General features: G+C 45.0%; 1 protein-coding gene across 6 annotated transcripts; it reads right to left on the bottom strand.

Moving 5' to 3' along the window:
* Positions 1 to 593: 593 nt before the first annotated feature.
* GATAD2A (GATA zinc finger domain containing 2A) lies at positions 594 to 58,591 on the bottom strand. Of its 6 annotated transcripts, none has more exons than XM_044270611.1 (11): positions 58,309 to 58,591; positions 18,835 to 19,088; positions 13,320 to 13,443; positions 11,135 to 11,275; positions 10,560 to 10,676; positions 9,260 to 9,427; positions 7,696 to 7,960; positions 6,237 to 6,523; positions 4,726 to 4,921; positions 4,158 to 4,226; positions 594 to 1,510 (listed from the first exon to the last, which is right to left on the bottom strand). In XM_044270611.1, exons 1-11 carry the CDS (start codon positions 58,387 to 58,389, stop codon positions 1,383 to 1,385), a joined length of 1,830 nt encoding a protein of 609 aa, XP_044126546.1. In that variant the 5' UTR covers positions 58,390 to 58,591; the 3' UTR covers positions 594 to 1,382. The 6 variants fall into 6 exon arrangements, with proteins under 6 accessions (XP_044126546.1, XP_044126529.1, XP_044126538.1 ...); XM_044270594.1 differs by having other exon boundaries at positions 9,260 to 9,448; positions 58,309 to 58,589; XM_044270603.1 differs by having other exon boundaries at positions 4,738 to 4,921; positions 9,260 to 9,448; positions 58,309 to 58,586.
* Positions 58,592 to 121,896: the final 63,305 nt, after the last annotated feature.

The following is a 121,896-nucleotide window of genomic DNA, read 5'->3' as shown; positions in this document are numbered from 1 at the left end:
GGGGGGGGGGGGGGAAGAAAAAAATTGGGATAAAAGTAAACCTTCCCCTGAAAACTGCCACATATCTTTTGGAATGGAAAAAAAATATATAAAATAGATATATATATTTAATATTCGGCTACTTTATCATACACACACACGCCTCAAGTTTAGATTCTATTTTTTTTACTTTTATACAAAGTCTCCCTTCCCACCAACAAAACAAAAATATATATATAACCTAACCCCTAAGCAACTGCATATATCAAAAAGTATCTAAACATTGATATTCACACAACAGAAAGAGGGTTAAAAGATCATTATTTTAGTGGGGAAAGTGAAGATTTAACCAGCAGGTTACTTTTTTTTTTTAATCCTTTCTCCTCCGCCAAACAAAATCGCTTCCACTTTCCTGAAACAGAAGCAGGATACATCGAGGGGACACTTGTCAATTGCGAGGATACGATAGATAGACGGAAAATAGAAGACTGTCCCAACTTGGCTTTTCTTTTTATTGTTGCAATGTGTTTTTTTTTTTTTTTTGTAAAGCCAGTAGAGGGGAGCCACTGATACAGCCCAAAAACAGAAGAAAAAAAGTCTTGAACAATGCAGCATTTACCTAAACATGAGGTACAAACGAACCTCAGATTTTTTATTTTTATTTTCAATCCTCTAACCCTTCACAAACTTGCGTCCAGTGAAAAGCATACAAACTGGGTTGAAGAAGAAATTGGATTAGGGTGGAAACATCCTTCCGATAATTTCCATGTGGCTGGACTACCCACAGCGAGAAACCGTGTGGGGCATAAACATAATATTTTTCATAGATTTATTTAAATATAACTATATTAACAAAATGCTTTTGTTCTGACTGGATCTGTTCTGCCCCAGAATCAGAAGTGGACCTGATAAATGCAGCCATGAGAAATATCAATACCTAGAATAATTATTTTAAAAAAAATCCAGTTACATCTTCAAAACACACCTTGGAAAAAACTCTGATGCCTTAGTAGAGGGAATTATAGTTTATTTAAGGAAAATTAGACCTGAATGCAGAAAAGTATGTATCTGGAGGATGGCGAACTGTAGTATAAGACATCATGCCAGTTTTGATGAAAATGTGACGGGGAGGTGGGGGAATGAAGTGGCTTCCTTTTTCTTGTGCACTCCTCTTTCTGGAAGAAAGCACAACAGACACCTCATCTGCAGGGTACTACAGAGCTTTCCATGTGTAGTAGAAAATGGCAAAGAAGGAAAAGTGATGAGAAAGGATCATCCTTCCTCTTCTGTTAGGGAAAGGGCTATCCGGAAAGAGTCCTTTCTTGCTTTTTCATGTTCTCAAAGTTTGCGTTAATTATTTTTTTTTTTGTCTTTATTTCTGTCATTGCTGAAGGATGCATTCATTATTTCCACGTAGAGGACTGGGTGATTGAGCGAGAAGGAATCATATCTAGGAGGTATTCCCGTTGGCGGTCCACAGCTGCTGACTTATGCACAGTGAGGCCAGGGTTCACAAATGCTAAAGTCCCTCCTGCAAAGCATCAAAGTCATACGTATTAGAGAAGAATTAGACCAGTATGCCAACATTATGGGGCAACAACCACTTCATCTCTAAGGGTACATTCACACCTAGCAGATCTTTGGCAGAAATTTTGCTCTAAACGGGCTCCATACGTGTAAATGAGGTGGTTTCTGCAGCCAATTCAAATGAACGGAGCAGTCAGAGAAATTTATGCTGCATATGAATATACCCTACAAAAGAGGGAGCAATTGGTATGCACAGACAAAGAAAATTATTCCAGTTTATGGTTTTGGCTGAAATCGCAAGCTTTCATTTTAAAACATTATGATACTTTATTACCTGCAGACCATTATGAACACTTTCTGCATATTATATCAGTCCATTTCACAAAACGGTAACTCATGACAAAAAGCTACATTAAAGGGAACCTGTCACCAGGATTTTGGGTATAGAGCTGAGGACATGGGTTGCTAGATGGCCACTAGCACATCCGCAATACCCAGTCCCCATAGCTCTGTGTGCTTTTATTGTGTATAAAAACCGATTTGATACATATGCAAATTAACATAAAAGAGTCATATCTTACTTGTGTGAGCACAGAAGAGTCATATTTTCAAGCTCTGACTCATCTCAGGTTAATTTGCATATGTATCAAATTGTTTTTTATACACAATAAAAGCACACAGAGCTATGGGGACTGGATATTGCGGATGTGCTAGCGGCCATCTAGCAACCCATGTCCTCAGCTCTATACACAAAATCCAGGTGACAGGTTCCCTTTAAAGGGAATCTGTCAGCACATATCCCAGTATTATGCCTCATGCACACAACAGTATTTTTTCACGGTCCGCAAAACGAGGTTCAGTTGTTCCGTGTCCATTTTTTCTTCCTGGATTTTTGGAGGATCACCAGACCAGAAAAGGGAAAAAATAAAAATAAAAATCTAAGTCAAGTTTGCCTTGAAAATTATAGGGAAAAAAAAAAAAAAAAAAAACGGACACGGATGACAATCTTGTGTGCCTCCATGTTTTTTCACAGACCCATTGACTTGAATGGGACCGCGAACCGTTGTCAGTCCAAAAAATAGGACAGGTCATATTTTTTTGACGGACAGGAAACACTGATCACGGACGCAGATCACAAACTGTGTATTTTCCGAGTTTTCAACGGGCCCATTGAAAGTCAATGGGTCTGCAGAAAATCACGTAAAACGGAACAACGGACGCGGATGCACACAACGGTCGTGTGCACGAGGCCTTAAGCGAAGAGCAGTCAGATTCTTGCTGTTCTGCTGTTTCAAACGTTTCTATCCCCATCCAGATCGCCTCTATTCTGATATGCAAATAAGCTCTTTGGTGCAACCAGGGTGTCACCCTTGCACCAAAAGGACTGCCCTGTATCATGGATAGCACCACCCCCCAGCTGAGTGTGACAGTGCCAGACTGGCAATGTAATCTGGCCCTGTGCTCTTGTGCCATCACTTCAGAAACTGGCACACACGCAGTATAGCCCTAATCTTCGACATGGCTGAAGTTATCTGTACTGTCTAGCCTTGTCCAACACCAGGGCGTAATGCGCGTGTGCCAATTCCCACATGAGAACACAGGGCCAGTCGAGTTTACATTGCCAGCCTGTCCCTGTCACTCACAACTGGGGGACGGTAGTATCCACGATACAGGGCTAAGCTTTTGGTGCAATGGTGCCAACCTTGTTGCACCAAATAGCTCATTTGCATATGAGAAGAGACTTGATTTCTCTTAAACTGAGGCACAGATCTGGATGGAGGCAGAAACGTTAAAAACAGCAGAACAGAAGGAATCTGACAGTGCTCTTCGTTTAAGGGCTCATTCAGATGGCCGTATGCTATCCGCAAAAATGCGGATCAGTTTTTTTTGCGGATTAGATGCTGACCTATTCACTTCTTTGAGGCTCTTTTCTATTCCACAAAACAAATTAAACCTGTCCTATACTTGTCCGTGAAAATAAGGACATGGCCCCATTGAAGTGTATGGTTCCGCAAAAATACTGAATGCTATCCTTTTTTGTGGATCCTTTTTTTTGCGGGTCCGCAAAGAAAAAAAAAAAAGCATTCAGTATTTTTGCGAACAGCATACGGCCGTCTGAATGAGCCCTAATACCGAGGTATGTGCTGACATTCTCTTTGAGCCAAACAAAACCATGCAGAGATATTAAGCTGCAGTTTATACCATTTGGTGATTTTTTAGGGCTCTGTTCCCTACTATAAATTTCAAACATATCCAAAATATGGCCTGCAACCCTTTTAAGCAACCAGGATGACTTCCCAGTACTTTTCTGGTGGAACATACTGCAAATATAAAACAACCTCACAATTTATATAGAGAAAAAAAAAAAAAAAAGTTCCATATCCCTCATGTTGTGGCAGTCTGAACTGAAATGTGTACTTGTGGGGAGACATTAAACATTTACAGTTGAAGACTCCTTTCAATTGTGATCTACTGCCTGAACGAGCACATGGGCAGGAGACTACAATGGGAGGGATACAGTAAGCAAGTAAAAAATTGATTTACCTGTGTTCTCATGTACAATTAAAATACGTATTGCTTTATAAACTTAAATGCTGCATGATATATTCAGGTAAAATTGTTGCAGCAACAAAATGACCCATATTGCTTACCCCTGTGCATCTCCACTGATTGTTTCTTTGATTGTTGTGTCGCTATGACTCTCTGACTAGAAGTCTGTCCTATAGAAAACAATTATACCCATTTAACGCAATGACATACTGCAATACCCAAGGTGGAAGATACAAAGAATAAAACGGCTTAATCATGAGAGGAAACTGAACCAACGTGCCATAATCTCCTACCGTCCACATCATGGACATTTTTTTTTTTTTTTAAGTATTTGGCGTGTGATGAATACAATGAAGCATATATGCATACACATTACACACACAGAAAAAGAATCCTCTTATACGGATTTCCTACATGTCTTAGCCAGATGTGGCAAGTCAAGATACAATCTGTGGGGGAAGGCGGGTACAGCCCATTACCAAGGAATGTGTGTAATATCATTGGAAAGGCCAGAACAGAAAATGTAGTAGACAATGGCTCTTCAGTTTAATCAAACCAGTCCAAAGTAACCCAAGCCCACATCTAGTTTTCTGTACCAACTCAACAATTAGATATACACACAATACTAAGCCATAACTTTGAAAATTCTCCTCAAACTGTAGGGCTTACCGATGTACAAACCTGCATTAATTGGAGATTTCTTCCAGTTTCCAGATACCAGATTAGTTTTGTTCATAGGACGCTCTCCGGGTTTTACCGATCGGTTGGCAATTGTGGCTGCATTAGGCAGCTTGGTCGTAGGTGGGAACGTATGCAGCACACCCCGGGTGGTCCCTGATAATCCACGGGATATTGGTGTGGGGCTCTGAAAGAGAAATATTACAAGTAGTAGTTTAAAGGATGTGTCGTCCTTCGAGACCTTTTATTTTATTACATACAGCACTGAAAAGTTTTAGGCAAGTGTGGAAAAAACGCTACAAAAGTTAGTCTACTTTCACACTGGTGTTTTGGCTTTCTGTTTGAGAGATCCGTTCAGGGCTGTTTTGCCCTAATGCATTCTGAATGGAAAAGGATCCGCTCAGAATGCATCAGTTTGCCTGCGTTCAGTCACCATTCCCGCTTTGGAGGACACCAAAACGCTGCGGACGGATCAGTCAATGGGGACGGATCAGTTTTCTCTGACACAGCAGAAAACTGATCAGTCATGAACTCCATTGTAAGTCAATAGGGGATGGATCAGTCATGGCTATAGAAGACATAAAATACAACCGGATCTGTTCATGAGGGATGCATGCGGATGTATTATTGTAACAGAAGCGTTTTTTGCAGATCCATGACGGATCCACAAAAAACGCTAGTGTGAAAGTAGCCCAAGAATGATTTGATAAATACAAGTTTTAAAGAGTTTATTTTTTATCAATTAACAAAATGCAAAGTGAAAATCCGTCTCAGCAGCCATGTGGGGATCAGAAGCAGCGCGGGTTCTGGGGAGCAGGGCAAGTATAACCTATACGAGGGGCCTGGGCATTAGCCGGGTTGAATAACCCCTTTAACTATTACATTTTCCCGTTCACATAGCCATACGAGTACTTGTTGTTTTGTATCTTCTTAATGGGCTGGAATTGGAAAGAAAACAAATTTGCCATAAGAAAACAATTTTGCCATATTTTTATGGGTTCTGTTGTCTGCATGTTCCCAATGCAGCAAAACTGACCTTTTTTTCCCCATTCTACAGGTCAGAACGATTACAACAATACCACATTTCTATAGTTTTTCTTGTTTTAATACTTAGGGCTCACTTTTTGCAGGGCAATTTGTAGTTTTTAAAGATATTTTTTGAGTGTGAATTACTTTTTGATCACTTTTTATTCATTCAATTTGTGGGGGAAAAAAAACCCCAAAAAACTGCAAATCAGCCATTTTTATTTACATCCCCCGGAACAGCATTTACTGTATGGGATAAATACATTTATATTTTAATAGTGTGGCCATTTTGGGATGCGGCAATGCCAAAGATCTTTATTTTTTTTAATTGTTTATTTTAATTTTTAAATGGGAGAGGGGACGATTTGAATTTGCACTTTACTGCATTTTGTGGCAACAGATTCTCTTTAAAGTAGATTACAGTAACATTTTATTTCTCCTTCCCCATTTTCACTCCAGTGTAACCGTTTGCTCACCTGTTTTAGAGAGTGATGTTGAACAGAATGTTCTGACTTAATGTGAGGGGAAGAGCTCTGCTGCAGTATTCGTTGCTCAATCTCCTGCTCTTGCTGCAGAGCTTTGACAAAGGCAGCCTTCAGTCGGTTAGTGTGCTCAGCTTTCAGGGCCTTCTTTTGGTTAGAAGTCATACAAACATCACACATGATGGTCCCATTCTTTTCCTGCCTCCAGCGGCTGGTGAAGTCAGTCTTGCACTGGGCACAACTATAAGGCTCATGAGATGCAGGTTGTGGCACAGTTTTACCTGTACGGAAGACATTTTTAGTCATTACAGGATATTAGTGATCTAGGCATGGAGAGTGCATCTGGCAGACACAAGCCCAAGGTGGTCAGATGTGCTATGAACTATGACTAAAGTAGATAACACAATCAATAGACATTCCCTATAAGTAATGTCATCAGGAAATGAACCAGTGCGATAATCAAGTTTTTTTTGTTAAACTTTTTTTTTCTTTTAATTTCTTCAAGAAATCAAAAATTCTGCAGTTTTTACACTGGCGTAATTATAGATCTGTGGAGATCACTTCTCAGCAGCCATCTCCCTGTCATCACAATGAAAAGTAAGGCTTAGGGCTCATGCATACGTATGCATTTTTTGTCCGTGTCCATACGTTTTTTTTTTTTAATGCGGCCCATATTCACCTTAATGGGGCCGCCCAAAAAACGGAAATGACTCAGACTGCACACTGAGTCCGTATGTCCATTCTGTACAAATAAATAGAACATGTCCTATTATTGTCCACATTAACAAGGATAGAACTTTTCTATTACAGGCCAGCTGTTCCGCAATTTGCAGACTGCAAAATACCAAATGGTCATGTGCATAAGCCTTTATATAGAGACCAAGCAGGATCTACCAGTCACAATAGGCAATTGTCACAGTTCACGTCCTGCTCCTCCCTGCACTGGTCACACAGCATGCCTCAAAAACGTACACAGAAGTCAATGGAAGTCATTCACTAACCTCCCTACGCCAGTTTTTGGTGTCAGTCACAAGACCCTTTTGCGACTTAGAGTACAAGTGCCAATGGTTTGTTACATTGGCGTTTTTACCCCATCCTCACCACTTGGGAGTAGCAGGGGTGGTTGTGGGAGAGGGGGGAATGTTCCATTATCTGGTTTTAATTTGTTTAAGGATGTATTCCAATAAATCCCTTTGTGGGCTTCAGACAGCCCAGTACCTAACCTCACTGGAAAAGCAGCTTTGATTTAGCAATTACTCAACACTGAAGTAAATGCTAGTTATTGAAATCTTCAAGTGCTCTCATTGCACACAACTGAAGGTGCAAGGGACAAGTGTAAGGTTGCATATGACAGTTTAGTACATTCAACTTAACACACCACTTGAATAAAGAGAGGCAGCCATTGGTGTCAATACTTTAGATCCCAGAACGCTATTGACTTTGTTATTCTTACCTTGAGTCTCCAGCAGGTTCTGCACTACTTCCTCCAGTCCTACTAGATAGATGAACTCATTATTGGCTGCACTTGGAAGGAAGTTAAGTTCTGGAGCAGGTGGTTTGGGTGGTGGAATCTCCAGCAAGGTTTTTTCCAATTGCTTACGTAGGGCAAGCTTGGCAGCTGCTTGCCGGCTGGCAGGAGAGTCATTAGCATTACCGATTGAGATGCTGGTGGTATTTCCGGTTGTTCCAGCTGAGCTTTTCAAAGAAGTTGGGGACGCCTAAAAGAAAGGCAATGGTAAGTGGCTATACACTAACTGGTTAGAGGTAGTAATCGATATGCAATTTATAATACGTATAAACAGTCATGCAATAAAATATTTACACAAGAATAATTAAAACATTTAAAAAAAGCAAGCCTGACAGCATGGTTTCCCTATCTAGTCATTAAAGGGGTTGTGCCATGAAACATTCTACATTTTTCAAACCAGCACCTGAATACTTTTGTAATTGCATGCAATTAAAAGTTTATTATATCCACTGAGTTATTCAATAAAATACATCTGTATAGCGCCACCTGCTGTTTGCTCTTTTCCTTATTTCTCCATCCACCTCTCTGATGTGGTCGCACATGCTCAGTTTAAATCTTCAACTGTCACCAGCTGTATCAGTTACAGGGAAAGCACTATAGCAGAAAGGACACACCCCCAAGCTGCCAGCCTAAAACAAATCTAGAGAACTGGTGCAATGAATGGTGAGATCTCTGGATCCATGTGAGGTACAGGGCTGGTTCTAGCTTGGTTAGAAAGAGAATATGTACTATACGATATCTGATTTTTATTTTTTTACATTTATCATGGGATAACCCCTTTAATAAATCAATATGTTAACAGGGAAATGGAGGGAGTGCAATATTGCAACAATGACTGACTTTCAGCAAATAAAGACAGTCTTTAAATTGAAACTGGCTTATCTACGCCTCATTTAAAACACTAGAGAGAAAAAAAAAAAGTCCAGTCTCCTATACTAAACCATATGGAACCAATTATAATAAACTTGTTCCGTTTGAGTTTGTGTATGCCATGTGCTAAATCTGGCACTAAAAATGAGCATAACAAATGTAAAGAAAACAGCAATGATGTGAACACTTCCTGACATCCAGCAATCAGCTGTTATTGTCGCAGAGGATGCTACAGGGAAAATGGGGCATGTCATTAATGCCATTCAAATGCATGGATTCCCTGCATCCTGGTGCCTAGAGGGAGACCCCATGCAACAACATTCACATATCCGAAGTGGGTATATTGACAAGGCTATGTCCTGATGTGACGAGACCCTTCAAGAGACATGTCCGTTTTAGTCAATAATTCTACATGAAATGACTATACTGGAGCATTACTATCACTATGTTGTGCCATATCTCCATTATTCCAACTATAAGTTTATGAATAAATGTACTATTGTACAACATAAGCCCAACTAAAAAACAGGAGTGGTGACAGGTCCTCTAATCAAGTGACACACTTTCTCCATGTAACACTGGAAAGGAAAAACTGCTTCACATTTCTACATTTACTAACCTGCGGTATGTTGACCAGCAAGCTTGTGTTTGCCACATTTGCCACCCGAATCAGACCCTGTTGAATGATCCTCTGACCTTGCATCTGAACACTGGGCACTGATGCTCGAGGAGCAAGTAGTAATGGAGGTGGGCCTGTACTTGGATGTTGTCTGATATTGTGCATCTGCTGAGGAGACACCGAAATGGGCTGATGGTGTGAGGTAGGGAGGAATAAAAAAGGAAAAAAGAAAAAAAAAAAAAAAAAAAAAAAAAAAAAGAAGACCGTGAGAAAAGCATGTGAGAAGAAAAGAAAATGCGAAACAGGAGCAACAATAGACAAAGATCACTAACCGCAAGCAATTCAAAGAGGCTAGGCTAGTTTCACATTAGCACTAAAATGTTCCAGCATAACCGGATACTACCTTTGCCAGCCAGAGCCCATTGACTATAATGGGACCCATAGGGGATCTGCCCCGTTTCCAGCATTAGTACCAGGATTTGGCCGGATTAAAAATAAATTAAAAAATTTTTAGAAAAATAAATAAAATCACATTTGCTTGCAGCAACATTTGTCTGGCCGAATCTCGGCACTAATGGCGGAAACTGGCTGGATCTCCGCCATGTCCCATTATTGTCAATAGGGCCTGGTGGTGCTGCAGCAGTTTACGGCTAAGCCAGATGTGATGAAGTACGGCAGGTATTTCCTCTGGCGGAATATTTTATTTTAGCGCTAGTGTGACACTAGCCTTACAAAAATAGCAGCTGTAAAGACCCAGAGTTGTATATTAAGAGTACAATTCTAAAGGTAGCCATGCACATTAGTCCAAAGCTGATAAAAAATGAACGATTTCAACCCAAAAAAATGTTTGTCAGGTGAAATTTAACAATGAATTTTATAGTTTTTGCAATTTTGGTCCAATAGAGGACTAAAGATCTTTAATTTAGAAAAACAGACCACTTGCGGATGAAAAATGATCTTTCAATAAAAAAAAAAAATTAATTAAAATAATTATTAAAAATATCATTCATCCATCCCCCGCTTTCACTGAACATGTATGCCTAGTCTGAACGACTAAAATGAGAATGGCTCTGTCTGCGAAAGTCCTTCACTAGATGATAGTTTGTCTAACCATCAACGTACTTGTGTGTGGCCACGCCAACACTCAATACATACAACGGGTAAAGAATGTTACTTTATATATAGTTTAACAATTGCGCACTATATACAAAGCACATGAAATCTAGTGATCCCTATGCTGGCAGCTATTCTTGGTGGCACGATAACTTAATACATAAAACGCAGTGCAAATGATGCTTACCTGCGCTCCTCTCACAAGTGGTGGCATAACTATCTGTGTAGATTGCTTGGTTGGTGCCTGTTGGCCACCCCGTACTAAGGGAGGAGGGATAACAGTGCCACCAATACGGGATGGTACCTGCAAGTACAAGAAGTTAATCACTAAATTGAAAACCTACTGTAGTAAAGTTTATTACTACAATGTGTATACTTGGGGGGGGGGGGGGGGGGGGTATGGAGGGTTTTCGGGGCAGATTTAGAAAAGGAGTTCCTTCTTACCGGCTGTAGTGCTGTCCAACCGCAGCGCAGAGCTCACAGCCTGGAAGTCTCCCCCCCCCTGTGACTGGACAGCATTACAGCCTGGGAGAAGGAACGCCCAGGAAGAAACAGGGCAGACTCCTCCCTGGTTTACTGATGGTAGCAATTACCATACAGCGCGGGAGAAAGTAACAGGGCCACAGTGGGCAAACAGAGCGGCACCCAGGGATAATAGTAAGTGCAGTGAGATCCCTAGGTGCCGCTCTACATGTCCAGATCGTTATCTTACAATGTTCGGACCCATGAAAGGTCCTCTTTAAGGCTGATCATTAAATTAACCTTTTGTGGCGCAGTCTCTTTCTGGATCTGACTCTGGCGGAGTTTTTTGAGTAGCACCAGTTTAGCTTCTTCTAGCCGTAATTCTTCTTTTAGTTGCTTGATCAATCGCTCTCTTTCTTCAGGGCTGCTTCTCTGTATTAGCTGTGGAGAAACACGGTAACTTTAGTAAGAGCTCAAAGATTAATGACACCAAGATATTCTGAAGAACATAATTACAGGCGCTCTCTGGGAGCCCTCAGGACAGGTCAAACAAACAAAAAAAAAAAACCAAACAAAACAAAAAAACACACAACCACACAGTGGGAGTCCTCCCGTCACCAGCATTAATCAGCTGTTGAAGGGGCTGAAGCACACTGGTAAATGCTGCAGCTTCTTCACCGTATATCAACCCCAGTATTCTTGATTGTATAGTGGCTGTGACTGGTACTTCATGGGACAGAGCTACACTAAGGTCATGTGGCTGATGGACGTGACATCACAACAGTTAGCAGCAGGAGTGGTGGGAGTCGGACCCCCCACTAATCTGATATGACCTACCGTTACGATAAGTCAAATATTACAATTTTAGAAAATCCAATGTCCCCGCGGAAACAGGCAGCATGTTACAGAGCAGGAGGAGCTGGGCAGATTTATATTAGTTTTTTGGGAAATGACTCAGTATAGGTGGTAATTTACTCATCAATATCTTTACTCTCGCTATGCTTAGGAGTCCAATGGGGGGGAGATTGTGTTCTTTATTTTAAAAAATATATAAACAAAAATACCCTATGTAAAATTGTGATTGCTGACCTTACACACAGTAAGCTAAATAAGCCATTTGTGGCTTGTTTTGCCCCAGGAAATTAGCATACTGGTCCTGCACCATATTTGTTTAAAACACATTATGGCTCACTTGACAAAGGGTCTTGGATTAACAGGAAGTGGTGCGGTAACAGGGGTGTGTCAGCATACATCAAAATGTTGCCAGAGAATTAGGCAATCAATAGGTGGTGTACAGCTAGACAGGAAAGTCTAAAGATGCATAAAGTCCTAATAGTCAAGTTTTCAAACATGGTCTTCTACAGCTTTAAGACAGAGGTAGGAGCCACACACATATAGTTTAGGCTTAAAGGGAACCAGTCACTGGGATTTTGGGTATAGAGCTGAGGACATTGGTTGCTAGATGGCCGCTAGCACATCCGCAATACCCAGTCCCCGAAGCTGTGCGTGCTTTTATTGTGTAATAATAATAAATAAATAAAAAAAAACACTATTTGATACATATGCAAAGTAACCTTGCGGATGTGCTAGCGGCCATCTAACAACCCATGTCCTCAGCTCTATACACAAAATCCCAGCGACAGGTTCCCTTTAAAGGGGATGTCTACTTTTTTATATTGATGACCTATCATAAGATCAGTGAGAGCCTATCTGGCTGCACCCCTGCCGATCAGCTGTATGAAGAGAAATCAGAACTCGCACCAGTGCTGTGTTCTCTTCTGTCTGCTCACAGTTAACGGTGTAATTACAGCCCCACTGTCTCATTCCCTTCTATGGGATGGCACCCTTCTATTCACTTGAACAGAAAGGAGCTGTCCTATTGAAATGAATGGGGCAGTGGCGTTCTAGTTACACTGCGAGCAGACAGAAGAGAACACTGCGCTGGTACGAGTTCGGCTTTCTCTTCATACAGCTGATCAGTGAGGCTGCAGGCAGTCAGGCCCCCACTGATTTTTCCAGTCGGCGTTTGTAGTCTACAGTCTTTGGGTTTCACTCTACAGTCTACTCTCGGTTATCCATTGATACCAGTGTGTTACTCTGACTCTGTATCCTTTATCTCTGCTTTCCTGAAAGCTCATGATCACTCATTTATGCTGAACTCTAACATTTTGATCATAACTTATCTTAAAAGAATGTTTATGAGCTGTCCAGAAATAACAGATAAGGACTCCCGTCAAAGCAGCTCGCTGATGGATTTGAGTGAAACCTGAAAGATGTAAAAGCAACTGCAGAAATTTTTTCATAAAGACCAAATGAAACAAAATGCCCCAAAAATGTGAACCCTGCTCCAAAGGGTTCACATGGCCCTGAAATAGTAACATGAGAGAAAATGGATATTAAAGCTAATTAAAACTGACTCCATTGGAGAAAATGTTACTAATTGCTTGTATTCATGTAACATAGCAGAAAGAGGTAATGTTCTTACCAAAAATGTTTCAGAATCGGGCTCCTTTGCTGGCTTTAAGCCATTCATCCGTGGACTCGAAGGTTCATTATCAGACAAAACTATCACGTCTGGAGAGGGAGACCTCTTCTCTCTCTTCATTTCGCTGAACAAAATAAATAAGCTAGGCATTAGCCTTGCCACCCACAAGCATTCAAAGCCTGATCTACCACTGCCATCATCCCCAGAACTTGACTGAGAAGTGTAGTACTTAAGGGCATTTGTCGGCAGATTTGTACCTATGACACTAGCTGACCTGTTGTACTTGGCAGAGGCTCATTTGCTTATAATAAAACAAAAATTTTCTTAGCAATGCAGGCACATATGACATGTTACCAACACAGATATCTTCAGCTGCCAGGTGCATATGTAACATATCAGTTTCATAGGTACAAATCTGCTGACAGATGTACTTTAAAGGCACTGAATCAAATATTCTACACACTGTTTGCAAGATACACAGATAGACAGTGAACATCAGGGTCATTGTTAGTGATCTACCAAACTAAAAGCAAAAACAGATTAGTCTCACAGAAGCCATTTATCACATTCATTGGATAGGCGATAAGTGTCTGATCACTGGGAGCCAGAATGGTGGGACCCCCATCAATCACTAGAATGCAGATCATCACTGAGGAGTCTGGGCAAAGCAGTTGGCACATATGCACCCTCTAATCCAGTCAATGTTTATGGGACCATTGTCTACATCAGCACTGTAGACATGGAATTGAGCAGCAGGGCATATACAGGACTGCGGTGCCATGCAAACTCCTCATTGTATCCGTAGAGGAGGAAGAGCTGCTCGGGACCCCCCATTCTACTGAAGGTGGAGGCATCCTGAGGATAGCTCATCATCATCATTAGCCTGTAGTGCTCACAGCATCAGGCACGTTTCTAGACATTTTAGTAATCCTATTGACAGACAGCGCTAGGTCAGTCTGTGCGAAGCCTGAAATGACTGACATGGGGTACAAATAGATTATATTAAATAGAAATGCACCTACAGGATTATGAAAGCAACCGGATTTATTCCCTTTAATCGGTTGCTGGCATTAGTAGCACAGGTTTCTGTCTTTAATCTGAGCAGAGGATTTTTAACAATTAGTTACCTGGAAAGGTACGGTACATATAAGAATGTGAACATGTGTTACACGCCAGACTACTGGTTTATATGGGACATGGTCACAAAGTTAGCACATCAGAGAGAAGGTAGAAGATGGTTTTCTATGCATTTCACATATAGCCACAGTAGCATCTAGATCTGCTCACTAAAGGGGTTTCCTCATAATCACCCATCCACAGGATATGCAAGGAGTAACTGGGCGCAACCCCCCCCCCCAATCACAAGAACTGGATTTCCGTGACCCATTTGAAGGGAGCAAGGGCAGAGCACGAGCACTGCCACTCCATTCAAAGTCAATGGAATTTCCGAAATACTTGCTGTATTTTCCAACATAATTCTGCAGCGTCTTTTCTTACAAAACCCTGTTGTACTGTTCCTGTGACTTACATTACCAGTTGGGTTTGTGTCCTTACACATACACAATCAGTGCTGACAGTACCGGATTGTGGACAGACATCCCTCCGATAGCAAAGAGTAACATCCAACTCTCAAATTATTCATAATTTCCAAAGAGGAGTAACAGAGGACCACAACCATGCAGAGTTAAAGGGGTTCTGCAGTTTGTTTTAACTGATGATCTAGCCTCTGATCGGTGGGGTTTCGACACCCGGGACCCCTGCCGATCAGCTGTTTGAGAAGGCAGCGGTGCTGGCAGGAGTGCCGCAGCCTTCTCACCGTTTACCGCTGGCCCAGTGACGTCACGACTAGCATCAACTGGCCTGGGCGGGGCTAAGCTCCATTCACGTGAACAGAGCTTAGCTGCCCCCAGGCCATTGATGCTAGTCGTGACATCACTGGGCCTGCGGTAAACAGTAAGAAGGCTGCGATGCAGCTGCCTTCTCAAACAGCTGATCGTGGGGGTCCCGGGTGTCGGACCTCCGCCGATCAGATGATCTATCCAGAGGATAAATCATCAATTTAAACAAAATGTAGAACCCCTTTAAGAGAAAATTTGTTCCAGTATTGTTATTTTACCCTAAGTTCACACCTGAGCGTTTTACAGCGCATTCAAACGTGCTGTAAAACGCTCAACACGTGAAAACCAATGCTTCCCTATGGCCCTGGTTCACACTTGAGCGTTTTACAGCACGTTTAAACGCGCTGTAAAACGCCCGACGCATAAACAAGTTCTTGAGCTTTTTTTGGGGGCGTTTGTCGTGCGTTTTGGCCCATAGACTCATTGGACAACACTGCAGTCAATCACACAAATGCGTGTTTACTATTGCAAAAAACGCGCAACAAATACGCGCGTCTCAGAAACGCTCAGGTGTGAACCCAGGGTTATGGGAATACAAGTAGGAGAGCCGACAGGTCCTCTTTAGTATGTGAGAAAAATAGCTGGAGTGTTATTTGTGACAGCTGCCACTAGATGGCACACAATCCTTCAAATATGCAGTTTATACCATCATGCTTATTTCCCATGATAGCGCCATCACCTGACAACTCCACCCAAAATGCATAATTACCGCTTTGGTGGTTAATGCATTGCTTATTAGTGAAGCATTTTGAGATACTGATCAGGCGATTAGAATATCCGCACAGACCTTAGTCTGCAGCACGTAAAATGCAGTCTGTTGTAGTCACAGCACTTTACTTAAAAAAAATAAAAAAAAAATAAAGTAAAGTAGAGACAGAACATCTGTTGGAGGTCCCTTGGCATAACTGATCAATGGGGGTCCCAGGAGCTGGACCCCCACTGATGTGCTATTAAAAAGCCTACCCTGGGGTTATCAAAAATCTGATCCCAGAAAAACCCTATGGAAGGGCAGTGCATTAAATCTACAGCACTCTGATCTGAAAAGATTTTACCTCCTCCCTGCTTTTACCGACCAACGCTGCCCAAGATTACTGCTAAGAATGTAAGATAAAGCGCCAAGCGGGTCTGTCACCGTAATATGCTGCTCTCATGAATGCACTAAAGTCATATTGTTCCAGCAGCCCTAGTGGGAACATTCAGTAAGACTTGTCAGTAACGGCTTGTGCACCTGCAAACAGCAGGTCCGCAATATATGGGCACTGGCCGTGTGCGCTCCGTATGACCAATCAGACGATCACATAAACTTGATGGAGTGCTTCAGTGGGATTTCAGTCCACGCCTCCACGCCGCAAAATAATAAATGTTCTATTTATTTATTGTGGATTGAAGACTCATTCAGGTGAATACGTCCGCATCACACGGCTGGTGCCCGTGCATAGCGAGCCCTAAAGGGTAAGATTTAATGGATTTAAGGACTGGACAAATCTCAGATGGGTTTATGAGCCGGGTGCACACAGCAAGACAGGATGAGCGTCTGGACTTATTCCCCACTTGAGAGATACTGCTCCTTTACCATGGAGAAGTGTATTCTGTCTGCTTACACCCCCCAGTAGTATAAAAAATAAAAACACAACATCTTTTAATCCCTGGTCCTATTCACCCTGATAGAGCTCTATTAAGGTGAATAGGACTTCACACTCTCCCTGCATAGTACACACAGCAACAGGGCGATTACCACGGCAGTCAGGGCTTGAGTAGCATTCTGGCTGCCATGGTAACCGATCGGATTTTGTGGCCATTGCTACCAATGATTTTAATACTGGGGGGTGGGGTGGAGGACGCACTGCGCCACCAATGATAATTAACGTTTAATTCAGGAGGCGGGCGTGCCAGCGCAGAATCACATAGACGGCACCCTGCCTCTGACAGGGAGCTGCGATCAGCGGCGGCAGTTAACCCCTCAAGTGCAGCACAGCTTCCTGTCATATAGGCTAGGCACCGCCTCCTGTATTTGTATTATACGTTTATCATCATTGTTGGCGCAGTGAGCCTGCCCCTCCTCCTCCCGTCTCTCCACATTGGCAGCTAAGCACAGGGGGGAGGGAGAGTGTGACTTCTTCTACCCTGTGCTGCTGAGGGAACATGGCAGCAGCGCGTTCATGTTCTGTGATGTTCATGCCGCCTTATCGGCAAGGTTAGATGCAGATACCAATAACTTTGAAAATCATGAATATACATGCACACAACCAAGTGCGGTTTACAAATTGCAGATCTGGAGAAAAAAAAAAAAAGGGGGGGGGGGGGATGTCATCCGTATGCATTCCGTTTTATTTTTATTTTTTTTGCGGATCTATTTTAACAATCCTTAAAACGGACAAGAATAGGACATGTTCTATTCGGAACGGACATACTGATGTGGACAGCACACAGTGTGCTGTCCGCATTTGTTTGCAGACCCATTGAAATGAATGGGTCCCCACCTTATCCGAAGGGGGGGGGGGGAGAAAGAAAAAAAAAACTGAACGGACATGGAAACAAACAACGTTCGTGTGCATGTAGCCCAACTCCGATAATGGGTCGATCCCTAGTGCTCATTTATGTCATGAAACACTGACGCTTGCTGAATGTCAGTGGAGTGTCACATGATTGGCCATGGATGCATTACACAGGAATGACCGAGTTATGGGCGATACCACTCTGCTGTACAGATAGGGGTCAACCACCTGATAGGAGGTAACTAGAGAAGAGAATCATTTTATCCAATCAGCAGGGCTTCTTCATTTGCACAAGAAGATTAGACAAAATGATTTTAACAGTCCTGCTGATTGGACAAAATGTTTCTGTAGCATTTTTAAGCTCATCTCTAAAAAGGTAAGTAAGCAAAATGTTAAATACATGTATACAGTGGTCCCTCAAGTTACTATATTAATTGGTTCCAGGACAACCATTGTATGTTGAATAATTGGTTCCAAAGCCCCAAAATGTCATCCAAGATCAGAGAAAATGAAGATTTAAGAAAAATAAGCCGATCATTAAGACTGATAAAACAAGTCCTTACATAAAAAAGTCAGGAATAGCTTCTAACTGGTAACTAATCCAGCTATTTCACCAGAGAAGAGACCTTGATTGGTTGGATCCGAGTCTGAGACATTGTATATTGAGTCTGGTTTCAACTTACGATGGATCAGAAAAGACCATTGTATCTTGAGGCATCACTGTATTAAAAACAAACAAAAAAAAAAAAAAACGGAATGCCCCTTTAAAGCTGTCCAGAATCTGCAGTGATATGGCATGGCTGAGGCTGGGTGAACAGAGAATAAAGGGGACAGAGCAGTAGGGGATTGATAAGGTATTACTTCAAACCTGTACACCAAATACAGATGCTGCCTGCATACTATATAAGGGAGATGAAGCATGCTGCCATGAAGAGGTTCCTCTACCCTCCTGATGTCCCGATACTGATCATTTCCTCCTCCTGGTACATGGCCTAAACTTCACAAAAATCTGCTCGTATGCATTTGTGACAGACAGCCCGAGCACAGTGGAGGCATACAAGACATACCATGCTACTTAAACACAAATGGGCGAGTACTGTGATGTGTCGTTTTAAAACCTACCTCTTTGAGGTGCTCATATCCATTGGTTCTTCTCCCGTTGGTACCTCCACTTTAATAGTGGCCTTCACCTCTCCACTTTTGAGAAGTCCCGGCATACCGTCAGATCCAGATTCTGCCTTCATCATGAGATCCCCATCCAACAGCCCCTTCTCCAGTTTTAACTTCTTGTTGTCAGTGTCATTCTCTGTCACCTCTCTCTCCAGCGCTCTCTTTTGACTCCGTGTCCGGCATGCTTCATCCGCCATATCGTCGTCCTAACAAGAAGAAACATGGTGTTGTAGAATCAATCATTTGCACAACTGCAATTACATTACTATCAATTAGGTTTATAGGGGTAGGTCTGACCCCATGGTGGTAATCATACTTTGGGTACTTTCAGACTTGCATTTTTCTTTTCCGGCATAGAGTTCAATCAAAATGGTTCAATGCCGGGAAAGAACTGATCAGGCATATCCCCATGCATTCTAAATGGAGAGTAATTCGTTCAGGATGCATCAGGATGTCTTCCGGTCAGTCATTTTGAATGATCAGGCAAAAGAGAAAACCGTAGCATGCCATCTCCGGCATTTTTTTCTCCATAGGAATGCATTAGCTCAAAATACCGGAATGCCAGATCCATCCTTCCGGTCTGGGAATGCGCATAACGAAAAAAAGGTGGAAAAATATAATGAATGCAGGATCTTTTTTGCCGGATGACACTGGAAAGATGGATCTGGCATTTCAATGCATTTTTGTTACTGATCAGGCATTCTTCAGACTGATCAGGATCTTGATCAGTCTTACAAATGCCATCAGTTGACATACATTTTGCCGAAACTGCTTGCCGGATCACTCTGCCACAAGTGTAAAAGTAGCCTTACCTGATCCCCACTGCTGGATTTCTTTTGGCTCCACTGCTGTCTCACCAGCTCTGCAGGTCCTTGGTCTCCCTGCAACAACATCTGGTTTGATGCCAGGTCATGTGAACGCTGCAGTCAGTGAACACATCACATGACCACAGCGGCCAGTAGTTGGCTGTAGCAGTAGTCATGTGACCCAGCATCAAACCAGATGTTGACATGGGGAGACCCAGGAAAGGTCCCCAAGTGTAGCCACCCCTTTTAACTGAACATTTTCCAGTGTTTGAAGGGAGTCCGTCACCTGTGCTATGGAGCTGACATGGTCCTCACTATTGTGCGCACACATTTACAATGTATTCCATCAACAGTTTGCGGGCGCTCAGTGGGGAAACGGGGGTGAGCACTAGGGATCGACCGATTATCGGATTTACCGATATTATCGGCCGATATTCAGGATTTTGAACGCTATCGGTATCGGCATCTATTTTGCCGATATTCCGATAGTGTATATGGGAACACAGATCGCGCTGCTGACAGCGCTCTCCGTGTTCCCTCAGCAGCAGCACAGGGGAGAAGGAGCAGTGTCTCCTCCCCCCTGTGCTGCTGCTGCCGCCAATGAAAGTACAGGGGACAGGAGGAGGGGAGGAGCGATGTCCACTGCTCCACCAATGAAGATTAATCTATCATTCATTCATATACAGGAGGCGGGAGCTGCAGGATCACATAGCCGGCTCCAGACCTCTATGAGCTGTAGCTGCGATCTGCGGTAGTTAACTCCTCAGGTGCCGCGGATCGCAGCTACAGCTCATAGAGGCCGGGAGCCGGCTATGTGATCCTGCAGCCAGCTCCCGCCTCCTGTATATTAATAAATTAGAGATTAAGCTTCATTGGTGGCGCAGTGCGCCCCCCCAAGCCCCCCAGTATCAGACATTGGTGGCGCAGTGCGCCCCCCCTCCCCCCCAGTATTAAGCAGTGGTGCGCCCCCCCCCCTCCCCCCCACCCCAGTCGCAGTGCGCCCCCCCACAGGATCCCCTCTCCCCTGCTCCTCCGATCGGAGCCCCAGCAGTGTAATGCTGGGGTTCCGATCGGTTACCATGGCAGCCAGGACGCTATTGAAGCCCTGGCTGCCATGATAAGCTCCATGCACAAAGCACAGAGCAGCAGGGACAGTGTGAGATCCTATTCACCCTGATAGATCTCTATCAGGGTGAATAGGACAAGGGTTCTAGTCCCTAAGGGGGCTAAAAGTTAGTTAAAAAAAAAAAAAAAAGTAAAAAAAAAAAAAAAAAAAAAAAAAAAAATAACACCAAAATATTAAATATAAATGAAAAAGAAAGATTTACAAAAAAAAATACACATTAACAATAAACATAATTTTCAGCAGATTTGTGGGAATTTTTTTTTTTTTTTTCAAAAATGAAAATTCCCAGAATATCGGTATAAATTATCGGCTATCGGCCTGAAAGTCCACAAATTATCGGTATCGGTATCGGCCCTAAAAAATCAATATCGGTCGATCCCTAGTGAGCACTCCCTGTAAATACAAATTTACACATCTGGATACTGAACATGATGAAACCATATAACTGCATGATGCTCCTGAGGAATACAAAAGCTGACCTGCCCTGTGGTTTGTGTGTGCTTTACAAGGCTGGCACAAGAGTCTGTGGCACCTATAAACTAATTCCCATCTGGTATCTTACAGCACCTACAACTAGTGTACATGTCCCTTTTTCCAGGACCGCATTGGATAGCATACAGCTCTGAGAAGGGGACAGTGAACCCCAGGTGGCATTACGTTGTGACATCAAGTCCCCACGTGACCTTCATTTTCCCAGGATGCTGCTGGAGACACAAAAGCACTTTCTGGAAAACCGGCCTGAACTGGTTCCAGACAACAAGAGCTGCGAGTGGCGTTAACCCCTTGCAGTGACACTGCCCCCACACCTTCATGGCCTGTTGCTTCTGGCATTCCTGTACAGAGTCCAAAAGAGCATCACTCAAAGTGAAATTATAGCACGATTATGCCAGTCAGCCCTAGCTGTAGGGCCATTAGCTTTATGCTCTGATCATAGCTGACAAGTCCACAGCACGCGACATTGCATGCACCAGGTAACCAAGATGGGAAAAGTAAAGCGCAACTCCGCCATGTTCACAAGTGTGGTCTGTTTGCACAAGGTACAACATCCCTTCTCTTTACACCAGCCGGGTACCTGGTGCACAGCTTGTGGCAAATAACGGCAAAAGGGGGCATTCATTTATCTCCACAAGTCCCATAGAGGATGAATGCAGAGGCATGGCGCATGCTTGACCTGCTGCTCTATCAGGACGGAGAAACTTGGCCCCCGTTGTCGGGATTAATCAGGGTCCCATCAGTTATCCTCTATCCTATGAACAGGGAGTAACTTGAGAGCCAGTATATAGCTAATGCATAATCACTAGAGAAGTAAATTAATACTCATTTCTGTCATCGCCTTGCTTCTACTAAAGGAGGCTGAACACCTGGACATGGATGGATGCTAACCTAATTTGTTACAATCTACCAGCTTGGAGTCCAAGCTCATCATTTTGGAGAGCATCCCCCAAGACTAGGTATAGATGGATCCACATCAGAGCTGAGAGATTTACTTTCAGCAGATGAAAATCTAAGAGAGAGAGTGTTCTCATTCACCGACAGTGAGGAAATTAAAACAGAGTATAAGAGTGCTGTATAACTTTTCATTCATATAGAGATGGAGCTTAAAGTTTTTTTTTCAGGACCTTTTAACTCATCAACTATTGAGTAGGTCATCAGCACCTGATCCATTGATCAGCTTTTCGAAACTGCAGTAATACCGAGGCCTTTTTGTAGCTGTCCCTAGGCCAGTGACATTATGTTCATCAGTCACATGGCCTAGGCACAGCTCAGCCCCGTTCAAGTCAAAAGGTCTGAGCTGCGATGCAAAGCACAGCCACTATCAAATGGACGGCGCTGTGATTAGTGATCTGTGGCGCTACCGCAAGCTCTGCTGCCTTCTCAAATAGCTGATCTGCGGAGTCCCAGGTGTGGGGCCCCCACCTATCAGAAACTGAGGGCCTATCCAGCAGATAGGTCATCAGTTAAAAATAAAATAAAAAAATTCTTCAGGGTAAGGCCGAATGCACACGGCCGTGAGCGGTCCGTGGAACCAGGGGCTGAATTCCTGCTGAGAGCAGGAGTGCACAGCATCATTGGTTGCTATGACGCCGTGCGCTTCCTGCTGCCGTCGCAGTACAGTAATACACTGGTATAGATCATACCAGTGTATTACTGTATTGCAGCGGCAGCAGGGAGCGCACGGCGTCCTAGCAACCAATGATGCTGTGCACTCCTGCTCTCAGCAGGAATCCAGCCCCTGGTTCCACGGACCGCTCACGGCCGTGTGCATTCGGCCTAAGGCTACACAAGGCATCTATGTGTTAGTTTTCCACAGAGGAAAATTTCCATTACAAAAACCTCACAAGATGTGGTGCAAAGCTTAAAGGGGTTCTGCAGTTTGTTTTATACTGATGACCTAACCTCTGGATAGATCATCAGCTGTTTGAGAAGGCAGCTGCCTTATCGCTGGCCCAGTGACATCCCAACTAGTATCAAATGGCCTGGGCAGGGCTAAGCTCCATTTAAGTGAACTGAGCTTAGCCCCCACCCAGGCCAGTTGATTCTAGTCGTGACGTCACTGGACCAGCGGTAAACAGTGAGAAGGCCGCGGCTCTGCCTTCTCAAACAGCTGATCGGCAGGGGGTTCCAGGTGTCGGAGCCCCGCCGATCAGATGCTGCTGATCTATCCAGAAGATTGATCATCAGTTTAAACAAACTGTAGAACCCCTTTAAATGTCATGGACATCTTTGAGGGCAATTTCCTATTATTGCACTTACTCATTTTGGGTTAGGATTGTTTTTTTCTTCAATTAGTCTTTATAAAAAATTTAGCATTTTTTTCTGCACAGCTTTTAAATTCTGCCTATTTGTCACTTCCTTTTGAACACATAGTCCCATCAGATGATGGCTGGATGTGTAGCCCTTATTAGGGATGAGTGAAATTGACTTTGGATGAAACATCTGAAGTCGCTTTGCATAAAGGTTCGTTCAAATACTGTAAGGAGCAGGGGCTCCGGTTCGGTGCCAAGTGGTACCTTGGAACAGCACCAGAGTTCGGGAAATGTTTTTTTTTTTATAGGACAAATTAATTTAGTTATTGCATGAAGTCTCGCAAGACTTCGCAAAGCAATAACTTTGGCTCATTGGAGCTAATACATTCTAATACTGTACAAAGCTTCTGCTCCATACAGTATTAGAACGAAGATTTATGCAAATTGACTTTGGATGTTTCATTTCATTCCTAGTCCTTATCCCTGAACTTCTAAAAGCTTGACTCTTATCAGTTTGATAAGAATATAGCTTAAAGGGTAACTGTCTTTTTATTGAGTATACCTGAGTTGAATGATTGTCAAAAGATCTGTAATTACCTTATAGTACCAGCTTTCATTAATGTCCCCTGTCCCTTTCCACTGCCTCTCTCTGGCTAAGGCTACTTTCACACTAGCGTTCTGAACGGATCCGCTCATATTAATGCAGACGGTGGCTCCGTTCAGAACGGATCCGTCTGCATTATAACTTAGAAAAAAAATTTAAGTGTGAAAGTAGCCTGAGCGGATCCGTTCAGACTTTACATTGAAAGTCAATGGGGGACGGATCCGCTTGAAGATTGAGCCATATGGTGTCATCTTCAAGCGGATCCGTCCCCATTGACTTCCACTATAAGTCGGAACGGATCCACTCGCCTCCGCACGGCCAGGCGGACACCCGAACGCTGCTTGCAGCGTTCAGGTGTCCGCTCACTGAGCGGAGGCTGATGCATTCTCAGTGGATCCGCCTCCACTGAGAATGCATTAGGGCCAGATGGCTGCGTTCAGGGCCGCTTGTGAGCCCCTTCAAACGGAGCTCACGAGCGGACACCTGAACGCAGGTGTGAAAGGAGCCTAAGACAACAGGAAGACGGTGGGGCGGTCCTTCACACTGCATTAGGCTTCAGGGTAAGGAGGCGTGTCTCGGTAATGCATCCGATTGGCTGGCAGGGAGCTGCTGGCTACAGCAAATGTGTATGGGAAGTGAGGGAAAGCAGTTTTGGCCTCAGAACTGGCAGAGTAGCCATCTTGAGAAGGTCCTCATATTGTAAATGTTTAAACAGCTGTAATGAAGATAAAAACTCAAGGGAAAACGTGGTATGTGAAGAAACTAAAGATTGCTTTATGCATAATGCTTCTGCAGCAGTAACATGCTAAAATTGTTTTTTTGATGAAAACACAACAGTTACCCTTTAAATTACTTATGAGCTGTCGGGAGTTCGGAGATAAGGGTCACAATTACGGGTCCCTTTATGGTCCTAGCCCACTTACAAACTTCATAACATTGAACCAATGGAACCAGAAGTTTTGCTTGCAATTGACAAACGTCAATGCAAAATTTCTGTGGACTCAAGTAGAACACTTCATGCGCCTGAGCTCCGACCATGGACATCTGCTGCGTTTTCCACATTTTAAGGCGCTTGTAGCGTACCAGGTCGTGCGAGCCGTGTGTTGGCCTTGTGACAGTTTCTGCTGTGTGGCTTATATAGGTGAAGCACATTAAAGCCATCCTCAAAACTCACGTCACACAAATGTGGGCACAACTGAGATTTTCTGGTGTCTTGAAGTGCTCACAGTAACCCAAAGATTTATGAATACATTTCAAAAACTGTCGCGTCCCAACCTATCCCTTGGTTGAACTTAATGGACTTGAGTCTTTTTTCAACTGTATGAACTATGTAACACTCAAAAGGGTTAACATCCATCAGATCTTGGGCTTATTCACTATCGGCCTATGCTACCACACCCCTCTTTAGGTGCAGTGGTGATATTTAGCACAGGTTACAACAATTCACTTCCATATAACCAAATATTACAACCGTGCGCTTTAACATTTTAGTGCAAGATGTGTGAAGACACTTGCGGCATGGTACTGAACGTGGTGGTCTAAATATTTGGCACCAAAGTAACACTGTATACAGTCTGGAAGTAACTAGAGACCTTTTCTATTTTCACTGAATGCAAAGGTTTGTAGATGTGCAGGGATCAATGCTCCGCTGTATCTAAATATCCATTTAGGGTCCATTCACACATCCGTAAATAGAGTCCGCAATTTTGCGAACGGGTGCCACTGCCGACCCATTAATTTTCAACGGGGCCGCAAAAAAAAAAAAAAAAAAAAAAAAAACTGCGCTGACCGCATCCACACTTCCGTTCCATGGCTCCACAAAAAAATTAATAAAAAAATAGAACATGTCTTATTCTTGTACACAACTGTGGACAAGAAAAGGCATTTCTATAATAGTGCTGGCCATGTGCGGTCCGCAAAATGCAAAATGCACATGGCCGGTGTCTGTGTTTTGCAGACGTCTGAATGGACCCTCATCGGCAGTGAAGGGGTTACTCAAGTCACAGACCTGACCAGGCTGTCCTTAATTCCTTGTAATGCAGCACACTTCCTAAGACGTCTTTAACACATCTCTCCAGGTTGAGCGACACCATTTCGAGAACAGACAACATTTTTGGGCCAAACACGATTTTCTTGACTTCTGACCGGCAAGTCTGAATCATAAACAAAAAACAAAAAAACAAAAAAAAAAAAAAAACACACCAGGTCTGGGAGAAGACCATAAAAGAAAACCTGTACTTTGCAGCATTGTGGCGGTACTATACAAACTACCCATATGCTAACAGTTAGGCACCTAAGCCTTCACAAACATGCCAAGGAAGCTGAGAGAAGCAAGTCCAATCAGTGAAGACCATGCTGAGACATATAGAAATATAATGGTTGGCCTTTCCGAGGTGTATTCCTCAAGCGCGCACGGATGGTACAAACAGGAATGTAATAGAGATGCCGAACACATTAATGCCGACAGACAGCAGAAGGAGGAGAGAAAAAATAAAAAAAAAAAAATAAAATCCTCACACTGGGAAGTCAGAGGAATTTGCAGTGTGAAGCCAGCAGTGGGAGCAGCGAGACAAAAAGGGACGCAGCAACACAGCAGCTCTTGAGGATCGGCCAGCTTACAGCTGTCTGCCAGAGCACAATGGGTTAAGCTCTGCCATTTTGGTGTCATTCACTGATATGTCCATTAACGGTGTTACAGAGTAAAATGGAAGTCGTTAACCCTTCCCCTCCAGCAATCAGCCGGAGAAGGAAGTAAAGTGCTCTTCTGCAAAAGTTACCGCATTTTTCTCACTATGAAGGAAGCCTCAAATTTATGTCAATGTCTCATGAAGGGAGGGGGTGGAGGAGAAGAGGGAGGGGGACAGCAAAAAAAAAAAAAAAAGCGCGATTGAGATTGGAAGTTCATATTTCACAGCTCGTGCCTTACACGTTACTGGAGATCCTCTGGCAAGCACAAGGGAAACATCACAGCCAGAAAAACCTGATGTCTGCCCCCGCCCCCCGCGAGCTTACAAAACGCACTCATTAAGGCTTCATGCACACAGTAATGTCCATATCCAGGTTCACAGACAGATCTGCTACATACGGATACCTTCTGCTTCATTTACCTATAGTTCTTGTCAGGAATGTTTTGACTACATTCACTCCAGTGGAAAGTGCCCATGTGACATATCAAGGGTGCATTATATATAATGAGGACACTGCGAGGGGGCATAATATTCTGAAGGCACTGCAGGGGTTGGGGTAAAAAATAAATATAAAAGTTTTTTTTACAGCAGTTCAAGATGTATGCAAAACAGATGAAAAAATGGACACAATTTGTGGACCAAAAAATACGTACGGTCATGTGCATGAGACCTTAGGTCCGCATTATACGGGTACCAGCTGTGCGCACTGTATCACGGATGTGGACCCATTCTCTTGAATGGGACCGCAATCCTGATTATACGATGCAGTGCGGAACAGAGGGACGGATCGGAAGCCCACAGAAGCACTCAGCAATGTACTACTTTTTTGCGGTGCAGATCGCAGACCCCATTTAAGTGAATGGGTCCGTGTCTGCAAACAGTGGGCACATGGTCGGTGCCCGTGCATTGCAGTCTGCAATTTGCGGATCCGCAGCAACAGTCGTGTGCATGAGCCATTTTGTTTTTCCACACATGTGCACACTGGTGCATTTTTGCAGTATAAGGACTCATGCACACGACAGTTGTGTGTTTTGCAGTCCGCAAATTGCGGATCCACAAAACACGGATGGCATCCGTGTGCTTTCCGCCATTTGCGAAACGGCACGGACAGCCATTGATATAACTGCATATTCTTGTCCGCAAAACGCGGACAAGAATAGGACATGATATATTTATTTTGTGGACCATGGAACGGAGCAATGGATGCGAACAGCACACGGAATGCTGTCCGCATCTTTTGCAGCCCCACTGAAGTGAATAGGTCCGAACCCGAGCCGCCAAGTGCATGAGGCCTAAAGGCCAGTTCCAGATGTTGGCCAAAAGTCTGTCAAAAGCATGAATGGGTGGCATTTAAGTGGCATGTTGATACATTTGTCTTTTTTTCTGCATTTTTCTAACTTCTCTACAAGGAAAAATACAGCATGATGGGAGGGGGACAATGCGTTTGTGGGGAAGAAAAAATAAAAATAAAAAATCAAACGGTAAAGAAAAACTGTTTCTATGACAACTTTTTAGTGAGCGAAAACCACCACCGTAAAATGTATGTTTGTAGAGGACCTTACAGAGTTTTTTCATTAACCACTTATTATCCAGTGTGAACAGAGGTAGTCCATTCACCGACAATACAGTGCTTGGTTATCTCCAACAGTACCATAGAAACACCGGGGGACTAGTGAACCCCTATTCTCTGGATGGCAGGGTGTCCCAGTGACCAGTGTTCCTCACCTCCAGTCCTCAGGGCCCACCTAACGGTCATGATTTGACAACATCCACACAATGAATACCTGTTGTAAGTCCTGATGCATGGACACTCATATCACCTGCTTTAAAGAGGTTGTCTCAAAGACAATGGGGGGCATATCGCTAGGATATGCCCCCATTGTCTTATATGTGTGGGTCCCACCGCTGGAACCTGCACCTATAGAGAACGGAGCCCCGAAAGTGAAGGAGGGCGCATCCATTTTCTATGAGGCCGGAGATAATGGCCGAGCGCTGGCTCAGCTATTTCCGTCGAGCCGATAAGAGTGAATGGGAACGGTGGCCGGTCATGCGCGGTGCACTCCTATTCACTTCTATGGGGAGCCGGCTTGGTGGTGGCCGGACCAGAGTCCTCCAGCCACCACCTTGCGGGGCTCCGTTCCCAATATAGGTGCAGGTCCCAGCGGTGGGACCCGCACATATAACACAATGGGGGCATAACCAATCTATGATAAGACAACCCCTTTAAAGGGAACCTGTCACCGGGATTTTGTGTATAGAACTGACGACATGGGTTGCTAGATGGCCGCTAGCACATCCGCAATACCCAGTCCCCATAGCTCTGTGTGCTTTTATTGTGTAAAAAAATAAAAGATTTTATACATATGCAAATTAACCTGAGATGAGTCCTGTCCCTGACTCATCTCATGTACAGAACTCATCTCAGATTCATTTTCATATGTATCAAATCGGGGGTTTTTTACACAATAAAAGCACACAGAGCTATGGGGACTGGGTATTGCGGACATGCTAGCGGCCATCTAGCTGCCCAGGTCTTCAGCTCTATACACAAAATCCCAGTGACAGGTTCCCTTTAAGGCTACATTCACACAACCGTATGCGTTTTGCGGTCCGCAAAACATCAATGATGTCCTTTTGGCACTCTTATTGCATCAGGTTTTTTTTGTGGATCCATTGTCACAATGCCCATCCTAGTCTGCAAAATGGACAATAGGACAAGCTCCATATTTTGGTTGCGGGGCTACGGAACGGATATACGGATGCGGACCGCACACTGTGTGCTGTCTGCGTTTTTTGCGGACCCATTGAAATAAATGGGTCCTCATCCAATTTGCAAATAAATAAAATAACACGGAACAGACACGGAAACAAGATACGTTCGTGTGAAAATCCTGAAAACATGACTGGCAGATGGACCCCGAGGACTGGAGGTGAGGAGCACTACCAGTGACCATACATTCATTGCCTATTCTCAGCATTGGCGATTCATGCGCCATGTAAAAACCCCTTTAGGGGCATTTGTGGTAGAAACGGAGCTTGAAGAAACCCATGCTGTAGATACAACCCCATTTACATGTATGGAATAGATTTTTCAGTCAGAAATTGCTACGATTCTGCCACCTTTGAATACAGAAATTCTGCATGAATCTGTGTAGATTTCTGTGTTCCACACCAAATACTTGTGTTTTTTGGATTCAGATTAGACCTGAATTTGCTGTAGATCTCACCCTTGCCAAGGGTGAAAACTGCATTAAAAACAGGGTACAGATGTTTAAATCCGCCAAGTAGGTCAATTTCCTCACAGGTGAAAGAAAAAAAAAAAAAAGTATACATGATATTTGTCTAATCTGTCAACTTTTCTGGTACTTTACCATGCCGTGGTTTCCCTGCAGAATACACAACATGTGCCTAAAGCTACATGCACTCATTGCAGATTACATGCAGTTCTTCTAAGCGGATTTTGAGAAGGAAAACGGCAGCGTAATACAGTACCAGCAAAGTGAATGAGATTTGGCAAATGTCATGTACACACTGCGGGTTTAGTAGTGAGGAAACCCACCTGCTGTGCAGATCTTAAAACCCAGAGGATGTCAATCGCTCGTGTGATTCCACATCTTATGTATAGTGAATTTCCCCATAGACTTCATTGGGGTTATCAATATAAAAAAAAATCTGCACCAAAAATACAATAAATAGTGTGGATGTGTTTTATGTGCTTTTCATACTCAAGCGGTATTCAGATGTATATCGCAATGGGTGCATTGACTTTAATGGGTTAAACCGAGTTGAAAGGATTCATCTTTGGACCGTCTGACCAGAGTTCTATGCTGTTCTGGAATATTTGCCGGACAGAATAACATGGTAGACTGCAATATTCTGTCCAGCAAAGAAACGACCCTCGGGTTTCTTCCACAGGTTTGCATTTTGTAAGCAGAGGGTCCATCTGCAGCTTTAATCCCATTCAATCTGGTTAATCTGCAAGTGGACACCTGCTGTGGTCTCTAACGGTGTCCCCACCAAGGAGGAACATGCCCTGGCCCAGTCTGAAAACCCAAAGCCACGTGTAAAACAGAGCGCACTCATTCATAACAAAGGGTGCTGGTTTGTATGAACAACCTGTGATGCTTCTCCTATCCGCTGGATCCACTTCTCGTTTTGGCTCTGAAAACTGACCTTTTGGATCCGCTTTTAGGCCTCTTTCACACGAGCGTGACAGATTGGCTCTGGATGCGTTCAGTGAAACTCACACCATTTTGCAAGCAAGTTCAGTCAGGTTTTGTCTGCGATTCCGTTCAGTTTTTATCATTCGGGTGCAATGCGTTTTGATGCGTTTTTCTTCACGTGCGTGATAAAAAAAAAAAAAAACGCAGAATATAGAACATGCTAAGTTTTTACGCAATGCCAAACTGATGCGTGAAAAACAGCGCTCATGTACACAGACCTATTGAAATGAATCGGGCAGGATTCAGTGTGGGTGCTATGCGTTCACGTCACGCATTGCACCCGCATGGAAAACTTGCTTGTGTGAAAAAAGCCTAAGAGTCCATTCAGACGTACGTGGTGCATTGCAGATCCGCAAAACACGCGGCCGGCACCTCCATACAACTGCCTATTCCTGTCTGCAATTGCGGACAATAGGACATGTCCTATTCTTTTTCCGGAGCCGCGGACCGGAGAACGAATCCATTCCGTCCCCATAGAGAATAAATGGGTCGGCACCCATCCCGCAATTTGCGGAACAAATGCGGATGTTTGTATGGAGCCTAGTAGTGATAAGGCATATGCAGCTCCATCTCACGTATATACTTGAGGACCAGCCATGGCCATTATTGTCATCACCGAGGACCTCTTCATGAAAGATTTCAGGGCCACATGGCTGCCTCTCCTTGCAGGATTTCATATGGAGGTTTGTCACTCAAATGCAGTTGTCGGATGCCATACTGCCCTGAACTAAAGCCTTATTACTGAGATGTTCTCTTTCAGAAGCAACATGGATGTACGGTGATGGCAGCAGCACTCACTGGAGCACCACTGCTAGTGAGGAGCGAAGCCAGCTTCGGATGTTACATCTGAAGTCGCTTCGTTCAAAACTTCAGATTAAGGCCTTATGCACGCGACAGTATTTTTTTCACGGTGCGCAAAACGGGGTTCCGTTGTTCTGTGAGCCGTTTCGGTTTTTGTGTGTCTTCCTTGATTTTTGGAGGATCACCAGACATGAAGGAAAGTGAAAAAAAAAGTCAAGTTTGCCTTGCAAATGATAGAAGAAGGGAGAAAAAAAAAAAAAAAAAAAAAAAAAAAAAAAAAAAAAGGACACCGATCACAGACGCAGATGTCAATCTTGTGTGCATCCGTGTTTTTTCATGGACCCATTGACTTGAATGGGTCCGCAAACCGTTGTTCGTGAAAAAAATAGGACAGGTCATCTTTTTTTCACGGACTGGAAACATGGATCACGGACGCGGATGACAAACGGTGCATTTTCCACGGACCCATTGAAAGTCAATGGGTTCGCAGAAAATCACGGAAAACGGAACAACGGACACTGAACACAACAACGGTCGTGTGCATGAGGCCTAACACTGTACGGAGATCAGACTTCATACAGTATTGAGATGTACAGGCTCCGATGAGCCGAAGTTTGTTATTTGGAAAGTCGACTGGTACCTCAGACTCAAATTAGAGTTCGGATCCAAGTTTTAAAGTGGTATTCCACTTCAAAAATCAATTACCGAAGTTATCCAACAAAGTCACACGCAACTTTGTGAATAACTAACTTCGGCTCATGGGAGGCCATACATTCGAATGAATGAACAAAGCTTAATTCACTCATCACTTACTGAGGTCTTCTCAAACAGCTGATCGGCAGAGGTCCCAGATGTCGGACCCCCACCGATTAGATACTGATTACCTATCCAGAGGATCTGTCATTAGTATTAAAATCACGGAAAACCCTTTTAAAGGATAGATAGATCTATCTATCGTTTGTGTATAATCTTAGTTGCAGCATAACTGTTGCCATGAAAATGTCAGAAACCATTATGAAACCCTGTCGGCCCCCAACACATCATACAACGGATCTTGCACAAAGCAATGTAAAAACAGGTTTCAGCGACCATAAGGCACCGAGGAGATATTTAGGAATGTATATAAAGTGACAAAGCAGGTACTCTTACATGCTAGTTATAAAGCATGAACTTGGAGAGTGGGCAAAGTGTGAGGTGTAAGGCGGTTTCCGCAGGGCTGGAGGAGATGTATGTGACATGACCAGCCAGGCTGTGATGGGGGAGGGGAAAGGAGATTAGGTGCATCATTAAGATTCTGCAGGAATAAAATCTTGCATTTGCCTTGTTCTCTGCGACACAGACATGCAAACCAAACGCAACGGACAAGCTCAGGTTACAGGTTTGCTTCACTGGCCAACCAGAAAAAGGTGACAGTGGGGGAAGGGAAGAAGGAAGCATGCGTCCCAAGGCCCATCACCACTTAGCTATCCTATATCATCAGCTATTACATTTCTAGACACTGGAGGGGTGTAGCATCAAAGCATGTGTTATTTCAGCAGTCCAAAAAAAAAAAAAAAAAAAAAAAAAAAAAAAAAAAGGTAACACAAACCCCTCAAACGATGCCAAAGGGTCAGTTTGGAAAAGTGTGTATGGGTAGCTAAGTAAGACCGCGTTGGCATCGGCAGCAAGATGATCCGCTGCCTTATCTGACACAAGTGCAGGATCACCGCCTGATCCTGTTACAGTCTATAGACATCCATTGGTGATGGGTAGAATCCGGCAATGCCAGAGCTAGTGAACTCCGGCAGGCTGCTGGAAAAGTTCACTTGAGAGGAGAACATAGGGCTGTATTAGACCTGCAGATAGTCGTTCATAGCACTCTGACCATGTAATACTGCCACCAATAACCAGATGAACAGGCAAATGCTTGTTCATCAGGCAATCATAATTTTTAAGCAGGTTAAAAAGAAACCCATTATTTGCTGGCAGCAGATTATGAGGCCTAATCACACACTGCTGCCGGCATTAGGTATCGCTCCTCCTCATAGTGTGGAGAAGATCGCTGCATGTAAATGCAGAGGTCTCCTCCACAGGCACGCAAGCGTCGGGGAGGAGTTCTTGACTATCGCATTTCAGATTTATCACTGCAACTTCAGTGATAAGTCACAAAATGTGGTGAGAAGTATACCAATGCACGATTTAGGATGAGCATTCTCGTTCTAAGTCGTTAAGGGGTTAAAAAAACAAAACAAAAACACGTGGCCGACAAAGCATCACAGCAGATGCAGTTGTGTGGCGGTTTTTAATATACTCCAAAGCTAACATCACATGAGCAAGTGCGGTTTTGCAAAATAGTCTGGGAGGGTGGCATTACCTGGACCAGACAGCATGGCTGACAAACTCCCTGCACCATTGTGACTTATGATGCTGTGAGCTCCAGCTTGACTGTAGGTGTATTTTCCTGCAACCAAATGACGCTGTAAATACCGTATAATATACAGGCAGTGGGGTGGGATGTCAGGTCAGCCAAGGAACAGTTGGTCCCAGTAATGCAGTTCTCATGCAGGAATTGAGTTCAAATGACCAAATTTTTTGTAAGAGGTCATATCTAGAGAGAAGCAAATTTTGGGTTATGAAATTCATTCACGCTTCATTTGTTGGTAAAAGGTGAATTCAGTTATCACAGACCAAAACTCAATGCTTTTAGAGGGACTCTGTTATTCATTCCATCATAATAGAAGTCTATGGGCTGCAAAACGGATCTGTCCCGTTTCCATTATGTAGGCGAGTCCTATCCTGCATAACGGAAACGGGACGTATCACTTATGCAGGCCATATTCTTCTATTATGATGGAATGAATAACAGAATGCTTCTAAGGGCATCATAGAATTGCGTTATGGTCCGTGGTAACGAAATCCATAAAGCAACTCTGCTTTTACCCGTAAACGAAATGTGAACGAATTTCATAACCTGAAATTCGCTCATCTCTAGTCATATCACAGAACACTGAGCTTTTCAATCCCAGGCCAAGTGCTGATTTTGCCAATGAAAGTTTTTACTGGCTTCAGTTCCTTTAAGGGTAGGTTCAGAAAGAGCTTTTTGCAGCAGGTTTTGAGGCAAATTTCCCTTCAGGTTTTTCAGCCAAAGCCAGAAGTGGATGCCTTGCTTTATATTTCCAGTTTCTTTCAGCTCCACTCCTGGCTTTGTTTAAAAAGACCTGAAAGGAAATCTGCCTCAAAACCTTCTCCAAAAAACTAGTTAATTAAGGCCCCTAGTGGTATCTAATAAACGACTCATACTTGTCACGTGTGCTGCTGCAGCCAATGACTGGTCTCTAATGACGTGTCAATGCTGGGTTACTTACTCCTTGGGGACACATTACCACAGGCCAGTGATTGGCTGTAGAGGAGCACAATGCCTCATCTGTGAGAGAGCCAGAGACCAGAAGATCCCTGTATTGAGCCGGGGAGGACTGGAGTGGTGGGAAGCAGGCAAGTATGGTTCTTCCATTAGGTACCACATGCTAAGGGCTTATGCATACGAACGTGGGCAGCCCGTGCATTTGGGACCACAAATTGCGGTCCCCAATTCACATGTACCGTCCCGTGTGGCCAGTGCTGGCGGATGCAGACCCATTTAACTTCAGTGGGTACGTGACCCTTCCGCACAGCAAAAAAAATAAAAAATAAATAGAGCATGTTCAATTTTTGTTTTTTAGGGTGCGGAGGCATGGTAGTGCTTTTGTAGCCTTCCACTCTGCCCCGCCACTGCATATCTTGTCACGTGAACGGGTCAACATCCATGAAACTGTGCACGCACGGCCAGTGCATGTATATTGCGGACCTGCTGTTTGTGGGCACGGACCCGCTACGGTTGTGTGCATGAGGAACAAAATCCTGGAAACCTTGTTAATTCTTACTGTTAAAAAGGTTGCGGATGCTGTCACACATTGTCTTTTTGGAGACAAAAAATAAAATAAAATATATAATAATAATAAAAAATCAGGAGATATCTGCCCTTAAAGAAGTTTTCTGGCAGTACAATACCAATGAATACCACCTCTATACAAGGACCCTTTCTATAAGCTCAAACACAAGAAAATGAAAGTTCTGGTCCAATTGATAAAAATCGTAAAGTTTTATTGTTACACGGTACAAATAAAACAAGAATATATGCAGAAATCCCCATTTTTCAGAAGCTACTGAAAAATGGGGTTGTACCATGTAACAATAAAACTTTACTATTTTTTTAATTGGACGAGAACTTTCATTTTCTTATGTTTGCTTAATACTACTGATGAACAGGTCATCAATATCCGATTAAAGGGCGCCCCACTCCCAATCTTCTCAGAGCTTACCAAGCAAAGCGCCATGCACTGCATAGTGGTTGTGTGTGGTATTTCAACCCAGGCCCATTCATCTGCACACAGGCCATGTGAATGTGCTGTCACATGCCTAGGAAGAGGCCAAACAGCTGAGCAGTGGCAGTGCAGGAAGCTGCATTAAATGCCATTAAAAAGCCCGAGCGTGTGCCAGCACCATTAGGTCACCTGCACATGTTGCGGTTTACACGCGTTTTTTCCCCATGTGTATTCTTGGAAGTTAGAACAACAACATACAGAGTAGAGAAATCTCATTTACATTTTGTTAGTTTTTTCCTGCAAATGTAGATTTTGAACAGATTTCCCTCTATATGATACAAGGGTGAGATCTGAAGCAAAACCGGACCAAACCCACAACAAGAACCGCAACACGTGCAGAAACGCACAGGAATTTATACTGGTTTTCTGCTTGTAAACCTGCACCTGTGTGTGAGTAGCTTTCCCCAGCTATGCCCAATATCACATAGGACAAACAAGTTGTAGTATGAGCACCCTGCAGGGTCAGTCTCATCAGCACGCTGGATGCTACGTAGGGTACAACCTCACGGCGCTGTCTGTGCACATTCGCCTTGGCCATTTGCCACACATGCTAGCTCTAAAAAGAACAGAGATGTGGGAAAGAAAGAACATGAAGGATAAATTAAGGGTTACCACAAGTCCAATTTTTGGGGTATGTACGACTTTTTGATCACTATTATTAAATTTTTTGGGGTTGGGTGACAAAAACACACAGCAAATCATGCTCCCTGATTTGCGCCGTGGACGAGTTCCTCCCAAAAACTTCCTGCCAGCGCCAAACAAAGCCGGGGCAGAAGGAGAGAGGAAAAATAAATAAATAATAATTTTAGAAAAAAGAAAAAAAAAAATGAACGCCACTCCAATAGATTATGGACAAATAACTCCTTTATTCACCCATGCGGTGCAATGTTTCGGCTCAATACTAGAGCCTTTTTCAAGCTTGAGCCGAAACATTGCACCGCACGGGTGAATAAAGGAGTTATTTGTCCATAATCTATTGGAGTGGCGTTCATTTTCTGAACATCTATCTAAAAAAAACAAAAAAACAATATATATATATATATATATATATATATATATATATATATATATATATATATATATATATATATATATATATATATATATATATATATATATACACACACACACACACACACTGGTGATTCAGCAAAAAAAATGATATTGCCAGAATCAAGACAGGCGTATTAGGCTACATGCACATGACATGTTTTGCGGTCCGCAAAAAACAAAATGGGTGACGTTCCGTATAGCAACCGTGTTTTTATTTATTTTTTATTTGCGGATCCATTGTAATAATGCCCATCCTTGTCCGCAAATTAGAAGAAAAATAAAAAAAATAACGGAGCGGACATGGAAACAAACAACGTTCGTGTGCATGTAGCCTTAATCAAATGAATTTGATTAATTGCCCAGCCCTACTTGCAGCCTACCTCCGCTATGGAGAGAATCATACTTACCGACTCCCATGTGCATCTTCCAGTCCTCGGCATGTCTACCAAGTTTCAGACATGGGCATGATTACCTGCTCCTCTGCAGCCAATGACATGTCCATAAGAGACATCACTGATGAAACCAGTTACTGGCTGCAGCAGAGCAGATATTCCTGCCTTTGCCAGGGACAAATTAAACAAGCTGCGGACTAGAAGACGGACACATGGGAGTCAGCACACAAGACCAGAGTGTCGAGGAGAAGGTACGTAGGATTCTTTCCATGTTTGAGGCAGACTGCAGGCTCCAGTGAAAAGTTATAATAAACCCCTTTAATGCTGTTATCCTGTTCTGTCTAGCAGTTCCTAGTATTGCATGCATGCCCAGTAGTGAACTTCCTGGTATTACCGGTGGAACTTAATACTGAGCATGCGCAGCAGCTTAATTGTAACCAAAGGCCATTGAGCTGCATGAAGATAGCTAGTATACGGACAGGAGAGGCGAGAACAGATTATCCATCACCACTAGAACACACTAGCTACCGGAGCTGTCTGGATTCGGCATTGCTGCCTGAAGGCCTCAACCCGACAAATATGCCGACAATCGGCCAGACTAAAACCCACTAACGCATTTTAGTAACCTTTTCACGTCCATCACAAATCACTGGCATTGACCTGTTTTGCATATGCACCTGGAGCATTTATTACCCTTAAGGGGTCACTGAATTTTGAATAAACTGTTGCCATAGAGACACATGAAACGTTTTGATCGGTGGGGATCTGAGTACTGAGACCCCAAACAATCACTAGAGTGAATACCGCACTTACAGCAGGAGGAGGGCTCAATATAAGTCTATAGACGCATCTCGATGCTATCCTCTGTTGCAAGGAGAGAGATTGCGATATGCGAGCACTTTTATCATCTTATTCTAACAATCGCTGAGGGTCCCAACACTCAATCCTACCAATCAAAACATTTGATATGTCTGACATAGCAAAAGCCTTTTCAAAACTTGGCGAACCTTTAAATTTACAACCTGCCTGGGATACAAACATAGCCTAGGAGCCTTAAAGGGGGTATTTCAGTTACAAGTTATCCCCTATCCATATGGGCAGAACCCCTATCGATAACAGGGATCCCCTACCATGTGCCCCCCTCAATCCCAAAATGAACAGAGCAGCGGAGTGCTGTCTCTGGAACTCCCATAAAGAGGAATAGAGCGGCAGTGCACATACTTGACCTGCCACTTTATTCATTTTGGAGGGGGCCCTGAGTGATATGGGGAACACGTTTTAGTGATCGTAGGAGGTCCAGCAGTAGGTCCCCCATCGATCTATCTTGTGAATAAGGGAAAACTTGCAACAATTGGAATTCCCCTTTAATTTTAGATGCGGTAACATTTAAGGAGAAAAATAAAAATATAAATAAAAAACAGTGCTGCAAATCAGAAGCACAACACCATGGCAGAGCATAACAGAGCTGCCATTATAAAGTCAATCGTTGTTCCCTGTGTCATAAAGTGAACAGAGCCTTAAGGGTGCCTTTACAGGCGGCAGATTTTGTTGCAGAATTCCTGCAAATTAGTTTCATTCATTTGACTGGGATTGTTTTGGAGGAAGCGCATTGATTTCTGCAAGCTCCTTTCAGGTGACTGGAATGGATTTTCAGTTGTGGACACTTCTCCAGCACAATCTGCCGGCAACACCACCCCAAACCAGACAGTTACCAAGAACACACGTTTGTGTCTATTCTTATACACTGCAGATGGCTCCCTAGCCTCGTGTTTCTAGTATACACCATATTTGTATAGTTTTCTACTATTTGTATGCATTAAAAAGGTAAAACTAGCTGGGAGAAGTAGACCTCGGCAAAGTTGAGATGGCATTAATCCACCTAACCAACTACAAGTGTAAAGAGAACATACCTTCACGGTAGGTACTGAATGATTATGTCCGTTTTAGGGATCTCACAAGTGGCCCAAAACAGATCAGTTCAGCCCCAATGCATTCTGAATGGATAAGGATCCGATCAGAATGCATTGATATGGCTGCGTTTGGTCTCGGTTGCGTTTTTTAGACGGTCACTAAAACACAGTTTGCAGAGTTTTGGTGTCCGCCTGATGATGCAGAGCCAAATGGATCCGTCCTGATTTACAATGTAAGTCAACGGGGACATATGCGTTTTTCACTGACAATATGGTGCAATTGAAAGTCAAGGGGGGGCAGATCCGTTTTCAATGCAAGTCAGGATGAATCTGTTTTTACATATTTTTTTTTTAATGAATAATGCAAACGGTTTTGCATGGATACAAGCGTATTGCATTAATGGTTCGGATCCATCTGTGCAGATACAAGACAGATCCGCACCTAACGCGAGTGTAAAGGTAGCCTTATTTCAGCCTTTGGAAACTGTAACATGGCACACAGATCCCAATGAACCCATCAAAACATGTAGGTGACTTTGGTGTGAATGAAGGTGGCTGAAAGCCGTTTAACCTGTTCCACCCTGAAGGAATAACAAAGGGGATATGGAGTGAAAACACGTGTTCTATAATACATAGCTTAAGTTACCCAGCATCCTTTGCCTTCACACAGACCAGGCCCTGCGTGTCCAGGAAGTGACAGTGCAGACAGACGGCCAGAAAGGGCGAGGGGGGGGGATGGGCACAAAGGGGTGGGGTACAGAATGCACCCAGCAGCAGCTGGATTAGGAGGGGGGGGGGGGTTAAAGAAGGTTGACAAGTGACAAAAGGAAACGTACAGCTATACAAGTACACAAAGTGAAATGACAAGGCAGCAGAAGGGTTAAACAGCCACCTCCCTTGACCTGTCTTGACAAAGCAGTTTTCCCAAGAGCATATATGGCGACACAGTAAAGGGGCTCTGCCTCTGTAAGCTGGACAACTAACCTGAAGACTTCAAGAAGGACATGTGAACACATCTGCCTATCCTGAGGACACTGACTTTACAACAAAAGTTTCTTTAAATAAAATAGAGTTGTAGCATCTAAAAGCCAAGGGCCCTATTACACCGACAGACTCAGCAGGCGATTATCGGGAGGGAATCAGTCCTTCCCGTAGGAGACTGCTGCTATTACAACATGGCAGGCCATCACTGCGCATGTCACAAACATAGAAACTCCTGAACAGCAGAAAATGGCATAACAAAGAAGCATTAGCCTGACCCGAGGTCAGCTTGCAAAAGATGGACATATACAGGCTTATGAATGGAGACGACCCAAGCAGTCTTATTTCCAAACCCATCCATTTGGATAGGTGTGTGAATAAACGAGTCTCAGACTATACTCATGCTGGAAATTCAGCAGACCTATCACAGTGGGTGGGATCCGTTGGGCAACGGCGGTGCCCGGCATAGGCCAGATCTCAGATGTGGACGTGGACGTACATCACACGTGCCATTCTACAAGACAGGACATAAAATAAAATGCCAGGTTCTAAGCCATTGTATGGAGGGGAATGGTCCACGTCGCCATGCACCCGTAAGTAGTGCTTGCAACTTGGAGAAAAGAAAACGCCTGCTAATAAAATATAAGTTAAATGCAGCCACTTCTCATAAATCAATTCATTACATTTAAGTGAAATCTCTCCAAAAGAAATGTAAAAGAGGTGCCAGTAGTTTGTGTTTTTCGGCAATAAAAAATATAGCACAATCAAAATGGCCTGCAAATGGCTTAAAGGGCTTCTGTCACCCCACTAAAGTGATATTTTTTTTTTGGGCTGGTGAAATTAATTATATTGCGATATATCACAATATAATTGTGTCACTTACTTTGATCCAGCAGTTTCTTCCAAAAACGAAGTTTTATCATATGTAAATTCGGTCTCTACCAGCAAGTAGGGCGGCTACTTGCTGGTAGCTGCTGCAGAAATCCGCCCCCTCGCCGTGTTGATTGACAGGGCCAGCCGGGATCTCCTCCTCCGGCCAGCCCTGTCGGCATTTCAAAAATCGCGCGCCTCTGTGGGTTCGGCGCAGGCGCTCTGAGATGAGGAGGCTCGTCTCCTCAGCACTCCCTCAGTGCGCCTGCGCCGATGACGTCTTCTATTTCGGTGATGTCAACGGCGCAGGCGCACTGAGGGAGTGCTGAGGAGACGAGCCTTCTCATCTCAGAGCGCCTGCGCCGAACCCACAGAGGCGCGCGATTTTTGAAATGCCGACAGGGCTGGCCGGAGGAGGAGATCCCGGCTGGCCCTGTCAATCAACACGGCGAGGGGGGCGGATTTCTGCAGCAGCTAGCAGCAAGTAGCCGCCCTACTTGCTGTTAGAGACCTAATTTACATATGATAAAACTTCGTTTTTGGAAGAAACTGCTGGATCAAAGTAAGTGACACAATTATATTGTGATATATCGCAATATAATTAATTTCACCAGCCCAAAAAAAAAAAAAAATCACTTAAGTGGGGTGACAGAAGCCCTTTAAAGAAATAAACAATCTTCTACATGCTTCCCTGATCCCCTGCCACTGCCCAGGTGCCCCCCCCCCCCCCCAATTTTATTTTTTTTAAACTCCCACCATTCCAGAGGAGCAGTTAGAGTCCCCACTAGACCGGAAATATGTTGTTCCCTTTCACATACCCGCTGTAGTAATTCATTGGGCTTAGCAGTCACCCACACAAGACCAGCACGTGACCGCTAAGCCTCTTCCCCACCCTGTGTAATTACTTCCATCAACAACTATACACCTTCTGCCTAACAATTCTCGGTGGCTCCTCTCTTCAGTGGATGAAGATAAACTGCACTAAAATTTCAAGTGGTAAGTTGACCTAAGCCAGGGATGCACAACCTGCGGCCCTCCAGCTGTTGCAAAGCTACAACTCCCAGCCTACAGCCATCACCCTACAGCATGGTGGGAGTTGTAGTTTTACAACAGCTCAAGGGCTGCAAGTTGGGCCTTCCTGACCTAAGCGATGGGGAGTCTCCATTATTGAGCTAAATTACATTTTAGCCACAGTCCACTATTAGCATCCATTCATGAGGTCACAATACTTAGTGCTCATACTAACCAGTCTCATCTCCCCTGGATTTTTTCAGCATTTCTGATAAAACATGCTAAATAATGCAGCTACTCCTTGTGTTGGTTGTGCTTGGAGAGCATCCCATGACTACACCACCTGTTCTACCAAGTATTACTTTCTCACATCACCCACACTTTGTAAGCTAGAGCACAGAATGGTGATCACATATTTAACACTTCACCTCCATGTTCCTTACTATAGAACCCCCCCCCCCCCCCCCTTTCTTCAATGAGGTATACAGCTAAATCACTACAACCTTCATTGACAGCGGCACCCGTCGAGGGGAGGGATTTATTAGGCAGAAAAAGTTTTCCAGGACTTAAATACTGATGGCATATCCTCAGGATGGTTCATCAATATGGGAACAAACCCCCAACGATAATCTGTTTTGGGTTACCACCAGCACCGGAAGTGATGCAACGGACAGAAGGCACTGTGTACTTTCCAGCACCAGTACCGCAAGTCAGTTCCCACTTACTAGAATGGGTATTGAGCAGAGCATGACCACTACATATTGGACAGAACCGCCTGCTTCCAGCTCCTGTGTAGCTTCCAGTGCTAGCAGCTTTGTGAAAACGCTGATCACAAGGGATGCAGGTTGTTGGACCCTTAGCGATCAAAGGTTGATGACCTATCCCGAAGATAGACCATCAAGTACTGGAAAACTCTGCAGCGTGGATTTATGTGCATTTCTGCAGCAGACCACCAAAATCCACTGTCTACTTGCAGATTTGATGCGGTTTTGCCACAGATCTCACCTTCCATTGAAAAGGGTGAAATCTGCAGCTAAAACCACAAACATAATTGACATGCTGTTTATTTTGAAATTGGTGTGGCAGGTCAATTCTTACATGGAAAAAATAATCTGCAAAGTGTACTTGAGAGTTGTGTAATCGGATACACTCTACCGGTATTGTAACACACTGCGGTTTTTCCTCCTCACGTATTCCGCAGAGTGTGCACGGAACCTGTCACCTCCAAAAACCATCCCAAGCCGCCAGCAGTACCTGCGTATAGCCAGCAGAGCGTTTCCGACAATAATTTTCTTCCTGAAGGCAGATGCGGCTAAAGCTCAGAAAACGTTTTTATCCCCTGCCGACGCACTTCTCTCATCATGATTGAAGTCAAGATAACCACGCCCCCTTCCCTGCGACTGACAGCGCTTAGGCAGAGAGTTCGGCAAAGGCAGGAAAACTGTCAGTCACAGGGAAGGGGTCGTGGTTATCTTGACTTCAAGCATGACTAGAGAAGTGCGCCGGCAGGGGATAAAAGAACGTTTTCTGAGCTTTTGCCACATCTGCCTTCAGGAAGAAAATTATCGTCGGAAACACACTGCTGGCAGATTGGGAAGGTTTTTGGGGTTACAGGTTCCCTTTGACAGTGGCCTAATTGTGATGGTTAGACAAATGGGTTTAGATTAACTGCAAAATTGCAGTGTTCCCAGCATGCAGTAGTTAATACTAGGGATCAATTGATATTTTTTTTTAGAGCTGATAGCCGATAATTTATACTAACATTCTGTGCATTTTCACTTGTGAAAAAAAAAAAAAAAAAAATGAACATGTTTATTGTCAACGTGTAGCTTTTTTGGGTAAATCTTTATTTTTAAATTTATACTTATTTTATTTAACCCTTGTCCTATTCACCCTAATAAATCTCTATTAGGGTGAAGAGGACTTCATACTCTCCCTGCTGCCCTGGGCTTTGTGCACACAGCAGCAAGGAGCTGACCATGGCAGCCAGGGCTTCAGTAGCGTCCTGGCTGCCATGGTAACCGATCGGAGCCCCAGGATTACACTGCTGGGGCTCCGATCAGAAGCTGCCATTGCCACCAATGAGGAGGAGGGGACCCTGTCGCCACTGCCACCATCGATTAAATACTGGGGGGAGGCGGCGCACTGCGCCACCAATGTTTTTAATACTGGGGTTGGGTGCACTGTGCCACCAATGAAGATAACTCACCCATTCATTCAGATACAGGAGGCGGAAGCTGCCTGCAGAACCATATAGCCGCACCTGACCTCTAAGCGGTAGCTGCGATCCGCGGCAGTTAACCCCTCAGGTGCAGCAGGTGTTACCTGCCGCGGATGGCAGCTACCGCTCAGAGGTTGGGTGTGGCTATATAATTCTGCAGGCAACTCCCTCCTCCTGTTGAATATGAATGAATGAGTTAACATCATTGGTGGCACAGTGACCACAGCCCCTCCCCTTCTCCACTCACTGGCAGCAGCAGCGGTACAGGGAGGAGGGAGGCACTGCTGCCTTCTCCCCTGTGCTGCTGAGGGAACATTGATCGCGCTGACAGCAGAGCAATCCTTGTTCCCGATTAGTTATCGGCAAAATAGATGCCGATAACTTTGAAGATGATGAATATCGGCTGATATCGTTAAAACCGATAAATCGGTCGATCCCTAGTTAAATACTTACCAAAAGTGATCCAAGGAAAGACAACCACAGAAGATGAAAGCACCCATGGGGAGTGAGGACTAGCCCAGATGCCACAGAAGAAGTTACTGGAGGAAAGATAGATAAAAAGAACAGTCCACTGCAGTCTGAGACATGAGGGACAGCCCTGAAGTGTTTGTACAGTGGTCCCTGAAGAGACAATGGCCTCAGGATACAATATTTTCAACATACAATGGTCTTTTCTGGGCGATCATAAGCTGAAAGTAGACTCAAGATACAGTGTCTCAGACTCAGATCCAGCAATCAAACCACTTGTTGGATTAGTTACTAGTTAGCAGCTATTCCTGACTGTTATATGAAAGGACTTGTTTTATCTTAGTTAACTACTTATTTTTCTTAAATCTTCATTTTCTCTCATCTTGGATGGGATTTTGGGGCTTTGGGACCGATAATGGTTTCAACATAGAATGGTCGTCCTGGAACCAATTAATATTCTAACTTGAGGGGCCACACTATTCAGAATCGATGTCGCAGAAGGATAGGGTGTACTGAATTTTAAATGCCCAATCCTTTTGATCTCCACGGACATGAGTCACAACTGGAGGTGTCCGGCGGCAGCTCTCTCTCTCCCTATAGAAAACACATACACAAATTGGATGAAGTCAGGAGAGAAGTTGCCATCAGAACGATGAACGCTAGACTGACCACTATTGAAGGTGTTTGAGCACCCCGACAGCGAGTATATTGAATTCAGTCAGACAACATGCTGGGGGTCAATTTAATAAAAAGCCAAATAACTGTACTTTCACACCAGCGTTTTTCTTTTCCGGTATTGAGTTCCATCATAAGGGCTCAATACCGGAAAAGAACTGATCAGTTTTATCCTAATGCATTCTGAATGGAGAGCAATCCGTTCAGTATGCATTAGGGTGTCTTCAGTTCAGTCACTGTACGGTATTTTGGCCGGAGAAGAATACCGCAGCATACTGCAGTTTTCTCTCCGTCCAGAAATCTTGAACACCTGTTGGAATGCCATTTCCATTGAAATGTATTAATGCCAGATCCGGTACTAAGTGTTCCGGAAAACAGGATGTGGTTTCCAGATCTGTGTATGTGCAGACCTTTTAAAAAACGAGAAAGAAAAAAAAAAAAATAAAAAATAAAAAAATACCGGATCAGTTTGTCCAGACGACAACTGGAAATATGGATCCGGTATTGCAATGCATTTATCAGATGGACCCGCATTCGTCTGACAAATGCATCCATTTGCATCCAGATTGTTGGATGCAGCAGGCAGTTCTGGCGACGTAACTGCCTACTGGAATCTTCTACCGCAAGTGTGAAAGTACCCTAAACCTAATGCTGGCCCATGTTCAGCTGTCCCAACTATCGCAAAGTGTACACACTACAGCGAAAGAATGAGCTCCTGCCAGAAATGGCACCGTTCATGAAGGACACGTGTTCAAGAAGTGATGTGCCACTTCAGGACATGTCACCGCTGAGGCCAGTCATTTGCTACAGCGTCTGTCTGGAAGTTTACAGGAAAAGGGTTGGAAGACTGCAGAAGAGCCAGAACATCGCCTAAACTGGATTTTCTTCAACAGGTACAAAAGGCTACTAGTGAAAGGAAAAGTACAAAAAGCTGCCCAATTCATTTAATGTCACCTGTGGTAGTGCTGCAGGAAGTCACATTGTTACAGCCAGGTTTCCCCACAGACTACCACTGCATCCTAGCAGGGGGACACTTGGAGGTCAGCTTATTGTCAAGAGACTTTTCTCAAAGCAGACAAACCCTTTAACAGAGCATTTGCACTTCACAAAACTGTTCTTGGGGAGGAAAATAAGATACAGTACAGACCAAAAGTTTGGACACACCTTTTCATTCAAAGAGTTTTCTTTATTATCATGACTATGAAAATTGTAGATTCACATTGAAGGCATCAAAACTATGATGACCTGGCCGGTGACTGTGGAGGCCAGGTCATCTGGCGCAGCACCCCATCACTCTCCTTCATGGTCAAATAGCCCTTACACAGCCTGGAGGTGTGTTTGGGGTCATTGTCCTGTTGAAAAATAAATGATGGTCCAACTAAACGCAAACCGGATGGAATAGCATGCCGCTGCAAGATGCTGTGGTAGCCATGCTGGTTCAGTATGCCTTCAGATTTGAATAAATCTCCAACAGTGTCACCAGCAAAGCACCCCCATAGCATCACACCTCCTCTTCCATGCTTCACGGTGGGAACCAGGCATGTAGAGTCCATCCGTTCACCTTTTCTGCGTCGCACAAAGACACGGTGGTTAGAACCAAAGATCTAAAATTTGGACTCATCAGACCAAAGCACAGATTTCCACTGGTCTAATGTCCATTCCTTGTGTTCTTTAGCCCAAACAGGTCTCTTCTGCTTGTTGCCCGTCCTTGACAGTAGTTTCCTAGCAGATATTCTACCATGAAGGCCTGATTCACACAGTCTCCTCTTAACAGTTGTTCTAGAGATGTGTCTGCTGCTAGAACTCTGTGTGGCATTGACCTGGTCTCTAATCTGAGCTGCTGTTAACCTGAGATTTCTGAGGCTGGTGACTCGGATGAACTTATCCTCCGCAGCAGAGGCGACTCTTGGTCTTCCTTTCCTGGGGCGGTCCGCATGTGAGCCAGTTTCTTTGTAGCGCTTTATGGTTTTTGTGACTGCACTTGGGGACACTTTCAAAGTTTTCCCAATTTTTCGGACTGACTGACCTTCATTTCTTAAAGTAATGATGGCCACTAGTTTTTCTTTACTTAGAATTTGTATTATGGCAAGAAAAAAGCAGCTAACAGTCTATTCAGTAGGACTATCAGCTGTGTATCCACCCGACTTCTCCACAACGCCATTTATAAGGCAAGAAATCCCACTTATTAAACCTGACAGGGCACACCTGTGAAGTGAAAACCATTTCAGGTGACTACCTTTTGAAGCTCATCAAGAGAATGCCAAGAGTGTGCAAAGCAGTAATCAAAGCAAAAGGTGGCTACTTTGAAGAACCTAGAATATGACATTTTCAGTTGTTTCACACTTTTTTGTTATGTATATAATTCCACATGTGTTAATTCATAGTTTTGATGCCTTCAGTGTGAATCTACAATTTTCATAGTCATGAAAATAAAGAAAACTCTTTGAATGAGAAGGTGCGTCCAAACTTTTGGTCTGTACTGTACAAGCTCATCTGAAGCATGATGATGTCCAATGCTCAGTTAGGATGGTGTCACACAGCTTTCTGTGTCATTTTTAATACCGTTTTCTGAGCCAAAGAGTTGGATAAGAAATATTGGAGGTTGTCTTCTCCTTCCGTCCGGATCCACTTCTGGTTTACAGCCGCATCAAGCAAGGGCATGTCCTTCCTTGGTGTGGTGTAAGGACGGACGCTGCTGGAAGTCACAGTGGGCACTCAAGCTGAAAACTGCAGGAGACTCTGCCGCGGAACACAAAAGATTTTGCCTTCCCAAAATTCGACATGTGAACAGAGTCTTAGGCCAAGTGGCCTGGGAAACATGCTCTGTAAGACAAGAACTCACAGCAACACAAGTTATTATGATGCTGTGATTTCAGCTCCAGAAAATGCAGCCCCCACGCAGATTCCGTTTCCCAGACGAACCTCTCTTGTGTGAAAGTAGCAAGGATTTACACTGGACCTGTAGCCGAAATTAGGATTTCTAATGTAGACTTAAAGACTTGTGCAGAAACCTCATCAAATGAATATGCTGCAGATTGTAAAAAAACAGCTAGGTCAATATTTCACACACGTGAGCAGGATCTAAAATACCCCATGCTCTGCCGTCAGTGTGTGATAACTCCGAGTCCAATTTTAACAAAAACAGGCCGATCATGCAGTGATGTGAACTTGTGACATGCTGGTGATCTGGTAGGCCAGCGGCCTGAAGCTGATCACACGGGAAGTGGATCTCAGACAAACCAGAACCGCGGCTGCAGAGCACTGCCATTCCTTAGACAGGACGAAAACGTAAAGACAAAACACACAAAAGAAACAGCCAAGATAAAAAAAAACTACACCTAGAGACAAGTTACAAGAGTAGCACAGGTACACTGCACTGAGTGATCTCAGGTACTGTCTGCATTCGGGTTCACTGGTCAAGAGCCAATCTTTGGAAATAATGTAATCCGCCAAATTCTCCATATCTGCACATTTCACACAACAATAACCTATGGAAGTGTACGCGGGATAACCTGGAGGTTTCCCTGAACACCCTGCCATACCCAATACAGTCCTACAGGAACAGCATGAAGAAAGTTAAGAGCACACAACACAAATGTTGTAGTAACCTGGATCACATGTCACACAAGAAGAACATGCAGACATCACCCCATCTGTTTGCACAGCACATACAAGGTGCAGGTTGCTGATGCACCTCTCACAGCAGGAAGGCCAGAAATCTGAAGGAGGAGGAGGGACTCTTATTCTGACAGTGAGCAGGCTAGCAGGCACAGATGTGCATCTTGTAAGATATAAAGATGGCCTGTCCTCTACTGGGCTGAGCTCCACGTACAACACCCATACACCTACTATAGGCCACACAGCCGCCTCCTCCCGCTGGACAGACAGCTAAAACAGCAACTATTTACCCACACTGACTGGCAGCCCATGCCAAGGAGGACCACAGGGGTTCAGACCCCACATAGCCTTTGACCCGGTACCCACCTAACTGTGCCAATGAAAGTCAAGAAAAGGGGGTCAACGGTGTTGCGCTCCGCAACCAAAATTGTAGCCCCCCCGATCGGGTATAAAAGGAAAACTTCTGGGGACTTCTCTTCCACTGCGACGACTGATCATAAAACACAAGTCCCCGGACGATTCCCACCTCCCCAGAGGCATCTGCTCCCTCCAGCACCCCCTCCCTTTAACCCTTCCTACGCCGGACCCGGGGGCGCACAAGGAGCGTGACCCGACGTCTTCCTAAAGGGGACTTCCAAGTAGGTTGCGGGGAGACTGCTGACCAGTGCTCCCTCCCCCACCTCAGAGACATGTAATAATAGGATAACCGGAAGAGAAGCCACATTCACAACTAGATGCGATCGCCTAACCTCCAGCAACTTCTACCTTCACCCAAGATCCCACACGAAGACCAGGGGCATACCTATCGCCAGAGTGGACCAGCGACCCGGAGAGCGGGGTTCCGTGGATAACTGGGGTATAATGAATCTTCTCCACCCCTCCCCCACCTGTGAGGAGGAGCATCTGACTCATTAAATAAAATAATAATACTACAACTTTTCTATCGGATCGCCAAACAACCACACAGCACAAACTTTCAGCCTAGCAGTCCCTCCATGCCCCACTTACAGCGTCACCGGGGGGCTAGAAGGGGCCAGGCCGGCTGAGGCCTCTCTCGCCGGGTCCCTGTACACACGGATCCCCGGTAGTCCTGGCCTCTGCTCACGTTGCCAAATAATGCGCCTCTTACACATGGAGGCTCCAGCCGCCTCCTGTCGCGCATGCGCACCGGCCCACCGGCCCTTTAATCCACACTACCCCAAACTGGGCGAGGGAAGCGGGGTCTTAAAAGGAAACAACCGCGTGAATGCAAGTCTGGTGAAAGTGTGCCCGGGAAAACATGTTGGCAGAGCACAGATTGCAGGCTCACTGCTCCCACCCCCGGGAACAAGCCTATACAGGCACCCTGAGCACTTGGACTTCTGTTATGTAGTGCATCTGCCCACCTCACCCACCAAGTCTCATCACATCGTCCACAATGGGAAGGTTGGAACACCCATCCCTGCTGACTTTACTATGGAAACCTCCGCCTTTCAAGTGGATCCGCCTGCCCTTTACCTTGCTCCGGGCAATAAATGGTTAATAATCCAACAAGGCGTTTCCTCAAGGAAGTGACATCTACTGTAATTTATAAGACTGGCCTGGCCTGTTCCAGATAATCTGGACCCGGGTGATGTGTGCAAAGACATTGCCAGAAGAAGCAGACCTTTTACCTGTGTGGACCTCTGCTTATAGATGGCCAAAGTGGGGGGAAAGTAGAGGTCAGAGCAGGGGCACAGATGCTACAGTAGAAACCCACCTGGCTCCTCTTCCAGCAGATCTGCTGTTACACCCCCATTAGTCAGAGCAGAGGCACACATCCCAACACCCAAAACTGGTCTGGCTCCTGCCAGCAGAGCACATGAGGGGGGCTGCTGTCACTCCCCCCATTACTAACCAAATGCAAAGATATTCTGATTTTTACCTGTCAAAAATGATGGAAGAAATGCTGCTTTTATTTGGCTAATCTGCGCTCTGGTAAAGTAAAATGCCCTGGTGTGTCCTGAATTTTTTTTTTATTTCTCATTGTCCATCTGGGGGGAAAGCGCCAAGTTACATAATACTTTCCCAGCAGCGATCACTGACGTTCTGTGCAGCCAATCACTGGCCTCAGCAATATGCTGGATGTCACTCCTGAGGCCAGTCATTAGGGCTACTTTCACACTAGCGTTTTCGTTTTCCAGTATTGAGATCCGTCATAGGGGCATAATACCGGAAGAGAAAAACGTTTGTGTGAATGAGCCCTAAGTGTGTATACATAGATAGTCAGATAGTTGTACATGGAGGAGGTGTTATCAGTGATTGAGAGCATTCCCTGTGTAAGTGTGTATAGAACGATAGCTGTCAGTCACTGATAGTTGTACATGGAGGCTGTGTAATCAGTGATTGACAGCATTCTCTGTGTATGTATACATAGATAGCTGTCACTCACTGATAGATGTACATGGTAGAGGTGTTATCAGTGATTGACAGCATTCTCTGTATAAGTGTGTATACATAGATATCTGTCAGTCACTGATAGTTGTACATGGGGAAGGTGTGATCAGTGATTGACAGCATTCTCTGTATAAGTGTGTATACATAGATATCTGTCAGTCACTGATAGTTGTACATGGGGAGGTGTTATCAGTGATGGATAGCATTCTCTGTGCAAGTGTGTATACATAGATAGCTGTGGTCTTTAAGGGGATGGGCTCGTATGCCACTGATGGCATATCGCTAGCATATGCCATCAATGTCAGATAGGAGCAGGTCCCAGACATGGAACCTGTACCTAACTAGAGAATCTTTAAGAAGTGAAGGAGAGCACACACAAAGAGCATTTCCTCCAAAAATGGCTGAACAAGCACTATGACTAATATTAAGTATTTACCTTTTTCATAAAGGTCTGCAGAAGCTGTGCCTAGGTTTAACTGAGCAATACACACTGCAGAGTACTACAAGTCAGTGAACTGGTTAGTAATGGAGAAAGAATAATTTACAAAGGCAAGATAACGGACATTCTGTAGTAGTGATGGACAACGCCTAATCAGAAAGTGACGGTTGTTCACACTTTATGTACAGACACATCAATAGAACTGTGCTGCACAAGTCACACCTGAGCCAGTTTATCTTTTTTTCCAGTTATTACTATGAAAATATGTCTGGACACCCCTACCTTTTTTTTTTTTTAGGTCTTGGACATCCCCTTTAAAAGGCGTTTTCCGGGACTAAAATCCTCTGCATAGGTCATCAGTATCTGATCGTCAGGGTCCGAATTTCGGGACCCCTGCCAATCAGCTGTTTGAGAAGGCAGTGCTTGCAGTAGTGTCACAGCTTTCTCTCAGCTTTTCCTAGGCCATGTGACGACACGCCTAGGCGCAGCTAAGCCCCATAGAAGTGAATAAATAGGGCAGAGCACAATACTAAGCCCAGCGCCGATTGGCGGCAGTCCCAGGTGTCAGAGCCCCACTGATTAGAGGATAGGTCATTAGTATCTAAAGTCTTGGAAAACCCCTTTAATGGAGAAGGCATGATGAGGTGGGAGTGCTCTGTGGCATGACATCAATCATCTAAAATAGGTCTAGACATTGAAAGATGTATGAGTGCCATGTACAGTGGTCCCTCAAGTTACAATATTAATTGGTTCCAGGACAACCATTGTATGTTGAATAATTGGTTCCAAAGCCCCAAAATGTCATCCAAGATCAGAGAAAATGAAGATTTAAGAAAAATAAGCAGATAACTAAGAGAGATAAAACAAGTCCTTACATAAAAAAAAAGTCAGGAATAGCGGCTAACTAGTAACTAATCCAGCTATTTCACCAGAGAAGAGACCTTGATTGGTTGGATCCGAGTCTGAGACATTGTATGTCGAGTCTGGTTTCAACTTACGATAGGTCAGAAAAGACCATTGTATGTATACAGAAAATATTGTATCCTGAGGCTATTGTATCTTGAGGGATCACTAATTCAAAATAAGATGGAAAAGTATAAAAGGCGTTGTCTTAGGCCTCATTCACACGTACGTGTCCATGATGACATCAGTGACAAGATGGTCAGTGGTTCATACATGAAGATGTCCGTGAAGGACCCATCTTTGGTCTGCATGTCTATTTTTTGCCCTTTGTGCGTCATCCGTATTCCACAATGCGCAAAACACGGAAACTGGCCGTGTGTATTCTGCCGATCAGCAAATCGTGCAAAACAGACAGCATTGTGTGCTGTCTGCATCTTTTGCAGCCCCCATTGAATCGAATGGGTCCACATCCAATCCACAAAAAGTGCAGACCCAATGCAGATGGAAAATATGGTTGTGTGAATGCCCCCTTAGCTTTCCCTTGTGATGACTCCAACGATCAGCTTTATGTCTTACCATCAACTGTCAATTTCCACATGACACGTTCCTTCAGGGCGCAGTCTAACAGCCAGCCTGCCAACTGCAGCTCTGCCACCCATTCAAAACCTTGGGAGGCAGATACCAGGCGGCCCCACCAGTATTCTGGTTCAATATCAGCACCAAAATTCCTACAGAAAATGTCAGTGTGAATCAGCCCTAAGGCCTCTTTCACGCGGGCATTTGCCCCAGATGCGTCGCACGTGCGTTGCGGAAAAAATGTGGTGACGTCAGCGCAGGTCCTCAAAGAAGAGGATGCCGGCTGCGCGAACAAGTGGATGAGGAGAGTTAATTTATTTTATTTTTTTAACCCCTCAATTGACATTTTACTAAGCATTTTGTATCAAGAATGCTATTATTTTCCCTTATAACCATGTTAGAAAGGGAAAATAATACAGTGAATAGACTTAAATGGGGTCCGGGGTTGCTCATCCCCATCATTTCCTAGCAATCAATGCATTAAAAAAAAAAAAAAAAAAAAAAAAAAAAAAAATCACACCGCATCCGCGCTTGCTTGCAGGTGCTATGCGATTTTCACGCAGACCCATTAATTTCTATGGGGACTGCATTGCGTGAAAATCACTGCTCATCTGCACAGCCCCATTGAAGTGAATGGGTCTGGATTCAGTGCAGGTGCAATGCGTTTATTTTCTGCACATACAGATATCACAAAGGACATACAGGTATGCATGACTGGGCATTGCTGGTACTTTTTTTTTTTTGTTTGTTTGTTTTTTCTTAGCATTTTTTGGTGGGGAAAAACCCACCAGCTACAGATACCTGCTGAAGTTCTGTGGGAAATATAAATCCCAGGACACAAAAGCATTTTTTTTCTCGCTACTGGCTTTTTTGTTCATTAGGTTGACTTTTTGTTGTGTTTCTTGCTTCTGTATGGGGGTCATTTACAAAGACGTTTTAGGCCGGTCTCCAATTCCTCTCTGCATTAATTTGAGCCAGGTCGGTGTGAAAAAACACACAACATAGAACATGCTGCGTTTTTTTCTGAACGCAGAGATGATGCATAAAAAGCAGACTCAGTGTGCGTTCACTACACACATTGCATCCGGATGGAAAACTTGCTTGTGTGAAAGGGTCCTACACTGCTTAACTAAGTACACAATTGTAGGGAAGCCTACAATGCAGCGATCTCCTCCACAGTGTGTGGAGGAGCTAATGCCAGCACTCGTCCCCATACAGAATCTAGCAACTTTTTGCATTTTTACTAGTGTTCAAGTTCGGCATACAAGGTTCGGGTTCTCTAAGAATTCCGCTACCACAGACCATAAGTTATAGTCTGTGGTAGCGGAATTCACAGGGAACCCGAACCTTGTACACCAAACTTGAAAATAGAAGTTTGATCGTCTCAAAATTTTACACCACTCACACCCCAATTTTGAAAAGTGGGTAAAGTTAGCTATGCTAAGGAGCTTCACTCAACATTTAGCCCAGAACGTTGTGGTGGTGTAGAAGACTGGAGGAGCTTTTCAAGACAAAAGTGTTCAGTATAAGGGTCCATACACACGTCCACAGAACGGGTCCGCATCCGTTCCGCAAATTGGGGAACGGGTGCAGACCTATTCATTCTCTATGAGGCAGGAATAGATACGGACAGCACACCCCCCCCCCCCCCATCTTCCGGCCCACGACTCCAGAAAAAATAAATAATAATATAAATAGAACATGTCCTATACTTGTCTACAATTGCGGACAAGAATAGGCAGTTGTATGGGGGTGCCGGCCGGGTGTATTGCAGATCCGCAATGCACTACGGACGTGTGAATGGGACCCTAAAGAAGCATCAACTTTCTCAAACATGCAATAGCTCCAGAAAAACAGACTTCAAATAATACCCCCCCATAATGCGAAGATTTGCAGAACTGGACCAAAGCATGCTACACTGCGTATTTTGAGGCCGGAATTATGGTGCGGATTCCACTTAAAAAAAATAATAATATGGCGGATGCGGGGGATCCACCTCACATTGTTTTCAAGGGGAGCTCACTCTATCCAGCGAGACAGACTGCAAGGATTTCCCTCCCAGCCTTCTAAGAGCCCTAACTTTTGTGAATTTACATTTACATAGCCTTACGAGGGCTTATTTGTGGGACAAGTTGTAGTTTGACATGGCACCATTTAAAGTGGTTTTCCTGGAATTTTCATGTTAATGGCCTATAGTCAAGACAGGCCACCAATATGTGATCGGTGGGGGTCTGACTCCCAGCACCCCAGCCAATCAACTGTTGAAAGAGGCTTTGCTATGGCAGACCCGGGAGCCTTCACAAAGACCCAGGCTGTCATAGCAACTAAGCAGAGCGCCCACCATTTCACTGTTGAGGTCTGAACTGCAGCATCTTCAGGGTTAAATGGCCAGGAATAGCGTGATCTTCGATCCCAGTCATTGCACTAAGGCTAGGGCTACACGGACAGTTCGCAGGACAATAAGGGTACGAGTACACTACGAACAAATTATTATTTAATTTTGAATTGCAGTCAATAGTGTTGCATTTTCGACTGTTTTGCGACACCACGACTTTTCTGCATCAAGAAGTCACAAGTCACCGTGTAGGTGGCACTTATATTACACAGCCAGTACCCAGCATGAATGGAGAGAGCTTAGCTTATGAGCCTGCACCATACATTTAGGGTACTGGTACACACGGTGCTACAGTTTTGGTGCAGCAAAAAAAAAAAAAAAAAAAAAAAAAACGCATGTGGTTTTTGCAACAAACTGAATTATATTAATTACAAAACAGATTAACATTAATGTAATTGAAGTCTGCTGTGTCTCTTCCCTTGCACCATAACCGCCTGCCAGCAAACTCACAGAACACCAACGCCGTAGAGTTACTTTATGGGGTCTGTACAGATGAAAGGGGTTCTCAAAAAAATAAAATACCAAAAGGATCCTATATTAACTGGTTCAGTGGGCGTTCTTTCCATCACTGCTACATTTACGCGCCCATAGTAGGGTACAGGGGCACCCCCACATTGCAGCTATGGAACCCTGGCGAGTATGAGATCCTCTCTTTTAGGGTACTTTTACACTAGCTTTATTCTTTTCCGGTATTGAAATCCGGTAAAGGGTCTCAATACCGGAAAATAAAAACACATCCGTTTTGTCCTAATGCATTCTGAATGGAAAGCAATCTGTTCAGTATGCATCAGGATGTCCTCCGTTCCGTCCCTTGTATGGTATTTGGCCGGAGAAAATACCGCAGCTTGCTGTGTGATTTTTTCCAGCCAAAATCCCAGAACACTACCGCACTTGCCAGCATTAATTTCCATAGAGACGTATTAATGCCGGATCCGGTACCAGGTGTTCCGGGAAATTGCCGCATAGTCGGATTCGGTTTTCCGGTGTGCGCATGAGCCGGGATATAGGAGGAGCAGGTTTCGCTTTTGACCTTTGAAAAAAATAAAAATAATATAATCAATACTGGATCCGTTATTTCAGATGAGACGGGGAAAAAAAGGTTCAGTTTGCCGGGCAGTTCCGTTAATTCTAACAACGCTACTGTGAAAGTACCCTAACCCAGTTTATCATGTCAAACAGCCCATTTCATTTGTGAAACCAATAGCGAGGGACAGTTTGGGAAAAGTACCGGTACTCGCTCCATATCGAGCTAATTAATATGAGCCTAAGAAGAAAAGGTAGTCCGGGACTCCTAAAATATTAGATCCTACAGAGATGCTGAAGGAACATCAGACAGGTTCCTAAACCATGGAAGGCGACGCTCAGAAGCAGCGAGGCTCTCCCGGAAGAGCGGCATTTCAGGGCACATCCCCTGTGACTATTTGTACAGAAGCCACCTAGCTGTACAGTAAGCACATTAACCCTTCTGACAGACGTCACTGGCTGCAGCCATTTTCTAAGTATCCGGCTGGGCCAGCCCCCATTTAACAGCCACCCTGCCAATTAGTGGAGCACAGCGTTCACCTCCCAGCCACGTCTAGCTACTTCTTACTACCTCCACCGACGCAGGGGGGAGAGGGGCTTGTAGAAAACCCCAAAGTGTTACCTTCCAGATTTCTTTTCAACAATTACATGAACTCCATGACTTTTCCAGCAATCCCATTGGGTCTCTGAGGCTCAGGGGGTGCACACAATCTGAATAACAATAGAGGCCACACTACTGATCTCCACCCCTGGTAATGTGACCCAGTCACAAGTTCTCCAAACTAGGGCTATTAGATTGACTAATCTGCCACTAATGTGGTCCTCTCAAGATTAGAGTGCAAGCTCTTCAGCCAAGGGACCCCTCACTACAAGGATACGCATGTATTCTAGAGGAACCTTTGTGCCAGAGCGCATGCTATCCCATGAGCCAGAATTGTTAGGGACCTCTGACCTCACTGAAGTGATACGGACTACTGCCCCCGGGGCGTAACCGGTTAGAACCCCGAGGAACCGTAGCGGCCGGTTACACACGGCTCAGACGCGCCACAGCGTCGATAACCCTTCCGAGCTCCAGACCTCACCTCAGCAGGGGGACATGGCTCCTCCCCCGAGTCCGGCCGCAAGAAGGACTCCGTGTCGGCGGCTGGGGTCGACTGGGCCATAAAAGCCTGCACCTCCACGGTGGCTTCCAACGCCGTATCTTCGAAGGGAACTTCCGAGCACACGAACAGAGCACTCCGCCGAGCCGAAATTACCGCTTTAAAGCCGGCTTCACGGTTGCTAGGCAGAAAACTGCGCCGGCGCCACGCTTCCGTGTAGCTGCTGTGTGACTGACAGGAAGGAGAACCAACCACACTAAGCTGGGGGTATGGAAGAGCTATGGAGCTGGCCGGAGGGCGGGGCGTGTGTAGTCAGCATGGTGGGGCGGGCAGGATTCTAGTTCCACAAATTAGAATATTGGCCGCTCTGAAAACCCGAGTGGCCACTCGAAGGCAGAGGCCGTAAGCCCCGCCCCATTCGAACGCTCCACTCCAGAGCCGTAGCGCCATTCATTGGGAGGAGTTTCAACCGCACTCATGTGCTTTCCAATTAGAAAAATTCCTGCGCACCGTTCTAGTCCAATGAAAAAGGGGAATGGGCGGTGACGTCGGGCTGGCTCCTTCTTGTGGGCGGGATGAAGGTGGCTGTTAATAGTAAAAACGCCTTTTCCCGCCCTTTTCATGACGCTAGGTTAAAAGAGGGATTCTTAAAGTGGCAAACAAGGGCTGTCCCATAATGCACCCTGAGGGACTGTGACGTGAGGGGGAGGCAGGGGAAGGGGGGTTATGCCGGGCGCTGGACGGAGTCCAAATTGTAAACATAAGCTTATATTGTAGCCTGTTTGTAGCATTAGTCCTTAGACGTGAAGTGAAATGTGGTGTTCCTGCCCTGTACTGCCCGTAGCTGTGTGGCGGGAATGAACCGTGTTACACCGCTGCTTCATTTTGGGAAGTGAAAGACCAGTGCTATGATAGGAAGTTCCCAGCTGGTTATGTCTGCCATGTTCTCCTTTCATGTGACCGCCTACTCTTTTACCTAGTAACCTAGGCCATACCCTCCATAATGGCATGTGCCGTGTCCCACTGCAGAGCAAAAGGACTGTAATGTATTTACGGCATGTGCTGTATTTATATCCACCAACCCCTAGGTGGGGCTGTTTCCCTTCCCTATAAGGGAGGAGGCGGTTAGAACAACCCTGGGGGACATTTATCAAAACTGGTGCACAGGAAAACCGGCTTAGGGCTCTTTCACACTTGCGTTGTCCGGATCCGGCGTGTACTCCATTTGCCGGAATTACACGCCGGATCCGGAAAAACGCAAGTGAACTGAAAGCATTTGAAGACGGATCCGTCTTCAAAATGCGTTCAGTGTTACTATGGCAGCCAGGACGCTATTAACCACTTCAACCCCGCTAGCTGAAACCCCCTTCATGACCAGGCCACTTTTTACACTTCTGCACTACACTACTTTCACCGTTTATCGCTCGGTCATGCAACTTACCATCCAAATGAATTTTACCTCCTTTTCTTCTCACTAATAGAGCTTTCATTTGGTGGTATTTTATTGCTGCTGACATTTTTACTTTTTTTGTTATTAATCAAAATGTAACTATTTTTTTGCAAAAAAATGACATTTTTCACTTTCAGCTGTAAAATTTTGCAAAAAAAACGACATCCATATATAAATTTTTCTCCAAATGTATTGTTCTACATGTCTTTGATAAAAAAAAAATGTTTGGGCAAAAAAAAATGGTTTGGGTAAAAGTTATAGCGTTTACACACTATGGTACAAAAATGTGAATTTCCGCTTTTTGAAACAGCTCTGACTTTCTGAGCACCTGTCATGATTCCTGAGGTTCTACAATGCCCAAACAGTAGAAAAACCCCACAAATGACCCCATTTCGGAAAGTAGACACCCTAAGGTATTCGCTGATGGGCATAGTGAGTTCATAGAACTTTTTATTTTTTGTCACAAGTTAGCGGAAAATGATGATTTTTAAAGTCTCATATTCCACTAACTTGCGACAAAAAATTAAAAATTCTAGGAACTCGCCATGCCCCTCACGGAATACCTTGGGGTGTCTTCTTTCCAAAATGGGGTCACTTGTGGTGTAGTTATACTGCCCTGGCAATTTAGGGGCCCATATGTGTGAGAAGTACTTTGCAATCAAAATCTGTAAAAAATGACCGGTGAAATCCGAAAGGTGCACTTTGGAATGTGGGTCCCTTTGCCCACCTAGGCTGCAAAAAAGTGTCACACATCTGGTATTGCCGTAATCAGGAGAAGTTGGGGAATGTGTTTTGGGGTGTCATTTTACATATAACCATGCTGGGTGAGAGAAATATCTTGGCAAAGACAACTTTTCCCATTTTTTTATACAAAGTTGGCATTTGACCCACTTTGGAAAGAAGACACCCCAAGGTATTCAATGACGGGCATGGCGAGTTCATAGAAATGTATTTTTTTGGCATAAGTTAGCGGAAATTGTTTTTGTTTTTTTTTCTCACAAAGTCTCACTTTCTGCTAACTTAGGACAAAAATTTAAATCTTTCATGGACTCAATATGCCCCTCAGCGAATACCTTGGGGTGTCTTCTTTCCAAAATGGGGTCAGTTGTGGGGTGTTTGTACTGCCCTGGCATTTGAGGGTCTCCGCAATCAATACATGTATGGCCAGCATTAGGAGTTTCTGCTATTCTCCTTATATTGAGCATACAGGTAATGAGATTTTTTTTTCTGTTCAGCCTCTGGGCACAGATTTCTTCATTCGCATCGATCAATGTGGATGAAAAAATCTCTGCCAAAAAAGAAAAAGAGGGGAAAGGCGTCTGCCAGGACATAGGAGCTCCGCCCAACATCCATACCCACTTAGCTCGTATGCCCTGGCAAACCAGATTTCTCCATTCACATCAATCGATGTGGATGAATAAATCATTGCCGGGATTTTTTTTAATTTTTTTTTTACATACAAAGTGTTTGCCAAAGCATAGGAACGCCGCCTCCTCCTCAGCTCGTATGCCTCGGCAAACTTATCTGTTACTGCAGAGTAGAAATCTCGTCTTGCAGCGCCGCATACACCGACTTGCGCGTAATCTGACAGCAGCGCAATGCTTCTGTCAGAATGCACATCAGTGCTGCAGCTAGTCGATCGGCTGGTCCACCTGGAAGGTAAAAAAAAAAAAAAAACAGGCCGCAACGCAATAATTTTATTAACTTTGGAACAGAACATATAAACTTTAACTTTTTGAACTAAACATTAACCTTTTTGCTTACTGGTGTTTTTTTTTTGTTTTTTTTTTGTTTTTTTTTTTACCTTTATAGAACAAACCTCTCCTTCCCCATGGGTCAATGTGCAAAGCGTAAATCGCCCAAAGATGTGGCGAAGTGCGTTATGCACTTTGTCCCAGGTGAAAGGAGAGGTTTGCAGCAGCTGTATGTGAATGGGCCCTAATAGCCCTGTGTGCCTGTCCTGGTGAGATGATCCCTATGCTAGGTGTACCTGTGTGTGGTACTTCCGGAAACACTCTCCAAAGCATAGGGCAGGGTGGTCAGGACAGAAATAGCGGGTGTCACGCCTTATTCCACTCCTGCTACAGACACGACATTTTTTTCGGGGTGGCGGTCGGTTTGAGGTACCAGGAACGACACTGGGGAAATGTCGCTCGTGTAGACGGCTAACTACACTGGTGGATGGGGCCACGGAACCTCCTGGGTACAGGAGGTTCGCGATGATCTCTTCCTGAAATTTGAGGAAAGATCCAGTTCTCCCAGCCTTACTGTAGAGAACAAAACTATTATACAGAGCCAATTGAATTAAATATACAGACACCTTCTTATACCAGCGTCTGGTTCTGCAGGACACTAAATACGGAGCCAACATCTGGTCATTGAAGTCCACCCCTCCCATGAGCAAATTATAGTCGTGGACTGAGAGGGGCTTTTCAATGACACGGGTTGCTCGCTCAATTTGGATTGTCGTGTCTGCGTGAATGGAGGAGAGCATGTAAACGTCACGCTTGTCTCTCCATTTCACCGCGAGCAGTTCTTCGTTACACAGTGCGGCCCTCTGCCCCCTTGCAAGACGGGTGGTAACGAGCCGTTGGGGGAAGCCCGCGCGACTAGTTTGCGCGGTGCCACAGGCGCCAATCCGTTCTAGAAACAAATGCCTAAAGAGGGCCACACTTGTGTAAAAATTGTCCACATAAAGATGGTACCCCTTGCCGAATAAGGGTGACACCAAGTCCCAGACTGTCTTCCCACTGCTCCCCAGGTAGTCAGGGCAACCGACCGGCTCCAGGGTCTGATCTTTTCCCTCATAGATCCGAAATTTGTGGGTATAGCCTGTGGCCCTTTCACAGAGCTTATACAATTTGACCCCATACCGGGCGCGCTTGCTTGGGATGTATTGTTTGAAGCCAAGGCGCCTGGTAAAATGTATCAGGGACTCGTCTACGCAGATGTTTTGCTCAGGGGTATACAAATCTGCAAATTTCAGGTTGAAATGGTCTATGAGGGGCCGAATTTTGTGGAGCCGGTCAAAAGCAGGGTGGCCTCTGGGACGGGAGGTGCTGTTATCACTAAAGTGCAGGAAACGCAGGATGGTCTCAAATCGTGTCCTGGACATAGCAGCAGAGAACATGGGCATGTGATGAATTGGGTTCGTGCACCAATATGACCGCAATTCATGCTTTTTAGTTAGACCCATGTTGAGGAGGAGGCCCAGAAAAGTTTTAATTTCGGAAACTTGGACTGGTTTCCACCGAAAAGACTGGGCATAAGAGCTTCCCGGGTTGGCGGATATAAATTGTGTGGCATACCGATTTGTTTCGGCCACGACTAAGTCCAAGAGCTCCGCAGTCAAGAACAGCTCAAAAAATCCCAGGGCCGAACCGATCTGAGCTGTCTCAACCCGAACTCCAGACTGGGCGGTGAAAGGGAAAACTACAGGTGCGGCTGAAGTTGGGGACTGCCAATCAGGGTTTGCCAGCACCTCAGGGATTCTAGGGGCTCTACGGGCACGTCTTTGCGGTGGCTCTGACGGGGTCACTACTGCTCGTGCCACCGTACCAGCTTCAACTGCCCTTCTGGTGCTCGCCACTTCACCAGGTTGTACGGCAGTGCTGGTACTAGGTCCAGGAAGGGCTGGGCTGCTGGTGTATGCCTCACCACGTAATCCGACAGCACCAGCCCCACTCTGCTGCTCTTGAAGCGGATCCTGCGCAACCTGCCGTCTAGCGACACGGGGCCGGGTACGCCTGGTGCTATCAGGGACCTCAGCCTCCTCGTCCGAACTTTGGGTCAGAGAGCCACTGCTTTCTACAGGTGCGTATTCTGACCCGCTAGATTCGTCAGATGAGGGTTCCCACTCCTCATCCGACTGGGTCAGAAGCCTGTAGGCCTCTTCAGAAGAATACCCCCTGTTAGACATTTGGGCAACTAAATTTAGGGGTATTCCCTGAGACTACCCAAGAAAAAAAAGCAAGCCTGTCTTACAAAGAGGAGGCTAGCGAAGTACCGGAGGCCGCTGCGGTTGATAAAAAATATCAAAACTGATTTTTTTATCGCCGCAGTGCGTGTAAAGTGAATGTGCAGTGATCAAAAAATAATAATTTTTTTTGTCACTGCGGTGGGGCGGGCGTGGGTGAACGCACATGTGGGCGACCGATCAGGCCTGATCGGGCAAACACTGCGTTTTGGGTGGAGGGCGAACTAAAGTGACACTAATACAATTATAGATCTGACCGTGATCAGTTTTGATCACTTCCAGATACTATAAAAGTACAAATGCTGATTAGCGATACGCTAATCATCGAATAAGGGACTGCGGTGCGGTGGGCTGGGCGCTAACCGATCCCTAAACTACCTAACCAAGGGGCCTAAACTATACCTAAAACCTAACGGTCAATACCAGTGAAAAAAAAAAAGTGACAGTTTGCACTGATCACTTTTTTCCTTTTCACTAGTGATTGACAGGGGCAAGAAGGGGTGATCAAAGGGTTAATTGGGTGCTGGGAGGTGATCTGGGGGCTAAGTGTGGTGTTGGTGGGTACTCACAGTGATGTGTGCTCCTCTGCTGGAACCAACCGACCAAAAGAAGGAGCAGAGGAGCACAGCAGCCATATAACCACATCATATTTACTAATATGATGGGTTATCTGGCTGCTGATTCGTTTTTTTGAAAATCAGCAACCTGCCAGCCGCGATCATTGGCTGGCAGGTTGCTGACGAAATTGTCTTTTGAATTTTGCCGGCCCGCGATGCGCATGCGCGGGCCGGCTTCCCCCGAAATCTCGCGTCTCGCGAGAGGACGCACCGGTGCGTCCACCCAGAAGAGCACGACCGCCGAGAAGACGCAATCCTGCGTACGGCGGTCGTGAGCAGGTTAAAGTCCTAGTTGCCATAGTAGTAGTGGGGAGCAGTATACTTACCGTCCGTGCGGCTCCCGGGGCGCTCCAGAATGATGTCAGAGCGCCCCATGCGCATGGATGATGTGTCCATGCGATCACGTCATCCATGCGCGTGGGGCGCCCTGATGTCACTCTGGAGCGCCCCGGGAGCCGCACGGACGGTAAGTATACTGCTCCCTACTACACTTTACCATGGCAAACAGGACTTTAGCGTCCTGGCAGCCATGGTAACCATTCAGAAAAAGCTAAACGTCGGATCCGGCAATGCGCCGAAACAACGTTTAGCTTAAGGCCGGATCCGGATTAAAGCCTTTCAATGGGCATTAATTCCGGATCCGGCCTTGCGGCAAGTGTTCAGGATTTTTGGCCGGAGCAAAAGCGCAGCATGCTGCGGTATTTTCTCCGGACAAAAAACGTTCCGGTCCGGAACTGAAGACATTCTGAACGGATTTCTCTCCATTCAGAATGCATTGGGATAATCCTAATCAGGATTTTTCCGGCATAGAGCCCCAACGACGGAACTCTATGCCGGAAAAGAACAACACAAGTGTGAAAGAGCCCTTAGGCCTCATGTACATGACCGTATGTATTTAATGAAACAGCTGACCCCTAATAGAACAGTACTATCCTTGTCTGTAATGCGGACAATCATAGGACAAGTTCTATTTTTTTGTAGAACGGACACTCTAAAATGCGGTAACGTAATGCACAAGGAGTAACTTCTGTTTTTTTTGCGGACCCATTGAAATAAATGGTTCCGTTAAAAAAACACAAAACGGAACAGACACAGAAAGAAAATGCGTTTGTGTGCATGAGCCCTTAGGGTTAGTGCTCATGGCCATCCATGTTCATTATGTATTGCTGAAAGGAACAGCCGGCCCCTAATAGAACAGTCCTATCCTTAACCATAATTAACACAGGGTGTGAAGTAACTGTCATACTGTGGCTCCCAATAATATTGATGCCCCCATTAGTTCCCCCAGTATTATTAATGGCCCCATTAGTGCCATCCAGAATTAATAATGCCCCCATTAGTGCCCCCCCCATCATTAATAATGCCCCATTAGCACCCCCCCAGAATTAATATTGCCCCCAGTAATAGTAATGCTCCCATTAGTGCCCCCAAGAACTAATAATGCCCCCATTAGTACCCCCCAATAATATCAATACTCCCATTAGCACCCCCCAGTAATAGTAATTAATGCCTACATTAGTGCCCCCCAGTAAGAATAATGCCCCCATTAGTGCTCCCCAGTAAGAATAATGCCCACATTAGTTCCCCCAGTGAGAATAATGCCCCCATTAGTGCCCCCAATAAGAATAATGCCCTTATTAGTGCCCCCAATAAGAATAATGCCCCCATTAGTGCCCCAGTAAGAATAGTGCCCCCTTTTCGGCTTCTGCAAAAAAAAAAAAAAAACTCACCACTCACCTCCTCCATTTGATCGTGGCGCGGTGAACACTCGCTGCTGACTGGATGCTCAGGACCTGTGCTGCAGCGTGATGACGTCTCGCAGGTCCTGTCCTCCAGTCAGCAGCGAGTGTTTCCCAAAGCGCGAGCAAATAGAGGAGGTGGGTGGGAGGTAAAGGCTGTAATAATGAGCACTCCACAATGGAAGTGCTCATTAGTAACAGTCAGCACAGGAAAATACCGGCAATTAATATTATTCAACTGGATCGACACAGCCTTGTGTGTAAACAAGGGTGTACCTCCTTAATATATATACCAACAAAAGAGAACTGGTACTGATTAATACCCAATAAAATTAAATCTTTATTTTGACATAAAAAACATAGACAAAAAATACATAGATGTAGAGACCATGCAGAGTGCCTGCAGAGAACAGTCCACAATCAACACTGTGATCACTGATGGCAGATCATTCAATACTCCACAATTTTCATGTGAGACTCTGTATATAAAATATCTAGGTCAGCATATACTTATAAAAGCTGTCTCTAGCTGTAAATACAATTATCTCTCACTATAAGTGCATCTGGCATAACTGTGACAAGGGTATAGATGACATCTATATTCAGCGGTTTGTGCCATATAAGTACCACAGCACATCGCATAGATGCTGGTGTATTGGCATAAGAGCGATCTAAGTTCCTCTCTTACCCGATATCCAGTGATATTGGTGTGGGCTGTCTCTGGCTGGCGTGATCCTCAATTAATATTGCCAGGAGACAAAATTCACCAGCCCCGGCAGGGCCAATAAAATACTGGCCTTGCCAGTGAGATACCAGCCGGGTGATAACCCTAGCGCTGGTGTGAGATGTGCCTAATTTATTAAGAGGTAGTAGAAAAAATTGCTGCACACAGCTAGTTCAATTTGCCATTGATTAGTGAAATTTATTATTCACAATTATTTCATGTTGCATACATGATCCAGTGGATGCCCATATATTTAAGGCCTCATGCACACGACAGTATTTTTTCACTGTCCGCAAAACGGGGTTCCGTTGGTCCGTGATCCGTGACCGTTTTTTCGTCCGTGGGTCTTCCTTGATTTTTGAAGGATCCACGGACATGAAAAAAAAGTCGTTTTGGTGTCCGCCTGGCCGTGCGGAGCCAAACGGATCCGTCCTGAATTACAATGCAAGTCAATGGGGACGGATCCGTTTGACGTTGACACAATATGGTGCAATTGCAAACGGATCCGTCCCCATTGACTTTCAATGTAAAGTCTGGAGTCCCTTTTATACCATCGGATCGGAGTTTTCTCCAATCCGATGGTATATTTTAACTTGAAGCGTCCCCATCACCATGCGAACGCCTCTATGTTAGAATATACTGTCGGATATGAGTTACATCGTGAAAACTCATATCCGACAGTATATTCTAACACAGAGGCGTTCGCATGGTGATGGGGACGCTTCTAGTTAGAATATACTACAAACTGTGTACATGACTGCCCCCTGCTGCCTGGCAGCACCCGATCTCTTACAGGGGGCCGTGATCAGCACAATTAACCCCCCAGGTGCCGCACCTGAAGGGGTTAATTGTGCGTATCATAGCCCCCTGTAAAAGATCAGGGCTGCCAGGCAGCAGGGGGCAGGCCCCCCCCCTTCCCCAATTTGAATATCATTGGTGGCCAGTGCATTCCCCCCCCCCCATCCCTCCCTCTATTGTAATAAGAACATTGGTGGCGGTGTGCGGCCTCCCCCGGCCCCCCTCCCTCCCTCTATTGTAATAAGAACATTGGTGGCGGTGTGTGGCCTCCCCCGGCCCCCCCTCCCTCTATTGTAATAAGAACATTGGTGGCAGTGTGCGGCCTCCCCCGGCCCCCTTCCCCCGATCATTGGTGGCAGCGGAGTTCCGATCGGAGTCCCAGTTTAATCGCTGAGGCTCCGATCGGTAACCATGGCAACCAGGAAGCTACTGCAGTCCTGGTTGCCATGGTTACTTAGCAATAGTAGAAGCATCATACTTACCTGCTGGCTGCTGCGATGTCTGTGTCCGACCGGGAGCTCCTCCTACTGGTAAGTGACAGTTCATTTAGCAATGCGCCGCACAGACCTGTCACTTACCAGTAGGAGGAGCTCCCGGCCGGACACAGACATTATAGCAGCCAGCAGGTAAGTATGATGCTTCTACTATTGCTAAGTAACCATGGCAACCAGGACTGCAGTAGCTTCCTGGTTGCCATGGTTACCGATCGGAGCCCCAGCGATTAAACTGGGACTTCGATCGGAACTCCGCTGCCACCAATGATCGGGGGGAGGGGGACGGGGGAGGCCGCACACTGCCACCAATGTTCTTATTACAATAGAGGGAGGGAGGGGGGCTGGGGGAGGCCGCACACTGCCACCAATGTTCTAATTACAATAGAGGGAGGGGGGGGCCGGGGGAGGCCGCACACTGCCACCAATGTTCTAATTACAATAGAGGGAGGGAGCGGAGGCCGCACACTGCCACCAATGTTCTAATTACAATAGAGGGAGGGAGGGGAGGCCGCACACTGCCACCAATGTTCTTATTACAATAGAGGGAGGGAGGGGGGCCGGGGGAGGCCGCACACTGCCACCAATGTTCTTATTACAATAGAGGGAGGAAGGGGGGAGGGCCGGGGGGGGCGCACACTGTGCCACCAATGTTATTAGTACAATAGAGGGAGGGAGGGGGGGCCGCACTGGCCACCAATGAAATTTAAAGTGGGGAGGGAGGGGGGTCTGCCCCCTGCTGCCTGGCAGCCCCGGATCTCTTACAGGGGGCTATGATACGCACAATTAACCCCTTAATTGTACGGATCACAGGGGTTAATTGTACGGATCACCAGGGGTTAATTGTACGGATCACAGCCCCCTGTAAGAGATCGGGTGCTGCCAGGCAGCAGGGGGCAGTCATGTACACAGTTCGTTGTATATTCTAACTAGAAGCGTCCCCATCACCATGGGAACGCCTCTGTGTTAGAATATACTGTCGGATCTGAGTTTTCACGAAGTGAAAACTCAGCTCTGAAAAAGCTTTTATGCAGACGGATCTTCGGATCCGTCTGTATGAAAGTAACCTACGGATCACGGACACGGATGCCAATCTTGTGTGCATCCGTGTTCTTTCACGGACCCATTGACTTGAATGGGTCCGTGAACCGGTGTCCGTCAAAAAAATAGGACAGGTCATATTTTTTTGACGGACAGGATACACGGATCACGGTCTCGGCTGCAAAACGGTGCATTTTCCGAAAGTCAATGGGTCCGCGGAAAAAAAAATACGGAAAACGGCACAACGGCCACGGATGCACACACCGTTTGTGTGCATGAGGCCTTAGAGTCACATTGCATGAGTACCATACGTTTCAGCCTATTTCGGCCTTCTTCAGCGGTATATGATCTGGCAGTGACGGCGGGCAGGTGCGCTGGATCACAGTGCACCTGTAATCCAGCGCACCTGCCGGCCGTCACTGCCAGATCATATACTGCTGAAGAAGGCTGAAACGTACGGTACTCATGCAATGTGACTCTGAGATATATGGGCATCCACTGGATCATGTATGCAACATGAAATAATTGTGAATAATACATTTCACTGATCAATGGCAAATTGAACTAGCTGTGTGAAGCAATTTTTTCTACTACAGATTAAGACTAACACGTCTTTTGCTATCACCAGCGACAGCGGTGTGCGGTACGTCATTCTGTAAATAATTTATTAACAGGGTCTTAATAAATTAGGCGCAGCTCTGTCCTGCTGTGCAGCAGAAATTAAAGTCTACACCAGCCAGGGGCTGGGGCAGACTTCAGCTATAACTTGGAGTAAATTATAGAAAAATCAGGCGGGCCGCTGTAAGCCCTACCTCCTCCCTTTACTCTGCACTTCGAAAAAGTGGCGAAGCTTTAAAAGCAGCAAAATATGGTGCACATATGGTGTGCACCATAATTTGCAGATTTTTTTTACGCCACAATAGTGGCCTGCTGCCCCTAGTAAATGTCCCTCAGAGTGTCTAAAGAGGACCTATTGTTCTACAGCATATTTGTTCAGGAATTTTCTTCTGGTCCCTGAACATACATTGGAGCAAATTGTCTATCTGCATAAAACAATATCCACATCCCGCAGAGGGCAATGTGGAAGTATACTGCAAGTACATCAACCTGTTCATAAAAAAGTGCAGAGCATATTCTGACATTTAGGGTCCGCCCTGAGATTGCATTGCGTCAAAAGAAAGTGTTGTACGCCATGGCAGGATGCTTATATCAAAGTCGTCTAGAGAAGTGTAAGGGCTCATGCATACGACCGTGCCGTTTTTTTGCGGTCAGCAAATTGCGGATACGCAAAAAACAGATGCCTCCCTGCAAAACGGACAAGAATAGGACATGCCTCATAATTTTTGCGGGGTCATGGAACGGAGTAACGGATGCGGACAGCACACAGAGTGCTGTCCGCATCTTTTGCGGACCCATTGAAATTAATGGTACCGTATACGAAATCGAAATACGGCGCACATACGGAACGCAAAAAACATTCGTGTGTATGAGCCCTAAGGAAGATTGCTTTAAAAGAAACACCTTGGCCTATTTACTACTTTTGTGTGTTACCTGTAAGAACTGTGAAAAGTGTATTTGTGTAACACCTGCCAGCTGAGAACTTTAAGGCCCCTTTCACATGAGCAAGTTTTCCATGTGGGTGCAATGCATGACATGAGCACATAGCATCCACACTGAATCCTGACCCATTCATTTCAATAGGTCCGTGCACATGAGCGTTGTTTTTGATGCATCATCTCTGTGTTGCGTGAGAATGACAATATGTTCTATATTCTGCATTTTTCACGTAGCCCTAGCCATTCATGTAGAAGTTAATGGGGCTTCAGTAAAAAACGCATTGCATCCGGATGTAATCTGGATGCAATGCGTTTTTCACTGATGGTTGCTAGGAGAGGTTGATTGTAATTCTTTAGGTTTTTTTTTTCACACGCATGAAAAACGCATCAAAACTGATTGCACCCACTCTGGAAAAACGTAACACTAAAACACTAAACGCAAATGCAGACAAAACCAACTGAACTTGCTTGCAAAATCGTGCAGGTTTTACTGAACACATCCTAAGGCTACATGCATACGAACGTATTTTGTTTCCGCGTCCGTTCCAGTTTCTTTGCTAATAGGATGCGGACCCATTCATTTCAATGGGTCCGCAAAAAATGCGGATAGCACACCATGTGCTGTCTGCATCAGTATGTCTGTTCCGTAGCCCCGCAAAAAAAATAGAACATGTCCTATTCTCGTCCACTTTGCGGACAAGGATAGGCATTGTTACAGTGGATCTGCAAAAAAAAATGGATGCCATACGGACGTCATCCGTTTTATTTTTAGCGGATCCGCAATTTGCGGACCGAAAATTACATGCAGCCGTGTGAATGTAGCCTAAGGTGTGAAAGAACTGTTTCCTGCACCACTACACTGCACCGACATCCACAGCTGCACAAGGGGCCTTGCCTTGCACCTCAAACCCACCAACACCAAAGGCACCCCAATCTACACTAAGCAGGGGACCCTGAGAATCAGCGTGTGCCCTGAAGAGAAGAACAGGTGCCCCATTCCCATCACTGCATGGCTCAGGAGAGCAACAGTGTGATACAATTGAATTAAGGAGGGCATCTGCAGCTTCTGGCCAGGGGCAGTGTCAGATCATTATGTACCCAGACAGCGGCCGTGAGGAGGGCTTCGATCCGCCAAGAAATTTATATGGCCACCCCCCTGCTTTCACTCCTCTTCCCTCTCCTGGGTTCGCTGCATATGCATCCAGTACTTTATGGCACTGCTCTATCATGAGGTTACACCTGTTTTCTGACTTTAACCATTTCACCCCTGGATTTTTCTCTTTTTTTTTTGGGGCGTTTTCGTTTTGTGCTTCCTGCCTTCCCAGAGTCATAGCTTTTTTATTTGTCTTTTCACATAGCCATATGAGGGCTTGATTTCTGCGGGACAAGTTGTACTTTCCAACGCCACTATTTAATATTGCATATGATGTAGTTGGAAGCTGGGAAAAATTCCAAATGGGGTGAAATTGCAAAAAAAAAAGCAATTCCACCACAGTTTTATGTTTTTTCTATTTATGACGTTCGATATGCTATAAAACTGACCAGTTACTTTTATTCTACAGACGAGTACGAATCAGTTTTTTCTTGCGTTTTGATAGTGATACATTTTTGTTTATATTTTTGACCCCTAAAACTTTTTTGTAATTATGTGTACGGAGCTGTGTAGGGGCTAATTTTTTGCCGGGCGATCTGAACTTTTCATTGATACCATTCTGGGGTGTGTATGACTTTTTGATCACTTTTTATATAATTTTGCGTAGAAAATGAAGTGACCAAAAAACGCGAATCGGCCATTTGGACGCTTTTTTCCGTTTTGCTGTTTGCCGTATGGGAAATATATTTCTATATTTTTATACTATGGGCGTTTTTGTACATCGCAACACCCATGATGTGTATTTTTTAAATTTTTTTGTTATTTTATTTTGATTTTGGGAAAAGGGGGTGATTTGAATTTTTATGTTTAAAAAAAAAAATCAAAAATGTTTATTTTTATTTTTTTACACTTTTTTTTTATAGTTCCCATAGGGAACTATATAATGCAATCATTAGATTGCTATTCTCATAGACTCCAATGCACTAGCATGGGAGTCTATGAGAAAATTGCTTATTTCCTATGTAGCCCTATTACAAGCAAGGGCTCCATAGGCCACGTGTGCGGATGGCGATATCCCCCACCATGCGTACATGGATAAATGGGCCGTTGTCCTCGGATCACTTTTCTCGCAGTGCCTGGCAGACTATATGGAACAGGGCAGCCAAATCCTCTATTTGCACCACCTCTATTTTACAAGCCATTTTCAGCCTCTACTCAGCCCCCTCGGCGCTTATCAAGCTGCCTTTCTGCTACTCCACTCCGTTTAATATTTCTAATGGAACGTGTCAGGGTTGCCAACTCTCACTGCTTATCTTTGCACTATGTATAGAACCCCTGGCAGCACACAATACAGCTGAACCCTGACATCCAGGAACTTAAAGTACGGGACAAGGAATTTAAGATTTCCCTTTATGCGGACGATGTCCTCCTTACCATGACCAATCCCCATATCACACTTCCTAACCTACAAAAAGCCTTATCACAATACGGTGCCCTCTCAGGATATAAGGTTAATATTTCTAAGACAGAGGCCCTGCCCGTTTCTATACCCACCCGTGACCTAGCACTGCTTCGAAGTAACTTCCCTTACCGTTGGTCGAATGCCGCGCTAAAGTACCTGGGTGTTTATATTACCCCTACGTACACCTCCCTGTATTCCAGTAACTTTCCTCCCCTTTTTCGAGAGCTTAAGTCCCTCCTTGCTAAATGGAAACCCCTGGAAATATCTCTGTTAGGCCACATAGCAGCAGTCAAGATGTCTCTCCTCCCAAAATTGCTCTACTACTTTGAGACCCTCCCAGTGCGGATCCCTATGTCAGAACTACGCCTCCTCCAACAGACCATTTTCAATTTCATATGGCAAGGTAAACGCCACCGCATCCCCCACAAGGTCATGTTTTCTGCCACGGACAGAGGCGGCCTATCGGTCCCCAATATCATGCACTATTACTGGTCTTCTCATCTACGTGTCATCCCATTTTAGGCGTCCCAACAGGCATACACCAAATGGGTGGAAATTGAAAAGTTCTGGCTTGCTCTGATTCATCCGAACACACTACTATGGCAACAGACTCCTGTTGCCCCCACACTCCCCTTCTGGGGCCCATGGCCTTTACCAAGCACATATGGGACACCTGCCACAGCCGATTTGCCTTAGCTTCCCAGCATACCTCCATGTTCTCCTTCCTTTACAACCCAGCTATCCCCGCCAGCCTTACCCCTTTATGGTCCACGTCTGGTCGTCGGTGGGTCTTTTTTTCTTAGCGGACATTGTAGATGCTGCTACTTTGACACTTAAATCCTTTGCGCAGCTCCAGGAGCAATCGAAAGTGCCGACGACTCGAGGTTCGTCATTATGTGAGTACTGTTTTTAGTTCACTCAAGGTGTCACTCCCTACTCCATTTCAATGTCTATGCTGATTAGGCACCGGAACAAGGGGACTGATTTCCCTCATCTACCGCCTCTTGGCCACGTGTGCGGAGGGCGAGATCCCCCACCATGCGTACATGGATAAATGGGCCGCTGCCCTCGGATCACCTCTTTCTCGCAGTGCCTGGCAGACTATATGGAACAGGGCAGTCTCTATTTGCACCATGTACAAGGAGACCCAGTATATGTTGCTAATGCTTGGTACCATACTCCTGCTCTCCTACATTGTATAAACCCCACTGTTCCGTCTGTCTGCTGGCAGTGCTTAAATGATCAGGTCCATGGACTATCTCACGGGGTTCCTTAACAACACTGTGGAACAGTTCCAAGCGATCTGGCTTTCATGGGATACCTACTCAACACCCCCCTAAGGCCCGCCCCCCCTTCTTCCCCCCTCCATCATCCCTGTTCTTACTTTCCCTCATCCGTCCCTTTCCCTTTGTGTTCTGTCAGTTGTCTTATCCCGTGTCCTGAGTTTTTTGTGATACATTATTAGACATAGTCATGGTATTTGTACTGCTGTATGTGCTGTCTCTGTGCCTTTTTTACATCTTAATGGTCCACTGTGAACTCTGTACAAACTATGCTGTATAACTTTTTTTTTCTTCTTTATTTCTGTATTATTGAAAAATTTGCACGTAATGTGCTAATAAAAATCTACAGTCAAAAAAAATAAAAATAAGACCCAGCCAGAGCCGTACTATTATGGCGCTAGTCGGGAAGGGGTTAAAAGCAAGGTACACCTTCGGAAGCAATTTTTTTTATGATTCCATGTTACTCATTTTGGGCTAAAAATATTTTTTTTTATTGGCCTTTATGCTGTCGTCTAATAAGCCTTATCTCTAAACTACTGAGAGGTCATAAACACTTATTTAAGCCACATTCTTATCAGTAAGATAAGAACTGAGCTATAATGAGTGTTTATAAGGTCAGAGATAAGGAGCCCGTCTGCTCCACAAACCACCAAAAAGACAGAAAAACTAAAGGATACTTCTAGAGCTCGTCAGCTCTGTACAGAAAAAGGGACTCCATATTTTTTTAATAAAGACCAATTAAAAAAATATTTTTAGTTCAAAATCAGTACAATGTAATAATAATAAAAAATGCCCCCAAAAGTGTACATAGCCTTTAAAGAGGTGCAACATTTTGTGACTTTTTATATTCTTGTGAAATCCACAACACCTTTGTAAAGTTAAAGAACTGTGAAAAGTTGAAGCTCCTACTTTGAGGGGTCCTCAGTGAAGTGAGTTCAATTCACCCCAAGTAGAATATATAAACAGTGGGATCACTGATAAGACCTCCTATCAGTGACTGACAGCTATCTATGTATACACACTTACACAGAGAATGCTATCAATTACTGATGACACGTCCCCCGTGTACATCTATCAGTGACTGACAGCTATCTATGTATACACACTTACACAGAGAATGCTATCAATCACTGATAACACCTCTTCCATGTACATCTATCAGTGAGTGACAGCTATCTATGTATATACACTTACACAGAGAATGTTATCAATCACTGATAACACCTCCCCTATGTACAATTATCAGTGACTGACAGCTATATATATTCACACTTACACAGAGAATGCTATCAATCATTGATAACACCTCCCCCGTGTACAGCTATCAGTAACTGACAGCTATCTATGTTCACACAGTTACACAGAGAATGCTATCAATCACTGATAACACCTCCCCTATGTACAACTATCAGTGACTGACAGCTATCTAATATATACACAGTTACACAGAGAATGCTATCAATCACTGATAACACCTCACCATGTACAATGATCAGTGACTGACAGTTATCTATGTATAATACACACTTACACAGAGAATGCTATCAATCACTGATAACACCTCCCCATGTACAAATATCAGTGACTTACAGCTATGTATACACACTTACACATAGAATGCTATCAATCACTGATAACACCTCCCCTATGTACAACTATCAGTGACTGACAGCTATCTAATATATACACAGTTACACAGAGAATGCTATCAATCACTGATAACACCTCACCATGTACAATGATCAGTGACTGACAGTTATCTATGTATAATACACACTTACACAGAGAATGCTATCAATCACTGATAACACCTCCCCATGTACAAATATCAGTGACTTACAGCTATGTATACACACTTACACATAGAATGCTATCAATCACTGATAACACCTCCCCTATGTACATCTATCAGTGACTGACAGTTATCTATAAATACACACTTACACAGAGAATGCTATTAATCACTGATAACATCTCCCATGTGTACAGCTATCAGTGACTGACAGCTATCTATATATACACACTCAGAGAATGCTATCAATCACTGATAACACCTCCCCCGTGTACAACTATCAGTGACTGACAGCTATTTATACACATTGTGAGGGGTTAGCTCTTCTCCGGGGGTCATTCACACCGATACAACTTCAGGACACCAGGTTTCAGGTCCAAACAGTGCATTTATTGTGATAAACCAGCACAAGTAAAATTACAAAAATAATAAACACTCGCCCGTCCAGGCTCTAACTAAACATAATATTCCTGACTCACCTAAGTCCCTGTTCACACCCTGTGAACACATGTGGCTTTCTCAGCCAATGTCCCGCAGCCTCCTGGCTGTACAGAGCACAGTACACCCACTGTCTCCAGTCTAGTGTCTCTTGGGGAATAGTGGTCTCTCAGCCCTCCTGGCTTGGACCACACAGAGCCTCCAGGCCTCTGTTCACAGGCAACACACTCCCCCAAAGTTCAGGCTATCGCCTAGCCTTGTGGCCCCTCAGCCAACCCGGCTGAGACCACTCACACAAAGCCTGACCAGGACCCTGAAATAGCTGAACCAGCTACAACTACTTTAGTGGACACCTGAACTAGGGCTTTTACTCCACCAAGGCTGGGGCCCTTGGTGACACTCTACCGGTGCACACAACACCCCTTTTATCCTGCTTCCCTGTGACTTTACTGCACACCTCAATGTTCACATTGCCACAACATTTACACAGGGAATGCTATCAATCACTGATAACACCTCCCCCGTGTACATCTATCAGTGACTGACAGCTATCTATGTATAAACACTTACACAGAAAATGCTATCAATAGCACCACCTCATGTACAATTGAAGTCAGAAAAATAAATGTATAAATTACAAGTTTTAGTGAATCTTTTCCCACAAAACTTTATATGAATGTTCTCAGCTCCTCTTGCTCTATAACATGCTGCCTGCAGATTGCACTGCATTTTTTGGTGATAGGGTCTCTTTAATGGGCTTTATGCTCCGAGCAATTGAACAGTCTGTTTCAGCATTCTATACAGAGTCATAGATTTAACATAGTAACATAGTACACAAGGCCGAAAAAACACATTTGTCCATCCAGTTCGGCCTGTCATCCTGCAAGTTGATCCAGAGGAAGGCAAAAAAAAACTGTGAGGTAGAAGCCAATTTTCCTCACTTTAGGGGAATAAAAAATTCCTTCCCGACTCCAATCAGGCAATCAGAATAACTCCCTAGATCAATGATCCCTCTCTAGTAGCTATAGCCTGTAATATTATTACACTCCAGAAATACATCCAGGCCCCTCTTGAATTCCTTTATTGTACTCACAATCACCACCTCCTCAGGCAGAGAGTTCCATAGTCTCACTGCTCTTACCATAAAGAATCCTCTTCTATGTTTGTGTACAAACCTTCTTTCCTCTAGACGCAGAGGATGTCCCCTCGTCACAGTCCTGGGGATAAACAGATGATGGGATAGATCTCTGTACTGACCCCTGATATGTTTATACATTATAATTAGATCTCCCCTCAGTCGTCTTTTTTCAAAAGTGAATAACCCTAATTTTGATAATCTTTCAGGGTACTGTAGTTGCCCCATTCCAGTTATTACTTTAGTTGCCCTCCTCTGGACCCTCTCCAGCTCTGCTATGTCTGCCTTGTTCACTGGAGCCCAGATCTGTACACAGTACTCCATGTGTGGTCTGACTAATGATTTGTAAAGTGGTAGGACTATGTTCTTATCACGGGCATCTATGCCCCTTTTGATGCAACCCATTATCTTATTGGCCTTGGCAGCAGCTTCCTGACACTGTTTTTTGCAGCTTAGTTTGCTGTTTATTAAAATTCCTAGATCCTGTTCCATGTCAGTGTTACCGAGTGTTTTACCATTTAGTATGTACGGGTGACTTGCATTATTCCTTCCCATGTGCATAACTTTACATTTGTCAGTGTTAAACCTCATCTGCCACTTATCTGCCCAAGCCTGCAATCTATCGAGATCCCTCTGTAGTAGTATACTGTCCTCTTCAGTGTTAATTACTTTACACAGTTTAGTGTCATCGAAATTGATATTTTACTATGCAAGCCTTCTACAAGATCATTAATAAATATATTGAAAAGAATAGGACCCAATACTGACCCCTGAGGTACTCCACTAGTGACAGTGACCCAATCTGAGTATGTACCGTTACAAACCACCCTCTGTTTTCTATCATTGAGCCAGTTACTTACCCACTTACAGACGTTTTCTGCCAGTCCGAGCATTCTCATTTTATATACTAACCTTTTATGTGGTACAGTGTCAAATGCTTTGGAGAAGTCCAGATACACGACATCCATTGATTCGCCGCTGTCAAGTCTAGAACTTACCTCCTCATAGAAACTGATTAAATTAGTCTGACATGACCGTCCCACATTTGCCATGCGCCAATCCTGTGGGACATTCCCTGTCAGTATAGAATCTGCAAATATCAGAAATAAGGGTCTGGCTATGACATTACTTAATTCCCTTAGGATACGGGGGTGTATGCCATCCAGTCCGGGTGATTTGTCTATTTTAATCTTTTTAAGTCGCTGTTGTACTTCTTCCTGGGTCAGACAGGACACTTTTAATGGGGAATTTATTTCAACATTCAGCATTTCATCTGACAGTTTATTTTCCTCAGTGAATACATTGGAGAAAAAAATATTTAACAGCTTTGCTTTCTCCACGTCGCTCTCTGCGACCTCCCCCTCACTACTCTTTAAAGGGCCGACACTTTCAGATTTATACTTTTTAACATTTATATAATTCAAGAACATTTTAGGGTTAGTTTTACTCTCTTTGGGAATTAATCTCTCGGTCTCTAGTTTGGCCGCTTTTATTTGTTTTTTACATGTTCTATTTTTTTCCTTATAGTTTTTCAGTGCTTCCGTGCTACCCTCCTGTTTTAGTGTTTTATATGCTTTCTTTTTGTCATTTATTGCTTTCTTTACAGTTCTGTTTATCCACATTGGTTTCTTTTTGTTCCTTAACCTTTTATTCCCATACGGTATGTACCTCTCACAATGAGATTTTAGGATGCTTTGAAAGATATCCCATTTTGTGGCTGTATTTTTATTTGTGAGGACTTTCTCCCATTTAGTTAGCCCTATGGCCTCTCTTAGTTGGCTAAATGTAGCTTTTTTGAAGTTTGGTATTTTTGTTCCTCCCTGTAGAAACGCTCTTTTGAATGATAATTGGAAGGTTATTACTTTATGGTCACTATTTCCCAGGTGTCCCCCAACCTGCACGTCTGTTGTTCTGTCGGGCCTATTGGTTAAGTCCAGTATGGCCGTCCCTCTAGTCGGGTTCTGAACCAGTTGGGAGAGGTAATTGTCTTTGGTTATTGCCAATAACCTGTTTCCTTTATGAGATATACAAGTTTCAATTTCCCAGTCTATATCTGGGTTGTTGAAGTCCCCCATAATAACCACCTCATTATGATTTGCCGCCTTGTCTATCTCATTTAGTAGTAGATTTTCTGTGGACTATGGTATATTAGGTGGTTTATAGTAAACTCCTATTAGTAATTTATTATTGTTTTCAGCTCCATGTATCTCTACCCACAGTGACTCCACATGTTCATGTCCCTCACTTATATCTTCACGGAGTGTGGGCTTTAGACAGGACTTTACATAAAGGCAGACCCCTCCCACTCTCCGGTTTTGATGATCCTTTCTAAACAGACTGTAACCCTGTACATTAACCACCTCCGGAAGGTGGTTGATCTATTCCTCCTGGACGCATCCGTGCGTCATCTCGCGAGACGCGAGATTTCCTGTGAACGCGCGCACACAGGCGCACGCGCTCACAGGAACGGAAGGTAAGCGAGTGGATCTCCAGCCTGCCAGCGGCGATCGCTCGCTGGCAGGCTGGAGATGTGATTTTTTTAACCCCTAACAGGTATATTAGACGCTGTTTTGATAACAGCGTCTAATATACCTGCTACCTGGTCCTCTGGTGGTCCCTTTTGTTTGGATCGACCACCAGAGGACACAGGCAGCTCTGTAAAGTACCACAAAACACTACACTACACCCCCCCGTCACTTTTTAACCCTTTATGAACCACTGATCACCCCTGATCACCCCATATAGACTCCCTGATCACCCCCCTGTCATTGATCACCCCCCTGTAAGGCTCCATTCAGAGGTCCGTATGATTTTTACGGATCCACTGATACATGGATCGGATCCGCAAAACACATGCGGACCTCTGAATGGAGCCTTACAGGGGGGTGATCAATGACAGAGGTGATCAGGGAGTCTATATGGGTGATCACCCCTCTGTCATTGATCACCCCCCTGTAAGGCTCCATTCAGAGGTCCGCATGTGTTTTGCGGATCCGATCCATGTATCAGTGGATCCGTAAAAGACATACGGACGTCTGAATGGAGCCTTACAGGGGGGTGATCAGGGAGTCTATACGGGTGATCACCCCTCTGTCATTGATCACCCCCCTGTAAGGCTCCATTCAGAGGTCCGCATGTGTCTTGCGGATCCGATCCATGTATCAGTGGATCCGTAAAAATCATATGGACGTCTGAATGGAGCCTTACAGGGGGGTGATCAGGGAGTCTATATGGGTGATCACCCCTCTGTCATTGAACACCCCCCTGTAAGGCTCCATTCAGAGGTCCGCATGTGTTTTGCGGATCCGATCCATGTATCAGTGGATCCGTAAAAATCATATGGACGTCTGAATGGAGCCTTACAGGGGGGTGATCAGGGAGTCTATATGGGTGATCACCCCTCTGTCATTGATCACCCCCTGTAAGGCTCCATTCAGAGGTCCGCATGTGTTTTGCGGATCCGATCCATGTATCAGTGGATCCATAAAAATCATACGGACGTCTGAATGGAGCCTTACAGGGGGGTGATCAATGACAGGGGGGTGATCAATGACAGGGAAGTGATCAGGAAGTCTATATGCGTGATCACCCCCTTGTCATTTATCACCCCCCTGTAAGGCTCCATTCAGAGGTCCGCATGTGTTTTGCGGATCTGATCCATGTATCCGTGGATCCGTAAAAAATCATACGGACGTCTGAATGGAGCATTACAGGGGGGTGATCAATGACAGGGGGGTGATCAATGACAGGGGGGTTATCACCCCATATAGACTCCCTGATCACCCCCCTGTCATTGATCACCCCCTGTAAGGCTCCATTCAGACATTTTTTTGGGCCCAAGTTAGCGGAAATTTTTTGTTTGTGTCATGGAACCATGAACCAGACGTACAACAAGAGATAAGTGGAAATAAGAAGGCTTTATTGAAAATCAAGCTGTAAGGCAAAAGTCCAAACGGATGGCTAAACCGAAGCAGGGTCTTGCGAAGCCAGAGGTCAGGAACCAGAAGGGTAGTCAGACGAAGCCTGGATCGGGAACCAGCAGGGTAGTCAGATGAAGCCTGGATCAGGAACCAGCAGGGTAGTCAGACGAAGCCAGGATCAGGAACCAGAAGCAGCAGCAGTCTTAGAAGCATGTGAACACAGGAGGACCAAGCAAGGAACTGAAGCCACAGACCTCCTATATATATGAGCTAGGCATCCAGCTCCTCCCAGTGGGAAGGAGAAGCCGCAGGGTGGGAGGCTACAAGAAACCCAGAAACCAAGATGGCCGCCAGCACATGTCAAACGAAGGAGGACAGCAAGAAGGTAAGACCATGACAGTTTGTTTTTGTTTTTTCTTACTAAGTCTCATATTCCACTAACTTGTGTCAAAAAATAAAATCTCACATGAACTCACCATACCCCTCACGGAATCCAAATGCGTAAAATTTTTTAGACATTTATATTCCAGACTTCTTCTCACGCTTTAGGGCCCTAAAATGCCAGGGCAGTGTAAATACCCCACATGTGACCCCATTTCAGAAAGAAGACACCCCAAGGTATTCCCTGAGGGGCATATTGAGTCCATGAAAGATTGAAATTTTTGTCCCAAGTTAGCGGAAAGGGAGACTTTGTGAGAAAATACAAAAAAAAACAATTTCCGCTAACTTGTGCCAAAAAAAAAAAAATTCTAGGAACTCGCCATGCCCCTCACGGAATACCTTGGTGTGTCTTCTTTCCAAAATGGGGTCACATGTGGGGTATTTATACTGCCCTGGCTTTTTAGGGGCCCTAAAGCGTGAGAAGAAGTCTGGGATCCAAATGTCTAAAAATGCCCTCCTAAAAGGAATTTGGGCACCTTTGCGCATCTAGGCTGCAAAAAAGTGTCACACATCTGGTATCGCCGTACTCAGGAGAAGTTGGGGAATGTGTTTTGGGGTGTCATTTTACATATACCCATGCTGGGTGAGATAAATATCTTGGTCAAATGCCAACTTTGTATAAAAAAATTGGAAAAGTTGTCTTTTGCCAAGATATTTCTCTCACCCAGCATGGGTATATGTAAAATGACACCCCAAAACACATTCCCCAACTTCTCCTGAGTACGGCGATACCAGATGTGTGACACTTTTTTGCAGCCAAGGTGGGCAAAGGGGCACATATTCCAAAGAGCACCTTTCGGATTTCGCAGGCCATTTTTTACACATTTTGATTGCAAAGTACTTCTCACACATATGGGCCCCTAAATTGCCAGGGCAGTATAACTACGCCACAAGTGACCCCATTTTGGAAAGAAGACACCCCAAGGTATTCCGTGAGGGGCATGGCGAGTTCCTAGAATTTTTTATTTTTTGTCGCAAGTTAGTGGAATATGAGACTTTGTAAGAAAAAAAAAAAAAATCATCATTTTCCGCTAACTTGTGACAAAAAATAAAGAGTTCTATGAACTCACTATGCCCATCAGCGAATACCTTAGGGTGTCTACTTTCCGAAATGGGGTCATTTGTGGGGTGTTTGTACTGTCTGGGCATTGTAGAACCTCAGGAAACATGACAGGTGCTCAGAAAGTCAGAGCTGCTTCAAAAAGCGGAAATTCACATTTTTGTACCATAGTTTGTAAACGCTATAACTTTTACCCAAACCATTTTTTTTTTTTTTTGCCCAAACATTTTTTTTTAATCAAAGACATGTAGAACAATACATTTAGCGAAAAATTTATATATGGATGTCGTTTTTTTTGCAAAATTTTACAGCTGAAAGTGAAAAATGTCATTTTTTTGCAAATAAATCGTTAAATTTCGATTAATAACAAAAAAAGTAAAAATGTCAGCAGCAATAAAATACCACCAAATGAAAGCTCTATTAGTGAGAAGAAAAGGAGGTAAAATTCATTTGGGTGGTAAGTTGCATGACCGAGCAATAAACGGTGAAAGTAGTGTAGTGCAGAAGTGTAAAAAGTGGCCTGGTCATTAAGGGGGTTTTAGCTAGCGGGGTTAAAGTGGTTAACTGCCCAGTCATAGCTATCATCCAGCCATGTCTCAGTTATTCCCACTATATCCTCCTCACACATCACTAATTCTAGTTCACCAGTTTTATTAGTCAGGCTTCTGGCATTAGTATACATACATTTGAGAGGTTTATGTATATTTTTTACCCTACACCTTTCCTTCTGAACTGTTCTAGTCCCTCCTTCCATTCCTCCCCCAGTCCCACTACCTTGCCCCCGGTCTCTATCTGCACTATCTTCCCCTCCTATAACATAATTACCCTCCCCCAGTCCCTAGTTTAAACACTCCTCCAACCTTCTAGCCATCTTCTTCCCCAACACAGCTGCCCCTTCCCCATTGAGGTGCAGCCCGTCCCTACGATAGAGCCTGTAGCCGATCGAGAAGTCGGCCCAGTTCTCCAGGAACCCAAACCCCTCCTTCCTACACCAGTTCTTGAGCCACTTGTTAATCTCCCTAATCTCTCGCTGCCTTTCTTGTGTGGCCCATGGTACAGGTAGTATTTCGGAAAATACTACCTTTGAGGTCCTTGCCCTAAGCTTTTGACCTAAATCCCTGAAATCATTTTTAAGGACTCTCCACCTACCCCTAACTTTGTCATTGGTTCTGATATGGACCATGACCGCTGGATCTTCTCCAGCCCCTCCCAGTAATCTGGGAGTAAAAAAATATTTTTGAGCACATTTTCTTTAACCAACCTTAGAACTAAATACATATTTGGATGGTCTGTACTTGCAATGCTACTGAAAACAGCTTTACATGCCTATTATATCCAGTGATGTGTCCAGGGGAGGACTGGGAAATTAAAGTGGCCCTGGAAAAAATACTAAAAGGGGCCCCGCTTTTTAGTCAGGTCCAAACTGATGGAAGGCAGGGCCAGCATTACCATATTGTGGCACATTATACCACCCCAACAACCAATACCACAGTCCATCACAAAATACTGCCAGCAGCACAAAATACATCCCCAAAAACTTCCATTGGTCGGGAGTGAGGAGGGCCCAAGTGGCCTCTTGGGCATCGAATCACCGGGAAATTTCCCTGTAAGGTCTATGGCCAATCTCTGTAGAGACTAGCTAATTTATTCTAAAAAAGCAATTAATCTCATGAGCAGAGCATCTTCACCTGTGAGGGGCTGTCCCTACGAGTGAAGAAGCACCCACCTGCTGCAAGATTGACAAGGCTGGACATTTAGCCCGGCCTTGATAGTTTTCTAAATATACTTACCTGAATCCCCTTCCATGCAGCTGTGTGGTTAATTGCCTGCATTCTGGCACATGCAGTTGCAATGACATCCATCGACTCCTATCCCAAAACACATTTCTAATTCTAGGTCCTGGGCAAAACATCCACTGTCAAAGCCAAAGATGTTTGGCCTAGCAATGTCCAGGAACACCGATGGGCACTTCGTGCATCCAGGAGCCTTGGCCTCTGAGCAGTTGTCAAAAACACCCTAATTGTAATCCATAAATTGTAATCCATCAATTTCACATTGGGACATTCAGAGGCTGCCAGGGATAGTGGTGCTCTGCCTGAATTTCAGAAGTATCAAGCTGTATATGAGATGGTTGAGACCTATGCCTTTTCAAAACATGCTTTTGCCATCCAGTGAAATGTATTTTTTTTCCTTTTTATCATTCCTTTATCAGACCGAGACATATTGGTTGGATCATCTGGATCTGATGGTCACACGTTGGCAATGACTTATTAGCAGTATAAGCGTCTGGTGGAATATTTATATTCTTTCATGTTGTAGGGCCTGTTGATGTTGGATGTTGGAGTCTGATGTTTGTATCTAAATTTTTGGCTCATAAACGTGGCAAATTCATTACCACATTTGCCCTGTACCATGTATTCTCATGATGCATGGTGTCTTACTGGTTATTTGGTCTTGTTCTATGATATGACACTCAATGCCTGTGGTAATGTTTGTGCAACTTTTTTAACATTTTACTGCATCTGAAGCAAAGAGACATTTACAAAAACAAAGAAATTGTTTTTGCTTGCATTATATTTATCAACTGCTGTGTGACTTTTAAACTGACTCTAGACACAGACAGTTTTCACCTTCCTGGCATAGCTTTAGGCTACATGCACACAAACGTTGTTTGTTTACATTATGGTTTTTTTGCGGATAGGATGCGGACCCATTCATTTCTTATTCTTGTCCATTTTATGCATTGTTACAATAGATCCGCAAAAAAAACTGATGGCATACGGATGGCAAGCAGCGTATCCAAGCCAGCACATCGGCAAGCATCGCAAGTCTGCACAGAGCATTGCAAGTCTGCACAGAGCATTGCAAGTCAGCATATCAAGAAAATACATGTCTCCTTTAAGACTGACATTTGTTCCTGCTCTTCAGAATAAGGTCAGAGCTTTCCTTTTATTACTTATCATTGCATATAGACTTTGTTATAAAGAGAATTTTTCATGTTCAGGAATAAAAGACTTAAAAGTGAAACAAAGGATAGTTTTGTAGTATATGGACTCTAAAGTATTTAAAGTGAAAGTCATTTATTTCTGCATTTGTCAGTATTGCATTTAAAGTGAAAGGCATCTTATTATTTATATTGATTGTGATAGCATTGACATTAAAATGTCTGAGCCTAGTATTACCATGCCACTGTTAGCGGAGGCAAAGATATATAGAGTAGAAGTTGAAGAGCAAGGAAACCCGTCTGAGGTAGAAGAGTAGGATGCAGCATTAGCCTTGCGTCAAATGAATATAGCCCAAGCAGTTCAACTAATAAGTTCATCACGTGCCAGAAAACTGACCCTAAAGATGCTGGAAAATTTGAAGCAAGAAGCAGCACTAAAAGGAAAAAAGTTTACCAGAATGTATGACAAGTGGAAATTATACATTAAAGACATTCGTAAAAAGCTAAAGCAAGAAAGTAAAAAACCGAACTTGAGTGATATGGTAGACAGTAGAAGAATCTGAATCAGAGCTTATGGCAGCATATGTCAAACTGAGGTCGTTTGCAACACCATCCCAGGATATTGTAAGGAATATGGACACATGTACTGCGGTCACTAAAGATTTAGTAGAGCTCATGAGAGAACTTTCATCTGCTGCTAATTATGATGAAGTTTAAGCAAGAAGTTGTCACCACCAGACATCTGAGAAGCTCTGACAGATGCCTTTCAGAACCTCCTCCTTGAGCTTCCTTTGTTTTGCTTTCATTCCTCATCTCGTTAGCCTCTCTCAGCTGTCATGTAGTTGTACTGATTGTATCCCTTTAAATTCCCCCCGATAGTGCATCAGTTTGCGGTTTATATTACTTCCTGGAGTGTGTCTGCATGCTGATCCTACTTCTCAGTCTTCTACAAGATAAGTGTTGTGCATTCATTTGTGTTTTTCTGTTTGCTGGATCCCAGGTGACCCTGACTCCCTCCGTATCTAGTGTAGGGAGCCGGTGGTCGTGTCCCCTCACTATTGTAGGGTGTTCAGGTGTTATACAGTCGAGGTACGAGGATATGCGATCATCTACCATTGGGATTTTCGCATAGGCTGAGCAGTAAGGGAGAGAGCCATGTCTTATGCAGGGGTCTCCCTTTTTGTTCCTTAGTTTTGGATCCAGTGAGTCGTATATTCATTTTGTGTTGTCTTGTTTCCTGTACACATTCCGTGACATTATAAACCGCCAAAACCATCTCAAGCATGGATCCGGTTTCACTTTTGACTAAACGCTTCCAGGGTCTTTCATTGGAGGTAGCAGATCTCCGTGAGACTCTTTCTCAGTTTCAAGTGACCGGTTCAGATTGCGTTCATGGAGTTTGTTCTGAGCCTAAGATCTCGCTCCCGGATACGTTCTCCGGGGGTAGTGAGAATTTTGTGCGTTTTAGAGAGGCTTGCAAACTCCATTTTCGCCTTCTTCCTCATTCCTCTGGTGATGAGGAACGGAGGGTGGGGATCATTATATCGCTGCTCAGGGATAACGCTCAGTCCTGGGCCTTTTCGCTGCCGGTGGGGGAACAGCCCCTCCGTTCAGTGGATGAATTCTTTTTAGCCCTGGGTCAGATATATGATGATCCGAATCGTATTGCTTTGGCTGAGTCTAGACTACGTCTGTTATGCCAGGGTAAACAATCCGCAGAGATATACTGCTCAGAATTTCGGAGATGGGCAGCTGATACTGGTTGGAATGATGCTGCACTCCGAAGTCAATTTTGCCATGGTCTTTCAGAGGGATTGAAAGATGCATTTGCCTTTCATGAGAGGCCTACCTCCTTGGACTCTGCCATGTCTCAGGCCGTTCGTATTGACAGGCGTCTTAGAGAGAGAGGATAGATCACTCCTTCCTGTCATACTCAATCCCAGGACAGTGCAGCGGTCTCATTCTGTGCGCAGGGGTCTCAGTCGCTGTCAACCCCTTCTGAGCAGGAGCCCATGCAGCTGGGGTTGATTGCTTCTGACAATAGAAGATTCAGCCCGCATGGGAAGGTTTGTTTTTGTTGTGGAGGTATAAATCATTTGGCAAATGTTTGTCCCTCTAGGAGATTCAGGCATTTTTTGGGAGTAATAAAGAAACAAGAAGGAAAAAATCCTTTAAAAATGTTCCATCGGTTAACATTGGCAGGGTTGAGGCGGAAATTGAAGGTTTTCCGTTTGCTTGTAGTTCCCGTTTTGTCCTGCCTGCCAGGGTGGCGCTAGAGAGCAAGAACATTTTTTGTGAGATTTTTGTAGATAGTGGAGCAGCTGTCAATCTCATTGATAATCAATTTGCGATAACTCATGGTTTCCAGGTATGCACTTTGGGAAAGGATATTCCTGTTTTTGCTATTGATTCCTCTCCACTTTCTCAGAAATCATTAAAGGGCATAGTTCACAATATCCGTTTAATTGTGAGTGATGCTCATGTTGAGGATGTGTCATGTTTCGTCCTTAGCGGATTGCCTACTCCTCTAGTGTTGGGGCTACCCTGGCTCACTAAACATAACCCCACCATTGATTGGCAAGCGAGGCAAATAAATGGTTGGAGTGACTTTTGCAGAGAGAATTGCCTCACGACATCTGTTTCTGAGGTTTCTACTAAGACTGTACCATCTTTTCTCTCTGAATTTTCGGATGTCTTCTCTGAGAGTGGAGTTCAGGATTTGCCCCCGCACAGGGAGTACGATTGCCCTATTAATCTCATCCCAGGCGCAAAGCTGCCTAAATCTCGTTTATACAATCTCTCCCAACCTGAAAGGGTCGCTATGCGTGCTTATATCTCTGAGAGTCTGAGAAAAGGACCCATACGACCCTCGAAGTCACCTGTTGCCGCTGTTTTTTTCTTTAAGAAAAAAGATGGTTCTTTAAGACCTTGTCTGGATTTCAGGGAGCTGAACAGTATCACAATTCGTGACCCTTTTGGTTTGATGAATGCTCCAGCCGTTTTTCAGCATTTCATGAACAGCATTTTTTATCATTTAATGGGGAAATTTGTATTAGTGTATTTGGATGACATTTTGATTTTTTCTCCTGATTTCAAAACTCATAAGGAACACTTACGTCAGGTCTTGCTCATCCTGTGGGAGAATAAATTATACGCGAAACTGGAAAAATGTGTGTTTGCGGTTCCAGAAATTCAATTTCTGGGGTTTCTTCTCTCCGCTTCTGGTTTTCGCATGGACCCCGAGAAGGTCCGCGCTGTGCTTGAGTGGGAGCTTCCTGAGAATCAGAAGGCGCTGATGCGTTTTTTGGGCTTTGCCAATTATTACAGGAAGTTTATTTTGAATTATTCCTCTGTTGTTAAACCACTCACTGATATGACCAGAATAGGGGGTAGATTTTTCTTCCTGGTCGGTAGAGGCACGTAAGGCGTTTTCTAATATCAAGGAGAGTTTTGCTTCCGCTCCCATCTTGGTACAACCTGATATTTCTCTACCCTTCATAGTTGAGGTTGATGCTTCTGAGGTGGGTGTGGGTGCGGTCTTGTCTCAGGGTTCCTCTCCTGCCAAATGGCGACCGTGTGCCTTTTTCTCGAAGAAACTCTCCTCCGCAGAGAGAAATTACGATGTGGGAGATAGGGAGTTGTTGGCCATCAAGTTGGCTTTTGAGGAATGGCGCCATTGGCTAAAGGGAGCCAGACACCCTATTACCGTGTTTACTGACCATAAAAATCTGGCCTACTTGGAGTCAGCCAAGCGTCTGAACCCGAGACAGGCCAGATGGTCTTTGTTCTTTTCAAGGTTTAATTTTGTTGTCACGTTCCGCCCTGGGGTTAAGAATGTGAAGGCAGATGCCCTGTCACGTTGTTTTCCGGGAGGTGGGAATTTTGAAGACCCGGGTCCCATTTTGGCTGAAGGTGTGGTGGTCTCTGCTCTTTTTCCTGAATTGGAGGCAGAGGTGCAGGTAGCCCAGTCAGAGGCTCCTGATCTTTGTCCTCCTGGGAGGTTGTTTGTGCCTCTCGCTTTAAGACAAAAGATTTTTAAGGAACACCACGATACGGTCCTTGCTGGGCACCCGGGGGCAAGAGCCACAGTGGATCTCATCGCTCGGAGATTCTGGTGGCCGGCGCTTCGTAAGTCCGTTGAGGGTTTTGTGGCAGCCTGCGAGACCTGCGCTCGTGCCAAAGTCCCTCATTCACGGCCATCAGGTCCTCTCCTTCGCTTACCCATTCCTTCCCGTCCTTGGACACATCTGTCCATGGACTTCATAACGGACCTGCCTCGTTCCTCGGGGAAGACTGTGATTCTGGTGGTGGTGGACCGTTTTAGCAAAATGGTGCATTTCATCCCTTTTCCTGGCTTGCCCAATGCTAAGACGCTGGCGCAGGCATTTATTGATCACATTGTCAAATTGCATGGTATTCCTTCGGACATAGTCTCTGATAGGGGCACGCAGTTTGTTTCCAGATTCTGAAAGGCTTTCTGTTCTCGCTTGGGGGTTCGGTTGTATTCTCTTCTGCTTTCCACCCGCAGTCGAATGGCCAGATAGAGCGCGTCAATCAGAATCTGAAGACATATCTGCACTGTTTTGTGGCGGAGAATCAGGAGGATTGGTGTTCTTTTTTGTCCCTTGCTGAGTTTGCTTTAAATAACCGTCGTCAGGAGTCCTCTGATAAGTCACCATTTTTTGGTGCATATGGGTTTCATCCGCAGTTTGGGACATTCTCTGGAGAGGGGTCTTCTGGTTTACCTGATGAGGACAGATTCTCCTCGTCTTTGTCATCTATTTGGCAAAAGATTCAGGATAATCTAAAGAGCATGAGTGAGAGATATAAGCGTGTGGCAGATAAGAGACGTGTGCCTGGTCCGGACCTGAATGTTAGTGATCTGGTGTCTGAGGTAGAAGAGTAGGATGCAGCATTAGCCTTGCGTCAAATGAATATAGCCCAAGCAGTTCAACTAATAAGTTCATCACGTGCCAGAAAACTGACCCTAAAGATGCTGGAAAATTTGAAGCAAGAAGCAGCACTAAAAGGAAAAAAGCTTACCAGAATGTATGACAAGTGGAAATTATACATTAAAGACATTCGTAAAAAGCTAAAGCAAGAAAGTAAAAAACCGAACTTGAGTGATATGGTAGACAGTAGAAGAATCTGAATCAGAGCTTATGGCAGCATATGTCAAACTGAGGTCGTTTGCAACACCATCCCAGGATATTGTAAGGAATATGGACACATGTACTGCGGTCACTAAAGATTTAGTAAAGCTCATGAGAGAACTTTCATCTGCTGCTAATTATGATGAAGTTAAAGCAAGAAGTTGTCACCACCAGACATCTGAGAAGCTCTGACAGATGCCTTGCAGAACCTCCTTCTTGAGCTTCCTTTGTTTTGCTTTCAGTTCCTCATCTCGTTAGCCTCTCTCAGCTGTCATGTAGTTGTACTGATTGCATCCCTTTAAATTCCCCCCCATAGTGCATCAGTTTGCGGTTTATATTACTTCCTGGAGTGTGTCTGCATGCTGATCCTACTTCTCAGTCTTCTACAAGATAAGTGTTGTGCATTCATTTGTGTTTTTCTGTTTGCTGGATCCCAGGTGACCCTGACTCCCTCCGTATCTAGTGTAGGGAGCCGGTGGTCGTGTCCCCTCACTATTGTAGGGTGTTCAGGTGTTATACAGTCGAGGTACGAGGATATGCAATCATCTACCCTTGGGATTTTCGCATAGGCTGAGCAGTAAGGGAGAGAGCCATGTCTTATGCAGGGGTCTCCCTTTTTGTTCCTTAGTTTTGGATCCAGTGAGTCGTATATTCATTTTGTGTTGTCTTGTTTCCTGTACACATTCCGTGACAGAAGTAGAATGAATGAGCTTTTTATGAGAGACTATGCTAGGTCCTTAGGGGGAACCACAATCTCAAATGAGACTTCCTTCGCTAGCAGAAGTGCCACCCATATATCAGAGTCCTCAAATACTTCAGCCAAAAGAAAAGAATTAGCTGAACAACTTGCTGTCAAGAGAGCAGAAATTGAAATGGAAGCTGCCATCGAGGCACAGCACTGTCAAATGGAAGCTGAAATGGAGGCACAGAACCATCAAATGGAAGCTGAACTAAAAAGTCTGGAAAGGCAAAAAGAAGTTACGATCATAGAAGCCAGACTCAGAGTACAAAAAGAGAATATGAATCAGAGTAGTCATAGGTTAAAATCTGTACTAAGTGAAGAAGAAGACTCCTACTTTCCTACATACTCCCAGGAGAATGGAAGGAAATCTCCAGCACTTAGTGAGGAAATAAGTCATTATCCTTCCACCCCTGCTCAGAAAGACAAAGAGAGGCCTAGTCCAGTGTTAGGAAAAAGGTGTGTGGATTTACCCTCTATATCTCCCGGAAAAGAAGAAGAAAGGGACTCACCTAATTCAGAACTAAGTGAGAAAATAGAACCGGATGATTCTATTCCTAGATGCCATGGCAATGCTCAGGAGAATGTTACAACCATTGTCCCAGCAAGACCACAGAGAACAGTCCTAGCTAGACTTCCCGTTCCAGAACCTACTGTATTTTCAGGAGATGTACTGAAGTTCATAGAGTGCAAGGCAAGTTTTGAAATGATCATTGAGCATCATTGCTTCAGTCCAGTCGACAAGTTATTCTACCTTCAGAGATATGTTGGTGGGGAAGCAAAGACAATTCTTAAAGGTAACTTCTATAGAAAAGACGAAGAAGCCTACAAACAAGCTTGGGAAAAATTAAATGCAAGATATGGTCATCCTTTCTTAGTACAAAGAACTTTTAGAGAGAAATTGAATAACTGGCCTAAAATAGGTTATAAAGAACACTTCAGACTCCAAGAGTATGGGGACTTCCTGCAAGCATGCAGCAATGTCATCCCACATGTTCAAGGACTGGAAGTACTGAACGACTGTCTAGAAAACCACAGGATGCCAACTAAGCTACCTGAAGAAGTGGCTTCTAGATGGAATCGCTATGTGACTGAACAGTTAGATCTAGGTAAGAACTTCCCAAGTTTTAAAGAGTTCTCTGAGTTTGTCAATAAGGAAGCACGGATAGCATATAATCCAGTAACATCATATGTCTTAAAATCCTTAGAAGAAAGGCCTGCAAGAGGGATAAGACGTGCAAGAGCAACTAGCTTTGCAACCAACATAGCAGCTAAAGGTCCAGATACCTACGAGAGCAGGTTCAAAGTCACTACTGGGATCAGTAGAGAGACAGAACCGACAAATCTTCAGACTACCTTCAAGTGTATGTTCTGTGGAGAGAACCACTCAATACACAAGTGCCAACAATTGAAGTAGAAGTCCCCAGATGAAAAGAAAAGGTTTGTACTTGAGAACCAACTGTGTTTCGGTTGTTTAAGAAAAGGCCATGTTACTAAGGCTCCTTTCACACCTGCATTCAGGTGTCCGCTCGTGAGCTCCGTTTGAAGGGGCTCACGAGCGGCCCTGAACGCAGCCGTCTTGCCCTAATGCATTCTCAGTGGAGGCGGATCCACTGAGAATGCATCCGCCTGCCAGCGCTCAGCCTGCAAGCAGCGTTCGGGTGTCCGCCTGGCCGTGCGGAGGCGAGCGGATCCGTTCCGAATTATAATGGAAGTCAATGGGGACGGATCCGCTTGAAGATGACACCATATGGCTCAATCTTCAAGCGGATCCGTCCCCCATTGACTTTCAATGTAAAGTCTGAACGGATCCGCTCAGGCTACTTTCAGACTTAGAAAATTTTTCTAAGTTATAATGCAGACGGATCCGTTCTGAACGGAGCCACCGTCTGCATTAATATGAGCGGATCCGTTCAGAACGGATCCGATCGAACGCAGGTGTGAAAGTAGCCTAAGGAGTGTAAGAAAAAGGCCACATGCAGCATTTGCAAAGGACACCATCCTACACCACTACATGAAGAATGTCAAAGGAAAGATAAATCCTCAATACCTAAAGATACTGAGGAAGGAAAGAAAGTATTGGTATTCTCTTGCAGAGTGGTATATGCCTATGTGCTACTGGATGCCCAGAGTGACGTCACCTTTATTTATCAAGAAATCTGCAAGAAAATTACAAGTGGCTACAGAACCTGTGAAGCTCAAACGCACCACAATGACTGGGAGAGACACATTAGTGAACAGTCAAAGGGTCAAAGGACTGAGAGTTAGAGGACTTCATTCAAACTTAACATTAGATCTACCTACATCTTATACAAAAGACGATATACCTCTATATCGAGATCGCATAGCTACCTGTGAAACAGCCAATAAATGGGAGCACCTGTCATATCTCATTAAATGTCCCCGCTGAAGGGGTTTGGTGTTGGACTTTTGATAGGCTACGATTGTCCCAAAGCCTTGGTACCATGAAAGGTAATCACAGGTACTCAAACTCAAGACAGGTGACAGGATTGTGTCATTGAATATCTGTCCAAGAGTTACCAACTGTAAGCCCAGCAAAAGTAATCAAGATCCTTGAATCCGACTTTGCAGATATCAGTTCTAAAGAAAAGAGTGTATCCCAAGAAGACATAAAGTTCATACACACTCTAGAAGAAAGTATTCAGCAGAATCAACAAGGTCATCTTGAAATTTCCCTTACCCTTTAGAGAGCGACCTTGTCCGCCAAATAACAGAAATATTGCCCTAGCAAGATTTAAATGTTTAAATAAAAGGATGGGAAGAGATCCCAAACTCAAGAATGATTGTTTGAAAGTCAAGGAAGGCATCCTTGAAGAAGGACATGCAGAGAAAGCTAATAACCAACCTAAAGAAGGAGAAGTGTGGTACATCCCACATCAAGGTGCTTACCACTCAAATAAACTAGATAAGATTAGAGTAGTATTTGATTGATCAGCAAAGTACAATTGTGTTGCATTGAATGATCTTCTACTAAAAGGACCAGATCTTACAAACACTCTGCCTGGAGTAATCTGTAGATTCAGAAAGTATCCTGTAGCAGTCATGTGTGACGTTAAAAAGATGTTCCACCAGTTTCATGTGAAGAATGAAGATAGAGACTTCCTGAGGTTTCTATGGTGGGAGGATGGAGATACAGATACAGAGCCAACAGAATGAAAATACACTTGTTTGGAGCAGCATCGCCTCCAGGTTGCGCCAATTATGGTATGAAGTACCTGGCCAATCAGAATGAAAAGGATTGCCCATCAGCAGCAAATTTTCAGAGGAAAAACTTTTATGTAGATGATGGTCTCATAGGTCTAGAGTCCACAGAATCTGCAATCAAGCTAGTAAAAGAAAGCCAAGAGTTATGCGCAAGAGGAAACCTGCACCTTCATACATTCATCTCAAACAACAGAGAGGTACTGGAATCCATCAGTGACTCTGAACGTGCATCATCAATGAAGAATGTAGATCTCAATTATGATTATCTTCCAGTTCAAAACGTACTTGGATTGGGATGGAATGTAGATAATGACAAGTTCTTCTTTGAAGTATCTATTGAACATAAAGTTGCAACTAGACTGTAATGATGTCACAATTGCTCACCTGAAATGAGGAATCGTCCAGGCCTGGAAGGTAGGTAAGGAGTCCAATGGCTAGGACAATCTAGAGCACTGGTGTAGCCGGAAGCAAGCAGTGTCAAATAACACCCCGGGTTAGTACCAGGTAAACACAGCAGTTGGATAAGGCAGAAGCGTGGTCAGGTAACAATCCAAATTCGGTTCACAAGTAAACACAGCAATTCAGGATAAGGCAGAAGCGTGGACAGGTAACAATCCAAATTCGGTACACAAGTAAACACAGCTGTTCAGGATAAGGCTCAGGAGCTAGATCAGAGGTGGGCAAACTTTTTGACTGGTGGGCCACAATGGGTTCATATATTGTACCCGGGAGCTGTACCAAGAGTATATGGATGGGGCGTTTGTGTGAATTAATATAAATTAAATTTAAATTTTGTAACATTAAAGGTTTAGTTTATTTCAAGGTAGAAAAGCATAAAAAGACCTATTGTACAAAACTTTTATGCAATGTATTTCTTTCATAACATAGTATGTATATCTCACCTTCAATTTTAGTGGGAACAGTGTTGTTGGTCTCCCTTTTTTGCTAAGTCATCAAAGTATAGAGTTAGCTTTGTTGTTGCAATTCACAGAATAGATACTGTGCCAGTATATAGGTCCCCCATAATGTGCCAATATAAAGGCCCCCCTTAGTGCTTCCCCTCTTCTCCATAGTGCCCCCCATATTGTGCCAGTATATAGGGCCCCCATAGTGCTTCCCCTCTTCTCCATAGTGGCCCCCATAGTGCTTTCACTCTTCTCCATAGTACAAATCCATATTGTGCCAGTATATTGGGCCCCCATAATGCTTCCCCTCTTCTTTATAGTGGTCCCCATAGTGCTTCCCCCTCTTCTCCATAGTGCCCCTCCCATATTTTGGCAGTATATAGGGCCCCCATAGTGCTTCCCCTCTTCTCCATAGTGGCCCCCATAGTGCTTCCCCTATTCTCCATAGTATCAATTAATTTTGTGCCAGTATATAGGGCCCCAACCACCCTTCTTGCCAAAGTATACTATAAATTAGGGGTGCATAACCTTTTTTGGTCTGAGGGCCTCATTGTCACATCGCTCTATTACAATGGGCCGCAATGTATAGCCGTGGCCAAAAGTTTTAAGAATTACATAAATATTGAAAATTGGAAAAGTTGCTGCTTAAGTTTTTATAATAGCAATTTGCATATACTCCAGAATTGTCATGGAACCATGAACCAGACGTACAACAAGAGATAAGTGGAAATAAGAAGGCTTTATTGAAAATCAAGCTGTAAGGCAAAAGTCCAAACGGATGGCTAAACCGAAGCAGGGTCTTGCGAAGCCAGAGGTCAGGAACTAGAAGGGTAGTCAGATGAAGTCTGGATCAGGAACCAGCAGGGTAGTCAGATGAAGCCAGGATCAGGAACCAGAAGCAGCAGCAGTCTTAGAAGCATGTGAACACAGGAGGACCAAGCAAGGAACTGAAGCCACAGACCTCCTATATATATGAGCTAGGCATCCAGCTCCTCCCAGTGGGAAGGAGAAGCCGCAGGGTGGGAGGCTATAAGAAACCCAGAAACCAAGATGGCCGCCAGCACATGTCAAACGAAGGAGAACAGCAAGAAGGTAAGACCATGACAGTACCTCCCCCTCAAGGGCCCCTCCTCCGCGGAGTAAAGAACGGTTTCTGAGGGAAGCGTGCGTGGAAGGCTCGGAGCAAGGCAGGAGCATGGACATCTGCGGAGGGAACCCAGGAACGCTCCTCTGGACCATAACCACGCCAATGAACCAAAAACTGCACCCGACCGCGGACCAGGCGTGAGTCCAGGATATTGCTCACCTCATACTCCTCACGATTGCCCACTTGGACCGGACGAGGCCGAGGAACCGAGGAAGTGAAACGATTACACACCAGTGGCTTCAACAGGGAGACATGAAACACGTTGGAGATCCGCATGCCAGGAGGAAGCGCAAGGGCATAGGCTACCGGGTTTACCCTGCGAAGCACTCGGAAGGGACCAACAAAGCGAGGCGCCAGCTTGGGAGTGGGCACTCGAAGGTTGAGGTTGCGGGTGGACAACCATACGCGGTCACCGACCTGGTAGGAAGGAGCGGGCGCTCGTCTGCGATCAGCCTGGAGTCTCTGGCGCTGCGCAGAGACCTCAAGGGACCTCTGGATCTGTACCCAAGAAGCACGTAGGACGGAAAGGTGATCCTCCACAGCCGGAATATCCTGGGGAGAGAATACCTCCGGTAACACGGCAGGTTGGAACCCATAATTGGCCATGAAGGGAGACGTCCCAGAGGAAGAGTTCACCGCCGTGTTCCTGGCAAACTCAGCCCAAGGCAGGAGGTCAACCCAATTGTCTTGGTGATCGGAGACATAGCAACGAAGGAATTGCTCCAAGGCCTGATTGGATCGTTCTGCGGCCCCATTGGACTGAGGGTGGTAGGCCGAGGAGAAAGAGAGATGAATCCCCAACTGGGAGCAAAAGGCGCGCCAGAACCTGGACACAAACTGACTCCCCCGATCCGACACAATCTCCTTGGGCAAACCGTGCAACCGGAAGACCTCCCTGGCAAAAATCGTGGCCAACTCTTGTGCAGAGGGTAACTTCTTGAGAGGAACACAGTGGCACATTTTGGAAAACCGATCCACAATCATGAGAATGACCGTATGGCCTCGGGATGCAGGGAGGTCCACAATGAAATCCATCCCCAGGTGTGACCATGGACGCTCCCCGGTGGCTATGGGTTGCAAAAGGCCCAACGGAAGGTGCCGAGGGGACTTACTCTGGGCACAAACGGAGCATGCCGCTACATATGCGGCGATGTTGGAACGTAGAGAAGGCCACCAGAACAGACGTGAAACAGCCCAGGACAGCTGATTCTTTCCAGGATGCCCCGCGGCCTTGGAGTTATGGTAGGTTCGCAACAACCGAGTGCGCAACTCCTCAGGCACAAAACATCTGCCGTTGGGTCTCCCAGAGGGAGCACCAGATTGAGCCGCCAAAATCTGCTCACCCAGGGGAGAGGTCAGGCTGGTGCGAATGGCGGCCAGGATCTGATTCGGAGGTATGACCGAAGTCGGAATCGACTCCTCCCCGGACAGCTCGGAGTACTGCCGTGATAAGGCATCCGCTCTGATGTTCTTGGAACCGGGTAGGTAGGAGACCACGTAATTAAAACGTGACAAGAACAGAGCCCATCTGGCCTGACGTGGTGTCAATCTCTTGGCCTCAGAGAGGTAGGTCAGATTCTTGTGGTCCGTCAGGATGAGAACCGGAACCACCGAGCCCTCGAGCAAGTGCCTCCATTCTTTAAGGGCCTGCACGATGGCCAATAACTCCCTGTCACCAATCTGATAGTTGCACTCCGCGGAAGACAGTTTCCGGGAGTAAAACCCACAAGGAAGCAGAGGACCCTCTGGTGTTCTACGCTGAGACAGAAGGGCGCCTACTCCCGTCTCAGACGCGTCCACCTCGAGGACAAAAGGCAACCCAGGGTTGGGATGCGACAGAATCGGAGCCGACACAAAGGCGGACTTTAGAGCCTCAAAAGCTCGGATGGCCTCGAGCGGCCAGACCTGGGGATTACTGCCCTTCCTGGTCAGATCCGTGAGAGGCTTGGCTAGCATGGAAAAGTCCCTGATGAACTTCCGATAATAATTGGCGAAGCCCAAAAAGCGCTGCAGGGCACGAAGACCACTGGGCTGGGGCCACTGTAAGACAACCGAAACCTTCTCAGGATCCATGGAGAACCCCTCAGCGGAAATGATGTAACCTAAGAAGGTTACCTGGGATCGGTGAAATTCGCATTTCTCAAGCTTACCGAACAGCTTGTTCTCTCGTAACCGTTGCAACACTCGTCTGACATCCAGAATGTGGGCCTCCATGGATTCAGAATATACCAAGATGTCATCCAAATAGACCACCACACACTGCTGCAACAGGTCACGGAAAACATTGTTGATGAATTCCTGGAAGACTGCGGGCGCATTGCACAACCCAAAGGGCATAACCAAGGATTCATAATGACCGGTCCTGGTGTTAAACGCGGTCTTCCACTCATCGCCCGCCTTGATCCTTACCAGGTTATATGCCGCCCTCAGGTCGAGTTTGGTAAAGACCGTGGCCCCTTTGAGGCGATCGAACAGCTCGGAAATCAAGGGTATCGGGTAAGCGTTCTTGATCGTGATGCGATTGAGACCCCTGTAATCGATGCAAGGCCTCAACTCACCGCCCTTCTTTTTCACAAAGAAAAATCCAGCCCCTGCCGGGGACGAGGATTTGCGAATGTGTCCGCGTGAAAGCGCCTCCCTCACGTACTCCTCCATGGCCTCATTCTCCGCTACCGACAGTGGATAGACTTTGCCACGAGGAGGAACGGCACCAGGTTGTAACTCTATGGCACAATCGTATGGGCGGTGCGGAGGTAGGGCAACCGCACGCACCTTATCGAATACATCCCGGTACTCCTCGTATTCAGGAGGCAACAGAGAGTCCGAGGAAGTACACAGCAACTTGACAGGCCCATGGATGCAACTAGCCCCACACTGCGGTGACCACGAGAGGATCTCGGCCGATCTCCAATCGAAAGTCGGATTATGCTTCTGGAGCCAGGGGTACCCCAAGACCACCGAGTAGTGTGGAGACGAAATAACCTGGAGACAGACCGACTCTCTGTGAACGGCACCAATGGCCATCCCCACTGGAAGGGTCTCCTGAGTCACGTGTGGCGGCAGAAGGGGTCTGCCGTCTATCGCCTCAAGAGCCAGTGGGGAACCTCGAGGCTGCAGAGGAATGGAATTGGCGGCAGCGAACACACTATCAATGAACAAACCACCAGCACCAGAGTCCACCAACGCCTGGGTCGTCACCGAGCCCCCGACCCAGGAGAGGACAACAGTAATCAGTGGTTTGTCAACACGGGAAACCGGGGACGAGGAGACTCCACCCAAGATCTGCCCCCGACAGGATCTCAGGTGCGAGCGTTTCCCGGACGGTTCGGGCATGCCAACCGAAAATGCCCACCGAGACCACAGTACATGCATCGGCCCTCGCGTCTCCGGAGTACCCTCTCCCCCTCGGACAGGCGAGCAAACCCCAGCTGCATGGGTTCACCCCCAGACAAGTCATCCCCAGGAGGCGTGGGAGGAGAGGGAGGCACGGGTGGGACAGCAAACGTAGGCGCCAATCTGTTAGAAGACCTCCGCAGGCTCTCCTTAAAGGAAGGTCTCTCCCTGAGTCTGGTGTCAATCAAAATCAGGAAAGAAATAAGAGACTCAAGCTCCACTGGTAGGTCCTTAGCTGCAACCTCATCCTTCAAGGCATCCGAGAGACCATGAGAGAAAGCAGCGACCAGAGCCTCATTATTCCAGCCCACCTCTGCTGCCAGGGTACGAAACTCAATGGCGTATTCAGCTACGGATCGTGAACCCTGTCTGATGGACATAAGGAGCTTCGCAGCAGAGGCAGCACGAGCCGGCACATCGAATACCTTCCGAAGAGAAGCAACAAAACCGGAAAACTCGGCAACCACCGGATTGTTGTTCTCCCATAAAGGGCTGGCCCAGGCCAAGGCCTTGTCCGAGAGCAGCGAGATCAAGAAGCCCACCTTTGATCTCTCAGTAGGAAAGGCATGTGGCAGCAACTCGAAATAAATGCCCACCTGGAAACCTCGGCACTGAGTTGGCTCTCCCCCAAAGCGCTGTGGAAGGGGGGCAGAACCGGTCATACCCCGAAACACCGCAGGCGCAGCAACAGGTGTCGGGGTAGACTCTAGCGCAACAACCGGAGCGGCAGTAGGAGCGGGCCCAGGAGCGACAACCGACCCATCGGCAACGGAAGCTAAATGAGCCGTGCGTTCAAGCAGGGTTTGCAACGCCACAGCGAACCGACCCAACAGGTGATCCTGCTGATCAAGTCTGGCAACCAGCGTAGGTAGCGAGGATGGCCCTGTACCGTCAGAATTCATGGCTTGGTCCTAATGTCATGGAACCATGAACCAGACGTACAACAAGAGATAAGTGGAAATAAGAAGGCTTTATTGAAAATCAAGCTGTAAGGCAAAAGTCCAAACGGATGGCTAAACCGAAGCAGGGTCTTGCGAAGCCAGAGGTCAGGAACCAGAAGGGTAGTCAGATGAAGTCTGGATCAGGAACCAGCAGGGTAGTCAGACGAAGCCAGGATCAGGAACCAGAAGCAGCAGCAGTCTTAGAAGCATGTGAACACAGGAGGACCAAGCAAGGAACTGAAGCCACAGACCTCCTATATATATGAGCTAGGCATCCAGCTCCTCCCAGTGGGAAGGAGAAGCCGCAGGGTGGGAGGCTATAAGAAACCCAGAAACCAAGATGGCCGCCAGCACATGTCAAACGAAGGAGAACAGCAAGAAGGTAAGACCATGACAAGAATGTTATGAAGAGTGATCAGATGAATTGCATAGTCCTTCGTTGCCATGAAAATTAACTTAATCCCCCAAAAAACTTTCCACTGCATTTCATTGCTGTCATTAAAGGACCTGCTGAGATCATTTCAGTAATCGTCTTGTTAACTTGGGTGAGAATGTTGACGAGCACAAGGCTGGAGATCATTATGTCAGGCTGATTGGGTTAAAATGGCAGACTTGACCTGTTAAAAGGAGGGTGATGCTTGAAATCATTGTTCTTCCATTGTTAACCATGGTGACCTGCAAAGAAACGCATGCAGCCATCATTGCGTTGCATAAAAATGGCTTCACAGGCAAGGATATTGTGACTACTAAGATTGCACCTCAATCAACAATTTATAGGATCATCAAGAACTTCAAGGAAAGAGGTTCAATTCTTGTTAAGAAGGCTTCAGGGTGTCCAAGAAAGTCCAGCAAGCACCAGGATCATCTCCTAAAGAGAATTCAGCTGTCGGATCGGAGTGCCACCAGTGCAGAGCTTGCTCAGGAATGGCAGCAGGCAGGTGTGAGCGCATCTGCACGCACAGTGAGGCGAAGACTTTTGGAAGAAGGCCTGGTGTCAAGAAGGGCAACAAAGAAGCCACTTCTCTCCAAAAAAAACATCAGGGACAGATTGATCTTCTGCAGAAAATATGGTGAATGGACTGCTGAGGACTGGGGCAAAGTCATATTCTCCGATGAAGCCTCTTTCCAATTGGGGCATCAGGAAAAAGGCTTGTCCGGAGAAGAAAAGGTGAGTGCTACCATCAGTCCTGTGTCATGCCAACAGTAAAGCATCCTGAGACCATTCATGTGTGGGGTTGCTTCTCATCCAAGGGAGTGGGCTCACTCACAATTTTGCCCAAAAACACAGCCATGAATAAAGAATGGTACCAAAACACCCTCCAACAGCAACTTCTTCCAACAATCCAACAACAGTTTGGTGAAGAACAATGCATTTTCCAGCACGATGGAGCACCGTGCCATAAGGCAAAAATTATACCTAAGTGGCTCGGGGACCAAAACGTTGACATTTTGGGTCCATGGCCTGGAAACTCCCCAGATCTTAATCCCATTGAGAACTTGTGGTCAATCCTCAAGAGGCGGGTGGACAAACAAAAACCCACTAATTCTGATAAACTCCACGAAGTGATTATGAAAGAATGGGTTGCTATCAGTCAGGAATTGGCCCAGAAGTTGATTGAGAGCATGCCCAGTCGAATTGCAGAGGTCCTGAAAAAGAAGGGCCAACACTGCAAATACTTACTCTGCATAAATGTCATGTAATTGTCGATAAAAGCCTTTGAAACGTATGAAGTGTGTGTAATTATATTTCACTACATCACAGAAACAACTGAAACAAAGATCTAAAAGCAGTTTAGCAGCAAACTTTGTGAAAACTAATATTTGTGTCATTCTTAAAACTTTTGGCCACGACTGTACACAGGCCGATGTAAAGTGACTGGGGAGGAATGATCGCTATCACAGTCCTTCCTCCTTCAATTAGTTTCATTGACTATCAGTAGCACATCCCTGATCACACAGAGAGATGTGCGGCACGATTATACCGCCAGTTATCATGAGTGAGTGTCCCTATGAAGACGTGTTTCCAGTAATTGACCTGAATATTTCGCTGCTGGCCCTGGAAAAATACTAGTTTTGTAGTCGGGTACAAACTGATGGAAGTCCGGGCCAACAATACCATATTGTGGCACATTATACCGCCCCACAGTTCATCACAAAATACATCCCCAAAAACTCACTGGCTGGCTGTGAGGAGGGCCCAGGCGATCCCCTGGGAAATTTCCCTGTGAGATCTATGGCTAATCCACCCTGGCTTTAAAGGGATTTCCTAGTAAAAATGCATTTTTAACAAGTTCTTGCAGCATGGCCCCTGAAACCGAACAGTTTTACTTACCTGCTCCCGGCGCTGATTACACCTGTCAATTCATGGTCATGGTCACATGTACCTCTGCAGCAAATCACTGGCTTCAGCGTGATGTGGCCACAATCAGCGTGTCACTGCTGCAGCCAGTCATTGACTGGAGCGGTTTATGTAACCATGGTCATGCACGGATAGGTGTAAAAGTGCAGGAACCGGAAGATGGGGGCAAGGAGGCATGGAGCAGGGAGGCCGTGGAGGCAGGGCGGCATGGAGCAGGTAAGTATGCATCTTCTGGTTCAGGGGCCACACTGCAGGAACTTGTTCATAAATCAGTGATTTCCCTTACTGCATAACTCCCTGATTATTACCGCCTCCTGCCAGTTACAGGCACCCTGCAATAACCAGTAAGCACTTTCTCTTACTAGTGGGAAAAGCGCTTATTGGTTAACACTTTAATAACCAGGCCTGAAAAGACCCTTTTTTGTGTTTTTGTGCACCTGATGGTTCGAACGGTTGTAACTTTTTTATTTATTACTTTTATTTGTATTTTAATAGTCATAAAAAGACTGTTGGGGGACAATGAACACTCTGCTATTTTGCACTTTTTATTTTTTTATTTTATTAGTATTCTATTATTTTTTTATATTTATATTTTTGCCACATAATGACAAGGGATCATAAAAATACTGTTAGGGGGCAGTGAACACTCTTTTACTTAGCAATATTTCCTTAATTTTTTTTGCTTTTATTTGTATATTTTTTTTATCATTTTCATTTTTTTGCCACATCATATTTTATAAATTTTTCTTTTATTTGTGATTTATTATATTTTTTAAAATAATTTTTAAACTTATTTAACATATTTTTTCCACATAATTTGTCCCCAAGAGGTCACTGAAAGACCTTCTGGACACAGACTTTTTTTTTGCACTATTACCACTGTAACTGGGGCATCCTAAGGAGCCCCAGTTACAGGGGTAACCACCCTACAGTGGGGGCATTGTACACAGGCAGAGCTGATCAGGTCTCCTAACCTTGCAGCTCTGTGCTCCTCTGCCCCCAAGCCGGGTCCACCCTACATAGCGCTCACCTGTGTGAGGAGAAAGCAGAAGAGCTGATAACTGCTGCTGCCTTCTCCTCGGCTCCCCCGCTGTCACTGACAGCCGATGACCCGTCCTGCTCCTGCTACAGTGCAGGGGCAGGAGCTGTAATGATCCATCGCGCGGCGCTGCGTGCAGAAACACAGCTGATTTTACGATCAGCTGTGTTTCTGTCCAGGAGGATGGGGGCCGCAAATCTTGGCTCTGGGAGCCGCATGCGGCCCGCGGGCCACAGGTTGTGCACCCGTGGTCTAGGAGTATGACCATTTTCTACTGGTTCCGAAGAATTTTCTTCTGAGCCATAGCCCTATCCACCTAAATACTGTAGCTTATTCCGATGGATTCTGGAGTCCAAGATCTTTTCAACTATAAATTCTTCTTCACCATGCACTTCTATTGGTGGTGGAGGAGACAAATGGCGGCCTGGAAAAGTATTTTGAATAAATGGTTTCAAGAGAGAACATTGAAAAACAGGATGTACCTTTATAGACTCAGGGAGTTTTAATCGAAAGGTGACTTCATTAATTTGAGCAGAAATTTAAAATGGTCCAATATATTTCTGGCCCAATTTTGGAGAAGGTACTTTCGACTTTAGATTCTTTGTGGAAAGCCATACTTTGTCTCCTATATGAAAAACAGGAGTTGATTGCCAATGTTTATCTGCGGCTTGTTTGAATCTTCTTTAAGCATCGTGCAAATTTTCAACAATTTTTTCTTGAACCTTCTGTAATGTTGTCAAGCATTCTGTTACTGTGGGAAGAGTAGTTGTGATTGGTAAATCTGGAATGAAAACTGGATGAAGGCCTGTATTAGCATAAAAAGGACTATGAGAAGTTGAGCTATGCTCAGAGTTATTGTATGCAAACTCAGCTGTGGGGAGATAGTCTATCCAATCATTTTGCAGATAAGTTATGAAGCATCCAAGGTATTGTTCAATAGTTTAATTAGTTCTTTTAGTTTGTCCATTAGATTGAGGATGAAAGGCAGATGACAAATTTATTCCTATCCCCAAGGCAAAGCAAAAGCTTTTCCAGAATTTCGAAGTGAATTGTACACCTCGATCTGATACCACGTTGTCAGGGATGCCATGTAATCGAAATACTCCCAGGAACCATAAGTTCAGCAGTTTGTTTTGCAGTGGGTATTCCATTAGTGGGAATAAAATGGGCCATATTTGTAAGACGGTCTACAACAACCAGGATGGTGTTCATTCCCTTAGAAGGAGGTAGATCGACCACAAAATCCATTGAGACTGAGCCCCAAGGGGGAGAAGGAACAGGAAGTGGCTGTAACAAACCTAAAGGAGAGGAGCGTGGAGTCTTTTTGTGAGCACAAATCAAGCATAAGGAAACATATCTTTTGACATCCTTCTTATGACTTGGCCACCAAAAAGAACAGGATAGAAGTTCTTGAGTCTTTTTAATGCCCAAATGTCCAGCCAGCTTAGAATCATGGATTCGTTTTAGAACATCAAGTCGAGATGTTTCTGGTACATATAATTAATGATCCAGTTGCATCCAGTAACCATCTTTGAAGCAGAGATTGACATTCCTTGTAGGATGACTAAGGAAGGAATCATTCACATATCCATTCTTAATTAAACTCAAGAGCTCCCTAGAATGAGTGGCCCCTATGAAGTTCTTTTCAGATAAAAGTTTGGTTTGATCTTTGTCTTTCTGTGTAGGGTCAGAAAACATCCTAGATAAAGCATCTGCTTTACTGTTTTTTGATCCAGGTAGGTTCAGTAGGTAATGATAAAATTAAACCGAGAAAAGAATAATCTTCATCTTGCTTGTCTGGAAGATAGTCTTTTGGTACTACGGATGAATTCGATATTCTTATGATCAGTCAGCACAGTTATAGGATTGGTAGCTCCCTGCAAGAGATGCCTCCAATCAGAAAATGCACTTTTAATTGATAGAAGTTCTTTATTCCCAATATCGTAGTTCCTTTCAGATGAGGATATTTGGCGAGAAAAATAGGCACAAGGATGCAACAAGTCTCAAGTTTGATGTATAAACAGTGTTCTCGAAGCCTTTTCAGAACATTGCAGACGTGTTTGTGATGTTGTTCCAAGTTTTCTGAAAAGATTAAGATATCATCCAAGTACACAATTACAAATTGATCCAGCATATCCCTGAAAACATTATTGATAAAGTGTTGGAAAGTGGCTGGGGCGTTACAAAGTACAAAAGGCATGACAAGATACTCAAAATGTCCATACCATGTTCTAAAGGCAGTCTTCCATTCATCTCCTGGACGAATTCAGACAAGGTTATATGCTCCTCTGAGATCAAGTTTAGAAAATATTTTAGCAGTACGAAGCCTTTCAAGTAGTTCTGGAATTTTAAAAAGTGGATACCGTTTTTTACAGTGACATTATTAAGTCTTATTAATTCTTCTATAGTCAATGCAGGGACGCAAGGTGGAATCTTTATTTTCAACAAAGAAAAAAGGTGCTTCAACTGGAGAAGTAGATGGCCAGATGAAGCCTTTCTTTAAATCCTCGTCCAGATATTCCTTTAAGACCTTTAGTTCTGGTTCAGAAATAGAGTAGATACTATTAAAGGGTATTTCATCCTCCAGGTAACAGTTCTGTTGGACAATCATGTGGATGATGTGGGGGTAGTTTATTTGCATGTTTCTTATCACAGACATCCTGGAATTCTCTGTATTGTGGAGGTAATAATTCTTTAGCAGACAGTTCAGAGAATAACGTGCCCTCAGGCAATGAAGAGGTGGGTTTATGCAGGCAATTTAGATGACAAAATTCAGGTGGGAACTGTATACGATGTGTATCCAGATGGGTTATGAGTAGTTAGCCAAGGGATACCCAAAATTACTGGAAACTTTGGGGAAGCAATCAGTGAAAATGAATGATTTCGCAGTGGTCAGGTTTAATGAGGACTTGAAGCTTTACAGTCTCATGAGTAACCGGCCCAGATGAAAGTGGTGACCCATCAACAGTTTCTATGTCTATAGGTGTTGCCTTAGTTAACAGTGTAATATTATTTTCATGAGCAAAGGTTATGTCCATGAAGTTACCACCGGCCCCAGAGTCTAGCATAGCAGAACAAGAAATCTCATGTGTTTTTTAGTGCAGATGTGGATTGGCACACTAAAATGAGGCTGTTATCTTGTCATCACCCAGAGCTAAAGGAGAAATAATTTATTTTTTAGTGCAAAAGATATAATGTTTCTGGTTTAATCTGTTCTTTTACTTCCGTGACAGCAATTGTTCTGCGAACCTTGTTTGGGCATTTTATAGCATAATGCCCTGACTCCCCACAGTAAAGACAAAGATTTTCTGTAAATCCTCTTTCTTTTTCTGCTGTAATTAGAGATTTCTGTAAAGCATCAATCTGTATTGGTTCAGATATGGACTCAGTGTTTTGCTGAGTTGATTGACTGAAAGAATAGGTAGGTCTATTTCCCAATGCCCAGAGTTTTTCCCTTCTCCTTTCAGAAAGTCTCTGATCAACTCGGATACACAATTGAATAAAGTCCTCCAAATCATCTGGGGCTTCCACTCTAGCAAGCTCATCTTTTACTTGTTCTGAAAGTCCTCGCCGAAACTGGCTTTTCTGGGCTGCTAGATTCCAAGTAGTATCAGTTACCCAGCGGCGGAATTCTGCAGTGTATTCAGCAACTCAACATTTCCCTTGTCGTAGATTGTGCAATTTGGCTTCAGCTGTGGAACAACGGTTAGGGTCATCAAAGACTTGACTCATAGCACAGACAAAGCTATTCAATTATTCCAAAAGATCACTATTTGACGTCGATCTTCATTGAACTTTGATGGTAATGGCATGCGTGTATCCCCGGCTGAGCCACTCACATCCAAAAGTTGTCTTTGCAATTCAAATATTTATCTTTGTTGATTTTGTACTGTGAAATTTTTTGGGGATAGGTGGTACCAAATTACTGCAGTTCAGAAACTTGTTTCCTCAAGGTTGTCATAGCGGACTCCATATTTTAGGGCCAGATTATTCTGTAATGATGTCACAATTGCTCACCTGAAATGAGGAATCGTCCAGGCCTGGAAAGTAGGTAAGGAATCCAATGACTGAGACAATCTGGAGCACTGGTGTAGCGGAAGCAAGCAGTGTCGAATAACAGTCTTGGTTGGTACTAGGTAAACACAGCAGTTGGATAAGGCAGACGCGTGGTCAGGTAACAATCCGATTCGGTACACAAGTAAACAAAGCAGTTGGATAAGGCAGAAGCGTGGCCAGGTAACAATCCAAATTTGGTAAACAAGTAAAAAAAGCAGTTTAGGATAAGGCTCAGGAGCTAGATAGAGGCAGGAAGCCCAATAATCTGGCAAGGAGGAAGTGACAAAGTCTGGTTTATATAGGAAGTTCCAAGGTGTGGCTGATGAGGCTAAACGAGCAGGGATTGTCCAAGACTAGGAAACTATTCACTAGATTCAGAAGTAGAGCTGTCCTGAGTAGCCGGTAGCTCAGTGAGCAAGGCTACCGCCTGGGACACAGGAGTTTCCTGGTTCGGTTCCTGACATAGACACACCATTCTTTTTGCAGTGGCTTGTATATTTAATCCATTGGGATTCTAGGCCCCAGTAATCTTCAGAGAAAAATAAATACTGCAAGAATTATGCAGACAGAAGTTTGGATGGGATTAGCCCATATCTGAAAATTTGAGGCAAAGGTGGGAGAGTTGGATAAGAGACTTGCAAAACTTGAGAGAAGTTCGAATACCCAGATGTTTTGTACCTTATGATTTCGGAAAGTACAAGAAAATAGAACTTTATCACTTTTCAGATGCCAGTAGTTATGGATATGATCAGTGCTCCTACATCAGAGTGATAGGAGAAGAAAAGAAACACTGTGCCCTAGTTATGGGGAAGGCCAGAGTTGCACCTACCAGTATTCAGACAATACCAAGACTTGAACTGACAGCAGCTGTAGTTTCAGCATCAGTAAGCAAGTTTCTGAGAGAAGAATTGGAATTGAAAATAGATGAAGAATATTTTTGGACATACTCACAAGATGTCCTAGGATACATAAATAGGGATGAGCGAACTCGAACTGTATAGTTCGGGTTCGTACCGAATTTTGGGGTGTCCGTGACACGGACCCGAACCCGGACATTTTCGTAAAAGTCCGGGTTCGGTGTTCGTCGCTTTCTTGGCGCTTTTGTGACGCTTTCTTGGCGCTTTTTGAAAGGCTGCAAAGCAGCCAATCAACAAGCGTCATACTACTTGCCCCAAGAGGCCATCACAGCCATGCCTACTATTGGCATGGCTGTGATTGGCCAGAGCACCATGTGACCCAGCCTCTATTTAAGCTGGAGTCACATAGCGCCGCCCGTCACTCTGCTCTGATTAGCGTAGGGAGAGGTTGCGGCTGCGACAGTAGGGCGAGATTAGGCAGATTAACTCCTCCAAAGTACTTGATTATTGATCGATCTGCAGCTGTGGATCATTGAGCTGCTGATACTCAATTGCTCACTGTTTTTAGGCTGCCCAGACCGTTTGTCAGTCACATTTTTCTGGGGTGATCGGCGGCCATTTTGTGTCTTGTGGTGCGCCAGCACAAGCTGCGACCAAGTGCATTTAACCCTCAATGGTGTGGTTGTTTTTTGGCTAAAGCCTACATCAGGGTGAAGCTGTCACACCAAGTGCATTTAACCAGCAATAGTCTGTTTATTTTTTGGCCATATACTACATCAGGGGCAAGCTGCGCCTGTCATCAAGTGCATTTAACCCTCAATGGTGTGGTTGTTTTTTGGCTAAAGCCTACATCAGGGTGAAGCTGTCACACCAAGTGCATTTAACCAGCAATAGTCTGTTTATTTTTTGGCCATATACTACATCAGGGGCAAGCTGCGCCCGTCACCAAGTGCATTTAACCCTCAGTAGTGTGGTTGGTCAAGCTATCACACCAAGTGCATTTAACCAGCAATAGTCTGTTCATTTTTTGGCCATATACTACATCAGGGGCAAGCTGCGCCCGTCACCAAGTGCATTTAACCCTCAGTAGTGTGGTTGGTCAAGCTGTGACACCAAGTGCATTTAACCAGCAATAGTCTGTTTATTTTTTGGCCATATACTACATCAGGGGCAAGCTGCGCCCGTCACCAAGTGCATTTAACCCTCAGTAGTGTGGTTGGTCAAGCTATCACACCAAGTGCATTTAACCAGCAATAGTCTGTTCATTTTTTGGCCATATACTAAATCAGGGGCAAGCTGCGCCCGTCACCAAGTGCATTTAACCAGCAATAGTCTGTTCATTTTTTGGCCATATACTACATCAGGGGCAAGCTGCGCCCGTCACCAAGTGCATTTAACCCTCAGTAGTGTGGTTGGTCAAGCTGTGACACCAAGTGCATTTAACCAGCAATAGTCTGTTCATTTTTTGGCCATATACTACATCAGGGGCAAGCTGCGCCCGTCACCAAGTGCATTTAACCCTCAGTAGTGTGGTTGGTCAAGCTGTGACACCAAGTGCATTTAACCAGCAATAGTCTGTTTATTTTTTGGCCATATACTACATCAGGGGCAAGCTGCGCCCGTCACCAAGTGCATTTAACCCTCAGTAGTGTGGTTGGTCAAGCTATCACACCAAGTGCATTTAACCAGCAATAGTCTGTTCATTTTTTGGCCATATACTAAATCAGGGGCAAGCTGCGCCCGTCACCAAGTGCATTTAACCAGCAATAGTCTGTTCATTTTTTGGCCATATACTACATCAGGGGCAAGCTGCGCCCGTCACCAAGTGCATTTAACCCTCAGTAGTGTGGTTGGTCAAGCTGTGACACCAAGTGCATTTAACCAGCAATAGTCTGTTTATTTTTTGGCCATATACTACATCAGGGGCAAGCTGCGCCCGTCACCAAGTGCATTTAACCCTCAGTAGTGTGGTTGGTCAAGCTATCACACCAAGTGCATTTAACCAGCAATAGTCTGTTCATTTTTTGGCCATATACTAAATCAGGGGCAAGCTGCGCCCGTCACCAAGTGCATTTAACCAGCAATAGTCTGTTCATTTTTTGGCCATATACTACATCAGGGGCAAGCTGCGCCCGTCACCAAGTGCATTTAACCCTCAGTAGTGTGGTTGGTCAAGCTGTGACACCAAGTGCATTTAACCAGCAATAGTCTGTTCATTTTTTGGCCATATACTACATCAGGGGCAAGCTGCGCCCGTCACCAAGTGCATTTCACCCTCAGTAGTGTGGTTGGTCAAGCTGTGACACCAAGTGCATTTAACCAGCAATAGTCTGTTCATTTTTTGGCCATATACTACATCAGGGGCAAGCTGCGCCCGTCATCAAGTGCATTTAACCAGCAATAGTGTGGTTATTTTTTGGCCATATCCCAGTCTAATTCTGTCACTAAATCCATACCGGTCACCCAGCGCCTAAATACTAGGCCTCAAATTTATATCCCGCTAAATCTCTCGTTACCGCTGTACTGTTGTGGCTGGGCAAGTTATTTAGTGTCCGTCAAAGCACATTTTTTGTTCTGGGTTGAAATACAATTCCCAATTTAGCAATTTCATAATTTAGTGGTTTCTGCTATATCAGAGCTATTTGAAATCTATCCCTAAAAGGGTATATAATATTCAAGGTGCACATAGGGTCATTCAGAATAACTTCACACACACACGCTACTGTGCATTTCCAAGTCCAATTCTGTTAGTAAATCCATACCGGTCACCCAGCGCCTAAATACTAGGCCTCAAATTTATATCCCGCTAAATCTCTCGTTACCGCTGTCCTGTTGTGGCTGGGAAAGTTATTTAGTGTCCATCAAAGCACATTTTTTGTTCTGGGTTGAAATACAATTCCCAATTTAGCAATTTCATAATTTAGTGGTTTCTGCTATATCAGAGCTATTTGAAATCTATCCCTAAAAGGGTATATAATATTCAAGGTGCACATAGGGTCATTCAGAATAACTTCACACACACGCTACTGTGCATTTCCAAGTCCAATTCTGTCACTAAATCCATACCGGTCACCCAGCGCCTAAATACTAGGCCTCAAATTTATATCCCGCTAAATCTCTCGTTACCGCTGTACTGTTGTGGCTGGGCAAGTTATTTAGTGTCCGTCAAAGCACATTTTTTGTTCTGGGTTGAAATACAATTCCCAATTTAGCAATTTCATAATTTAGTGGTTTCTGCTATATCAGAGCTATTTGAAATCTATCCCTAAAAGGGTATATAATATTCAAGGTGCACATAGGGTCATTCAGAATAACTTCACACAAACACGCTACTGTGCATTTCCAAGTCCAATTCTGTTAGTAAATCCATACCGGTCACCCAGCGCCTAAATACTAGGCCTCAAATTTATATCCCGCTAAATCTCTCGTTACCGCTGTCCTGTTGTGGCTGGGAAAGTTATTTAGTGTCCGTCAAAGCACATTTTTTGTTCTGGGTTGAAATACAATTCCCAATTTAGCAATTTCATAATTTAGTGGTTTCTGCTATATCAGAGCTATTTGAAATCTATCCCTAAAAGGGTATATAATATTCAAGGTGCACATAGGGTCATTCAGAATAACTTCACACACACGCTACTATGCATTTCCAAGTCCAATTCTGTCACTAAATCCATACCGGTCACCCAGCGCCTAAATACTAGGCCTCAAATTTATATCCCGCTAAATCTCTCGTTACCGCTGTCCTGTTGTGGCTGGGAAAGTTATTTAGTGTCCGTCAAAGCACATTTTTTGTTCTGGGTTGAAATACAATTCCCAATTTAGCAATTTCATAATTTAGTGGTTTCTGCTATATCAGAGCTATTTGAAATCTATCCCTAAAAGGGTATATAATATTCAAGGTGCACATAGGGTCATTCAGAATAACTTCACACACACACTACTGTGCATTTCCAAGTCTAATTCTGTCACTAAATCCATACCGGTCACCCAGCGCCTAAATACTAGGCCTCAAATTTATATCCCGCTGAATTTGAATACAATACATTGGGCCAAATAATATTTTTGTTGTTGTGGTGAACCATAACAATGAGGAAAACATCTAGTAAGGGACGTGGACATGGTCGTGGTGGTGTTAGTGGACCCTCTGGTGCTGGGAGAGGACGTGGCCGTTCTGCCACATCCACACGTCCTAGTGTACCAACTACCTCAGGTCCCAGTAGCCGCCAGAATTTACAGCGATATATGGTGGGGCCCAATGCCGTTCTAAGGATGGTAAGGCCTGAGCAGGTACAGGCATTAGTCAATTGGGTGGCCGACAGTGGATCCAGCACGTTCACATTATCTCCCACCCAGTCTTCTGCAGAAAGCGCACAGATGGCGCCTGAAAACCAACCCCATCAGTCTGTCACATCACCCCCATGCATACCAGGGAAACTGTCTCAGCCTCAAGTTATGCAGCAGTCTCTTATGCTGTTTGAAGACTCCGCTGGCAGGGTTTCCCAAGGGCATTCACCTAGCCCTTCCCCAGCGGTGAAAGACATAGAATGCACTGACGCACAACCACTTATGTTTCCTGATGATGAGGACATGGGAATACCACCTCAGCATGTCTCTGATGATGACGAAACACAGGTGCCAACTGCTGCGTCTTTCTGCAGTGTGCAGACTGAACAGGAGGTCAGGGATCAAGACTAGGTGGAAGACGATGCAGGGGACGATGAGGTCCTAGACCCCACATGGAATGAAGGTCGTGCCACTGACTTTCACAGTTCGGAGGAAGAGGCAGTGGTGAGACCGAGCCAACAGCGTAGCAAAAGAGGGAGCAGTGGGCAAAAGCAGAACACCCGCCGCCAAGAGACTCCGCCTGCTACTGACCGCCGCCATCTGGGACCGAGCACCCCAAAGGCAGCTTCAAGGAGTTCCCTGGCATGGCACTTCTTCAAACAATGTGCTGACGACAAGACCCGAGTGGTTTGCACGCTGTGCCATCAGAGCCTGAAGCGAGGCCTTAACGTTCTGAACCTGAGCACAACCTGCATGACCAGGCACCTGCATGCAAAGCATGAACTGCAGTGGAGTAAACACCTTAAAACCAAGGAAGTCACTCAGGCTCCCCCTGCTACCTCTTCTGCTGCTGCCGCCTCGGCCTATTCTGCTGCTGCCGCCTCGGCCTCTTCCTCCGCCTCTGGAGGAACGTTGGCACCTGCCGCCCAGCAAACAGGGGATGTACCACCAACACCACCACCACCACCTCCGTCACCAAGCGTCTCAACCATGTCACACGCCAGCGTTCAGCTCTCCATCTCACAAACATTTGATAGAAAGCGTAAATTCCCACCTAGCCACCCTCGATCCCTGGCCCTGAATGCCAGCATTTCTAAACTACTGGCCTATGAAATGCTGTCATTTAGGCTGGTGGACACAGACAGCTTCAAACAGCTCATGTCGCTTGCTGTCCCACAGTATGTTGTTCCCAGCCGCCACTACTTCTCCAAGAGAGCCGTGCCTTCCCTGCACAACCAAGTATCCGATAAAATCAAGTGTGCACTGCGCAACGCCATCTGTAGCAAGGTCCACCTAACCACAGATACGTGGACCAGTAAGCACGGCCAGGGACGCTATATCTCCCTAACTGCACACTGGGTAAATGTAGTGGCAGCTGGGCCCCAGGCGGAGAGCTGTTTGGCGCACGTCCTTCCGCCGCCAAGGATCGCAGGACAACATTCTTTGCCTCCTGTTGCCACCTCCTCCTTCTCGGCTTCCTCCTCCTCTTCTTCCACCTGCTCATCCAGTCAGCCACACACCTTCACCACCAACTTCAGCACAGCCCGGGGTAAACGTCAGCAGGCCATTCTGAAACTCATATGTTTGGGGGACAGGCCCCACACCGCACAGGAGTTGTGGCGGGGTATAGAACAACAGACCGACGAGTGGTTGCTGCCGGTGAGCCTCAAGCCCGGCCTGGTGGTGTGTGATAATGGGCGAAATCTCGTTGCAGCTCTGGGACTAGCCAATTTGACGCACATCCCTTGCTTGGCGCATGTGCTGAATTTGGTGGTGCAGAAGTTCATACACAACTACCCCGACATGTCAGAGCTGCTGCATAAAGTGTGGGCCGTCTGTTCGCGCTTCCGGCGTTCACATCCTGCTGCTGCTCGCCTGTCTGCGCTACAGCGTAACTTCGGCCTTCCCGCTCACCGCCTCATATGCGACGTGCCCACCAGGTGGAACTCCACCTTGCACATGCTGGACAGACTGTGCGAGCAGCAGCAGGCCATAGTGGAGTTTCAGCTGCAGCACGCACGGGTCAGTCGCACTACAGAACAGCACCACTTCACCACCAATGACTGGGCCTCCATGCGAGACCTGTGTGCCCTGTTGCGCTGTTTCGAGTACTCCACCAACATGGCCAGTGGCGATGACGCCGTTATCAGCGTTACAATACCACTTCTATGTCTCCTTGAGAAAACACTTAGGGCGATGATGGAAGAGGAGGTGGCCCAGGAGGAGGAGGAGGAGGAGGAGGAGGAAGAGGGGTCATTTTTAGCACTTTCAGGCCAGTCTCTTCGAAGTGACTCAGAGGGAGGTTTTTGGCAACAGCAGAGGCCAGGTACAAATGTGGCCAGCCAGGGCCCACTACTGGAGGACGAGGAGGACGAGGATGAGGAGGTGGTGGAGGAGGATGAGGATGAAGCATGGTCACAGCGGGGTGGCACCCAACGCAGCTCGGGTCCATCACTGGTGCGTGGCTGGGGGGAAAGGCAGGACGATGACGATACGCCTCCCACAGAGGACAGCTTGTCCTTACCCCTGGGCAGCCTGGCACACATGAGCGACTACATGCTGCAGTGCCTGCGCAACGACAGCAGAGTTGCCCACATTTTAACCTGTGCGGACTACTGGGTTGCCACCCTGCTGGATCCACGCTACAAAGACAATGTGCCCACCTTACTTCCTGCACTGGAGCGTGATAGGAAGATGCGCGAGTACAAGCGCACGTTGGTAGACGCGCTACTGAGAGCATTCCCAAATGTCACAGGGGAACAAGTGGAAGCCCAAGGCCAAGGCAGAGGAGGAGCAAGAGGTCGCCAAGGCAGCTGTGTCAATGCCAGCTCCTCTGAGGGCAGGGTTAGCATGGCAGAGATGTGGAAAACTTTTGTCAACACGCCACAGCTAACTGCACCACCACCTGATACGCAACGTGTTAGCAGGAGGCAACATTTCACTAACATGGTGGAACAGTACATGTGCACACCCCTCCACGTACTGACTGATGGTTCGGCCCCATTCAACTTCTGGGTCTCTAAATTGTCCACGTGGCCAGAGCTAGCCTTTTATGCCTTGGAGGTGCTGGCCTGCCCGGCGGCCAGCGTTTTGTCTGAACGTGTATTCAGCACGGCAGGGGGCGTCATTACAGACAAACGCAGCCGCCTGTCTACAGCCAATGTGGACAAGCTGACGTTCATAAAAATGAACCAGGCATGGATCCCACAGGATCTGTCCGTCCCTTGTCCAGATTAGACATTAACTACCTCCCCTTAACCATATATTATTGGACTCCAGGGCACTTCCTCATTCAATCCTATTTTTATTTTCATTTTACCATTATATTGCGAGGCTACCCAAAGTTGAATGAACCTCTCCTCTGTCTGGGTGCCGGGGCCTAAATATATGCCAATGGACTGTTCCAATGTTGGGTGACGTGAAGCCTGATTCTCTGCTATGACATGCAGACTGATTCTCTGCTGACATGAAGCCAGATCCTCTGTTACGGGACCTCTCTCCTCTGCCTGGGTGCTGGGCCTAAATTTATGAAAATGGACTCTTACAGTGGTGGGTGACGTGAAGCCTGATTCTCTGCTATGACATGAAGACTGATTCTCTGCTGACATGAAGCCAGATTGTCTGTTACGGCAGTGTTTCCCAAACAGTGTGCCTCCAGCTGTTGCAAAACTACAACTCCCAGCATGCCCGCACAACCAAAGACTGTCCGGGCATGCTGGGAGTTGTAGTTTTGCAACAGCTGGAGGCACACTGGTTGGGAAACACTGTGTTACGGGACCTCTCTCCTCTGCCTGGGTGTTGGGCCTAAATATATGCCAATGGACTGTTGCAGTGGTGGCTGACGTGAAGCCTCATTCTCTGCTATGACATGCAGACTAATTCTCTGCTGACATGAAGCCAGATTGTCTGTTACGGGACCTCTCTCCTCTGCCTGGGTGCTGGGCCTAAATATATGCCAATGGACTGTTGCAGTGGTGGCTGACGTGAAGCCTCATTCTCTGCTATGACATGCAGACTAATTCTCTGCTGACATGAAGCCAGATTGTCTGTTACGGGACCTCTCTCCTCTGCCTGGGTGCTGGGCCTAAATATATGCCAATGGACTGTTGCAGTGGTGGGTGACGTGAAGCCTCATTCTCTGCTATGACATGCAGACTAATTCTCTGCTGACATGAAGCCAGATTGTCTGTTACGGGACCTCTCTCCTCTGCCTGGGTGCTGGGCCTAAATATATGCCAATGGACTGTTGCAGTGGTGGGTGACGTGAAGCCTGATTCTCTGCTATGACATGCAGACTGATTCTCTACTGACATGAAGCCAGATTGTCTGTTACGGGACCTCTCTCCTCTGCCTGGGTGCTTGGCCTAAACTTATGAAAATGGACTGTTGCAGTGGTGGGTGACGTGAAGCCTGATTCTCTGCTATGACATGCAGACTGATTCTCTACTGACATGAAGCCAGATTGTCTGTTACGGGACCTCTCTCCTCTGCCTGGGTGCTTGGCCTAAACTTATGAAAATGGACTGTTGCAGTGGTGGGTGACGTGAAGCCTGATTCTCTGCTATGACATGCAGACTGATTCTCTACTGACATGAAGCCAGATTGTTTGTTACGGGACCTCTCTCCTCTGCCTGGGTGCTTGGCCTAAACTTATGAAAATGGACTGTTGCAGTGGTGGGTGACGTGAAGCCTGATTCTCTGCTATGACATGCAGACTGATTCTCTACTGACATGAAGCCAGATTGTCTGTTACGGGACCTCTCTCCTCTGCCTGTGTGCTGGGCCTAAATATATGCCAATGGACTGTTGCAGTGGTGGCTGACGTTAAGCCTCATTCTCTGCTATGACATGCAGACTAATTCTCTGCTGACATGAAGCCAGATTGTCTGTTACGGGACCTCTCTCCTCTGCCTGTGTGCTGGGCCTAAATTTATGCCAATGGACTGTTGCAGTGGTGGCTGACGTGAAGCCTCATTCTCTGCTATGACATGAAGACTGATTCTCTGCTGACATGAAGCCAGATTGTCTGTTACGGGACCTCTCTCCTCTGCCTGGGTGCTTGGCCTAAATTTATGACAATGGACTGTTGCAGTGGTGGCTGACGTGAAGCCTGATTCTCTGCTATGACATGCAGACTGATTCTCTGCTGACATGAAGCCAGATTCTCTGTTACGGGACCTCTCTCCTCTGCCTGGGTTCCGGGGCCTAAATATCTGAGAATGGACTGTTCCAGTGGTGGGTGACGGGAAGCCAGATTCTCTGCTATGGGACCTCTCTCCAATTGATTTTGGTTAATTTTTATTTATTTAATTTTTATTTTAATTCATTTCCCTATCCATATTTGTTTGCAGGGGATTTACCTACATGTTGCTGCCTTTTGCAGCCCTCTAGCCCTTTCCTGGGCTGTTTTACAGCCTTTTTAGTGCCGAAAAGTTCGGGTCCCCATTGACTTCAATGGGGTTCGGGTTCGGGACGAAGTTCGGATCGGGTTCGGATCCCGAACCCGAACATTTTCGGGAAGTTCGGCCGAACTTCTCGAACCCGAACATCCAGGTGTTCGCTCAACTCTATACATAAACAATAAAGGTCGAAGATTCCATATCTTTGTCGCCAACAGAGTTGAGAAAATTCGGGAAATAACAAATCCGGAACATTGGCATCACATTGACACAAACCATAACCCAGCAGATCATGTTTCAAGAGGCCTGAATGTAATAGAATTGAAAAATTTAAATTGGTTCACAGGCCCAGAGTTACTTTGGGAAAAGGAAATCACGCCTAGTAAAGGTTACACAGAATTGTCTATGGGTGATCCAGAAGTAAAAGTTGTACAAACATTGAGCACTGCTGCCCAGTGTCAAGATGACATACTTGAAAGATTAGCCAGATGTTCAATATGGAATACAGTCATAAACGTAGTAGCTCGAATTCAACGTTTGGCAACGGGAATCAGAAAGAAGGAATCATTGAAAGTAGAAGAAAGACTGAAAGCTAAATAAACAGTCATAAGACTCATTCAACAGAGATTCTACAGTGAAAAGTTGAAGATACTTAGTCAAGAACCTAAAAGGCTTCCAAACAACCACCCATTGTACAAGCTTAATCTTGTTCTGCAGGATGGTATACTGAAGGTGGGAGGGAGACTGGAAAATGCATCCTTACCTAGCAGAGTGAAGCATCCAGCAATTCTACCCAAAAACTCTACCTTCACAAGATTGATTATTGATCACTACCACAAGATATCCTTGCATCAAGGAAGAAGCTTTACCCAAAGCTGTTTGAGAGAAGGTGATTACTGGATTGTGAAAGTAAACAAAGTTATAGCAAAGTATATAAGAAAATGTGTAGTCTGCAGAAAGGCACGTAGACCTACAGAAGTACAAAGAATGGCAGATTTACCGGCAGATCGTGTAAACCCATCACCACCATTTCTTTATAGCGGAATGGATTGTTTTGGCCCATTCATCACCAAACAGAACCGCAAGGAGTACAAGAGATATGGACTAATATTTACATGTCTGAGCTCCAGAGCGATTCACCTGGAAATGTTAAAAGATATGTCAACTGACGCATTCATCAACGCCTTGAAATGTTTCATAGCCATCAGAGGTACCGTCAGAGAGCTTAGATCTGACCAAGGATCTAATTTTGTCGGAGCAAAGAATGAATTCAAGAAGGCTCTAAAAGAGATTGATAAAGAAAAAGTAACTGAGTATTTGTTAGAGAAACATTGTGATTTTCACATGAATGCTCTACATGCAAGCCATACAGGAGGAGTTTGGGAAAAACAAATCAGAACTGTGAGAAATGTGTTAAGTTCAGTGTTGAAAATGAACGCCGGAAGAATAGATGATGCTTCATTTAGGACCCTATTTTATGAAGTAATGTCTATTGTTAACAGTCGTCCACTTACAGTTAATAACATCAACGATCCAACAAGTTTGGACCCTTTAACTCCCAACCATCTACTTCACCTTAAGTCTGATTACAAACAGCCACCGCCTGGCAAGTTCACCAAAGAGGATTTATATGCTAAAGAAGATGGCGAAGAATTCAATATTTATCAGAACAGTTTTTGAATAGATGGAGGAAAGAGTACTTAGCCAATCTTATGCTAAGAAGTAAATGGCAAACACCCAGAAGAAATGTCCAGGTTGGTGACATAGTGTTAGTGAAAGAAGAAGATTTACCTAGAAGTCAATGGAAATTGGCCAAAGTTCTAGAAGTTCAAAAGAATGAAGACAAACTAGTAAGAATAGTGTTGTTACAAATAGGAGACTCAAAACTTGACAAAAAAGTAAAACGTCTCACTACTCCACTCGAGTTGGAACATCCTACACAGAAGTTAGTTGTTCTACTTGAGAGTGATAAAAGACACTTGAGAGGTGAGAACCTGATGGAAAATTCCTCAAATTCATGTTCAAGTCCTACCACTAAGAACATAGAATTATAGGTAATTTTGGTGGGAGTGTAGCTGGCCAGCTAGGACCTGTCCTAGATTGGTAGTATAGT

The sequence above is a fragment of the Bufo gargarizans genome, chromosome 1 (assembly GCF_014858855.1).
Source record: "Bufo gargarizans isolate SCDJY-AF-19 chromosome 1, ASM1485885v1, whole genome shotgun sequence".
In the NCBI taxonomy this organism is placed as follows: domain Eukaryota; kingdom Metazoa; phylum Chordata; class Amphibia; order Anura; family Bufonidae; genus Bufo; species Bufo gargarizans.
This window is presented reverse-complemented; position numbering and strand designations above follow the sequence as displayed.

Bases quoted from the DNA above. Each gene is read 5' to 3' on its own strand.
- GATAD2A (XM_044270594.1), bottom strand. From the start codon at position 58,389: ATGGCCCAGTCGACCCCAGCCGCCGACACGGAGTCCTTCTTGCGGCCG. The intron at 4,922-6,236 runs GTGAGCAAACGG...TTTCTCTTTCAG, and splicing joins AACATCACTCTCTAAAACAG to AGCCCCACACCAATATCCCG. The intron at 1,511-4,157 runs GTAAGCAATATG...GATGCTTTGCAG, and splicing joins ATCAGTGGAGATGCACAGGG to GAGGGACTTTAGCATTTGTG.